This window comes from Diadema setosum, chromosome 22 (genome assembly GCF_964275005.1).
Source record: "Diadema setosum chromosome 22, eeDiaSeto1, whole genome shotgun sequence".
Taxonomy (NCBI): Eukaryota; Metazoa; Echinodermata; class Echinoidea; order Diadematoida; family Diadematidae; genus Diadema; species Diadema setosum.
In genome coordinates, this window is record NC_092706.1 from 1,825,331 (window position 1) to 1,969,509 (window position 144,179).

General features: G+C 37.8%; 1 protein-coding gene across 1 annotated transcript; it reads right to left on the reverse strand.

The window, feature by feature from the left end:
* Positions 1 to 7,144: 7,144 nt before the first annotated feature.
* Positions 7,145 to 77,313, reverse strand: LOC140245314 (proto-oncogene Wnt-3-like). Its single transcript, XM_072324896.1, has 4 exons — positions 76,659 to 77,313; positions 9,694 to 9,932; positions 8,261 to 8,553; positions 7,145 to 7,640 (listed from the first exon to the last, which is right to left on the reverse strand). Exons 1-4 carry the CDS (start codon positions 76,730 to 76,732, stop codon positions 7,161 to 7,163), a joined length of 1,086 nt encoding a protein of 361 aa, XP_072180997.1. The 5' UTR covers positions 76,733 to 77,313; the 3' UTR covers positions 7,145 to 7,160.
* Positions 77,314 to 144,179: the final 66,866 nt, after the last annotated feature.

Below are 144,179 nucleotides of genomic sequence, written 5' to 3' on the forward strand. Positions count from 1 at the left end.
TGTATGCAATCCAACAAGAACTTGCTTGCCTCTTCATAATATGATTCTAATCAAATCTTACTGTGTGGAGTGGCTGAAAGGAAATGTTACGCCTACTTACATCTTATAAAATACTATATCTCTTGTTGACAAAAGCAACAGGTGATTGGACCCTGTTAACAATATCAGTTTACGCAGGTAAATGTCAATGATTTTATAGTTATTACAGTTCAAGATCATTGCAAGCAAACAAACAAACAAACATACAAACAAACAAACAAACCTAACTGTATTACAGCATCACCGTCCGATAATTCTAGAAGGATACCATTGACCTTGACACCCACGTTCAGCAGCCCTCCCCCCCCCCCCTCAACATGTTCTGCGAACCCCGCGTTGTCATGATTGTACACGTTGACAAAATTATCCAACTCTCATGACTGTGGTTCGAGTTTAGAATGGGCGAAATTTCATGGGTCGATGAGTGCATGCATGGCAACTTGTTCGCACGCACACGCTGAGAACTCCGAAGTAGAATAATGTAATAAATTCATATCATGTCTATCCATGATAGTACTGTGTCGCATGCATGATCAAGGAGGTACATTGTACTACGGAGGTGCAGCACGTGTATCACCACAGAGAAACATGGCGGGAACGGTCGATCAGCAGGCACAGGTGGCGTCTTCCTCTCAAAATGATCGAAGTGATGGTGGCATAACGGATCTGTTCTTACGGGAGCTTGCAGAGAAAATGTCCCCTGATGATTACCTGAAGGTAGGCTTACGCCTATCCTTGAGCAACAGTGTTTTAGAAACAATTCAGCACGACAACAACAGAGACCAAGCCGGGGCTGCGTACAAAATGCTGATTCATTGGAAGAAAGAGTGCCCTGCGGATAAACACAGGGTAAATTTATACAAAGCCCTGAAGGATGGGGGTAGACTGGACTTGGCTGAATTCTTGGAGAACAGTACGTATCTCATCAATACGTCTTTTTATTTCGTATATCCTTTAATACCGCTATACCTCGATAGAGATGTATACTGTCGATTGCTACATGCATTGTTGTACATTTTTTTTCTTTAATAGATACAAGTTCTATTGTACTTTATTTTCTGCAAATCAACAAATCAATCAGCAAATCAATATACATAAGGCACATGATCATGAACATGTGGGAAATATACAAAATAGATTCAAAACAGAGTCGTTTGACTTGCGTAAACAAAGATATAAAAGGTAATTAATGATACAATATACAGTATGCATGTCTATGCAGCGGGGATTACAACAATTATAATTATGGAGCGATAATGCAGAGGGCCGCCATTGTAAGCATAACTTGAAAAGATGGCCGGCCAGAGGAAAAGGTAGGGACGTATACTAGTTTCGTAATACTACAATACAATACAAATTTTTTACCCTGTTCTTATTCCTTAGGTACTTCTGCCAGTACTTCTTTGCAAAATACATTACAATTCGCATATTAATCGTTGCAGTCCCCTGGACTAAGAGAGTACTTACAGTGAATAATGAGATGCTATTCAGGGTCTCATACGACTTTCGATTTTTCGGTTTTTCTGCAATAGGGGTGACCGTCTTATGTGTTCACTGGTAGCACGGCGTATATAGGGCAATAACTGTTGGTTAGGTATCTTGATGCTGCTAAATCACATTTAATCATTGATGTTGCCCTTGAAATGATGAATTGTACTCCCCTGTAGTTATATTGACCAGAAACGAAATGTTATGATGTTAAAATATTTGCATACATGGAGTCCTTGACGGATCTTGAGATGCCCTCATCTGCAGTAATTCACAAAATCTACAAGCAATGTTTCTCTTGTGAATTACCCTTTTCCGTAAAGAGTTAAAATATAAAATAATTGTATTTGCTGACTTTTTTATTTATCTGAAAACAAAGTTGATACTAAGCTTATTATTAAAGTTCCTTAAAATGTTATGCACTCATGTAATCGTTATATATATTGCTTTATATTCTTCATATTGAACAAACGTTTCGGACTTTGTTTTCCCTTTCTCACACAGCTTACCCTTTGGGGCCAGATCTCCGGTAGTCTCGTCCAGTGCCATGGATCCAACGAGGCCTATTGATCATTCTCAGGTTCGAGTCACGATTGAGCTGCGAAATGACGAAATAAAAACTTGAACTGTCGTAGAGGGCGTTTCATCAATGTATGTCGTCAGTCCCTGAGGGTCGCAGATTCACCAGTTCATTCAGACAAAACAACCGCCATGGATCCACAACCAGTCAGACTATGACATTTTCTTGTACTCTGATATGAGCATTGTTTAATCCATATCATGTCCTGTATGGAGTAATTTTGCCGTAGAAACTATCATGTTTTTCTCATCATTACCAAGTCTGAATTTTAATACTTATATCTGTATTTAAATGAGATTAGAGAAAATTCCAAATATGCATTTGAATCAAACAAATCGCTCAAGAGAAAAAACAGTGTCTCAGAGAAAAAAAAAATCGATGTCAATGAAAAAATCAGTTAATGAAAATGAGAATTAAGAGGCTCTCAGAATACGGCAAGTGAAATAAACTATCGTAAATGATCCCGAATAGCTAAAACTACAGAACTATACGAGATCTAGATACATTCCCTTCTCTGTTATTATTAACGATTAAAAAGAAAATAAAACATTTTCATTTTATTTAAGCCATTAAGGGAACTTGAACTTATTTTCAGGTAAAATTTTTCAGATGTACCAAGACCAGTTACGTGCTGGCGCGTTATGGACGTGTAGCCCCCTACATTTGCGTTTCTGTAGTATATTCTCACGTGTGGTCACAAAAAGAGAATACTAAAGTAGAATTGAGAGAGATGATTTGTTTTATCCGTCGTGATGTACAAGTTTCAAACCGATACTTTGAAAATGAGAAAGCGTTAACATTGATTTTAAAAACTGAATTTCATAAATTTTATATTTTGGTACAGACGCTAAGCCTTATATAATTGTTATGGCACAGTACTACTTGCTCATCACAATGCAGTACCGTCGTTTTATTATTCCACAAAATTTCTGCGTTATGTACGAGACGGGTATTTTTACACCTGTTTAAAACCCCGACTGTTTTTCGAATAAAAGACTTTTATATGGCAACAGCAACGTGATCGACGAGAAGTTTTTTGATCTGAAAGCAATGAATGCATTGTTGCTTTGTCTGATAAATCCAAATGTGTGGGAGCGTAAAGGGGGCAAAAGATTTCATATCGGTGCACAAGAAGAGTGAGCCATCACTTTACAAGTCTTTATTTTTTTTTCCAAAAATATCATCAAACATTGAATACGGTTCTACACGTGCACCATGGTTATTTCCTACAATATCAACAATTCAATACACATTATTACACCTGTAATCATTTTTAGATAAATTTCCATACAAAATGTTTATTGTGTAGTAGAAGTATTGTATTAGCAAATTTATTATAGTGAAATTCAAGTAATGCATGAATATTTGCATCTTTTCTATTTAACTTTTAAAACTTGTATACTAAGCGCTATATAAACGTTATTTATTCATTATTATTATTACTGCTACTGAAATTATTATTACATGTATCATCATCTTAATCATTATTATCATGAGATATCGGCTGGAGATTTTCATTGTCCGTGCGTGTTCTTACCATCAACTTTATTGAACAGACAACACACACACACACACACGCACGCACACACACAGACCACACACACACACACACACACACACACACACATATATATATAAATATAAACATATATATATATATATATATATATATATATATATATATACACACATGTGTACATGTACATATAATATTATACATATATATATATATATATATATATATATATATATACATACACACACACACACACACACATGTAGGCCCTATTATGTAACACCTAAACAGGTCCTTGTCATTTAATTCGTTGTTTGATATTGATTATTCATTTTTGTCCCATTTTTACTATTACATCATCATTTATGCAAATTTTGCTTCGGTTACTGTGCAATCTTGAATTCATGCGATTTTGTACGGTACGTAAGACGCCTGCTTTTGCTGTGTGCATGCAAGCAAGCAAGCATATTGACGGACAGCATTTCTAAATTCATAAAACAAATGACACAACGGATATATTTTTAGGTGTTACATATAACAAATAATGAATGCTTTTCACTCATGAAGATGAAATTATTGATCCACTGAGCTCGATTGCCCCCCCCCCCCGTTGAATGGATCATTTTCATTTTTCATCTCAGAATATATTTTCCACTGCACTCATATCCATTCATTTTGTGTGTGTGTGTATGTGTGTGTGTGTGTGTGTGTGTGTGTAATATTGGTATATGAATTATATAACATATATTAACAGCAGAGCGACTGATATGTTCAAGACTGTCGAATTATTGCTAATGTTATTACTCATCTCATGAATGGATCCATTTCGACAATAGATGCTAAAAGAATACACCATTTGGTCGAACCCCTTCATACTTACAAAGATAGCAATTTTATTTCAATATAGACTCAAGATGGATCTCGTGTCGACTCAACACGAGCAACTTCTCAAGGATTGAATATACACACAATAATGCAATAATCGAGTTGAGACCGAGTCACATCCAATCTTTTACTTACACAGACACCTTTGATGATAAAGCTAGTATGTTTGCGTAAGTTTAAAAAAAAAAAAAATATAATTGTATGTGTGAATAAACTGGTAGCATCGAAAATGTATTATGCAAAGTTAATGAAGGGTTTGTGAACATTCCATGCACATACAGTAGGCAAACTGTTTCTCGGTACGTTCTGTTTTCTTATACAACGTACATGTATACCCAATTATCTTTACTTCCCATGATTGCAGTCAAAACTTGCAAATGCTTACAATCAGTAACTGTTGTTCTCTTCATTTTTTTTTTTGCTTGAGAAAATCAGGTAATGAAATGCGAATGAAGAAATAGAAATGCATTGATAAAATTAATCGTTTTTACTCAAATTTATGCGATATTCAGAGCTAATTATCTTCTACGCAACGATCGATCACACACTACCAAACCAGAAAATACTGGGCGTTGGAATTTTTCAAAGTTTCGCTCGTCATCCAACTTCTGTCGAGATGTACAATGGTTTTGCTTGTGTGCGTTATCTGGATAGCAATCTAATTTCCATTAATTATTAACTAAATAGACATACGTTATGTATTTTGCTTGCACATGTCTGTGAATGTTCAATCCACAACCCAGTTGCTGTATTGGCTAACGGCGCCTAACTTCCATGTCAACCCGAATGTCAACGTAACTTCGCGGCGTATAGGATGGATTATATTTGATCTATCACCTCATTTGCTTTGCAATCAAATCAATATTTGAGAATCCCTTCCCAAAATCATCCTCGATGTTTACTAATATGATAATAATTTTAACACTGCTCTTTGAGATCGCAGTAACACAACATCATTTAGAGGATAGAATGATTATTTTCAGTACTAAACCGACACCATGTTGAAGCAACGTGCAGGTGATTTCCTTTGTAAATACAGCACATCACTCGCCCAAAAAGAATAATTATGATATCATAGTTATCGTCATTAAAAGTAACTGTGAACATTTAACAAACATGTCACTTTATGCATATTTATGTGGTTTCTATTTCTTAACAAGGAGTCTAATCTGTCTGATACACTAATTCAAGTTTACGTAGAATCCTATATAATGGTCGTACAATTTCACCTTCCCGGGCGTAGACAAGAAACAAGGTTACTTGATTCACACGTAGTCACTGGGCTTGTGTTCTTCGGCAGATTTTGAAGTTTCGCTTACAACTAAATGCTATTCAACTGTACATAGAATTTGTAAATATAAATATTGTTCAAAACAAAGTCTATGATACAATATAAAAAGTATACATTCATTTCGACATTCTAGGGCGTAAAATGTACATATCCAACACCGAACACCTAATTCATGATAACATTATAGAAATAATAACAATAACAAAATGAGCGTACAAACGTTTTGTTTCAGCATCTGCAAAGAAACAGATATACATACGTAAAAAATAAAGGCACAGTGTCTTTGACATAGTCAATGTAATGCTGTTATATTTCAAACTTTAAAACCCACGCCTTCGCCGTCACTTATACTACGCTATGCAATATACAAACAAAATTATGCGACATGTCTGTTGTCACTTTTTTAAACTCTTCTCTTCAATACGTCGGATATTTTATTTAAATGTGTTTGATATTTCCTTCTAACTACTGGCGATGAGATTCGTAGTTGATTTAGTGTTCATGGACGTGTCCGCATGACATTCATTACCAAGTTTCTGTTGCTGATAAGACCCTTTGACAAAAGAGAAAATCCGTCTACTAAATGACTTGACGTTTGTATTAGAAAACAAAATACATAGCATGGACATTACTGTAACTTCCCATCATTGAAATTGAAAAACATGAAACCAGTGATTTGCCTTGTTTCTATAGAATAGTTACAAACAAACGGAAAAACCCTCGAAAAGTGACTATAGATTCCTAACGCGTAAGGCAACTTTGTGCATTTCATAAAAACTGAAATTCAAATCAACGTCAAAGGCTTTTTGACATTTTTAATAATCCAGTGTTCTACGGGTATAATATCTCCCATAGACAGTGGTAAACCAAAGTTTGTAGAAATCGTGCTTGAGCCTCTTTAGTAATCCAGTGTCCAGTCAATAAAGTCTATTACACCTTAGTCCTTGGTTGCATCCTTTTGGAGAAGAAATACCATGAAGATTATGGCAAAATCCTTTGGGGCAAACGTGTGATAGACACAGAATACACATGCGGAGAGTGGTTCAAATTCCGTTGAGATGTAGTCTGGCTTCCAGACCCTCTGCCCACACTATTTCGCTATACAGGATATTGACGCCCTCAACGTCGGAATAGGCGTAGGTTTTCTCCTGCCTTCGGCAAAGGCGGTGACTTCGTCGCCGCAGGTCACCGCAGAGTCCTGTGGGCAAAGGGTCTGGAAACCAGACTACTTGAGATGTTGATGAATATAATCTGATTCTGACTGATAATGGATCTATCTGTCTTTCCCTTCGAGATATTTGTTATGCTTTGATGGCGCTTCCGTAACGACTGGTCCAGCAGAATCTCAGCTGATGCCGTGTCTATTTACATGTGTGTACATCGTATTGCCTGACGCACTCTTTACAGACAACCCTGCAACACCACACGAAGACGCAATCGCAGCGCTCACGCCGCGTCACCGTCATGGTGTTATGACCTCGCCCGCAGCACAGCAACTCGCACCCGTCGATTCCATGCGAAGTAAGATTACACTCACGCCCTCTCGTGCCGAAGGAGCCAACATCCGGGTTATTCTCGCAGAAGTTGGGCGAGTTTTCGTAATAGATCAGGTCCATGTTCGTCGGTTCCTTGTACTCTTCGAAACGCGGCTGGAGAACTTCGACGAACGTGCGACCGTGTTTTTTCTGCTCGACGCGCATTTCGGCCGCGCTGTCGTACTTTATTTTGAGTTTGTCCCCAAGTCTCCTGAAGGGCGCCATCTCCCACCAGCACGTCTTTAGTTCGCAGCTCCCCGACACACCGTGACACTTGCATCGCAGTTCCATTGTATGCAGGACAGACTGTAGCAGAGGACAGAGCAAAGAAAAGAAAGAAAGAAAGAAATGAATACATTGTTCATTTTCCAATCAAGGTTTCTAATCCTCTGATATAAACAAGCGCATGAAGCACGTATCCAATTTACGTTGTTTTATTTGTTTGTTTGTTTGTTTTTTTTTTTTTCATCTACACCTCACCGGCCTTTACTAGCTCTAAAACCCCCCCCCCCCCAAAAAAAAAAAAAAAAAAAAAAACACACACAAAAAAACACCAAAAAAAAAACCAAAAAAAAAAAAAACCACACACAGAAAGAAAGAAAAAAGAGAAACCCCAGTTGAGGGGTACACAGAGAAATACATCAAGCCCATGGCCTGAACAAATATGCACATGAAGATGTCTCCCACTTTATATGGTTCTTTATGATATCATATTTCATATTTTCTTCTACCGTTTGTGTCTGTATCTATCAATGTCTGTCAGTTCCGACTGCTGTGAGTCAAATATTGAATCGAGTGATTTTTGGAAAACTCATTCAACTGTTAAATATGTTGTTTTTCGACTTATGACTTTTCTGTTTTTCTTTGAAGAAACGACCTTTGCATGCTGACATAGATGGAATTCCGTATTCTTATAGACTACCGACCTTTCTGCCTGCCTCTGTGTTGTGCAAGTCCATCTGAGTCCGAGCTTTGGCCGTTTGACCGCCCCGCGTTGTCAGAAAGTCCCGCGTAAGTTTGACGGCGTACCGCACTTCCTCGCTGCAGCCACCCCATCGCCACGTGCTGTTCGGCGTGATGTTAGAATCCCGGCCCGGCGGACCGCGGTGGGACCGGTCACAACCGCATTCTAGGTAGTCACCGCGGGAACACGCCCGCGTGACCGCGTGCGTGACACCGGCGGCTAGAATAGCATTGACAAAGGCACTCTCCCTCGTCCCTGCAACAAAATTAAAGGCATTATTTATCATTTGCAGGTTGAAAAATAAAACAGCTTTCGTCCTTCAAAATAGTTCTAAACTGTGACTTAGGGACAGAGACAATCAATGTAAAATTGTAATCCGTATAGTTAGATTGTTAAATAGACAAGATGTAAACAATAGTTATAATAAAATTGGCAACCGTCCGCAGTTATGGTTCATTAAGAAAAATAGTGATATCTCCTTAATATCTAAGGCTTTATTGCAAATTTTTTATATGGTAGGATGTTTTGTGATACAACTGACCTACACATATGCATCAAATGTGATAACCTGAACATCTTTTTTAATCCCTGCTCCCAATGGTAGACAGTATCTTTAAAGTGAATTTCAATTGTTATTTTAGTCTCCTGTGCTCTTTTAGAAGTGAATAGGCCGCCAAATATGTTTGTCTCTTTGATTGATATCAATAAGGTAAACATGTCGAAAACCATCAATCCATCTATCCATCCATCCATCCATCCATCCATCAATCAATCAATCAATCAATCAATAAATCAATCAATCAATCAATCAATCAATCAATCAATCAATCAATCAATCAATCAATCAATTTAGGTTTTATTGCAAATAAAAAACGAACGAGACAATAAATCCGCAGACTAAAAGTGCCACGCGTACAGAGAAAAGTATGATTACAGAAAACACTCAGTTGAAAAAAAAAAAATCAAGAGCAGCCTAAACATTTTGTCATATACAATCATATGATTAAACATTGGACTCACAGAAAGTTAAAACTGAATAGGCCTGCACATGTGGTGATATACACACAACTTAGACATACACATAACTGCAGATATATTAAAAATTGACAATAAAAGACATAGAATATTTCCTCATCCAGCATAACGAATAAAAAGAAGTAAAACATCAAATTCTCAGATATATGGTACCGTAGATACAGTTAAAATTTGAATATTACACACAACAGAGGATTTGTAAACCAATGAAAACCGTTCAATGAAGTACGCCTGAGATTTAACATTTAAATGTATCGCCTTCATAAGAAAGACAAATTAAACAGACTGAAGTGCTAGGAAAAGACGACATTGATTAAATAACAATGAACCTGTTGAAAACAAACACACAAAAACTAGCACCTTTGTTGAGGACTGGGCCGAACACTGAATCGTCGCCATCTATCGTCGTGCAGTTCCACCGTCTCCCGCGAAACTGGAATTGGCATTCCTGGATCCCCTTATGAGCGCCCTCAGCGACGCTCGACATCTTCTCCTGGTTTCTCTGACAGAATCGGATCTGCTTGTCCGACAGCTCGGGGATTCTACGACAGGGGATTTCCACTGGCTGCACTGCCGTACCGTAGGCGGCGCCCACGAACCTGTGGTCGGGTCAGGAGAAAGGAAGTTTGAGTATAAGTATAGCATCTTCTCTTTCTGCTCAGCTACGTTCACAACTTGACATTAGGCCTATAAACGTTATTACATAACGATGATGTCAGGGAACACAGATTAAAATATCTAATCAAACCAAGGAGAAAAATTGCCATTTGAAATATCTACGACGTAAATTTACATGAATAATTTTACGTGATAAAATCAAACTGGTCGTCCTTTCAAAAATTAGACAATTAAAAGAATTCATTTGAACGTCATCATTAAAGATATATTGACTTCCACTTTATGCGTATGACTTAGCGGCTCCGTTCACTCATCACTTTTCGTCTTCTCAATCGACATTGTTTTTTCTTCCTATTTTCTAACCAAGTTATCAGTTCTTCTTCATCTTTCTGTCTTACTTTTCCTGTTCCAGTTTCTGCGTTTCTGCGTGACAGCGACTTAGTGGATTTGTCTGGGTGTTTGTCTAGGGGTAGTTAGGTTTTTATCTGTAATTTGTGTAATTCTATAGAAGATCAATGATATAAGATGTTATTATATGTTTTGGGGGAATGCACCCTACAAGCTTTGTTTCTTCAGCATTCCTCCCCCATCTCCTGCATTTTCGCAATTTCAGAATGTTTTTTTTTTTGTGTGTTAGTGTGTGTGTGTGCTTATTTCTTTTTCACTTTGGTATTTGTATATCTATAAATTCCACTTATCACACTTTGTAATATTCACATATGTATTCATATATCATGTGGAAGGAAAAACGTACTTACAAGTTCTGTTGGAGATGGAAAAAATAAATGAAATGAAAATGATATGAAATGAAAAAAATATAGTTTTGTGATTGATTGGTCTAAGATATTTAGCATTACTACTGACAGAGTTATCAAACTACTGACAGAGTTATCAGGAACATTTCAATTATAGATAGCCATTCGTTTTAACCCCCCCCCCCCCGCCACACACACACACACACACACACCCGCGAATGCATGGCCCCATTTCATTTTGGAAGAAAAGTTGATATGATAATGGCAACTCTTGCTGGAATGGCAATTGTCATGGTAACGACAACAATGACATCCAGCTTGGCTGTTACTGTTGGAAGGTGCCATTCCAGCAAGAGTTGCTATCTTAATATCTTTTCTGAAATGGCGCCGAGATGTGTCTGTAAAACACTGTAACTGAAATTTGAGGAAAGCCGGACAATCCATTCAGTAGTTATGAATTGTTATAACGATGGCTAAATTTACGTGCTGTCATCGCTGGATAAGAAAAAAAAAAGAAGAATAAAAACATGCAAAAAGAACTGCAAGAAATCTCTCATTAAAAAAAAAAATGAAAATCACACGTCCCTTAGAGTTATTACTCGACATTATTATATTATTATCAAGGTTAACCCATTCCAATCACGCACTGTCTCCTGATGGGAGCAGTCAAGTGCTTCAAACGACGACTGCAGCTGAGGAATTCTCTTCTCTCGACATTACTACATTGTAGGTAATCATTTATTTTGCTCAAGGGTCCTCATAGACAGAAGTATAGTCAATATATTTATGCAGCTCAAGAAATGAAAAAAGAAAAGAATAGTTTGATCAAATTTTAGCATACAGAATCACTGTGGCAGAAACATCAGCGGGGTATTTCGATTTATAACGGGCCTGTTTCTTTGTCGCCTGTCGTTGGCGTGACATTGATTATTATCAATGTAAAGGTTTGCAAGATAAAGAATATATATTTGAGTGTATATATGGCACTCGGTGTGTAGACGACTACCTGTTACATGACAAAGACCTTAGTTTGCAAAACAAGCGCTAAATTAGTTTGCTTCAATTAAGCACTCGAAATCCTACCGATCGTCTGAACCTTGGAACCATCCGACAATAGTATCTCTTCTGGATATCGATTGAACTGAAAATGACACTTAACCGCCTGCCTTTGATGGTCATCGATTTTGACTCGGTGGTCAGTTTGACCGTCCATATGAGCAATCGATGCGTCGAGGTTCAAGCTGGACAGCAAGTGTACCCCACAACATCACGTAAGGGTCAACAACCGGACATTGACAAACCAATTATACGCCAACGTATTGGGTGCCATTTTGTTTTCAAATCTGTTTCTCTGTTAGTCTCATACAATAGATTTAACTGCATGAAACAGTGACTTTTTTTCTATTCATAGATACGTAATGAATATTTATATCGTAATTAATATTAATAGAGCTGTTTTCCATATCAAGCCCCTCATTTTTCGTCCTTGCATATCCATACAAACGCACACATGTACCCGACATTTGATCTGGATTTGGATCTGGAACCTCCTATTAACCTAGTCACGTGGAGCATGACTACCTCCTTGACAACGTTCAGAGAGGGTGCTTTCCCCACTGCTACAGCTTTACAGCCGTCTAGTGGATCTTATCGAATTCTTAATTAAAGTATCTACGTAAGATGTATTTAGATTTCACTCGAGCAGCACACTATTGTAAATAAGAGGTGAAGATCACGGTGACATTCTACCCATGACATAACTATGCGCAGGTCATCACAGCAGGCCCAGTATAATATCTTCTTGTAGCAGCAAGAGGGATTACCTAAACAAGTATAACCAACATTTGACCAAGTATCAGAACAGTATTACTAATGATTTCATATATGATTTTTCCTCCATATCATTTTCATTTGATTCCAAACATGAATTTATTTGAAAATCAATAAATTTATTGTCGTCTGTACTGTATTGATTTTCACAAGCTTTACTACACTGTTTTTTAATTTACAACCTCCTTTGCAAATGAGAAGAGAAAATAATGTTAATGACCAGTACAGAAATGGTCATATCATTTTCCTATGACCAATGACGTAAAATCACACAGAAAACTTGAGTCCACCACTCAAAATTATTTGCTTTGTAACATAATTCATCATTATTAAGATAGTTTTGTATGAAATGCAACTGGACACTTGTAAGGTGATGACATCATTGCCTATAACAAGTTAAGTTTCTAAATATTGCTGTGACGAATATTTTGTTTCATAAAACTAAAGAAATTTACATGGCTCTACTTCTATGTTCGATGTTTACATTACTTCCGGGGCGGATCCAGGAATTCCGTAAAGAGGGGAAGCCTTTACAAAATAAAGGAGGGGGGGGCGCACGCACCCCTCCCCCATTTTTCTTTTCATTTCTTTTGTTTTAACATAAAAAAAAGAAGGGGGCGCGCGCCCGACGCGTTCCCACTGGATCCGCCACTGACTTCCAATCTAATCAAAGACCACAGAGCATTTGGTGAAACTGCACTTTAAAGTTCGTGTGCCCCCTTTGCAACCCTTAAAATCAGATTCCTTTCATAAGATGGTATATTGTAGAGGCAGATAATTCAGACCTTTCCTCAGAATGATAAAACTGGAAACTTCTTTATGATGGAGGGGCAGCAATAGATTTTCAGTGAATTTATTTGGATCCTGACAAAATTCCAACGGTTATTGTCGGTACAAAACGGGAGCATATTCTCAACTGACGTGGGATTAGTTTATCCTTTTCTTCTCTTTTTATTTATTTATTTTGATTTAAATCTGAGGTGCATTACCGGAGAGATATTCGGAGAGATTATTCTTCAACCGTGCACATATTTCATTTGCAAACGGGATACATAACTCTTAAAGGAGTGCGCTCGCTTTCTTGTAAAATTGATAAAACCCTAATCATACTCCTGTCTACCTTTTTTTTCTCTGTTTGTCTGCATGTTAATCTCTCTCACCCCTCCCCTCTCTCGATTTTTTTTAACCTTCAATTTCCTGTGTATCACACAATGTGTTTGTCTCAACATCTCGCAAAGTGCACTAATTTGGCGACTACCAAAACTTCCACTCGCCTTTCACGGAGCAAGATGCGGAGGGTGGGATGTTTTGTTTCGTGGGACCTCAAATTGCGAATTGGCTTCCTGGCATAATTTGACTAATTTTCGTACTCATAATGGAACAGCATAGCCTTTGAGTACTGATGAAAACACGAAAAAGCCTTACAACTTCATGAAGTTGGTATGGGTCAACCTAACTGGCTCCTCCCCACCTCCCCCCCCCCCCCCACTTCAGCACAAAGGGGGGAATAAGTAATAGCGCGAGACTATGGGCCATCGCGGAAACTATGACAAAGCGACTACGCTGGCGGTATATCGGCAATTTAATAAATCAATGACCGGAACTGCACCCTTTGCATTCGGGTTTATTGTCTTTCGCTGGAGCGTAGATCCGAAAAACATAATTCCCTGTTGTATTATGCACGGGGACGGGACGGGGTGGTCAGAACCAGTCATCGCGGACTGCGCGGCTCATCTTGGTCCTGTGAGTCATGACAGTGTCCGGATGAATGAATGCATTTTATTTCTGAATACGTTGGAGCTAGAATTCACAGATAGCAACATGGAACTGCTCGTAGTTCCATGATAGCAAGTAGCATTTGCCATTTCATAGCCTTCCTCTTCTTCAATAAATCTTTAACATAATAGATGTCTAGCGCAATAATCATACCAGCTGATGACTGGCCGTGATCCCTCAATCAAATGATCTTTATAGTCGTTGATATTTTGACCTGTATGAATGGTGGAATTGTAAACTGAACATGCACGCTTTGTGCAAATCATCTACAGTAAATACAGACTACACTTCCGGTTGCATTGAACACTGGATGATACTTTAGTAATGAAATTCTTTGTGCTTGTTTTTTGTTTATTTATTTGACTGTTTCTTTGTTTTTAGAAGGCGCTAGCGACGAAGAAATGCACTTATAGGAGACAATGAAATGGCAATGAAAGCGTTTATGGCAGTTCCTAAATATGTGACAGGAGTGTTGTTCAGAACACGGGTATTTTATTTCACAGAGCGATTTCTTTTCGTTTTGTTATTATTATCTGATGAATGAACCGAATATAATTAGAATAGGAGGTGAAGTTTTCAAATTGAAAGGAAATATATAATCACGTACACACCCAAGACGATCGACGATAACTTGTGCCGAACTGGTACATGCCATTTATTATTTGGTATCGAAATTTACATGTGGCTGATAATATGTGAAAAAATGACGTGTATGATTAATGATTTCACTGGAAATGACAACACTAAAAATGATAATGACAGCGACAATAACAGTAGCAATAATGACATGTAATCTTATGTAACAATGACATAATAACAATAGAGAGATACGCCGAAGGGGAATATAGAAACGCTAAACAAGTATAGTTATTTATTATGTCATCATCATATTCATTTAAACACCTTTTTTATCCTTATATTACTCTGACTTTAATTAAAGATTGCAGGTGGAGAAACTTGAATTCTTGACTTCGTGGGAGACCTAGACGAGCTCCCAGACTTGATTAAGGTTTAGAGTATTAAACCAACATTGATTTCATATCCTGTTGTTAATTAAACGAAGCGTGAGCTAGACATTTCTCTTGGCAAACGAGACGGGTGTTTTCATTTTTCACCTTGCGCTCGCTCCACTTTCGTTTTTCCTTTACCCCTTTAAGAGTTCAGAAATGTCTTGTGTACAGGGTACATGTCTTTCAGTACGAAAGCACAAATATAGGACATATACTTAAGAGGCTCTGCACTCTTTGCTAAAAGGTAATAGAAGGACACAGCAATAGATACTTCAAAGTGTTCGAAATAACGTGTTGTTTGATTTTAACGTGATAGTACCACCATTGCGTGTTTGATTGGTTGCGGGGAAAATAGAAGAAGCAATGCAATACATTATGTGATATCCATCTGTAGAAATACAGTGAGTCACAATTATGATGTTTCTAAGTATAAGACATGCAAGAGGAAGACCAAAGAGACATCTTGACAGCAAGACATCTATTCTGTCAGTTCTAGAGTGTGCTTTATTCATCTCACGAGGTGCTTAAAACAGTGTTGCATCATGGCTGATAACAAAATCGATACTTTCTTTTTTACATACAGACAATCAAAGCAAAATACATGATATATATTTTGAAATATATACATGTAAGTAAAGGCATACACACCCTTATATAAACATATAAACATAGAAATATATAATATTTGTGTGTATGTTGCTGGGGGTGGGGGGTTAAATGCTGCTTGGTTAGACAATGCTATGTTTCTAATGCAGTCTTCTTTCTGATTGTTTCCTTCAGTGACTGCGTTTTGTGTGTTACATTTTCTACTGAACGATAACAATTCCCGACATGATTGCAATTGGCAACGAAATATTTCAAAACAAGGCCACGATTTAAAAAAAAAGTCTTTCTTTATTACATGGCAAATATTGCATATACATTTCAGCACATTGATCAAATGAATCAAAGTACCAATATTTATATCAAGAATATACTAAGATAATCAAGGCATAAGGCTACTTCCTCTTTTTATCATAGTGATAAGATTATGTACTCCTATCTTTCCTAAAAATATCATGGTTGGGTAAAATGGAGGGAATCAATGCAAAGCGTTACTTGTTGATTCCGAAATTTTGAGAAAAACGACCGCATTTTCCCAATGAGCAACTGCATTAAAATGACAGTGGCATAAACAAGTAAAAGTGCTTATGCTAAACATGAGTCAAAATGGCAGGGGACCGCAACTATCGGACCACCAATGCAATGACTATCAGACGACCATGGGGAAAATAAAGACATGGCATGGCTTCATGAACACATTTCAAAATGTTACGATGATGACTTTTTTGTAATAGATAATATAGGCAATGCATGATACTATGTGCTTGAGTGTTCTCTTCAGGAGATATGCTTTGTCATTTAGGAGTATTCATCGTATCAACAACGCCCAACGCTTTTCGTTGTTTCGCGTGAAAATTCCCTCTGACCTTTAATGTGTGCCTTTGCAACACAATCCTTTGGATGCCTTTGTAAAATCGCACCTTACGTCTGGACTAAATTAAGAGGAGGCCCTTTGCAAACAGTGCGACAAATCTTGTTTTCGACACCCGGCTTGTCTGCAAGTGTTGCGTCGCTTTGGAAATAAATCCTCCTGGTCTAGTTTCTTGCAAATAGTTTTTAGTTTCTGCGCGGGGCCAAAGAGTGATGCACTTTCACTGCGGCGTGTATATAATATGAGCGCATGACTTTACAAAGACTGTTTGAACGGACCACGTACTGACGTACCGTTTCGGTTCCCTTCTATTGGTTCTCCTGGAGCTCTGGAAATTGAGTCAGCTTATCGAATGTCTTCTTTTCTTAAGGAGATGGATAGGGAGGGTCATATTTTCATCCTACGCTTGAAGGAAGTCATTCGCTGCATGGTATCTACAACATTCTGATAACCTCAACCTCTACTTGAGACTTACACTTAATTTCCATCTGAAAAATGACCTTCAGTTTTGCCCCTTATTTCTTGTATATAAAATCATTTGAATTGAACTGAATTGAATTGAATTGAATTGAATTGAATTGAATATACGAAAATATCAATGTTTACCATTTTTCCGTAAATTCTGTTGAAACTCAGCTCTTAAGTAAATAGCTGTTGCTTGATATACATTCGATAACGATGATAGTAATATCAAGTGCTTACTTTTTTTATATGTTTGTTGACAATGGTCACTCTCGCCTCAGTATATCGTATATGATTTTACTCCTGTGAAATTGTTTATTTCTTTCTTCAGAGGAAACCTATAATTCATATTTTTGACGCTTAGGAGAGAAAATGAGAAATTTCTAACATAAACTGCAAATCCGCTGGTCAGCTGCGGGGAAGAGGAACAATTACTTTAGTTTATGATTTTGTTGACTCGGTTACAAGGCGCCAAGAAAGTGTCATCAAGTTAGGTTGGGTCGTGTTTGTATGCAGAAACGACTTAAGTAAGCAATAAGTGTTCATCGGCGTGAAATTATATGTCAACCTATATGTCATGGCAAGGACGTGTTTATTTGAGTCGGACTTTATGACATATATGTCAGGATCACAAAAGGAGATAGATGTACAATACCTGGCTCCAAAGATAAACAACCTAGGGGAATGATTATTGCCAAGTTTCGGCGAAAAAAAGAAAAAAAATATCATGCCAGCACCATCATAAACAATCACTACGCAGAAAGAAAGCAAGCAAGAAAGAAAAAACCAAACATCCTTACATCCATACCATACACAATAATATGACCAATTCAGACTGGTCGAATAGTTTTTGTTGTTGTTGTTTGTTTGTTTGTTTGTTTGTGTTTTTTTTTTTTTTTTTTTGGGGGGGGGGGGTCCGAATTGAATTCATCTTACGTCATAATATGTACCAAGAATTGTCGATCGTGATTCCAGTGGTTTGCTCTGTCTTGTGGGATGATGGCTCTCATTCAGTGCTCGCCCTCATTGTTATTATATTTCCATATTTCCTATACATAGCTGAATCTTCAAAAACTTGGAAAAACATGGCTAAAGAAACAGAAACAACTGTAAGCAGTGTCAATCGTTAGGATTTAAGATACGATACTTCATAAGTATTTCTCTGTATAATAATATGTATGCTGTTGTATGTATGTAATTCTATCACTTGTGGATTGTATCAGAGATATTTCAGCTTTGGCAGAGAAAAATGTTCATCGTTATCAATTATCATCATTACCCTATATTCACGAAGTTCAACAAGCCGCGTCTGAGGGAAGTATATACTGGTAAAACGTAAACATATCAGTATGCTGCATTTTCTTTTAGATTTTTTTTTTAATATAAATATAGTTGTCCTGCACTGACGTTACGAGCTGTTTTACGTTTCTCTTTCAGCTCCATTCTTCCAACCAGCTTCCAGCTTCCAGCTTCCAAACTCCATTAAATGCCATAAAAGTGAATTCGGACATGGAATAGAGTGAAATTCAATTGTACTACTTCCCTGGGAATTGACAACAGAATATGTTATCACGAGTGTTACGTTTATGTTATGAATAAGAAAGTTAGGGTATCATAGAGTTAAGCTATATATATATATATATATATAGCTTAACTCTATGATAACTCAACTATATATATATATATATAAACTATATATATATATATATATATATATATATATATGAGATTAAAGTCATTTTAGGTTTTAATCTCATATATATATATATATATATATATATATATATATATATATATATATATATATATAGTTGAGTTTTTAAACGGACGGGTACAAATTTTCTACCTTCGTGCATCTTTGCGTAGGAAACCATGTTGGCAACTCTGTTTTAAAACGCACTGAAGTCAAGTGAGAACTGGTTGGGGTGGGGGAGGGGGAGAGGCTTCTTCTCTTTCAGACCTCCCTGGTTAGAATGTTTGAAGAGAAGCTTGGTGATGCTGACATTTTATGAAAAGACACATGTGGTGCCATCACAGAAGTCATACTTAAAAGAGACATGAGCATATGATTTACAGCCTTTCTCTATAAAGAACATTTAAAGAATTTCAATTTACACTAAAAAATAATGACATATGACAAAGCAGGTGGCCCAGGAGGAGGGTCTTCTGCCTTCCTGAATTCACTTATAACTTTCCCTTTTTCCTCCATTTTTAGAATTCAAGTATAGGGTGAGACAAAAGAGAGATATTATGACCTTACGGATATCATTTCAAAATGACAATCAAAACTGATGAGGCCTCCTCATCCGCCGTGATTGTCTATCTTTCTACGAATTTCATGAAGAAGAATAAATCGAAAATCTGTGAACATGATGAAGCTCTTGCGTATAACGGTGAATCGAATCTCCGCTAAACGGAAATGGACCCGACCTAAGTCATTATAAGTAAGACGGAAGGAGGGGGGGGGGGGGACTTTCACTGTCCTCTAGTCTTTAACTGGGGTCTAACGACATTAAAACAAAGAGCATGTGGGGGTCAAGGAACAAAAGGATACAGGAAGAAAGATCAAACTCAAGATATTACTTGCAACCACAAAATCTTTTTAAGGTCAATGGCGCACCTAACACATAAATTTTGATTTCGACGATTATTTATGTGGCTGTCTGCAGGTTAAATCAACCTCGTTAAGACTCGTTTTCTGGTTGGAAATTATTGAAATTTTAATAGGATTTTTCACCCTTTTTAAAGAAACTGTGAAACAGGGTAACATGGAAGTGAGTGGAAGGACCCCCTCCTTGAAATGAACCATAAAGACATCGTAAAAGTTGGTTCTTGATATCGTGTCCGGGCGTCAACATCAAAGACAAGGTGATAAAGAATCGGGTAACGGTTTGATGAACATTCTTTCTTCTCGTCAAGTGGAGTACGAGGTTCTAGAAGACGTAAAGAGTGAAGGCGTACAATACACCTGACAGTAATTATTGGAGTGACGGAGTGCTTGTGTCGAAGCCAGTATTAAAGGAAGAATAATACTCTAACCTCATGGCGGATTTAAGGAGGAGTCAATCAGTGACAATAGGTAAGCATGCAGAAAGCAAGATGTACAACAAGACCAAAATGAAAGTTATGGAGTTGAGAAGATGTCATGTTTTCACCAGTGACAGTGATGACAATCACATATTTGAATTTATGCGAGACGATGGTATCGTCACCAAAGCAATTCACCTAATCTTTTTGTCTGATGTTTAGGAAGTATTGTTAGAGCGCAAGTAAATATTTTAGATTACTATGCGCTATATAAATGCAAATAATCATTAACATATCAACATTTATTTATTTATTTATTTTTTTATTTATTTATTTATTTATTTATTTATTTATTTATTTATTCATTTATTTATTTATTTATTTATTTATTCAGTTATTTATCTATTTATCATCTATTTACTTATTTATTTATTCAGTCTTATTTCAACAGTGGGTAGCCCCATCAGGCAGGTACTGTTCTTCCTGAGGGCCCTGGTGTAAATGTCAACGTAAGAAGAAAACCACTGAAAAACCGTCAATATTCAAGGATGCTACAACGTGACGAGACAAATTTTTCTAGAGTTTTTCAAAAGTCAACTTGAAAATAGAGGTGATATTAGGCTTTAAAATCAACTTGGTCATGGCATGGCGTGTCACTTTTTGACGACTCGCGAACCTGTCAGATTTCATCAAAAAGTCTGCCACGAAGAGGGCAATTGACCTTCAAGGTACATTTGCCATATTTGGAAATCAAGCACTCTCAAATGAGACCAACTTTCACGCCTTATAGCCTGCGACCCTCTCACCATTGACCAAGTCAAAGGTGGAATTGAGACTCGAGGCGTCAAAATAGTCGTGCAATTGCTAGCGCACACTGCTTCAAGTTCTTCGTTCACAGTCACAATCAACGCTTGCTAAAAAGATGAAAGACAACGGAATATGATAATGATAATATTGTAAACTTCTGTAGCGCAGCAATCCATCAAAGGAATGCTCACGGCGCTTTTAGGCTTTACGGTTAAGAAAAGGAAGAAAGACTATTTGAAAAAGGGAATTACTTAATACAGATGAAGGAACATGAATTTAAAAGTTGGGAACATTATTGAGTCCTTTGGATAACACGGAAACAGGTGTACTCACGCTCTCGTACTCTCAAATATAAATATAGAGAGATAGATAAGTAGGTACCTCTATATATAATCTAAACCGTAGTCAGTTTATATAGTGAAAGATCAGTGAAACTGATAACATGTCGGTAAAGATCAGCCTAGACAGGGGTTGTTCAAGTTCAAAATGACAATGCCTCTCCACCTTGCTAGACAAGCAAAAAACACACATTTTTAGCATAAATCAGGAATGCAGATAAAGTCAAGATGTGGAGACGAAGCGAAGTGAATCCAAGCAAAGAGTCGGAACTGTCACTCTCAACCTCAAGAGGGGTCACAACACGCTCACATCCTGCGATGATTTAAAAGATTGCATCCTGATTTATGATTACATGGGTTACGCCATTTAACATCGCGTTGTCGTCAAGAGGTTTGAGAGGCTGAGCACTTCTCTTCGGCTTGGAAAAATAACCACTATCAGGGTCATATAAAGGTAAAGACGACACAGGGTCGGCGAATCGTCAGATCGGTAAATGGAATAGACTGGACGATGAAAAGTAGAATCACTTTGCTTTCCACCTCCCATTTGTGGTTGCCGAATTACTCTAATAAGTGTGTATACATATATACGTTTATTTTATGTCAGATCAAGACATTCTCTTGTAGTGATTGATGTAGGCTTCAGGTGGACTAGGATGCGAGGAGCGGAAAGGAAAACACGGTTATCAGCCAAGGGAAAGCGGAGGAAGCAGGGTTCTTAAAATCACGCTTGACGCATCAATTCAGCTCTTGATGGGGCTCATCAGAAATTGAATTTATTCCTATTGAGGATATGAGCGATAATGGTTCGCTATAGTATTTCCCGCCAAACCGAACCAGCTTCGCCAAAGCGGTGCGCGCCGTTGCCAGGCAACTGATTATGAGTGGCCATATGAGAAGAGACAGGTGCTTAATGCGCTCTATGGGCAATGATGGGTTCGCGACAACTGCCGAATGGGGTTCTTCCGCCCATGTCGGGTTATGTTACCAGTCTGCGAATGTGAGGTTCAGGAGACGATTGGGTTCTGTTTCATTAAGTGATGACTGCTGAAAAAGAAACTACATGTATCCACATAGCCAAACTGATTCTACAAATGAACAAATTGAAAGGGTATTTCCACCGGGTTTGCTTCCAGACACATCTCTCAGTATCACCCTCTGTGACGTTTCATATTTTCAAAGCTCCAGTGTATTAACAGACCAAGAGCAAGACAATCTCACGTGCCAAAGTTTTATTGATAAATTCCAAGCGAGTAGAATAACAAAAAATGCCTTGTCAGACCATCAGCTGTCTTATTGCTCATGGCAACGTATTATTAATTTCAAGTCAATTCAATTCAAATGATTTAATTTGCATATAAAGTAATATAAAGTTATATACATAACGCTCACATGAGTACATAACATCAAAATGAACTTTCAATCACGTAATTTTCAACAAAACATGAATACAATTATCATAATGATATCAACTCTGGTTTGGATAAATACACACGTATGCAATACAATCTTAATTTATAACTTTACATGGAAAAGAGGAAAACACAAGAAAAGCAGAGCTTGTAAAATTTGTGAATACTCTAGAAGGTGGGGGCATCTCAAGGTCCATCAAGGATTTCATGTATAAAATTTTGATTACGCATGGCAACGGCAATGACCAGTGACTGACCAACACTTTTGTCGGCGTCAGTGAGCGCCGGGTGGCGACCTGGTGGTCGAGTTGAATCAGCAGGCTGGCCGACCGTGAAATCTACGTGACATCGTAACACCACCCTCCCGGCATCTCCCCGTTATCCTCGAGTCATTTGCCCGCTGGCCTCCAAACGCTCTCTAACCACCAGGAGATTTTGGGGCATTGTTGTATCACGGGGGTACTGAGTGAGCACCTTCTTAGGTATACACTTCCCAAACGTCTCCCCGGTTTTGAGACAGAATCTCATCTCAACATTGAAATGTCAAGTGGAAACATTCAGTTTTGATGACAAGCCACCTCCTCATGCATGGTACAAAGGCATATCCCTTGACATGAAACATTCTGCTGGGAATTCTGTGTTAAAGGAGAGTATCAAATGATTGCTGTTATAAATTTCACTTGTATGGTGTTCAAATTCTGATTTGAATGCATGTTTTCCTTTATGTATCGCGATTTGTCCAATGTTCGTAGCAAATGATAGACTCTTCAATTACAAATGGTTAAAGAGGAACTAACCACCGATTCCGATCGTCATCCACGTTTAGTCAAGAATCCGGATTAAGAGATGAACTGCTTCTCGATCTCACCGTTTTCAGGGAAGTAAAACAAAAAACCCAACAAGAACAACAACAGCAACAACACCAGCAACAACAACAAAACCAACAACACCACCACCACACCACCACCAACAACAACAACAACAACGACGACGACGACCGGAATGGCCTGTGATCCATTCTCCCGCGCGCACACATACATCCACACACCCACACATTAAGATTTAATATTTTTGAACATACTCTCTTCACTTTAATGTGTTTAACATAGCTTCACCCTCTCCGCGATGTCCTGTATAATTGGCTGACGCAGAACAGGAACATTTAAAGAAAAAAAGTGGTCTACTCAACAAGGAGTGTGCAATACCTATTGGTAACTACCCACAGTCGGAAATATGGGTGCTGTTCGTTATTCCGAAGGTTCGTTATTCCAAAGGTACGTTATTCCGAAGGTTCGTTAATCCGAAACACACAAATTCCCTATACCTAGAGGTTCGTTAATCCGAAAATGAAAAAGGGTTCGTTAATCCGAACATTTGTGGCGTTATTCCGAAAGTTCATTATTCCGAAGGTTCGTTAATCCGAAAATGAAATCGGGTTCGTCATTCCGAAGGTTCGTTGATCCGAAGTGATGTAGGGTCCGTAACGAACCATCGGAATAACGAGCTTTGTTTCATTTTCGAATTAACTAACCTTCGGAATAACGAACCTTATTTCATTTTCGGATTAATGAACCTTCGGAATAACAAACCTCATAACATTTTCGGTTTAACGAACCTTCGGAATAACGAATCTTCGGAATAACGAACCTTCGGACTAAAAAACCTTCGGAATAACGAACCTTCGGAATAACGAGTTGTAACCGGAAATATAGGGTTGTGACCTGTAGTATAATGGTAAAGCAATATCTGCAGTGGTTTGAAGTCTGTAACAGTTAACAGTTATTCTAGTTGTTCATTATTCAAAATGTAACTATGGTTTGGGATGCACTCGGTGTGTGGTAGTGAAAGAGATTAATATATCAATTCATTTTTTTATTCTTTAAAGTAACAAAGTGATTTCGTTTTTTTTGGTGTTAGCTAGCCTATATATCGGAACTGGCATCCACAATTGGGGGGGGGGGGGGGAGGGGGTGCCAAATATATAGGTCGCTGATTCACCAAGATTTGCCTACTTTTTGTTTTGCGTGTATCACTCATATATACTCAAGAGTAACATCATTCATTGCCATGAGATGATAACTATTAAGTGTACCTCAACTCTTGATATTTAAAAAAAAAAATCTTAAACGTATCTTTCAGTTTGTTAATCTGCAGACCAAAGTTTGAACCTATGTTTTACTCAAGAGGGAACAACTGTGTTGAAAAGATACATGACGTAAAGCAAGGTTTTTAATGGGGAGAGAAGTTGGATTGCAACTCGTGCATCTCAAAAAGAACAAAAAATTCGTGATAGTTCTCTGACAGGTGATGTTAGCAACAAAGGTTAATAGTCATGACCAGTATTATTTTCCTCTACTGCAGTGTCATGAAAACAAATTTGATTGTCACAAAAGAAAGGATAAGTTTGAAGAGGGAAGAAAAAACTATATCTGTTACTCTTGATTACCATCAGAAATCGGACCGTGACACGAGAATGCACTTTTTGCCGAGTCTCCGTGTGTAAACTGCGCCGAACAAGAGCCCGCCCGCCCCGCGCCGAACAATTTCCCGGAGACACAGAGGCGTGTGAAACGGCATCAGAAGCTGCAAGTTCAACTGGCAGCATTGTGCACCCTAAGTGAGGCATTTGTACCCCATTCACGAAGGTTGGAATCATCGTGCGCCCTTTCAAGTTTTCCGACAAACTCCCCTTCGTACGATCATCACCACCGGAACTGTTGTTACCCTTAACTTCCTATTTACGGCATGGCGGTCGCGGTTCGTTAGGTGTGTCGTCATGCGACGCCAATGGCTTTAAGCCAACATACCTCTGGTCCTTTCATGTACGATGGTAATCTTGTTTCAGACTGATCAGCAAACTGCCTTTAGCCAGGGTGAAACGGATCCATTGGTCCATTCCTTCAAACACTGTGCAATAATAGTTGGTGTTTTTTTCTTTCTCGCAGTATTCTCTGTCATTTTCAATGTTTTTCATCGTGTTACATCTCTCCTACTTTTACTTTCAATTGTGTCTGTGACTGAAGAAGATTACGAATTCTCCAAAATATGACCAAAAAAAAAAAAATGATCACGTCAATACTTTTTCTTCAGCGCTTCTAGCTGAGACTAATTCTGAATTGTCGTCTGCGTGTAATAATCGCAGCGAATTCCACTAATTCATCACTTCGAACAATCAAACACGTTTGCCCCCGTATACCAAACCTGCCACAATGTGCGATCGACGTTGGTCGTTCTATAGGCAAAGTTATAAGGGCTCACCCGGGGATTTTATATCTTAAAGGGAGCAAACGATAAAACCCTTTAAACCCAAGAAGTAAGATTTGTAAACATTCCTGTTGGTATCTCTTTGACATGCATTAAAATCCTGCATACGTCCTACACAATAATGCATGTTAAGATGTTGAAATACTAAGTTCTTTATCAAAATTTTTTTAAAACTATCTTCATACAACATTTAGTTACACTTGGACGTCCATTCGTTGACATTCAAATCCAAGTAATCGCTATGTAATGAATCAAACAGGAGTGGATTAAATGGCAAATCTGTCCCATCGGCCAGTCAGTAAAAGATAAGCCACGCATTGACTTTTCAAGCATCGCGAATGGTAAGAAACAAGTGCGAATTGTGCATTTCTTGATTAAGAGCATGACATGTGGTAGGAAACGAAATCAAACTGACATATCAGTGCATATTGAGGCCAACCCTTTCCATAGCGACTCCGATAGCATGATCGAATTCCCTAACTCACGATCGTAAGCCTTCAAGAGCTTGGACATCTGTGTCTATGGTCATCGAACTTTTATCAAAGTGTCTTCGTAACACAAAAGTTTTGCTGTTGTTGGAGTTGTTTTATTATTTTTTTCTCAAACTTTGACTCCATTGACTTGGGTCAAAAGACGCTTTCATAATGCTTGATATGATGAGGTGCTTTATGTCATAGTATATACTGGTGTCTCAAAGGTCTGACAGGTTTCGGTTACGCCGTGGTTTACAACCATACACTAGCTCCCATTAATAGAGTCCTGATTTTCAGCAAAATACAATATATACATATAATGTTCATCAAACCTCTATAAATGCGTCCTATCGAAACGTATCTATTCATTGAAAACTAAATCACGGTTTCGGCAATAATAAGAGTACTAGTCTGTATTAGTAATAGCCATTGGTTATCGTGTAACTAATGAGAAAAAAAAAATGATCAGACGACCATATAATATCATGAATGTAACATACAATACTTATGATGGTAAATCATCTTATTCATTATGAGTATTACACGATGATTCTATACATGATGATATATCGATTCTACCTGAAATGGCATTTTTTTTTTAATCTTATGCTGACATACATTGATGGTGTATAATTATATATATATATATATATATATATATATATATATTCACAGACGAAATCAGTTAAAGTTTGAAAAAAAAAAACTATTCCAGGATGCATAAACAAATACTTTTCTTTTTGATGTGGGTACATCTTATATCGTTAATAAGATCTTGAGCGAATCTCGTCTCATAAGATTTCTTGTCCCTCTTAAAAAAGGTATCAGTCAAATTCATATTTAAAAAACGTATCTCCGCTTTAAACCTTCGTGAAATTATGGGTATGGTTTCTTTCTTTGTTGGCAAGTAAAGTATGAATGAACAAAAGTTGGCAATATTATCTGCCACTCGTAAATTTCACATATTGCAGAAATTACTGGCTACAATATTTTATCGTCGCCAAGGGCGGGAGATTATTTGCACAATGATACACTTCAGAATCACAATTTTGTTAGTCCCGTGTTGGAGTCCCTGCAAAATGACAATTTGTAGGTTTTATTGAATTGCAATGCATTGGGCAATATTATACCGTTTTCGCCCGAATGTAATTTCATTAGTTTATTGAGGCAATAATGGGCGCCGCGGGCGGGCTAAAGCCATATCTCTCCCGAAGAGGTAACTGCACTTCTAGCCCGAGTTTGGCGGGTAGGTATTTGTGCTTCTCCATGAATGCTACGTGTACGAAAGCCCACACTTTGGATGCACTGCGGCTCCCTACAGTGTTGTCAGTCGGCCGACACTCAAAGTTCCTGATAGTTTCGTGATGTATGCTAATCATTTCCATGACTTGCCCAAGTAAATATCAATGTTTCTTTGCACAAGAAAGCTCCTTGGAAAGTTGAATACAACGGTAACCAAGCAATTTAAACTAAAACTAACTGTCTGACTGGAGAGAAGCCCAGACGAGGCTCTTCTGTACACCAACACGCTAATTGATAAATATCACGTAGCTAAAGCACGACAGTTAAATAATGTATTACATGCCATTGACCAAATTATCACGTCTATCATCATACGGTGAGTAACATAGTGACTCACAGCCATTCGTTGTCAATGCAAAGAGATACATCGTCCAGTCATCATTGAAAAGCAACTATATCTTGAAAAAGACAAGTAGCGACTGATGCAAAGTGAAATATTGATGATAATCATAATGATTGTACGGTCTTACTTATCAAGGAAAGCCCCTCTATAGTTTTGCTACTGTTCGACCTAAGGTTCATGTCTATTAATTCTTTATGTACTTTGAGTGCAAATTGACGTAGAATGCCCCATGGCGTTTTACACACTGTAAAAAAGTCCCTGGCACAGAAAAAAAAAAGATTAACGGAAGATTAGATACTATAGTTAGAGCAGAGGAACCAAGTGCTTCTTCTAAGATAATCAACGAGTAAGGGAAACTATTGAGGACCAGACAAATAACAGAAATGCTCCTTGCAAAGACAGTAATAAGGTCCCCAAATCTGTTCAAGACACTTCGAATAATGTTTGTCAGGGGTATGTCATCAATACACATTGACTCAAATTGAACTAGTTAGCACTCTCATAAACTTTCTCTTTAAACAAAGCCACCAATTTATATTGTTTGAAAATCAGATTCTCTCAAACAAAGCTTTCTTTCTTTGTCAACCAAAAACAACCAAAAAATAACAACAACACACGAATGCACTATGACGTCATTTGCCATGACGCAGAGGATTATAATCACTTCGACAGCACATTTGTGGCAATTTCTAGAATTGCACTATGTTCTGTGTCTTTTGTAGTGCAGTGGTGTGGAAAGCTGTAAAAGTAGAGAACTATTAAGATAATAGGGATGCACGTCACGAGTTAGACATCCACGAGTCATGCGGCACATGAGTTCTGCAGCTCACGAGTCATACAAACCACGAGTAGTCATTTAGCCCATCACGAGATCGACATGTAGTAAAATATAGGCCTATGATCTACAGTACTTGGTTTACGAGCTGGACACGAGGCGTATTTGCCATGCGTCTAGCTCGTGGACCTGTTCTACTTTATGTGTAGCTCAGGGACCATAATAGTGACATACTAATAATGTCTTCTTTTTTTTTTTAATCCAGGCTAGCCTCTTCAGTGTTGCCACTGTTCTACCAGAGGACCCTGCCATTGTTATTGCAGTAGCGTTGCCAGATACCCATTTATTCACCTTGGTTGAGAGGGAAGTGGCGGGTAAAAGCATATTTTCCAAGGACGTAAGCACTGGGCGGGAATCGAACTCAGGTTCTCCGATTAGGAGTCCAAGATATCCACTGTGCCACAGCGCCCCCCACGCGCGTAGGCCTATAGTTCACTTCATGTCTAGGTCGTGATGAGCAGTATGACTCGTGAACTGTATAACTTTGGTGTTGTGTGACTTGTGAGATGTGTAACTCGTGGGCTGTATAACTCGTGTATGACTCCCTGGTATTTGACTAATGGATTTTTTTTTTTCGATGTCTACATCGTGAGATGAACCCTTATACTCTCATGTCATGTTATCATTTGAATTGACTTTGAATTGAATTTGAATTGAATTTGAATTGAATTTGAATTGAATATGAATTGAATTGAATTGACTGCGTGTATTGACTTCGGGACAAGTCTTCCACTGAGTCCAATACGTTGTCTCCTTATCGTAGAGAACGTGTTAACTAATTGCATTGAGAATCTTGAATAAAGTCGCTTGGGATTTATAGGATCTCACGTGGAAACGTGGTAACTCTTCGCAAGCTGTTTTTTGAAAAGCAGCTTTACGAAAAGCAACGATCGTTCTACCGCCTGCGAAGTTGACTGCCTTCTCGTCCTTTGTGACGTAGATATGAAAAAGGAGCGTTTCGGTTAAAATGTATAACAGTTAGAAATGTTAGTTGCAAAATATCAGAGGTGAAAACATGCATTTTGAAATCGACCGATTGTTTCTATAAGTTTCTATAAGTCCGTCGAATAGAAAAGCACTATACAAAGTATAAAATGTAGTTATGATAATCAAATACAAAACCAGTGTTTATCGAATACTTTGTGAAATTAAGCTCTTTCCGGTTTACGCAGGTGTACAGGAGTAAAATACTTGTGCATTTGCCAATGTACATGGGTATGGAACTCACTCTGTTATCAAGTAAAGAGAATATCAGTATTATTGGTAGGTACATTTGAATGCAATATTTGGGTTGTTATACCGTGATGTGACATTCAAATCAAATAAAAAATCAATCAAAAAATCTAACCTTTGACATTTAATATCTCAGGCATTTTCACCTCTAATATATGCAGCTTTTACCACAAGCCCAGCAGTGACACTTTTTATCTCTAACATTTAAACTTTGCTATCAATAAACCTCAGTCACTATTCGTATCAGAAAGAAAGAAGAAAAGGAAAAGGACATAAATAGGAAGGAGTATGAAGACGAATGTGTGTAGTTCAATGTCTTGGATTGTAGATTTTAAGGTCACGGAGTTCCGACTTGAGGACGTAATAATCGTACCTCAGCAGGGGCAGATGCGTCTTGACTGTGCACCTTCTTAACGGAGTCCGAAGTGACAATCCATTATGTTGGCCTTATTCAAGCTTTATCGAATCAATAAAAGCTCGGTAAATAAATGAATCAAGGATTGATCAGCGGCTATCACAAGAAATCCAGTCACTGGATGATGTTTAACACTGACGTGCAGTCTACAGGGAAGGTATGAGAAAAGTTGAATATTCTACAGCCATTTCAAGCCAGACAAGCTGAGATGAACGCAAAACTGATCTGCCGTCACACAGGCCTCGTATAGGGTGGACTTCGTACTGAAGAATCGTTTCACCTAATTACCACTCCTCACGCACATTTCACATTGGGATCTATTGGGAGGTGTTGTTAAAGTCGCAACCCCATTCCTTGGCAAACTCAGCGATGAATAACGCAACGTGAAACAACGCAGTCGAAGGGTTTCCGTCACCTTGCATCCAAGAATAGCGTCACTGACGCGTAATACAGAGAAAACAAAACATTTCCATTCACGTTCTTGATGTCCCATGAATGAAGCTTGCACTAGGCGTAAAAGGACCAGTCATTCTTACCTGTCAGGAGTAAACTATCGTTAACTCGAGACTCCATAACTGACATTTTTATTTTATTTATCGACCCTTAAAATCATAACAACTGTATTGCAACTGACTGACAAATTGCCTAACATCGATGTAAATACGCACCGAATAAATATTTTCATTAGTTTGAACAGAACTTTTCCTGCGTTGAGTAGGTTTTTGACTGGCAAAAGTACATAAATTGTGTACTTTTCTGGAAATACCGTTCGTAGGTTTCTGCCAGCAATATTATTGTATTTCACGATAACTTTGAATTTTCAAGATGTCGATGCACAAGGGTCATCATGCCATAAAGTCCTGAGCGTGTACTGGTGTTTAAAAGAAATCACCTTGTCCTCATGAAATTACCAACGCTTAAAACTACTATGTATACTTTATAAGAAAAAAAAAATATTAGATGGAACTATAGATTAGATCCACACAAAATCAAAGAAAAAGTGGCATGTATTTTGCAATTAGAGAGGCAAACAAGAAGGTTAATCTTCTGGAAAGGGTTGCCTGGATTGTGTATTGACCCCAACATAAAACTGACAATAATAATAATGATAATCAGCTCGCGAGTCATACAGAGTCCACGAGTGAAAAAGACTCGCGAAATCAAAGAAAATAGGCCTACGAGCTATACGGTCCACGAGTGTCTAGCTCCTGGGCTGTATGACTCGTTGGTGTATGACTCATGGACATCTTTTTCAATATCGAACTCGTGGGCCGTATGACTCGTGGGTGTCGAACTCTTAGAATGACCCCGATTGCTCAAGGTGGAGGGGGTGGGGTCGTTTTGGAACTCACATTTAAGACGTCTTTGCATGGGATGACCCCGGATCAAGAGGGTTAATGTAAACGTGAACAGCAAAGGTTCAAACCGAGTTCAGAATTTTATTGTTGTTGTTTTTTCCCCTCAGGTATCACAGAAATAATATACTACCGTAGATGTCGTGCGGACACCTCTCACTTTGACACAGATCAGCGAGACACGCCTCTTTCTTAGTAAACCAATTTATCAATTAGATAAAAGGAAGAATGATTCACAACTCATCAACACATCGTCCAGAAATAGGTAACCCCTTAAGGGACTGGCTGAGTCGGACAGATGCATACTTACTTGCAACCATATCCAGCAATACGATACAGGACATGTCATACAATGTCATGCAATGAAAACAGAGGGAAAACGAAAAGCAAGCATACTTTTTTTTTTCACATACCGACTTGATAGAAGACGTAAAGAAGACAAAAATGTCCATCAAATGATGGAATTTCAGTATGTTCACGTAACTCAAACAGTATCTAACGGCACTTAATCGTCCTTCATAAGGCTCATTCAAATTGAAATCGATTGAGGATTATGCAGAATAGGGCAAACGTTTATTGTTTCTCATAAATTATTTTCTTTATCCCTATGCCCCGAAAATTTTACCATTTCATGGACCCTTAGTGGAGGAATTGTTTCTTTAACATCTAGAATACCAAACGTATCAGTTATGAATATTGGATTATGACTTAATGAAAGTCAGGCTACATTAAATTTATTTTTAATGATTTCTTTCAATAATTATTGCTATTATAATTATCACTATCATTGTGCAAGTGTTCCAGATTAGAGAAACAATATTGCACCTGGATGGTAAAGTTTCTCAAACTTGAATGCTTTCTTGGAGAAGTTTCATACAGCATTCTCAAGTAGATCCCTGGGCAAACAATGAAACAAACGATGCAATTTTGTTTCTTCATTTTATTCATCGTTAACTTTAGACATCTTAAGGGAAGAGGTTTGATTGTAGTATTGGGTAGATTTGAGACATACATTGTTCTTTACTCATCCTTCAACTGAAAAAGAAAAAAAAATAATATGAGTCATACGTTTGATATTGTAAACATGTTTACAGATCCTTATGAACTGTGTGTTGTCGTCAGCCTCTCTCTCTCTCTCTCTCTCTCTCTCTCAAAAAAGCATCACATTGCGACAATATTTGACGTTGATAACTCAAAGTGTGCAAGTTCGTTTGTAAACTGTTATTCAATGAAAGTCATGAAATGTTGTGCATTATCTTTTTCTGTACTAGTTTATCTTCGTTCTCATGAGAACACAAAACTCGCTCCAAACATAAAATCATGCTACTCCCATCACATGTTCATGAGAGATCCCATGATCCCACGATGGCAACAACTGAATGGCACGGTGCACATTTTCATAAACGCTCCATATAAGGAAAAACTTTGAAGTTATGATATCATAATGCGTATATGCGTATGGACACACAAATAAAAATAAAAAGCAAAATGAAACCATTGAGTGACCCTTTTTTGATAGAATTTCGCTGTTAGAAAAATCCCTTTAAGGTCCGTGCTACTCAGACAAATGTAATCAGGCGGAAATTATCCTCTGGAATCATTGTTGTCTCTATTCTCGCTCATCTCTCACGGATGAGGCGTTCTATTGAATCCTTCTTCACGGGTTTCTGCCCAGACTGTGAGGTTAATAAACTTAATTTGGAGAGCCAATGGAACACCAGCAAATAATATGTTATTGTTGGAAAACACCGAGGGGTTTGCTTGTAGGGGTCTCTGCCAACGTGAACCATCACACCGCACCAAAAAATTATTCGCTGTGGGAGCAGAATTACCATGCCACTGGCTGGTCTGGTATCCTTGGTAAGTATAAGCTATTAATATGGAGATTGTGCCCCTCAATGCAGTAAGTCATCTTGCGTCTTTCTGCTTCCAAGACGTTCTGTCATTACTTTTTCTTTTTAGTTATCCCACAATCATCAATGCTTCACTGAGCGAGCCAAGCAACTTAACAACGAACTCGAAATGATTACAATCACAGAAAGTCTAGTTACCTTGTACCATCACTCCAAATTTTCGATCACGTCCTTTCGGAATAACGTCGCTCACTACTTCAGCTATTTTCACACCGAGTAATCTTCTATCCTATGTCATTTTCACACTGGATCCTATATTCTATCTCAAATAATTCATACCATTGTCCATCTTATCACCTGAGTTGTTTAGTCTAGATTTGTTGTTGTCGGGTTTCTTTTTTTTCATGTAAGACTTGATCAACATTCATTAAAAGAAGATGTAATCGCGTGAATGGAAGAGGTCAATACATGTATGAAAACAAAGTGTCCTAAGTTTCAAAATAGAAACCTTTCGACATTACAGTTAATGAACGCCTCTCTCACCGGTTGTACTGCCGCAAGCACGTCATAAAGAAGTTATGCGTACAAAATTCGATCGCGTAGGCATGGTATTCAAATTGAAAAAAGACTTGCAGCGCTTCGATGCGTTTGTCGGAGTGTTTCTGCTCATAGCGGGAGATCATTAAAGCCCTACGAAGGAGGTGGCTCGAGTTTGGTGACAATCTGAACCAGCTATTGTAACAAATATCGAAGTTATAGACTTTGTCCGCGGGGTTGCTACACCTGTTCGCTTCAAAAGTTTCCGGCCCGTTGTTCAGGCCTTCCACATCGCGACACTGGCACCCAGCAAAAGACCTTGTAGTCGACAGGGGTGTGTTTGCACCCATTGGTGTAGTCAATTTGAAAGAATGGTCGATTGTGGAACCATTGCTACCCACTCCCCCACCCCAACCCATACCGTTGCAATGCCTGTTCACGCGTTGTGATGCTCTCACCATCACCTTCAAACACAGATCTCTCCTTGTCCACTTACAGACGTTCGTGACGACGATGACGTACCTGTCGATGTCCGTGATGATGGCGCTGAGGGATAACTTGGATAATGCTGATCATACCGATGAGAAAGTAGAAAACGGCGATATTGATAGGAATTATTGTGATGATGATGGTATGGTGGTGATGCTGGTAGAGTTGGTTGAGATGATAGATAAAAGTGATGCTTAATCATCTATTGTTTAGAACAAGAACAAGAACAAGAAGAAGAAGAAGAAGAACAACAACAACAACAACAACAATGTGATCACACCAGTAATGACACAGCAGTTACTATGATACACCTGAAGTAAGAGAAAGAATTTATGGTATCTAAGGTATGAACAGTGGCAGATAATGGCGGTTTGAATCACTGTGTTGCGGCGCCATCAAAGAGGTTGCGGTTTGTTTCGGTGTCTGGAGACCGAAGTGGTAAGAGCAGTACGTGGATACTGGAATTGAGGTGAAACCGTAGAGCTACTACCTTCATGGTGAGACCAACAAGAGCGATAAACATACCACAGGCAGGTACATGACTACCAACCACAAGATAATATTGCTGACACCACAGACAAGATAGATCAGTGTAAACACGTTTCTTTACCACGAGAAGAACACAATAGCTACCAAGACTTCTGGCGGGGCAGTGGTGGGGTTACTCGTAATGAACAGCCCCCGCTATCCCGCTGATCAGGAATGTGCGCCAGCAAAATGCACAATTGCTGTAACTTGCACATTATAGTTATGGAGCCGAGATAGTTGTAACTCGGCGCTGTTAAATCGTGAAATGAATTCAGCATCGTTTACTGACTGACAGAATGATCCATGCAGAGGCTTCATCTACTAAAAATATAAGAATAAAAATCCAAATGGCTAATCTCAAAGAACAACATTGAACGTCAGTGCGACTACGGCGGGATATAATTCTAAACCAGTAACTTTAGGTAATGATAACATGTAGTGGATTCTGACATAATAAGCTCCGGCCATAGCGTAACAGTCTTAGCTTGACAGTATCTACGTTTTGTTACGTTACATTACACAGGGACGTATGATTGCGCGGTCGCGGCTAGCTGCACGACTAGGATACAGTCAAGCTTGGCATTTTGGTCACTGCGGTAAACCTCTTAATCTTGCCCTGGAGTATGATATAGTATATTACAAAATGTAACATTGCACAAGACTCAAGCTCAGTGAGTTTACGTGTGATATTTGGCATGATATGTATATCATTTCTTAGCGGTGGCATGCACGCTTTTAATCGTCTTATACTTATAGGACATTACAGTGTCTTCTTGCAAATGAAATGAACAGTATGGACTAATTTGACGCGTTCACCAAGAAAGCACTCTATGAGCACGTTACAATGAGACTGACGGCTTTAATCCCATATCAAATGATACAGAGGGCACAACGCTACTGCAAGGGGATTCGAACCAGGGACCTCACGTATGAGAGGCCGGGGCATCATCCATAAACTGCGATGGCTTCACTGTTCAAAGGAACAGATCACCAACAACATTCGTCACCAAAGACGGCTAGGAAAGGCATTATATGATAGAGTAGAGAAGTGGCGATAACATAATTATAGTATTAAAATTATAGCAATAAAATCACCTCTTGCCATGTGTGATCACGGACCCACAGGTAGGTCCTTTGTAATATCGATGACAACAGAAAACTTTCACAATCCCATGTACACAGTGAAGTGCTTTTATGTGCGTATCTACGTATGATTTAATTTCCGTCAGTCAAAACAAAACAACATGAGGCAATGCCTCCATTAAAGAGTGATTCACAAAAAAAAAATGTATATTGATACATAGTTTAGAACTTTTTCATTATTACATAATTACGATCTTTCATAAAGACCAGTTTCACTTATTTTACTTACGACATCAATTATAACGTAAAGGAGTAATCCATGTTACAGCAAAACTTGTCATGCTGTAGATCACTCAGAAGGGAAGAAAAAAAAATGTAATACTGTCCAAAATACATTCATTTATTGATTGCATCAATGGCAAAAAGAAAATGAAATGGTCTTCAATGCGTTTTATTGCACTGGCACTGCTAATTACGCCTTAATGGCCAGTGACCATAGGAAGTAAAAATCAACCGATGTATCTGCGGGTGCTGTTCGTTATTCCGAAGGTTCGAACCTTCGGAATAACGAATCTTCGGACTGGAGAGCCTTCGGAATAACGAACGTTCGGAACAACGAGATGTAACCGTATCTGCGTTAGATTGGATATTAGCAGGACTCCCTGGTATTAGCATGCATTTAGCATGTTTAGTGATGGCAACGATTTAAGAAAAAAATGCCAACTTCTCTTTTGCAAATTCCTCCACACTTCAGTGAATGTTCCCACCAGCTCACCTTCTCTCATCTTCAACGTTCTTCGCATCATCAGTCAGGTCTGATCTCTCAATAGGACTTATCTCGATTGTTCAGTAGCACGCCGCAACGCTTTTCCAGAAGGTAAACATTGACACGTAGTTGTTTAGTTTGTCTATGGATAGCGCTTGCCCAAAACGAGTCTAATTCTGTGCGCAATCAAACCTACCAAGCAAGGTACTAAAATGTCCTGAGACAGAGAAATGTACGAGTGTACCTCCTGAGTTTGTGTTTGACCAGAATGCCGTTTACTTTTGGAGGTTCGTGGACTCTAAACGGAGAGAAATAAAATTAGGAAGTAGCTTCGGCTAATCTTTCACACGACTGAAGCACACTTCACAATGCAGATAATCTGATTAACACACGATCATGGGGAAAGTGGATCGTCGTTCAATGAGACTATGTTAATAGGCCTTAAGATTAACATTCATCGATCGTTTACGGCAGAGGGGAACGCTGCACGACATCATAACGGTTAACAGTACACATCTTCTACTTGAGCAACGGAAACAGTTCCATGGAAGCTAACAGCATAGTGACGATAAAACAAACACTTGAAATACACCTTGCGCTTGCATCAATAGGGTCGTCCTCTATAATGCATACGATTAAGATAAGCAGTCTAACTATTTCTCTTCCGTCGAAGTGCTGTAATTTCGTAGGGAAACTATTTACGATGGTAGAACATTATACGCTGGGGAGTTTGTTTTTGTTCATCTTTTCCTGCGAAATATTTGGCGTTTTATTGCAACAGTTCCGATGGAGTAATCGGCCAATTTTTGGTTGACTGGCGGCTAACATCAAGGGATGTTCAATTTACTGAGGTGTCGGTTCACACCTCACTCGGGTTATTCATTGTCTTATGATGCACACCTTTAAGTTTACTAAAGATAAGGTTATTCCTGCCATCCAGTACTCTTTCAAAGAAATCTTTATCCCTGGAATCTTCTGTTAAACACCTTTAGGAGATCTTTAGAAGACGATGGGAAGAAAGGTGAGCTAAAAACCCTGCATGCAAGAGTTGTGTCTCATGCAAATAGAATGGAACTGATTCATCTGAAAGCTGAATAACACTCATATTCAAGCCGACTTTCATAAACAGGAAAGAGAGTAAGATCAAAGAAAGAAATGACGGCAACAACAACATCTGAACAAATTCATGTGTTTCTACGAAAGGATACTCACAACCATACACAATTTTATCAATAACATGATATAATGATGTCATCGTCTAAAAAATCTAGATCCGTGTTAGCCGGTGCACTATCCTTTACTTATTGACTGTTTTTGTAAGAGGAATGAAATAAGCAGATAAGATTAACTTAGATTAACTAAGATTAATTTTGCATCAACTCATGGCAATGTTGTGATACTGGTAATCGCAATGACTTGTAGAACGAGGGAATGATGAGTGTTGCTAAAATACCGGCCAAAATATGATTTTTTTTTTTATCAATATGAGAGCAGTGAGGTGATCACAGGATTGCCGCATCTTCTTTCCGTTAGCATTACATGAATATTGTCATAACTTGCTTGTTCGACATTAGGGAGCTTTAGATTTTAGACGCGTGGACGTTCAAAGGGGAAAAAACATGGTCTGAGCGTGCGCAGTAGCGCACGTCAAGTTACTGCGCACGCTCAGACCATGTTTTTTTCCCTTTGAACGTCCGCGCGTCTAAAATCTAAAGCTCCCTATTATCTTTCGATAACGCTCCATTCATACGCTACTAGTATAGGCAAATTTGAGCATGGGGTGCCATTACAGAATTATATGACGACACAAATTCTCTTTCCGCTCCATTTGTGTTACTATTATCATAATTCTCCCTCTTCTCAATTTTCTGGCCAGATTATCAATTCGTTTCACTGTTCCTTTCATCTATTCAGCTGTCAATCTATCGATTTATCGATATCGATGAAGCTTTGTGAAAAGATTGCGTTGGACACACTCCCGACGTTATTTTGCTAGTCGCAGACTTCGCATGCAGGAGTCAATGCGATTTAGACAGACGACAATAGAATTGTGGAGATCGCTGAAACATCCGCGTGTGATATCGATTACCAGGCGAAGAAACTGGTCCGGATTTTAAACGCCCGACGAGCTTCCAATACAGACGACCAATCGAACTATCGATTTTCTCAAGGCACCTTTCGCGGCTGGGAGAAGAGTGACGTGTTCTAAATAGTTCGTTTCCATTGTCTCCTTTCCGGATTCCTGAGCGAGTTAGGTTTTATGGCAATGCTAACAAGAAATCATCCACATTGTTGAGACAGAGGAAGAAGACGTAGGAATCAATAAAAATACAAGTCAGAGCAAATTACACGCCAGAGCTTCCATTTACTTGTTGGTATACCCCACTTGACTGCGTGATCCCCTTCACAATACTGCCATAAAGGGACCCTTGTCTGCATGTAACACCAGACCAGACATGGGGTCTTCAAAATCTTGTACATGGTATTATGGTTACGGTTATGTAATAGGGGTTCATTAACAACACAAACAAGAACTATAATATTACCATTGCGATAGCTAGCATCAAAGTCTCAAGATCAGCGTAAAAATAAAATTGTCAACAATTTAGTCTGAAACGCAGTTTGCTTATCCGATTTTTGCTTTCAGCCTTGAACGAAGAGCAAACATTTTGCCTTATATGATAGAAAATCGAAAACATGTGTGAAATTTACGGTAAAATTTATTTAGTCCAGTTTCTAATTTTAAAATATAGAAGGCATTTGTCATTTAAAGATCATTTTGGTGAAGGTGTGTTCCGTTTTAAACGAATGACATAGCAAAAGGAGTCCATAAAAGTTATTGTAATGAAGACAAATTAATGTTTTAAAGGGCATCGTTACAACCTGGGGCGATTGCACTTGCACAGTTTGTTCTTAAGCCGAGTCTAAAGTCCTTCGCAATTTTGAGAGCACGTAAATTGCTTATGATCTAAACTTGTGAATTTACTACCGAAAACTGGTAGTTACTGCTGTAGCCATGGTGGCGCATCCGTGTGAGCGAGTTTACATCATGCGGACGTGAGATGTTGCAATTTCTTTTTTACACTCCATAATTGTCAGACAACAATACATTCTTCCATGTCCTTGATACGTCATCTGCAAAACGCGTTTGTGTTGAAATATACGAAGGGAATAGGACAAAACAAATAATCATTGTTGACCAATTTTATTGCAAAGATGAAATACAGCATTGCATCCGACAATCAATCATGTTTTGTTTATACTGTCGTTATCTCATGACATGACAAAAACCTCAAGGAATTTCAAGAGTCGACTTTGCTCATTCAGAAGCGGTTTAATTCGTCACCTTCAAAAGGCAATATCCCTCCTCAAACACACACACACGCCCTCACGCACACACACAAATAACATATACAGCAATTCTTCATTAAACTTGAAAGTGCTAGGAAGCCACGGATCTTCAACAATTGAGCTAAAAAAAATCCTGGATCAAGACGATGAGCATCATCACAATCGAAAAGAGAACAAAATTCATTTTAATCAATCTTCAGGAAGATTTTGTTATAACTAGGATTTTAAAGTGTCAAAATCGATTCTCCACATTTGAAAATGAAGAGCTAATTTGTTTGTCTTCTTGGTTAGATTATACTGTAAATCTTTGATACATTTCAACTGAGTTTTATAACTAACAATAGTAAGTGGCGGAGAATAGATAATTGTTCTGCACTTCTTTTTAAAGCTAACATCTTCCATATTATACATTGTTGCCTTATGTAATCATGCATATACATTATGATTGTTGGAAACGTTGTTTCATTTCCTTCAAAAAAAAAAGACTGATTTGTCTACAGATCGTCTTATACAGATGATGACTAAACATAATATCAGAATCGTGTCGACTTGATTTGAACGTGGAGGAAGGACAATAAGAAATCAAAAGGTTAGCAAGTTTGCAAGACGAGGGAGCTTCGCAATGATACAGGAAACGACAGAGAGTAAAACGACTCCATGGGCGCAAAGAAGAAATAATAATAATGATAATAATAATAATAATAATAATAATAATAATAATAATAATAATAATGATAATAATAATAATAATAATAATAATAATAATAATAATAATAATAATAATAATAATAATAATAATAATAATAATAAAAATAATAATAATAACATTACTAATAAGAAGAAGAAAAAGAAAAAGAATAAGGAGAAAACGAAGAAGAGGAAGAAGATGCTTCCTACGAACTGAGAGCCAAGATGTAAAGAAGATATCGAAGAAGTTTTGTCCTGAGAGATTTATGTCTGCATTATACATGTATCATTATCTTTTCCTCTTTTTTTTTTGTTGTTGGTTGCAATAGATTGGAAACGACAGCCTGTGAGAAATAAAAACGTCAAATCAGCGTAAAAGAAAAATAAAGTACCATCTCCGTGCAACATGGGAAACGGACCATGACAAATTTCTCGCAAGTCAGATGTGATCGTAGAAAATCTGTGTCCACTTGTTGCACGACGTGTGACCAATTTAAGGTAATGAGCTCAGTGTTTTGATTTTCCTTGGCCTGATCCCGGCATGTCATGAAAAAACAAAAATTATTTCCCTGCTCGCGGACTCCAAGATCACTGCCAATCCTTTCTTTACAGAGAAGTTTACGTGTTGTTAAATCGCTATCTTACAGGTTTTTTCTTTTCCTGGTCCTTGAAGCATTTCATAAAATCTTGGGTTTTTTATTTTCTTCCCTCCCCCAAACCCCGGTAAGTGGACTAATCGATTTGGACTCCGTTCTGTTTGACATGACTGGTTTGCTTCGAACTCTAACCAACATTACCTGTGACATTCACTTACAAACCATATCATAATTATGCATAGATATCTCGTAGTATCTGAGATATATGTTTAACCCGGCCTTCATGTAGGCCTACCCTGAGTGTTAATTAGCACAGAAAGCCCAATAGGGTTGTACACACTATCCAAAGTCACTGGCACGAAGGAACAGAAGAAAAAAAAAACTTGATAAGTGATGAAATTTGTGTTTCAATGCGGGACGGATAAAAGTCACATCGTAATCGACGGGGTTTAGTCATTGGCAAGGACAGCCTTAAAAATCAGTGATGCATACGACAGATATGATACAGAAGCAAGAAAGCAGGCCCAAAGAGGCCGAGACAAAGTAATTGAAATTTTCAATGAGAAAGCAAAGTTATTATGTCGTCGCGAACACCAGGACTGTAGGATACAGAAGGCTTAGATTTTTAAGTGCGCCCAAGATGTTGTAAAGCAAAAGAAGACGAAGAAAGGGGAAGCACCTCAAGATGTAAGGAGCGAGAGGATTGCTTAGGATGAATGTCACACTGTAAGAACTGTCGACATGTTAATCGATTTGGCAACAATAGTTCGCCAAATCTACAGACTCTGTGAGCGTTGAAGGTTTACGCAATTATGCCCACTGCACGCTATTCAAATCTTCCATTTTTTGACTCCTTCATGTTCGCGTTTCGAGATCTCCAGTACAACTGGCTCTCCAGTTTGCTAAAAGCCGACACCGACTTATCAAGGTCCTACTTATGACTCGAGTTAACAAGTAATTTAAGACGGTTAGCGAAAGCCCGGCTCCTTTGGTTGACAATGGTTAGGCGTCGGTACATTGTATGAGATACAATGTGCAGAATACATCACATACGGATTGGCATGAATGGGACTATGGAGGAGTGCGTCCGGAATTGCGTGTATGAGTTTAATTCAATAAAGACCACCCGTGGTTTTTCATCGATTGACGTGAACAGTCCATCAGGATTAGATCCCTCCCTCTCATAACATACACAATGCTACACACTCCTCTCAACTATCCGTCTTGCCTTACGTTTCAAGAAAAGAAAGAAAGAAAAAGAGAGAGAAGTTTTACGAACCCTTAGAGTCGCATGCGATTATTTCTTACTTCCAACTAGGCGTGTTTGATTTGTGACAGGTCTTTCTTCACAGCTATTCCAACCATATCTTTTTCTTCTTTTAATCTATGGGGATATGTTAAGATCCCACTCATATAGGTCTACCTAATTTCTGCAAGCTGAGTTAACACTTCATCTGGGGCTTTTCCTTGTCTTGGGACTCACACTGTTGATGGATCCCGGAATTCGTTACATGAAGTTTCAGAATGTCATGTTTAACAACTTAACAATCATCTTACACAGCTGTTACTGGTTCGGAAAACATACTCAGATGGAGAAAGGGGGAGACATGGAGTGGGGGAAGATCTCCTCATGGAAGTCACTGTAATTACAGTAAAGAAAGAAAGAAAGTCGAAATTTCATTCTTGATCTGCTGAATTGGTCTTCGTCCAAGTGAGAGTGACAGCGTTCCATTATACTAGCATAACCTTTTCACATCATTCTTTGCCATCGTTCTTTGCAAATCAAAAGGGGAGAAATTGTGGCCCTTGGACCAGAGCGAATACATCTTGTAAATGAGGCAATCATCCCTTTATCATTACTTTGCTTTTGTTTGACGATGCCCCGCAAAATAATTGATGACAGCGGTCTGAGAAAGCATACAAGGATATAGGCCTGATAACAATAAAAATGACGATTACAGTTATAACAATAATCATGGTATGAATAATAGCATTAATGATAAGAAGTACATGACAACCAAAACATCAAATGCAAACCATGGCAAGAGTGACGAGAATGGCCTGCTTATACCGCCTTTCCAGGTAGACTACATCATTCTGAAGTCTCACACATTCCAAGACAGGCACTTCTTTCACTAGTAACTTATTCTCGTGAATGAATGTGCGTAGAGACATTTCACCATAATGTCATTCATTCATTTCATTTTATTTCATTTTCGACAAAAACAAAGAGTACAATATGATTATTTTTGACTCCGACCATCAATCTATACCTCAAGTTAGGAGCGACAAGCGGGGCTTAGTGGGTAAGTCTGTTACTTGTAAACCCTTCTAGGGGAACTCGACTCTAAGTCACAGTTGACTTATAAGAAGAGCGAAATAAAGTAAACAGCAGTGAGAGTGCCATTTCTATCTTCCAATCTTTTAAGGACTTTTATATTCCTTAATTATATTCACAACAAAGTAATCAGAGTAACGCAAGCCAAAAGAGTCCCTGATAATGTTGACTAAAAGTTTCCCTCTGATACAGTAGGTTTGTACCTTAAAATATACATCATTCTATCGATTTAAGCAAGCATACCTCCCTGTAGGAGCAATGATATTCACGATTGAGCATTACTAACTTCTGCTTTATCATATTTTCTTTTGAATGATTGCTTGCTCTGTCACATACTCCGGTCATCGAACATCGATGCATGGTACAGAAATTTTTATGTTGGTTTCTTGCATCCACAAAGAGATACCGGTGTCGGTACTTACAACACATCGAGAATTTTATCACACTTTCTCAAGGGAGAGTTTTCTCGATCAGCTCAATTCTGAATGTGTTTGTGAATGTGGGTGATGAGTCCTAACCAACGACTTATTTTTCATCGAAGTTAATTCGGATTACCGAAACGTGTACACAGATTTTATGTGTAAACCACAGGGAGACCTTGAGGTCGGAGAACTCTAAAACGTGTGCCGACACTATTTGTTACCTGTTGTGGCTAGTAGATGACCGATGATACATCCACCTTTCCTAGGAATGCTCATTTGGGAATCTTTTCATCAGTTTGCAGAAATCGATTTAACCCCCGAACAATCTATCCGCCTCCGAATCAATTTCCCCTCCCCTCCATCTCGTTGGGCAGACGTCTTTGATGATTGACGTGCTTTGGAACAATGGGCCAACGGCCGCAACGAATGCCGCCGATAATGATGATGAATGCCGTGTCAAATTAATCCTAAAACGGGAGATTTTTACGTCTTCCTCTTACCTGTCTACCTAGAAAGTCACATCACAAGCGTAAAACGCCGAGAAACAACCCCCCCAAAAAGAGAGAAAAATCAACCAACCAACAACCCCCCCCCCCCAAAAAAAAAGAGCATAAAGAACAAACAATCTAAAGTTCTCAGTCTTACCGGTAGTTCGAGGCCTCCGGTTCTCCGATCACATCATTTTTGTCTCGACTGTCCGTTGATATCCCGATGATGGATAATCAATTATCACCACTTGAAAACAAGATGTCAGTAATTGTTTCCTCTCTCAACTTTATGTTGAACACTGGTCTGCCAAAATTCGTTTCGTGATTGCCATTGGAATTGAGCCATCGCTTCCTTAGCTCCCCTGGGATGCTTCCTTCCTCATCTTCTACGCAGCCTATCCAGCAGTCAGAAGATGTCTGGTTAAGGTTAGGTTTAGTTATCTGACTAGACAGACAACACACAGGACATGATAATAACGTCTTCTTTTGAATGCCCAGAGTACCTCCTTCAGCGCAAGATCTCGTCTCCAAGAGAAGCCCAATGTATATACCATGTATACCATTCCCTGTATTGCTAGATATTCAAGTAGGCTACAGACCTGCTTCGGGAGGAATACAGACGTTTACACCATCCCACCCAAGGATGTATAGGCCTACGTATGCTCTGGACAGAATTTGCACCTTGGAATCCCTGAGACGAAGAGCCATTATTCACCATACCACTGTACATTCCACGTCAAAATCAAGACCGTGGGTGCTTAAATGGATCGTAAAGTTTTGGTTGAGACCTAATTTCAGGTTTCTAACATTGTTGAAATAATGAGAAACCTCTTATGAAATATGAAAGAACATGTAATTCTATGAGGAATTCAACGTTCATTTGATGAAAATTGGTTTTGAAATGGCTGTGATCAATGCGTCTTGAAAACGTAACAAGAACATGGATCGCGCGCTTACAGAAATCTATGCATCATGACCAACCCATCTCAACAAGGACTTCAGATTTGGGTCATGCTAACTAATCCGAATGTGATTGTGAATACACTAGAAGCATCATAGTCACTCAGTCAAGTGCCATTGAATTTGGCAGACAAAAGAATATTATCCTTGCCATTATATAACAACATCAAGGGAATACAAAAATAAATATGGGATTACACTCTTCCTGGCAGCGAAATACCAGATTATGCACATGTAACGTTGATGTGATGTAATTTCGACAATGTGCTAAATTGAATGACAAGTTTCTATGCAACCAATTTCCGTATTACAGGCTGGGGAGATTAGGAGGAGACGGCAGCTAGAAATGCAAACCACAGTCTCGAGTTATACATTTGGAGACGCACCTTGATCTGACGCATTAATTTTGATGATGATCATTAAAGGAAATACAACATCAAAATATTAAAATGGCTCCATTTAAACAATCATGTAACTACTAAGATATCTATGAAACAAGATGCTACCATAATGTATTGTTTCTGAAATTGTTTATTCCAAATTTAGTATGACAAATTTTGCCACTTAAATTGTTTTATTCTCTTTTGATAAAGCATTTGATGATCTTTTCTCAATAAATTTTCAGTATAGCTTCATTTTTTTCATACGATATTATAGACCCTGAGGACATGTACGATCATGCAGCAAAAATTGTACCAACAGGAATTATTGTTAAACTATTTTTTAAGCTTAGAAATCAGGTGCTTTGCTCAGTCTTCCTACTTTGTTGATGTCGCCTGCAAATGTACACTCACCCTGCGAAAAAAAAAAAGTTCAGTGAACTATCACATGAAATTTCGTAAAACGGCAACACCGGGACGATCGTCATTATGTTCGAAACGTGACTTTTAGGTAATTTCTGCTTCCCATAACAGAGCGATAGTTAGCAATATTTCTCCCACTTTTTCCCCCGCTTTGCCCGAATCAATCTTCTTTTCATTAGTCTTGCCGGCGCGACACTTACAACTTATTCCAGTATACTCTCTGTCGAGATACTTTAATGAGTAAATTTGATCAGGGCGCGAGAGTGAAGTTCAATTTTCCAGAGGGCAGCTTTCTTGACGTGTCATGACTGCAGCACTCGCATCACAAGCAAGGCAACACGACCCGCAAAGACAAGCCAAAGAGAAGAAGTTGAGTCACAATATAATCTTTGCTGATATCGGCGCATCTTCCTTTTTTTTTATTTGTCTATGTCTTTACCCTTACTAGCTTCGTTTAAATTTTCTTTTTGAAACATAAACATCTATTTCCATTATTCGCATTTCTCTATAGACATTTTCGTCATTTCCCATAAGTGCCAAGCTATAGATCTTTGTCATTCCGTCCTTCCATGACCATCATGATTTCGCTTCTGTCATAATGCAACTTATTTTTAGCTAAAGTTTTTCATCACATCCTTAGCCTATAGTCCCCTCAGGTGTGATTTGTTTCCATTGGGGCATTCTTATTTTTGTATCTACGTCTCCTGTGTACAACAATTATCAATTGTCATATCTATGTATCAATCCATTTGAGATGCAATTGATTCTCAGTCTGCTCGTGCGCAGATATCGCGTAACGTCATTTAGAATGTGAAACAGAAGAGAAGGGTGTTCACTTATCTAGCAATGTCTTGGAAAACTGAAGTTTCATTTTAAATAACCAATCACACGTCACTCTCAGACATCCGAATTTACCACCTCTTCAATGACCAATGACAAGGGGCGTGGAGAAGACATGAAGTCTTTCGCGGAGTAATATGCGAGTTTTTACAATGAAGAGATAAACGTCTTCTCCGCTATATAGAGTCAGTCAACGTGTTGATCAACGCGGTTATCTTAAGACGCGTTTCGCCACACGCCATTCATTATGAGTCACCGTGTACTCGGTAAATGTTTGAAGGAATTTGAATGGTCTACCTGGATTTTTTTTCTCTCTTCTTGACATTGACTTTGACTCTTGATCCCGCCTCTTTGAATAAGAATTACAATTGGGAAACATTCCAATCAATATTTGACCACAGTTGCTACATCGTGTTTGAAGATTAAAAAAGGCGGCAAATAACAGACATCAAGTACGCAAATGACGGATATAGAACTTATTGCGTTTTTTTTTTTTTTGTTTTTTTTTTGGGGGGGGGGGTCTTTTTTGTTCGTTCTGTATAAAAAAGACGTCTAGTCGGTGGCAAGCGTACTTTTGATAGGATCAAACATTTCTCACTCAAGTGGTTGATTATTCTGTGTGCTTAGAAAACACTCGTCAAACACGTTGAAGTTTTCATGATTAATTCATAAAAGCAGGATATCGGTTCCAATATTGTCCGGAGGTTTGGATTATCGGTTTACACTAAATCAAGGCAACACATTTTGTAACTCTACTTTACAACGAATTGTTTGAAATATTTAAAGCTGATTCAACCTCAGGACTGCTTGTGTGACTTGCCAACAGAATGTCATATCGACTACAATATATCCACTATGTATTCTCTGTGAAAGATTGAAGTTATGTGACAAAATGCTCAAAGTTCTCAGTCTTCTGCGATTGTTATTACCGGTCGTCCGAAGCCTCTAATCATCCGATCACTTCATTTTCAAAGTTCAAAATGTTGCAGCAAGCGATAGATAAACTCTTTTCTGTTGATGCGTGCAGTTGTATCGACTAATGTATAAGATGGACCTAATAGTAAAGAATAAAGATTAGAAAAAGGACATGATAAAACTGTCTCTATTTTGTTATCCCTCTCCCAAACACCCAAAGACACAAACACACTCTAAACATCCTGATGTCACAACTATTTCTCCTTCTTCAGGACGCAAAAATTATTAATACCCCTCTCCTCCTCCCCCTCCCCCTCCCCCCCCCCCAAAAAAAAAAAAATCTGGGTGGTCAGTTGTTGAATTTCTCACACCCCTTCATTCATCGATGATTTCCCTCCGTTTTCACACTAACAGAAACAAAATTATAACTTGCTATCGTCGACTAGGTATCAAATAAACGCCGTCGGCTGTTGCTACTTTACGGATTTCAGTTGAAACTAACAGGAAAATATCGTCTGCTTCCTTAGTCCCGTGTACAGGAAAAAAAAATGTGAGAGTGACCATTATGGGATTAAGGTATACGTCAATGGGACTGTTGAAGAATTAGTTGAGTCGTATACGCCGATGGGCAGCTATAGCTAGCAGGGTATATTCAGGTGTGTGTTTCTTTCGAATGATAACTCGGATGAAAGGGGAGGTTGACCGGCATACCATACGGCTTTGGTATGATGATGAAGTGGGTGGAGGGGAGTATAGTGTCGAAAGCAATGGATTTTCATCCCGCTCATAGGAATAAAGTGCATTCTAAAATTTTGATACGTAATCCATACAGGCTTGGTAACAGTGAAGTGATGATGCACATCTGAGATTGATATGTCAAATTTGTGAGATCTCAAAATGACGTCATTTGCTTTATATTCACGCTGAAATGGCAGAGCTGATTTAAACAATAGAAATCTCATATAGTTAACATATATGAATATACACGTGTAGGTATATATAACTATATGAATAACAAATAGCTTGAATCCAATTCCCAAGGTCTCGGCATTTTGATATCGTGATCGAAAAAACGTCCTGAATATATTTTAATCCCGATCTTTTTTTTCTCTGTTCAAGTTGCTTTCATTAAGGAGGCATGATAACTTTCATTGAATACTGAAAAATGTTGAAAGTTCGGACTACTGAAATTGAACATGCTTAACATGGTGGACATAATCTTGCATACTTTTTTTGGCACAGAAAATAAACATTGTGGAGTTGATATGAGCGAAACGAGAGCGTTACACTTCCATAGATTCAAATTCCAACGAAGAGAACATTGGAGAGTTAGTCGTCCTAAGGCACAAACATTCTACAATGAACTCGCTCCCACTTCCGGCCGCCTTCACATTTATTCATGTTTTGTATACCTGCAAATATTTTCCTGCTTGAGGGTATCATACGAGTTTGATAAAAAAAAGTCTCCCACGCAAGTGAATTGTAATATTGCGTGTTCTTGCTCGCTGAAATCTGATAGCGTCCGCTTAACGTCAGTTTCACTAATGATCTCTTTCTAGTACATTCATCGCTGTTATCGATAAGAGAAGCAATTTTTTTTTGTCAGTTCAAAGCCACAGCTCGTGCAGGAATAACAAGATTTTCTTTAAGAAAATGTCTCAAATCATCAGTTTCTTTGTCATCTTTCCTTGTATACGTAGATCCTTTATGAATCAGTCGAATGGTGAATTGAAAAAGAGTAGAAGAATCGTGATATCGATCAATACACTATACTCAGTATCACTAATATTTTGAGGTTAGCTTTAGTAGGGAGTTCTAAAAATGTATCCCATGAGTCCACTAATTATTTTTCTTTTTGAGCTCTTGCTTCTTCTTCTCTCCTCCTTCTCCCCTTCTCTCGGTATTTCTTCTTCTCGTTCTCCTTGTCCTCCTCTACCTCCTTCTTGTTGTCCTCCTACTATTCTTCCTTTTCTCTTTACTCTCCTCATATAGATTTTTGTTGGTTTTTTCCTCCTCCTCATCTTTCTTGTCTTCCTCCTGCTCCTTTTCCATCTCTTCTTCCTTTTGTATATTTCTATCCTCATTTATATTGCCTTCTTTCCTTCTCTTTTTCTCGCCTTATTTGTGATTCTTACAGGTCAGGTGAGGACGAACCTCATGTATTGTTGAAGAAAAATCAGACCATGACAGTTTTGCCGTCTTGCGTGACTTGTAAAAAGTCGTAAACGGCAACTGTTCTGTGCATCATGTCGTAACAAACTGAATCATCCGCTATTGGTCTCCATTTCTGGCGTGATGGATTTTCCGTACAATGGCCTGACACCATTTTGCCAGCATTCCGGATTTTCGCGGCGCAATAACCTAGCCTCGTTAAAACATCGAAAAAATAAGGAACTATTATGAACGGTTCCCATCTGTAACGTGTTCCAGTTTTGTCGACAGTTATTATACAGGAATACTCACCATTTCAAGTAATGCGGAAACGGCGAATGCCGGAATACTTATGATAGAAGAGCAATGATAAACGACCCTCCTTTTTATCTCCTGAAATAACATATGATTCACGAGTTTGAATCATATTGGGATATTGAATTCTATATGAACAGATATAGGAGGTGATGAGGGTGGGGAGCGCCAAAGTACCGCACACTAAAAAGAAAGAATGAATTGAAATGAAGGAAAAGTACACGTTGGGGTCACCACAGATATTTTCATTTTAATATATTTGTTCTTGCTTTTCCTCTCGCTTTACATCACTTCAACAACAACAAAATTCCAGTTCCTGATTTTCTTTTATCAGTGTCAAGTGCGTATAAGGCCAATTCGTGATTTAGGTTTTTCGAATCAAATCTTTATCGTTGGGTTTTTATGTTTATCTCTCGGAGGTGCATTTTGCTTCTTCTCTGTATATGTGCAAGGTATAGGCCTATACCGATAAGCGCTGGATGATCGTGATGATTGAAGAAACTTTCTTTATGCCGATGACAGAAAGAGTAGGTATATGGACTTCGAAAAGCCACACATATCTATCTAATTTTCCAAAAGGAGAAAGACGCATTTGGCATACAAAGGAAAGAAGAGCCATGCCATATATATATATATATACAAATCATATGAAGCGTAACATGCAATAACGTGAAGAAGTTAATCTCCAAATGAAGAGTTTGTTTGCAAAAACCGATAAGTCCATTTTTGAAGATTTTGAAGTACGGTCTCTGTCATAAAGTACAAAATAATACGTTTTAAATGATATATTGGTCATTACATATAAAGGTACATTTTTGAAGTTATGGTCAACAGAAGCAAAATTTTTTTATTATTTTCTTTATTTTTCTTGACCTTTTATCGCAAATATCTCCATTTGACAAATATGGACTTATCGGTTTTTGCAAACAACTTTAACTCTTCAAATGGACATCTTGTGCAGGGTATAGATATGTACATGTGCACCCCTTTGATACTGCTGCTCCTGATAACATTGTTATATATTCATATGTTTTGATGGAATTTCTCCGACCCCTATATACCCTACCTCTCTTAATCATGGGCATTGCCACCTGCAAACTGGCACCATTAGGCAAACTTCCCCATTTGCTCCAAGAAATATGTTGTCAAACATCAAACAAATACAGTAAATTACGTGGATCCACCGGGCAATAAATTACAACCATTATACATTCATGACTGAAGCCATGCCAAGAAAAATAACCACGAACGTCGTTAAAGCCGATGGTTGGACTATTTCATCGCTAGTCATGGAGGGTCCTATGAAGAAAGAAAAAAAAATGATTAATTGACGAGACGTTCACAACGCGGGAGGGGTCACAAAAGCTTGATTTATGCCCCATTTCATAACTCATCTTTTGTTGAATACCGGGACGTGTTTTATTAACAAGTCTATTCTATCATTCGCTTCGATTAAAATGCTCTTATTTGTTAGGCTAATCATCAACAATTTTATACTCATGTTTACTTCGGATAAAATTGGTCTTTTATCCCGGTTTACTGTGGATAATTTATCGTCGTTTTCCGGTCATTGAACTAATGAAAGCTTAGGCTGTCTCACGCGAAATTATAACCGCAAAAATCAGATAAACAGTTGTGAGTAGGGTTCATGTATTCAAAACAGGTTTGCTGATACCATCAGACACAGGTGGGAAAACGGCCGGAAAGTTCAAAGGATGAAAAAACTATGAAGTTTATCAGCCCGTGATCGAGATGAAATTAATTTCTCCTGTACCTTCGTTCGTCACACAAAGGCATGAAGTCCCATCCGTCGCGAGAAAGTGGCTGAACTTTTACCCCGAGCGCTAAAGTTTGACTCTGATGGTACAATGTATTTTTATTTTTATTTATTTATTTATTTTATTTTATTTTTTTTTTTTTTGCACGCGGTACACTGTGGCTATGGCAGTGGGTTGTACGCTTATCTCCATCACAACAGTTTGGGCTACAGGAGTTTCATCAAGTTTCATGCAATTTAATCAATTAAGAACCACCAACGGAAACTGCCAATGAGGTCATTACAAACAAGACAGCGATGCAGATGAAACAGTTTGGTGTTTTCATTTTTCCAATGCTGGCGAAAAAGAGACTTAGTATCTCCTCTTTCTCATGTGTGCTGTAAGTGGATGTTATTTTTCTCTCTGCTTGTATTCCGTCTGATTCTTGTAACCCTAAACATACACTGCCTTATTGCTGCGATTATAATGTCTTTTTACAATAATCTTGTTGTTGTTCTTTATCCTTTTTGTTTATTTTTATGACAGACTCGATACTGCTATTCCCTATTCCCTTATAGAACGTTAACCCTCTGAATGTTTGAGTGCCGATTGACACATACACACACAAAACCCCCCCAAAAAAAAAAACCCATAGCGTTGAACACACTGTCCAAAGTCCCTGGAACAGGAAGGGTTAAGCGAGATGTGTGTCACACCCCAACCCTCTTCGGGCCATCACCTTAGAACATCATTAACATCACTCATGCAATCGGTTTATAATCAGTAGCGACAAGATGATGAGTGCAAACTATCGTAAACCAGAGTAGCCCACTGTGGGCGTGGCCGCATCCGCCAGCAGTGCATGGTTTCTACGGAGACACTTCGCGAGCCCTACCCAACATTGCCCAACGCGAAATTGAATTTCAGCAAACCACATCCGCCTGTTCTCCTTACGAGCTAGCGGTTATTTTCATAATCATTGGAATGCGGTGTCATTTCCCTGGTAGATAATCAATCTTAATCCATCACAGTGGTACAATGTGATCCTGGTGACATGGTTCAAATTATGTCTTTCATGCATTATTTTATTCATAATTATTTTTTGTCCAACATGAGTTTGCAAATAATCGTGTCCCCAAAGGATACGATGGCATGACCTCGCGGCACCTTGTGGACATTCACGTCCGGTTTTTGGTCTTATTGTTGTCTCTTCGCTGCGATGTGCAGGTGTTGTCTTATCTTCTTATATTATCCTTTTATTGTTGAAAGGTGATCTGCGGTCTTGTGAAATAGTTGAACCCCCCTTTTCCTTCCTCATCCTGTCTTTCAGTCTGTCTGTTGGTCAAGTACCACCGACTTCTTTTTCTACCTAATTCCTCTAATACTCAGTCGGTATGTCTATATCTGTCCGTCTGTCTGTCTGTCTGTCTGTCCGTCCGTCTGTCTGTCTGTCTATCTATCTGTCTTTCTGTCCGTCGTCCGTTTGTCTGTCTGTCCGTCGTCTGTCTGTCTGTCTGTGTTGTATCTCTCCGTCTGTCTGTCTCTCAGTCTGTCTTACTGTTTGTTTGTCTGTCTGTCCGTCCGTCCGTTCGTCTGTCTGTCTTCCCCTCCCGGTCTATCTATCCCTAATTCATCTCAATGTCTGTTACTCTGTCTGTGTTCTTCTCGTACTGTAATCAATCTCCATCTCACACCGCCTCTTCTCAGTTTAGTGTTCTTTATTGATGCCAGAAAAGTGAAAATATGTTTTATTTTATTTATGTTCTTTATATCGTTCTATACATCCATGACAACAGAGACTACGGAAGTCTTCTCATCCAACGATGGCTGCCCTGAAACTTTAAGAATTCATAACTTTGGAGTGGATCCTACAATTTTCCTCAAACTTTCACTGACGTGTTTCAGTAACTTGTGCTGCATTCCCTCAAATTCACATGTATATGAAGCTGAATTTGTCCTTTAAATTCACTCTGGGGTATGTCTCTGTGTCTGCCCTCTGTTCCCCGTCTCACCGGAAGGTGTGAATTCCTACAAGAGGTGATTGGCCTGAAGCACTTCGGGCTCCCGACCCCCCGAGGCCCTAGTTCATTGTCTTCTCATTAGATTGCTCATCGTCCACCGTCCTTCGACGTCGCAGTTGATTCACTAAACACCCCTCCCCCCCCCCCCCACCACCACCATTACCCTTTCCAATCCGTCAACAGCATGCGTTCAACAGGTGGGAACCAAGTCCTCACGTATCTATTAATGAGGATGATAATGATGATGATCCCCAGCATTAAATAGCGCTATATATTTGTTATAAAAGGCGCATATCAATGACGTCACACAGATTCTTAGAACCCATCATATTGATTAATGTCTTTATTCTCGACTGTCTGGGTACAGACAATAGCACTTCACTTTATGTTTCAATCGTGTGTCACCAAAGTATCATTGAGGCTTATATGTCATGAACTTTTAGCTAAAGAATGTTACAAGGTGAAATTGTCCGGGTCAGCCATGAAATGGCGTCTGTCGTGTCTGTGGCTTGTAGATTATACAATTTTAAACAATAAAGCAGGAATTCCATTATGGAAATGAATTAACTACAAAGATACTTACAAGCATGGGATGATAATATGTTTCACTCGTTATTTAGAAAATAATCACTGATATTTCAGAAGGGTGAAAATCATTTGGGTAATATTTTCTGACCATGGACTAAGTGTATAAACAGCGCATTGTCAGTATCTGCATTCAAGTTGGCCTCGGTTATCCTTCCGCTTAAATTACGACGTGCATGTCAACACGTTCTTTTGAAGCTTGCATTCCTCTTTTGAATTGTCAAAACTTCCAAATCCCCACCCCAAAAGGAATTAGTGAAATAAGCAAGTCATAACGAAAGCGATAAAAACGTTTTCTGCACATAATGAAGGGAGATCTGTATAGTGATGGTGGCTTGTTGATAGTACAGTAACAATTTGGAACAATAGCCCGGCTCCATTAGGGCTATTTGCTGGATCTGTTGTGATGTTTAGTAGTTTATCGTGTCACATTATTGTGTCGTTTGCAGCCAGAAGAGCAAATAAACATTCACCATACAAAGAGTGGTGGCCTTCGAACCATCTTGCAACCTACGTGACTGGCGACAGATGCAACGAATCACAATGTTAAACAAAACAATATCAAACAATATCACACACACTTGTTAAGATGTTAGGTCTTTATTTCTAGATATAAAAAAAAAGAATCATTCGATGAGCTGCAGTTCCCGCTCAATTGTGTAATCAAATGTACGCTTGAATTATTCAACATATTAAATGAAAAAGGGAAACATCAGACGCATTATGATGGTCACTTCTGTTTTGCTTTATAATATTCTTGTTCTCTCCAATCTTTCTGTTGTGATAGGAAAGGATTTCGAATGACAACGAAACTGACACGTATAAAAAAGAGAAACAAACAAACAAACAAACAAATAAATAAACAAACAAGTAAGTAAAATCAAAAACAAGAATGACAATAACAACAACATCAACAACCCATACACCTATACACCCAATTGCTCTTCCTCTATTGTTTGACTACTAAACATTGCGATTGTATATTCTCTGATAGTCTGTATCACAAAGCGGACAGGTATCACAAATATGTTATGTATACATACTGCATATCTCATGACAGCATCGACATGAGCGCCTTTTCCTCTAGCGCGCCTCCAAAGAGCGATGATCTCAACCGCATTATCAGCTTGTTCGCGACCTGTCGCTTTAACCTTTTAGCCCTGCTTCGCTGCGAATCTCGCTGAGCTTCTCCGCCGCTCCCCCCGTCCCCGCCTCGGGTTCCAAAATTCGGAAATATCAAATCTACGAGGGGGGAAATTGTTCCTCACCCGACGACAGACGGACATGTGGATGGGCACCTCGTCATTTCTCCTCGGTGAGATGGATATTATAAAGCAATTTGTCAACGTGAATCGCAAGCCGGCTGGCTGGAGGAGCACTGTGGTTTTGAGTTAGTGGTATGGGAGGAGGATGGGGGCAGTGATGGGCGTTGAATGACGGCGTTCCGGTACAGGGTAAAACCATGTCATGAAAACTGACAGTCACATCTTTGTCATTTTTCCAGACGCGAAGAGGAGATGTTTCATGTCTCATCATCTCACTTTCCTTCGCCCCCTTTCTCTCTCTCCCTCTCGGTCTGTTAATCCTGTTTAATACGAATTCGATAGTGACAACAAAAACCGAGGACTCAATGCTAACTTGCAACTCATAACATACGATTCTATGTTAATTGCAATGCTGTCCACATTTTCTTGCCTGCATGAAGTCCATTATAAATCCTTCTCAGCATTGAATAAGTTGTTACAGCTGTAGGCCTACTGCTTTTTTTTTTTTTCAGTAGACGAAACTTTCTACTTTTTGAATGATGGCCTGACAAGAGGCATGCGACAGTGTATTCTGCGATACCAGTAGGCAATATGATTAAATGCATTTTGATTTCCTTCATTGTCGGTCTTGTATTTGATCTTATACCGCTCTTCTTTTTTTTAATGGTGTTTCATGTTAAAGACATAAGAAAAATCAAATTCTCGACAGCACACGAAAGGTTCAAAATCTTTCTTGTTAGGTATGTTCAAACTTGTTTCATTTTACTTCTGAAAGTGGCAAGGACATTAAATTTTCTTTTTACCAGCTCAAACTCCTCTCTAAGGTTCTTAATGGAGGAGTACGATTTCACCTGCGATGATTGCACGTGTTTTCTGAAAATGGAACTCCCCCCTTAACCGCAGGGAAAACGTGTCCAACTGCTTGATGTTCATTTTCTAAAATGATTCATTTTAGTCAATTACAACTGATTAGTCCTTAACAAGCTGTTATGGCTTATTTCAGGATCCTTTACAGGACAAAGTCATGAAGCTAGGACTATTCATTTTGTTTACAGTGTTACTGTGAGCCTGCGTGCTAAAGTTTATCACGTTCGGCGGAGCTGATTCGTCAGTCGCTTCTCTTCGCAGATGCGCGGTGCCCGACAGGGAGGTGCAGAATGAAAGGTAGTCCGGAGGGACAGCGAAATCGAGGGCAGGAGGTTTGCCCCAGGTAAGCTGCAATCGTTTATGGATTTATATTGCATTCATACCGGAAAACCCTCACCTTTGAAAAGGCCAGAATTTAAAGGGAGTAACGGAGCAGATTGCCGTAGCCTTAAATGCTAATCCCGAGCAGCTTACGCCAGTTTGAAAATTGCTTTCTTTCAACACATAAGAACTACCATTTCTTATCAGCCAAGAGCCAATTCAATTCTAATCAATATAATATGAGTTTTCTCTTGCTATAACGGAGCGATTCTACTAAAAGACACCAAACTATCGTCTGATGAGGCATTAAGATGATAATTATCTTCATCTTGATGATTTTATCTCAATCATGATAGCTGCTCAATCATGAACTCTGATGGTTATGTTAACATAACAAAATAAATTATTAACAGTTTAAGTTGCTTTACAGGATCAGTACTGCTTGACAGTCCACAGTGCTTCACCAACGAGTTGTTCTACAGTTTTGAAAAAAAAGTACTCTCAATATAATAACATCAGCAAAACAACGCAAAACCGGAAATACATTGAGATTATGAGACAAACATGGGGCACAACGTGAGTGTATGTCTCCTTGGGACAATCATCAGGTTCAGTTTCTCATAGTGTTAGTGCTGAAGTTTTCTCAAACATGCCAAATGCTGCAAATTGGCAACACATTCTCTGTGTAATTGTCAGGTGGTGACATGATGCGAGTTTTCTTTTTACATGTAATCTTTGAAATTACTTCAAGGACTGCATTACAAGATTTTTTGGTGTGTTTTGTTTTAACAATATGAGGTCACAAGCATGTAAAGTACATAAAGAGATACAGACATTCAAGGTATATCCTCAAATAATCGTCTCTTTATCCTCTGGGGTCGTTCCCAATGGAGTAAGCCGTATGCTGTGTTCATGCAAAACTCCCTAACGACATCATTATTGTCACATTGTTTGATGTCATACAGGCCTGACATTGTTCAGACTTGCATTTGCATTACGCATGTCTCTGACTTCATATACTTTAAACTGAAATGTTTTAACTGTCCGACACAATTCCGATATACACATATCATTCGCAGTTCGTTGAATGTGGAAACGATTCATGAAGCAGAAGTAAATAATGTGCCCCCTCCTTGACACTGCACAAACACACGACACAGTCCTAAGACTTTGGTGTCTTAGGAAGTCTAACGAAAGTTATGTTACAATGTGAAGGGAGTTTGTAATTTTTGCAAAGGTTCGTCTTTCCCTTTAAGGCGTCGCCTATCTCGTAGAGAACAGGTTACGCGAATCACGCCTGAATGCAGCTGAACACACTATACATTTAAATCTAACTTTTGTGTGAGAAAATCGTCATGCTGACATGGCGTTTCATAACATTGTATTACTGCTTTATGAAAGAGAGTAGTTTGTGATAAGGGGGGAAAAGAAACTGAATGATTTCCACTTTACGATTTTAGAATCCGCCGCAAACAATGCTTTAATCCCCTGGTAAGTACACTGGTTTCCGCTCATCTAGAAAATTGGCTCAAAATTAAAAATAAAGTCTAAAAAAGAAATAATAAACGACTGTGGTAAGTTAAGAGCCATACTGCGAAAAGAGTTCGCTGGACCGTGTGATTTATTTCGCTTTGTTAATTTTGACCCTTAGGAAAAACTGATAAATGTATGCGTCCGAAGAAAATTATATTCCTCTTTCAATCTCTCGCTCTCCCGCATACTCTTCCCGAACGATTCAACAGCAAATGCATCACAAAGGTGTTATTGAGAATAACACACTGTCTCGACCACATCGTAGTAATATAAGGCGAAGTCAACAAGTTCAGGTACGACTGCGGCAGAGAAAAGAGAGAGAGAGAGAGGGGGGAAGGGGGTTAAGAAATTGACGGAAGGAGAATACCTGATTCAATTAAGAGAGACAGAGAGAGAAGAAAACTGCTCTTGCGGCCAATTCCCAATACCTTGTCAATTTTTCTTCTTTTCTTACAATATTCCATCACGACGAAACTATACCCCAATGTCTGCCACACGTCATGGTGTCAGATTCGTGTACTTTTGCCCAAATACAACACCAATGTGATTAACTGTACAACACTTCAACAAAATTGACCATAGAAATAACGTCTGAACAATTGTCTTTATACTTTCATGTTTAGTGTCATACTGTATAAAATCTAAAAATGAAATGGTAAATCATCATTTCAAGTGCTGTCTTTCCTCAAACCTTTTTGGATTTACCATTTCTGAAATGGTAGTTCAACATTTTGAGTGCTAAATTGGACATCTTTAGTGTTAAATTTAACATTTTACAAAAGGGTTGGAGGAGTGAAAACATAAAAATGTTGATTTACCGTTTCATTGTTTTAGAGTGTATATTTGATGTTTAACATCCTTCTTTTTCTTTGCTCGGCACCAACGTTTTGCACCGAGAGTTCTGGAAAGTGAACCGCAGACGTGCGTTGATACCTTCACAGCAATGATGACTACATTACAGTGTGGACTCTTTAACGACCCTCTTTATAGAGAGATACATGTACGACTCCTTCCCCAAACCACTACCCGTCTCCTCGCCCGTGTTCGCCACCTTCAGTTGACCTTATACCTTTCACCTACTCCGCCACGCAACAAGGTCATACTCCAGATTACTAGAAAAGCTATACACGTGTAATATATCGATGATTTGGGCTCCGCACCTCCGTCCACTAAACATCCAGAGCCACAGAAGTTTTGTTTGTTTGCTTGTTTGTTTGTTTGTTTGTTTGTGGGTTGTTTTCTTTTTTTAGGTAGTGGTTCGGGGGGGGGGTAATCTGGGGGACACCACTCTTGGATTTACTGGGATTGTAAGATCTTTGTTGTAACCATTTGACTTATAGCCACAAGTGTATGTGTGTGTGTGTGGGGGGGGGGGGGGGGAGCTGGACCTACAGCCCCTCCCCTCCCTCTTCCACGAGCCATATAAACAGAAGCAAACTTGTCTTACCCTATCATCGCAAGATCATTTTCATAACATGAAATGTTCCTTTCTTGTCGAGATCCACAACAACCAGTTACAAACCATGCGAACTGAATTTATCCCCCTATCCGTTGTGACAACTTCAAAGCACTGAAATTTCATCACTTCAAAAAAGCACGCAGAATCATACGTTCAAAGTGAGATCGATGTAACGGCCAAACTAAAAAAGAAATACATCATGAAAAAGTGGAAAAATGAAAAGAAAAGATCAAGGAAGTGTAAATCAAACGGGGTGACCCCAAAGAGTCTACTTGGCGACGTTTATAGCGGCCACCCCTCATCATCGACTCGGGATCTTCTGCTCGGCTTGAATAACATAAGCCCGCCCAGAGATAGCAGCACGAAGAAAACAACGATGTTCATAAAATCTCGAAGTTCTCCTGCCCCCCTCACCCATATCTTCTCTTTACCTCTCCCTCTCTCTTCTCTATATTCCATGCTTATTTTATGGATGTGAGGAAATGCATCGTCAAGTCTGTTGCGGACGTACGTGGCATTTCCCACGTAATCAAACCGTATAGACGTTTAGCCAGTTAACGACCGAATACCTGGCTACTTTGTAAACGCTAAAAGTCGATCCTTATCCTCCCCGCCCCCCCCCCCAAAAAAACACTCACACAACTAACACAAAGTATAAGTCTGATGAAAAAGAAAACATAATATTTATAGTCTTGGGGTAAGGTCTCTTTGCAAAAACAAATAATACACAGTTGACATCGTCAAACCAAGAGAAAAAATAATATGAATATTATGATTCCACATAATTATGATACAATAATATATTTTTCAAATATGTTGTTAATTTTAAGCAGTTTTGGTCTTGTGATCTTACATAATAAGTCATAGTTATGTCAACACATAACCTTCCGTGGGTTTGCCCTGATTTTGGAAACTGGTTTGCATTGTTCTTCTATAGACAGTGGCCACTCCTTCTCAGTGCGACTCTAATGTCATACAGGATTGATGCAAAAACGCTTCAAGAGAAATGATAAGTGGCCTTTTGTGATGAAACTAGGTGTTTGTGTGTTTGTGAGTTTCTTTGAAAAGGAGGAGGGGGGGGGGGGGGGGCTAAGGGGAAAAGCGAAATTATTTTGACTGAGGGTTCAGTGTTCCCGAGAAACAGCAGCGAAATGCGGCGCCGTGAAGTCAACTTGAACTGGAGTCTGCCCGGGAATAGCAGATCAGACTTCGTCGGTGTCGCTGTCCAATTATTTTGAGAGAATTCAGAACATCGACCTTTATTAGCGGTTTGGACGAGCGACGTCAAAGTAACAATCCGTTCGTTAAACTGAATCAATATTTACTCTCAATCAGCTAACAGTGCACAGACACGTACTACTTTTGACTCTAGCTAAAAAGCCACATACATAAAAAAAAAAGTATCCCTTGCTACGATTGATTGGAACAAACATTCTCCCATTCTTCTTTGTGGAAACGCTGTCCACTCAGTTTCAATGTCATTTTCGTTCAACCTTGTTCTCTTCTTTCTATACCTCCCGACATCTCTCTCTACTATTGGTTCCTCCCCCCCCCCTTCTCTCTCTCTCTGTCTCTCTCTCCACTTCTGTCCCCATCTCTCTTCGCTAAACATGGCGTCAGAATTTGGTCTTGTTTCAGCGCAGATATGCAAATTTGAATAGCCGACTTTTCGTGTTTGGGAATCAGTTGCACGAACTCCGTAATGCCGAGAGCGAAAGAAAATGACAACTTTCAAGCAAGCTCTTCGAAATAATGCCGTGAGGTTAAGCGGGGCCAACAACGCCATCGAACTATAGGTTAGCCAGGCGAGGGATAATTTCCTTGTGCCGATGGCAGCAGTTTATCCGTTGTGCGCCTTTCACTCCAGAACGTACCAAGGGTGTGGGTTTTTTCTCTCTCTCATTTTTGAGGAAATTTAGCTGTAGCGAAAATTACAGTCACCGATCCGACACAGCATACCGAAACCAGCACTTGCATAAAATGCAGAGATTATAAACCCTAGCGATGAAATCGCCTCGGTGAAGGTTAGTCGTCTGCGATTTGAAAAGTTAAAGGATGTCATTAGTTGTAAGAGTTAATGGGTTACGAAAGCAGATCAAAAGTATCAACAAGTACAAAAGAAGCTCGCTGGTATTCAAATGCGCCCTATAGAAAAAGAAAATCACGTGATGGTCTAACTTTATGTCAAGCGGAATGAGCGAAGAACTGCTGCATCTTTATAGAAATGACATATGTCGCAATGGACAATGGTCGTTTCCAGTGTAAAGACTGGAGTGTTTCTTTTCTATGTTCCTTGCAGTCATCATGCAAGGTATGAGCACAAGTAGAAAGTGTTTTTTATGGCTAAAATGTGACTCTCCGAGCACACTGAATAGTTAAGCATGATATGATTGTGTGTGTTGTTTTTTTTTGTTTTGTTTTGGTTTGTTTTGATGCTTGAATACACTTCTGCATGTCAAAACAACAGGTGGTTATCTATTGCCTAGGAAACGAAACTCTTTTACCGTTATCACGACGTTACCGACATTTTGCCCTGGATACGTTTTTGCGTGAAGGCATATAGTACCACATCTTGTATACATGTACGGGGTCATAAGTATGCGTCAGTGTGTTCATTTTGTGTATGTGCATGTGTGTGGTATATTTGTTTGTTTGTTATGATGTATGTGTGGGTGTTAGTGATATTTTGTTACGTCCTCCTGTGGGCCAGGGGAAACTCTCATTTTAACACTTTCTCACCTATTTAGCAGCAAAAGATATACGACCTCTTCGGTAAGCAGCCGTTAAGAAGAGCACAAAGGTTAAACAATACAACATTTATTTCTGCTCAAGTTGCACATAATGTGCTTGGAACAACACACAAAGCTTCAAATGTCGGTATAATCGTACACATAAACGTCATCGAATGATGTAGCCCAGTCCATAAGATGACAATCACAGTATCATAGATAGCAATGTCATTGAGAACTAAATTTCATATTGATGTCGCTGTTATTTTTCAATCTCGTTTTACCGCAGAAAAGGGGTCGAAATGATGAATCCAAATAATTTCTCATAATTCACTAACACAGGGGAAATATAGGGAGTAAAGGACATATACTTTGATTGACATCAGAAGCTGATTACATTTGCTGATCGCTGAAGAATGAAATTACCGATTTATCTATCGGGATCGTCTGGCTGCAGCCTATGATGTGGCGCCCTACCGTTGACTCAGGGAAACCTCAATGTCATCCATTGGGTGGTCTGGTGGTTTATTTCCGAATGCTTTATTCTGCTACGTAATTGGAATTCTGAGAAACAATGGGCACTGAAATCTGGACTTGGAATCTTGCACGCTATATTCCTGTGTACTGTTCACGCACTTCGAAGAATTTCTGAAACTATAGCTAATATTTTTATTCTCGATTTTACTGTTGATATCAGTATCATTGTTATTTTTTCTTTTAGCAGCAGTAGGGTCAATAGCTAGTATTCCCACCATCACCAGTGGAAGCTGTAGGAGCAGATACTGATTATTACCGTTTCCATTTAATTAGTGACATCTTCATCCTGAGTATCATTTTCTTTTTCTTTCTTTTTTCATCAACATTACTACTATTTCCAGCAGTAGCAGTAGGGCATATCACCTTCGGAAGAAATGCCAAATTTGTCACTTTAGCTTGTGGCTTTTTTTTGTGTGTGTGCTTAGAATGATCTTCGTTACCCTACAGGTACAGCTTTCCTTTCCCTAAACAACGCGAGCCCTTTATAATAGAGAGATTACCTTTGTATTTCGTTTCACTCTGTATTTCGTATGCGCAGCGACACAAAATAGACCAGCGCAAATTTCAACGAAATTGGACAAAGCGTACCTCCCTATACCACCACTTCAATGTCGTGAAGTCATCTATCTGGGAAACTCCTAGACTGTCCACATTGTCACATGACTCGGACTGCGCATGGGCAATTATTTTTTTTTTTCGTAAAATGTCGGGAAAGTCATTCATAATTTTATTGGCACATTGCCTTTGTAACTGATTGAATTGTGTAAGGATTGAGTACGCCAGCACAGATGCCTCCTTTCAGGCATTGCGAAAGTTCGCTTATATTTTGTCTTTTTCCCCTTGCAAATGAAACCCCCCCCCCAAAAAAAAAAAAAAAAAAAAAAAACAACAACAACGAACAAACAAACAAACAAACAAACAAACAACATACCAATGCGAGTGACGTTACAGTCATGTGACCAGCACAGTTGAGTTTGCGGTTCTCCCAGGACACAATATTTGACGACCCGGGCAGACATTTGCTCTTTTGTAATTTCTTGACTCCTGACCGAAAGCACTCAAGAATTCGGTCTCAAGAAAAATTTGCTCATAATGGCTTAGGCGTTTTAGTAATCTCTTGCTAAAACGCCTAAGCCATTATGAACAATTTTTTCTTGAGACAACAACTTTTCGAGAACATTCCATTGTAACTGATCCTTATTTAAACATCTTCAGCATCATTCATGATGTTCGTCAGATCACAATCACTATCAGTTAGAAATCGTAGAGTGTCTTTCATAACATGTCTTCTCATTTGCTTACGTCCTGCTGTAAAACATGAATGGTCGCAGGTCCGAAAAAAAAAAGAAAAAAAAAGAGGGGAAAGAGGTCAGACTAAGAGAACTATAAAGGGAAAACTTCGAACTGTCTGAAGAAGCTTTGTGCAATCTTAGAGACATGACGTGCTTCACTTTAGGGTTAATTCGAAAGAGCGTCATGCCCCCCCCCCCTCCAAAAAAAAAAAAAAAATCGTTGTCAACATTCTTTTCGCTAATCTTCGTTGTCATATGCATCGTTCTATTTGAATGACAATAATTCGAAAGTACCGTGAATCCCAACATGTTTCCTAAGGCCAATGATTGCCAGTATTGTGTCTCTATCGTTTGTTGATGCAAACAGTGAATGAATGCAGCAAACAACTCCTACTACATTGTTCAACGACGACTTTGTACAGAGCGATGGGACTTCGTTCCATGAAGCACCTGTCAATCTAATTTACTTCGAGAATTGCGTCCTCATTTCGATTGGTGGTCCATTCAAAAAGTACATGATATAGTTGCTATGAGAGGACAGTGGTTACAAAAATTAGTAATTCATTTTTAATGTAATGAAAAAGAGGGGATAGGATTTATGCCAAGCTGTGACAAGTTGTGATGCATTCGCACGTAAAAGGTCAATTTTCTTTGTCATTGTCTGGCATAAATGAATATCGTGCATCATATTCCACGTTCATACTTTTCATTCTTGTTGTGATGGTTTTCCAATAACCATTAAAAAAATGGTTTTAATAGGCATAATTTATCTTTTAAATACAGCAGTTCCTGGTCCAGTGAAAGTTCCTGGCCCGGTGACAGTTCCAAATGAAGCTTTGTTCTCTCGTGACCTTAAATGCCTCTTATTGTCCCCACCCTCCTCTCTTACCGACGGAAACGACCAGGCCAAACACGATCAAACAAATCACGGTTCACTGGTTACATGTTGTCTCGCAGGGGTTTTAGACTTACAAAAGAACTTCTTCGTAATCACATATGTGACACGCGTTTCCAATTGTATTTCACTTACGCGATTACTCACTGACCTTTAACTGAAATCGTCAACCATGTCACAAACTATGGCATGCTAAGCGCACATACAACTTTCGATGAGCAAGAGTACCTGTATGACACCATGAACGAAAAGCGGTCAACATGGCGGAAGAAGATGCGCTCACGATAAACTCATCTTCCTTAAAGGGATGATATATATAGTTTTGGTTGAGATGGGGGTTTCAGGTTTCCATTTTTTTGGTGAGATAATGAGAAACCTCTCATGAAATATGAAAGAGCATACAATTCTAAAAGAAATTTAAAGTTTATTTGATGAAAATTGGTTTTGAAATGGCTGAGATATGCAAAAGAAAAAAAAAAGAAAAAAAAAAAGAGAGGTCTTAATGAACGTTGGGACCCACCTTTTATCAGGACTACTATGTTTTACTTTGTTTTTGGATATCTCAGCCATTTCAAAACCGATTTTAATCAAATAAACTTTGGAATCCTCTTAGAATCGTACGCTCTGAAATATTTCATTGGTGGTTTCTAATAATCTCGCCAAAACTTAAAATCTAAATCCCCCATCTCAATCAAACACAATGCATCCCTTTAATAGTGTGTGAGCGGTCAGAGCGTTCAGACTGTAAACGTGCACGAAGAATCGGACAAAACTCCTCTGGGGAACACTTTCAGTCCAGGAGTGGCAGAACGAATTTTAGGGTCGCGCTTGGGAGGAACATGATCCATGTTTACTCTCAGACCAGGGGCGGATCCAGGAATTCTGTAAAGGAGGGGGGCGTGACTAATATTTCTGGTGCCACTTCCGGGTTTCATTTCATTTTTTTTCTTTCTATTTCTTTTGTTTTTAACGAAACATTTTTTTTTTTTTTTTGGGGGGGGGGGGCGTGTGCCGGTTGCGCCCCCCTCTGGATCCGCCACTGCAGACGTACAAAAGTTAAAACTAATCTCGGTTTTCATACACCCGTTTTACAAACGAGTTGTTTTCAAAGTCTGAAACCCTTCTCTATTGTTCCAAGAGACCTGCGTGGCGAGGAAGAAGCCGTACAAATATTCAGCACGTTGCTATCGTTTAGACCAATTATCCAGGAACCTCCCTCTATTTATTAACTCACCGTTTCGTCGTTTTACTCAGTGGTGAAATGTATTCAGAGAGTTTAAAGCGGATCAAAATGAGGTTAAACGTATAGGCGATCGTATCGTTCCGCAGAGAAATATGGTTTGTTCTGTTCTGCTTCAACAATAAAGTTTTCTGACGGGGACAAGAGTTCTACCAACAAGTTGATAGAAGATTGAGTTTGATTTCATTGGTAAGAAAGCACCCTTGCCTTTATCCCTTCCTTTTTAAGTCTTTCCTTTTTTAAAGATTTTGCGGTTTCTTCTCTTTTTCTCTCTTTTCTTTCTTCGCTGTTAACCGAGTCCCTCTCACAAGAATTCAGCATCCTTAGCAACAGCTGACAACAAGCTTGTGTTATAATCACCAAGTGTCTCATAATCACTGGTTATACAGCTCTATGTTGGATTTAGAAAATTTTGTGATAAAACAAATAAACAAACAAAAAGAAAAAAAAATTGGTTAATCTGCCATCTGCCCATTTGATATTGGTCACAACTTAGTGCCTTCTTCGAACTCACTTTGAATGAAACCATGAGAAAATTTCCAAAAGAGTATACACACACTTCAGCACAGTGGATTCCCGTTATAACGAAGTCCTCGCGGGACCCGCAGTTTTCTTTCGTTACATCGAAATTTTGTCATAACCGAGCAATTAAACCCTGGATAAAAGACGTAGAGTGGATAATGTTGCGGCCTCAATGTTTATTTCGATGTAAACGGATTTCCGTTCAGTCCACTGTATAATGATCCTACTTTTTTCCCTTAGAATATACTGATCCTCAGAGCCAATACCGACCGTCCGAAAGCCCTGCCATCATTACAGTGCACTCCCGTTATAAAGAACACGGTTATAACGAAATTCCGGTTACAAAGAAGTAAAAATTCAGACCGCAACATTATCCACTCTATGCATTTTTATTGTTTGTTTGTTCGGTTATAACGAAATTTCGACATAACGAAAAAAAACAACAAACACAAAACAATCCAAACAACTGCTGGTCCCGAGGACTTCATCATACCGGGAGTCTACAGTAGTGTTTAGTCCATCGGCATCTCCTGGTACGTTTTTATACCTTGACCCGGAAGACCATTTTGGCAGCTTGGGACAAAAAAACATCATCTACCAAGGATGTTGGACTCCGGTAATATCTGAACTAAGGGTCTCGAGTTTTAGACTCCAATACATGTATTGTATTATAGTACTCCCATTGTATGTGAGATGAATTACAAATGGGCAGACGAATGAATTCGAACTCTGTTTAAACAGTCCTCCTTTACCGACATTATTTTGATCCGGGCGCAAGAGGAATCAATAATATATTGGTATAAAAGAGATTCGACGTAGCGATTACCTGGCGCTTTGAACGCTAATTTTGTCTATAATTAGCGCGGAACAACAACAGTTGTTTGAGGACGCTGGTCATACGAACAAAGTTTTCAGGTGACAAGTTTGAGTTGCAATTGCAATGTAGAATATCTGACAATATTGGTGCCTTCCTCCCCCCCCCCCCTCCGCCCTGGACACCCTATCCTCCCCCTCCCCCATCTCCAAGTGGCCAAAAGTAACGAATTTTCCGTTACTCACTTTTGTTTAACTCTCGCATGCGTATAATACTTGAATTACCTGGCAAGTGATACTTCGGAGGGCATTCAACGACTGTTTTACGGTGGAACTAGCTTGCAGAACCCTTTCGAAAAATAGCTAATATGAAGAGACGAGGCTAATAATGTGGTCCCACCTACTGCAAACGGTTGCCTCCATACCTATGTCCATAATACCCATAGACCACGTGTAATCAAATAATATTGTGTCTGGATAGGATTCTGTTGTGAAAAGGGCAAAATGGAAAGCAAATAGATGTGACGAACCAGTCTTGCTGGGTCGGAACTGGAAAGTGGACCTGGGAAAGAGGATGTAATTAATATGGAAAAGAAATCTGTCAGTATTTCCGCCTCTCCGGCGTTATACCGTGACTAACCGTACGCCCGCTGTCTGCCGCAACGAATCTACCTGTTGGTATACTTTCAATCAGCCTCAATCATTACTTTTAAACACATGGGTTCCAGTTTCACGTATCATTGCAATATCAGCTCAAAAATGGTTCCAGTCTGTCGCGTATTTTGAGCATTACCAGCTCTTTCCAAATAATGTCAATAATTTTCTGCAAACTCGTCATCACACTAAAACGATCGGACGTTTACGCATTCTCTGGTCTTTATACGACTTTGCATTTGGCACGTCGTAGGTCAAGAGATCTGGAAATGACTGATTTAGGAATGGTGGGGGAAGTGGTGATAAAATGTCTACGACTGTTTTAAACCGTGTCCCCTTAAGAGGGCCGCTACCATTTGCTATGACAGCTTGAAAGGGGGCAACAAAAAAGTTTCGATGTTTAGTAGCGGATGTTGATAACGAATGAGGACAAGGGAAGAGCGATTTTTTTTTTTTTTTTTTTGCTCTTTATGAAGCAGTTTAGAGAGATTCGAAGCAGGGTTGCTGATGAGAACAAATAAACACTCTCGTGGGGGAAAAGTATGTGATTCAAAATTGTAAAACTAGATTCATCAAAAACAGGAAGCGCGATGATTTGGTGGTAAAGTATGACGCTGATGATCCTACGAGCGTGTACCAGCTATCATTCACGTTATCATCATCATGAATGCGTAAAGCTAGTCATTATCCTCATCATCGATTTAATATATCTTTGCCGTCGTACTTTGCTATGGCTAAAAGAAAAAAATATCTCTTACACAGAGAAGCAGAAATCACTGGTGGCAAAAGTAGCAGAAAAATGTAGCAGATGGTGTATTGATAAAGAACAGCATTTCACAAGGTGAAGTTAATTGACAACACAGCTCAATTAGACTGCATAGTAAGTATATCTTAAGTGTAGAAAAGTACACCAACATGCATATGCACGCACACAGAGCCACACACACAGAAACACATAACACCTATATGATTCTCCGTAAATACACACACGCCCATCCTCAGTGTTTCCATGGTTACAATGTACATTACATTTTCATTAACACAACAACCTTGGAAGATACCGATAGTACATTAAATCAAGGAGGCGCCATCTTTACAGTATTTCCAATATACGCACTTAACGATATACACTGTATATCATCGAGCGCAATGAGAATGATTACTATGTGACACTTTAGTATAGAAGCATAGCCAGCATGACATGCGTTTATATTAAAGGACAAGTTCACCTTCATTAACATAAGGATTGAGAGAATGTAACAATATTAGTAGAACACATCATTGAAAGTTTGAGGAAAATCGAATAATCCGTTCAAAAGTTATGAATTTTTGAAGTTTTTGTGCAGTCACCGCTGGATGAGAAGACTACTGCAGTGTATGATGTCACATGCGTACAACGATATAAGGAAAATATAAAGAGAATTTCACAAAATTTCATCTTTTGAAAAAAGTATACATTCCCTTGACTCGTTACTGACATAATTATGTTATGGGTAATATTATTCCCATTGCCTTTAGAAAGAGGCAAGTCAAGTGGTCTTTTATTATGCGAAAAAAGTGAAAATATGTTGAATTTTCTTTACATTTTCTTTATACTGTTGTACTCATATGACATCACGAGCCTTAGTAGTCTCCTCATCCAGCAGTTCCAACACAAAAGTTTTAAAAATTCATAACTTTTGCATCGATTGTCCAATTTTCCTCAAACTTTCACTGATGTGTTCTACTAATATTGCTGCATTCTCTTGATCCTTATGTTAATGAAGGTGAACTTGTCCTTTAAGCATTGTATTTCCTTATGTATATACCCATGATCTGTTCTTGACAAAGAGGTTATAATGAGTATAGTGAGAAAAATCTCTTTGATTCTTGATCAGTCGCGCGCAACTCTTATTCTTACAATTCGCTGCAATCTGTACCGTCACCACTCTTTGTTGGCAGTGAACAATGTATTATACCCATGGCTCTATGTACGTTTGCGATATACTGTGTGGAAGCATAATATTGTACTTTTATCGCTGTGTTTTTCTTGTCACTTAACTGGGCCAAAAACCCGTCGATGTCACAAGTCGCTTCAGTCAAAATCACATCGCGGGGCTGTCGATCAGGTGATACTCCACAGTTGGAGGCTGCAAGGACGCAAAGCGAAAGAATCACAAACGTTCGCGGAAGGTTCCGTTGCGAACGACGCATTTACGATTCATAATAACGTACTATACGCATTTATTATTGTATACGATGTTAAAAGTACCTAGATAGCAGGATTGCATAGGAAAGGAAGTGTGAAAACTGTCTCGATCGAACAATGGACAGTCCCTCTTTTGAAAACGACGATTTTCCCACCCAAAACCAAACGTCTATATCATTCATTTGCGCCGCTGAAGCGCGCTGCATGGGACGTAGAATATGGAATGGTTAAGAGCCACGACATAAAAGTCTCCAAAAATCGATTTCGAAACTTTAGATTTTCGGATTTCAGACACAATAGTATCCCTTTAATCGGCACTGAACAAAAAAAAAAAAACTTTACTTACATTCTCCTTTTTGGACGTGAAATACAACTAATAGAGATGTAATTACCATGAATTTTGCTTAAAAAAAGAGTATCATAGGAAATGTGAGTGGACAGTTTCATCGACTCTGTTATTTTGCACTGTCTTATATTATGTTGCAATATTTAATGCTACTTTTCACATAAAAAACAAATTAGACCCTCAAAGATTCACTTCTTTGTCATAAATTTCCGATTTTGATGACTCTTCTACCAGTCCATGTGGTTGCATGATTATACTCATTATGTTAAGTCATGACATTATGTTAAGTCAAATTGACACATGAACACTAGTATATAGGCCTATTAGCTGATTGGCAAAACCCCCCAAAACAAAACAATAGCAACAGTCCCTTATCCTGCATACAAATAAGATTAGTGAGAAGTTCTTGAATGCTTAATTTTGTCTTGAAACTTGGATGTCTACGGCAACAACAACAAAGAAACAAACAATATAGGACGAAATTGATTATACACGTTCTCTCTAGGAATTCTCAGTGAAAAGGCAGACATTTTTTTTTTGTCTGCCAGTCGTATGTTTCTAGTTTTTGATGCGCAGCATTAGTGAGTAGCAATCATGTAAATTCCTTTCAATTCAATTCACACTTTATTTTCACTTCTTTCAACAGAATGTAGAAAAAATACGTAAATTTGACATGCATTTTAGAATATAGATTGTAAAATAATTCATCAAATAAAAAAAAAGTTTACGAAACAAATAAATATGAAAATAAGTTATTAAATAGGTAAAACTTAAAGAAAAAGAGAAACATGAACGCGTCTCGTATACTGCATAGTAATTATGCAGATTATGTTTTTGTTGACACTTTTCTTGCTTGTCTGTTTGTTGGTTAGCAATATTATGAAGCTCTTTGCATCTTATGAGACGGAAATCATACGATTTTAAACACCGTTTCGGAATTTCACAACAGATTGTGAAAGGAGGAGGAGTGAGAGAAGGGAGAGAGGAGGAGGAGGAGGAAGAGGAGGAGGAGGGAAGGAATTGTGGCTGAGACGGGGATTAGCATCTCGTCGGAGGGGTAAGATTCCACGGAGTTTTGGTGCCAATTTGACCGAGTTGGATTCACTTTGGAGCTCACTGGACCAATATCTGTCGTTACTCAGCCAAATTGGTGAGCATGGCGAGTGCTTCCGTCACTTTGCATTCTCACTCTGCGCTTCCCCGCCCCCCTCCTACCATTTACTCCGACTTGTGTGCAGTCATCCGTGACATTTATGCGATTTAGCTTTCTTTCTGTCACCGTCATCTTCGTTATACTCGCTCCTCTTCTAACTTTTACTCCACCATTACGTTTCTTCTTCTCCTCATCTCCCTTCTTCTCCTCCTCATTCCTGAGTTCTATCCTTTGGAGTTCCTTCTCCTCCTCCTCCTCCTCCTCCTCCTCCTTCTTCTTCTTCTTCTTCCTTCTCCTCTCTTACTCATCCTTTTTGCTACTCTCTACATCATCGTGTTTCTCTCAAGTCATTGATCCATTTCTTTCTTTCATCCCCACATTCTCATTTCTTTGTTGTAACAGCATTCACCCGTTTAGCTAGTCTCTCTTGTTCAACTTACCAGAGTCGCCCATCGCTTGAAACGGTTGGATGGCGCTAAGCGAGGGGTTGTCACCCCCAATTTGAACCGGCCTCGTCGATTTTTTTTTTTTGATTCATAAGGTGTGAGCACAACCTTGTTTATTTGATACATTGTAAGGGCCGCCCATATGTAGTAGGTGCGGTAAGACAGTTATGAAGGTGGAGGTGGTGGTATGGGTAATGTTTCATGCGACTTTGACAGTGATGGCTATCGCGTCGTTGGAGAAATGACGGGAAGACGGGGATTGATGGCGACGAAGAAAAGAAAAATGGGAAATAAAGATACGAAACAAAACCACATAAGGAGTGAAATATGATCAGGAAAAACATAAACATCTGAGATTACATCCGTTTGTAGCTCTATGTCTGTGTGTGTATGTATGTGTGTGTGTGTGGGTGTGCGTGTGTGTGTGTGTGTGTGTGTGTGTGATTTAATCTCTCTTTTTCTATGGAAAAGAAAAATGATGGCAGGTCGCCATGATGACAGTTATTGTCACAACAGCACTGAAAATACAAACAAGCCATCCTCACTATCCGTGTGGTAGAATAACATTGGGCAGACATGTCTTTTTCATTCTTCACCAATTCAAGAAGTTCTTAAGCCATAATACTACAGTTATTTCTTCAAAGAGCTGGGAGAAACAAATTCATCATTTATTCTGTTGGTATAGAATCCCCATTCCTATCAAAATTGTAAGTAGAAACACTTGTGTGGGTAAGAATAGTGTGACTATTCATCAAAACAACAATAAAAAAAAAAAAACCCGCAATCGATGCACGACCATAACGTTGTCTGCTAGAGATAGCAAAACTGTAAAAACAATCATGGAGCTTCTCCTTGAAGCAATCAATTTGTCTTATATGTCCGGTAAAGTTTGTAGACTAGAATGTGTATAATTTTATATAGAAAGGTTAACGCATTTCTAGAGAAAAATAAAATTTCTTTTGTATGGTATGGTATGGTATGGTATGGTATGGTATGGTATGGTATGGTATGGTATGGTAAGCACGACTGTTTGAGCTTGAATTGAGACCGTAATACGTCTTCCAAAGACGAAGGTCATCGTCAGACGGAATATAGTAGATTTTATTTCCATGAAGTCGGGGGGGGGGGGGGGGGACTTCCATCTGAAGACCTGGTCAAGACGAACTGGTCAGTGATCAGTGATCATCATCGGGTCCTTTCAATATAGATATATCGCTTTTTGGCTACGGGACAAAAAAAAAAATGAATAATTGATGGTAGGGAGATATGTCGATCTGTTTGGGCTTTTTGTGTACGGGGGTGTGTGTTGTTGTGTATTTTGCTTTTAACGGGTGCGGAATGCAATCACATTATGCATAGGTAATATGCTTAATTAATGCTATACTATATCACCTGAAATTCTATCTATCTATCTATCTATCTATCTATCTATCTATCTGTCTATCTATCTATCTATCTATCTATCTACATTGTACCTATCTCTTTCTCTCTGTCTCTCTGTATCTCATCTGTTTGTCTGTTTGTTTGTCTGTGTCCATAATTCTGGAGCAGGACGGTGTAAGTTGGTGTGATCTTTTGTTATGCTGAATCCTGCTGATTGAGTAAAATCTAAGTATCAGATCCCCGGAATCAGTATAATGCGGCAGGGTATTTCTTCCAGAGTGGGAAAAAATCGAGGTGTTGTACACTCTCATTTCTTATATCTAAAAAGCTTGAGTGATTGACTCAATCTCAACCGTATGTGACCTTCGGCGTAACCACGTCGACAATGCATATATGCCTACTGCACAGTAATAATTACATATAACACATTACTTATATCTTCTTCTTTTTTTTATATTATTTTTTATCTTATTATTTGTTTTCCAGGAGCAACTTAAAAGTACACCGGAAGAGGCAAATAACAGTGAGAAAACTTTGGCTGAAACTTTGTGTTTAGACCTCATCTGAATTTTTATCTTTTATCTTTTTTTATCGATCTTTGTGGTATATTTTGCCATCATGAAATGACGCAAGCAGGCGGTATGCTTGTACCACTCGAACAACTAGCTCGGCTCGGGTCGCCTCCCCGTGAGCAAATCTTTGCCACTCCGCTCGGGTGTGACCAGAAACAGGTGATAGGCTGAAAAAAGTGCAGCGCCCCTGTTTGCCAGCAAGGTAAAGTGCCTTGGAAATACATAACAGTGAACTTGTCCGTTATGGGGATGAAAAGATGTGTCCGTTTTGAGAGATCAGGGATGTTAAAGAATTGAAGTCAATCTTAGATAAATGTATGATCAACTTAAAATTATGGTATACTCTTAGTGTCTTCAGTGGTATTTTAACGTCCAAATGCACACTGACATTTTAGAGTTTTTCACGTAAATATCAATATGCAAAATAGAATAAGTTGTAAAGGATTTTGTCCTTAAATTCTGATAACAATTTGAAGTGAATTTTGAAAACATTAAATAAAACTAAACAAGGAGACCCGTGGCATACCATGATTCTGAATTGATCTTAACTTTTATGATCAACTTGAATTCTTTGTGAAATCCCCCAGATTATCATAGACCATCTATGCCGGTGAGTGTGAGTGTGCAATTATCAGGTGTAGGAAGTTATCAAATCATAAAGTTTTCCGAATATATCTTTGAACATTGTCCACGATCATTCTGAGGACACAATGTCCAGCAGATATCTTTTTTTTTAAAAAGGATAAACACAATTGCTTTGCTATGAATAAAATGAAGCAATGCACTGCAAGTGGTTACGTTGTGTTTTAGAACAAGTGAATTTCACAGTCAAGACAACATGCTGCCAAGCAAGCGAATGAATAGGGTGAAGAATAAGTCATGAATAAGAAGCTTACCACCACATCGCCTGAGCAGTGCAGAGAACGGATGCTGTTATAGCGATCATCAGTGATATTCCAATTAGATTCATGATTAGTTCCTTTTCGATGACAACAACAGAGATCTTGATCCAAACTCAAAGGGAAATATATATTTTGCTAGTCTCGACTCAAGTTCAGTACTTTCTCTGGATATCAAGGAGTTCTTTCGTTCACGAAAAGAAGAAGTTTCTTTCACTTTGGCAGGATAATCCAAATTGTTTCCTCATAATATTCTTCTTGTTATGTAAGCTTAATGTTCTTTCTCATTTCTTTTCTTCTAGTTTACTCCTTTGTGTTTACGAACTCTCGTCGCTGAGTGCCAAAATGTTATGGCAATGCATGCGAGTATCGGTGATACTTGTTTCACGAAGTCGTTCCCTTTGTTTTGGGTATAGATCGGGTTGACTTCAGTAGAAAGCGTTGAAAAGGGAAGAGTTACAATTTGAGAGGAGAAGAGAACCAGAATCACGGCTGCTTCACTTCGTCAACGAGACTTCGGCAATTGAAGAGGACAACTCCAGCGGTGGACTGCCCGCGTCGAAAGTTATAGATCTCCTCTCGCACGGCAAACTGTGGGAGATGGAACTGAGCTGTCGCGTCCGTCACCGACTGTGCGCTTGCGTGTGGTTCGGGAGCGTTTGTCTCTTGGAGGTGACATCGACCAGTCGCGGCAGAGTCGCTTCGCCGTCTAACTCGAGCGCACTGGCGACACAACGGAAAATACTGCTACATGTGTTGTTACATGGGAATTGCGTGTCGCTGCCGTGCCCATTTCCTTCCTACGGCTCGCTGCGCTCCACTAGTCCCTCGTTCCTCCCGACTATGGTGTCCCTTCACCCGTGGCAAAGCACGCGTTATTCTGCGTGATCGCTCAAGCGTAACGCATATGTCACCTGGTGTACATGTAATCTACATCTTTCTGCATCCTTCTTCATCGGGCGCCCTTCCCAAACTTCAGCTTCTTAAGAGTATGTATACCTGGGGAAGTATTCCAGATAGTCTTCAAGTTTGAAACATGATTTTGTTATTAATAATATTTCTGCACTCTTCTTGAAGTGCAATACCCTAACCCCCAAAAGGCCATTCTACAAAGTTGTTTCAATTGCATTTTCGTGTAACAGATTACAAAGAGATCTAACTGCACATCGCCAAATAAACAATTCTATATTATAGAATGGGTACCTACGAAAGTATCTGTCTACATCAAATTTCTTGGCTAGGATGATGACCTTAATGAGACGACAGGAATGGAAACTTACCTGTTTTATCTCTTCATTTAAGATAATACGCGTTTCACGAAAAAAAAAATATCAAGATGCAAGTTTTCTGCTGTTTTACATACCACCAAAGTAAAAAAACAAACAAACAAAACACACACACAGAAAAAAAAACCCGGGATTTGGTTACAACACACGTGTTTTTATGTAAATGTTACGTAAATGAATCAGTGAAATTATGAATGGTACCCGAGCAGGGAACGAATAACTTACAAGTTTGAAATCTTAGCGATCACTAGAGGGCGACAAACCAACATTGTATTTCGTAAAGAAAACTCAGATTTTCTATGTCATATCTTGAACACAGAGCAAGCTATCTCAGAAGCAATTGGACAAACAGGATTTGATCAACAACAATAACAACAACAACAATATACATAGAAAGTTTTCCTCAGTTTGTCAAAATACATGTAGTATATGTTGGTCATTGCCCACTTCCTCTTTCCCTGTGAATCTGTGTTCATTTTTACAGTGAATATATATATATATATATATATATATATATATATATATATATATATATATATATATGTATATTAGCGGTGGCCCGGTGCAGCTTTTGATTGGTGTCCGATTTGAAACTTGGTTGCCCGATCGGGCCACCAAAAGATAAAGAGTTCGTGGCCTGATTGGGCAACTAAGTTTCAAAAAACTTTTTCCTGACAAAAAGTTAGATCCGACCCGTGATGATAATTTGTATAATATATGTATGTATGTTTATATATATATATATATATATATATATATATATATATATATATATATATATATCATATATATGTTTATATATATAAATATATATATATATTATGTATACATATATATATTCATATATATATGTATATATATATCATAATTATATTCATTTTTTTCTAGAAGTACATGTGAAAAATCTATGACATCAGGGTTTCTGTTTACATTAATGTCTCTATAATGTATGTTTATTTAAATCAATGCAGTATTTTGTTTCGTTTTTAATTTTTTTTTTTGTGCATGTCACACTCATTGGAAGCTCTGACGCGATACGGACTACCGTCATGCAATATAACCCTTTAGAGACGGATCCTTTTCTGTTAAGATGAATTCAGTCCGAAGAGAAATCACGTTGGTCGTTGTTGATGGAGTTCAATAAGAAATGAATGCAACAAATCACAAGTTGGCGTACGTCGTCTGGGTCTAATATTGCTAAAGACTTTTAATGCCAGGAACACTCCAATGAACTTTGGACAAAGAGAGACCATAAATATAATAATTTGCACTTTTTCCACATTTTTTTTCCTTCCAGCTTTAAAGGCATTATTTACCATTTGCAGACGAAACAAAATCCCAGCTTTAGTGCTTCAAAATAGTTCTAAAATGTGACTTTGGGATAGAAACAACCAATATAAAATATTAATCAGTATAATCAAAGTTAAGTATTATTAAATACACAAAATGGACACAATAGTTGTAATAAAATAATTGTTTCTAGACTAAACCGTCTACAGTTATGGCTTATTGAGAAAAATGAAGATATCTGCCTATATTTTAGGCTTTATTTTTATATGGTAGGATGTTTTGTGATACAAGTGACCTACATTATATGCATCAAATGTCACAACGAACAATTTATAAATCACTGCTCCCAATGGTAAATGATACCTTTAAAAAAAAAAAACCTGTTATACATACATTAACATATCATTAAAAATTCGTGATTATAGCTCGTCACAGATTTCTCAAGAGAGGAGGATATCAAATGAGTGACGTATATAAATCTAAAAGGTGTGATGAAGAATATGATCCATTCGATGACACAACCAAAGCTACTTTTATTTCGTTTTTGTTGCTCGTTTCCCCCTTTTCACATGAGGCTATGTTGCGTGGCTTTAAGTTTAAGTGCTCTGTCCGATTTTACAGTACTGAGATAAACAATGAAAAAGTCGCATGGTTTGTCCCAGTTCTTTCCTTCAACATATTCTTTGTTGTTTTTGATTGTTTCTGAGTTACGTTCTTCCATTATGACACGCTGCAAAAGACGTCATAAACAATATTACATGAGGTCAGAATCCCCATTCACTTTCCCATTTGTTGGTGTTTTTCTCCATAACAGCAACGGATAATAATTATCTTCGAAGTGACATACAAACGTTATGCCAATGGGCGCACGTGTACGTACCCGTATTTGTGTGCGCGCTCATGTGTCTTAGATCTTTTAAAAAAAAATTCTACAGATCCTTGTTTGATAGATCACTTACATTTCTTGAAAATCGGTGAAAAGCAGAAAGTTTCATGGGACTCTGAAATTAATTTCATTTTCCTGTACCCTCTTTTTCCACAAACAGTGATATCGATCCAGATCATGACAGAGCAATGACGTCATAGCATCTGTACCCTCCCACTGGTTTGTCCACTAATCTTCATATCGGCAAATTAAAACATGCCGTTGATTTTGGCCCTTCCCCAGGAAATGCCTCCATCAACCTCTCTTCCTTGCCCCAGTCAGCCCTCCCCGCCCAATCCTCCTATCATTATTTTATAAACATCTTGCTGTCCCTTCCCTGCACTTCCAGGACTCTCAACCTACCTCAGTTAATCATGTTCCTGCGACAAAATTCTAAATTTGAATAGTAGATACAACAACTGTACCAATGTACGCCAATCTTGAAAACATACCATATCATTGGATTACTACTAAAACGAAAGACTATTGACTATACACTTGCAGGACTAATTAAAGTTATCAGTGCTGTGTTGCGAATCCCCTAAGGAATCCGAAACGAAATGTGGAGGGAATAATTGTAGTGTCCGATTTTGAACTTCATGACGTTATTGACAAACGGTACTTGGTGATGGATCGCCGCACGATGGCGCTACAAGAAAATTGTGGCAGGGCACATTACCTGTTGGAAATCTTTTTAGAGGCTGGGTTGGCCTGGTTTGGTTTTATATCCGTACATGTATTTCGTTCTCTCTCTCTCAAATGAATACAGGGTATGCAATGACATAACGATACAATTTAGGAATTGCCGATTCTGTAAGCTGTCTCTACGGCGTACGGTAAACAACACTGTCATATCCACAGTTACTCAGGGGAATGTAAGGAGTGTAGCGATATTGCATACCACACGCGAAGGTAGAAAAAAAACCACTTAACTAATACAGAAGAGTTTGACTTGGGTGGTGCCCTATCACTTTCACACTATGTAACCTTTATGTACACATTCATACTACTTCATCTAAACAGTAATATACGAAGAAATATTCATAAGGGAAAGAGGACAAATTGTACAATGATAATCAATTTTCTTGGTTATGTGTGTGTCTACTGGTAAGTGATAGGAATGTGCTTTAAATCCGCTATTTTTCATGTCGAGTGAAAAAAAAATATCTGTGCAAGTGCATGTGACAGTGAACGGTAGTGTAAAATCGTGAATATATATGTCTTCAGTGTAAAATGTGCGCCTATGTGGATGTGATATAATACAATAAGCCAGTTGTCATTTTATAATAATCAAAAAGGTGTACGAGACCGTATGAACGTCTCAAGTCAAATAATGATGCCTACATTATAGTTATATTATATAGCTGATGACTCAACAAATCCGAAATGCTATACATTCAGACAATCAATCCACCTGTACATGATGTAGTGATACTTAGTAATATTCAGTATTTTGATGGGGATAGATAAGGAAATCATGATTAACGCTCAGAGGAATGAGACCATCATTGAACCAAATTGCATACCTTCCAAAATAAACTGGAAAGCAGGAGAAACTGTCAACATTCAATAAAACAAGACTAATAAACGAAGGCAGACCTTGCCAATGAGGCATACTGAGCAACATTTGACATCAACTGATGTACACTACTATAGTGAAGTAAAATTAGTATAATCGCTAACATTTAAATCAAGATTCTTCTGAACAGTCACGTCATAAATATGTACTATTGCAATAATATCTAAATTCTATCGTTGCTATAATCATAGGCGTTACACTATATCAGCCTATATGCTACAAAAGTAAACTACAAAAGTAATATGGATATAATCATGATGATGATGATGATTATGATGAACAGAAATAGATTACGCCAGTTATCTCTTTTAAAGAGCATTCAAAGGTGCCCGGTTTCCAAAATTATGTCAAAATAATTCACAAAGATGGTGGAAAAGATAGGTGTGTAGTTCAGATTTGAAGGTGTCAAGGTTGTTACAATTCTGAAGCTTGATTGATTAAATTCCACGACTACTGTAGATAAAGCTTAGTCCCCATTTGTTTTTAGACGTTAATTATTATTGTTATTATTGTTGTTATTATAATTATTATTATTGTTATTATTATTGTTGTTGTTATTATAATTATTATTATTGTTATTATTATTGTTGTTGTTATTATAATTATTATTATAGTTATCATACTTATATTGATAGTAATAATAATTATTATAATTATTTTCATTACTATTATTATTATTATTATTATTATTATTATTATTATCACTATTATTATCATTAATAATATCATGATTATCATTATTGATACTATTACCATTACTACTATTATTGGTATTATTGGTACACACACACACTAAGGGTCACAAAGTTGGCAGAAAAACACAGCTGGTGCCCGTACATATGTCTTAACATGTTTTACACTGCGTTGTCAGAGATGACTGTAGTATTACTGTTCATTAGTTCATTAGTTCATAGTAAGTTCATTAACACTATATTTCATATTACTACTACCATCTAGACTGTAATTACTGTCGTTGTTATCATCATCACATAGATTGTTAACATAATTACATCCTTTGTCATTATTTTATATATTTCTTATCTATCAATTAATATATGAAATTATTATCCGGCGTTATTCAGTTGTTGGGTATCAAGGCTACCACCCTAGGATTACCCGTAACATTCTCCAGGGAATGATAGGTGATATTGCCAAAACCTGCTCGAGGAGCCCAGCGAGCGACCCTTCTCAGAGTTGGCTCTACCCAAACCAGCCAGCCGGACTCAAAAAACATGCTGTAAGGTGTGACATCGAGAGCAATTGGTACGTCGAACTCCTGACTCGTTCCATCGATGTTTATCATCTTTAACATTCCCGCGCCGACTGAGAAGAAGAGAGCGCCACCTGTACAGATGAAACAAGAAAAAACAAAACAATTACTATCATGCTGACGTCACCACATAATTGCAACCCAGCTAGTTTCAAAATTGGTAAGGAATAGTTCAAAGGGGAAGGGGGTGCGGGCTAAGGGGTAGGGATGCAAGGGTCAATGGCCGAATGTACAATGTGGTGATGACGCCATAATGGCTTTAGTGCACTATACCATTAAAGGCATAATTTACCATTTGCAGATGAAACAAAAACCCAGCATTAGTGCTTTAAAATAGTTCTAAAATGTGAGTTAGGGATAAAAACAACCACTGTAAAAATTTGAATCTGTGTTATCAATGTCAAGTATTGTTAAATACACAAAATGTGAACAATAGTTATAATAAGAATACTTCCAGACTAAACCGTCTGCAGTTATGGTTTATTGAGAAAATTAATACTGATATCTCCTTATATTTTAGGCTTTATTGCGAAAATTGTATATAATTATGGTAGGACGTTTTGTAATACAACAAATCTACACATATGCATCAAAGGCGATATCTTGAAAAATTTCAAAATCACTTCTCCCAAAGGTAAACTGGACCTTATGGCACATTTTTCTCTATCGGAATTTTTGTCATTGACATAACAATGTTATATTTGATGACATGACGCCTTATTGACCAATCAACGAGCAAGATTTCATTAATGAAGGATAATGCGGATAGTATTCAAAAGCAACTAACTAAGGTGAGCTGGCTCACGCGCATATCTCCAGAAAGCTAGCTGATAATATTCGATCAGCAATGAAGATCTGGACACCTATGCGTGGCTGTGTTAATCTTGGTTCAGTTGAACAGCAAGATCTAACTTGTCTTTCAAAATCTGCTTTGTTGTAAGTCTTGTTTGTTTTGCGTTTATTTCATTTTCTTCAACTCACTCTGTAATACCATACATAAATCAAATTTTGATTCATCATTTCATTGATATAGCAGAAAACATTTATAATATGCAATGTAGGCGCCCTACATTATTCGAAGACAGTAAATGTATGCATAAAACACATTGTCAAAAATTTACCAAATTAGCAAATAGTTCACTGAAAAACTAAACAGTTTGAGCATCCTGTCATGTCCGTCTTAAGATCTTGAGTTGGGCTAAATTAGTGGGCTAAATCAATAAAATAAGAAAGATTGTCCCTGACTGTAGCACCACAGCAATGTCGCCATTGGTGGCCACGGAGAAAAGGGATTATCGAAACCTTAGCAATGAAGAAGAGAAATGCATCAGCAAACGTGCACCTCTCTCTCAGTATTTAAAGCAATATTGCAGAACGAAGCCAAGCAAACTTTCATAGATTGGACATTCTTTTTTTTTTTTTTTGGACTGATATTGGCATAGCTGAATTATATCAGACCAAATTCTTCTCCGTGGTGTTTTGACACTGAGGTGACGGTTATGCCGATGTTAAGTGACAGGGGCGGATCCAGGAATTCCATAAAGAGGGGGTAGGGGGCAAGAATATTTCTGGTGCCACTTCTGGGTTTCATCGGCTGACAAGCAATGCAAAACAAAACAAACCAAAAAGGTTCCAGCGCAGCTTTCTGATGACACTACAATCGGCTTACAAGAATGGTTTCTTTACAGTTGAAAAGCGGAGGCGCCAGCGTCCACTTTTATATTTCCATTTCTTTTGTTTTAACATTCCCCAAAACAGACGAACAACCCCCCCAAAAAACCTAAAAGGTAACACACACACACACACACACACACACACACACAAACACACACACAAAACAAACGGGGGGGGGGGGGGAGGCGCCCGGGCCCTTGATCCGCCACTGAGTAATTACATCAGATTTGACATACCCACTTCGTCGAGGGCAAGTCCTCGGACAGAGGATCGACTGTCTGGGTCTGCGAAGGCATGCAAGACTCTCTCGGATTTACGGGGAAGATCCCCGGTTATGATACCGGTCTGTTGCAGGATGTAATATGTCCTGAAATAAACAAAAAACAAAAACAAACATTACATAATATCCATCATTTATTAATAATTGAATTATTCTTATCATAGATGCATGTTCATGCATAATGCACCCTCATTATTCGATTTTTTATTTATTTATTTTTTTTTTGGGGGGGGGGTAGTAAATTAAGCGTAGTTATTTCTTGCAAACTGATGATCACGAACAATACTCAAGGCGCAACTGTATCAGATTTTTTGGAGTTCCGCAGGCTGACCAGGGCAACATCGAGAACACTGACGAGACCATTCTTCGCATCGCCAAAGAAGTGATGGGTGTGGACCTCCCCCTATCTGCAATCGACAGGAGCCATCGCATCAGACGCCAGAAGCCCCCAACTGACAGCGCTCCCCAGAAGCCGAGATCGATTGCTGTGAAGCTGTTCTCGTACAGGTACCGCCAGATGCTCTTCAGGAGTAGGAAGAAGCTCAAGGACGCCAAAGGGAAGCACAAGGGCACCAGTATGTTTGAAGATTTGACGGAATTAAGGAGAGCTCTACTGTGGGAGGCGTTTTCCAAGATGAAGGCCCCGACAGCAAAATCAAGCATGCTTGGACGATGGATGGTCGGATCTATATACATTTCAATGACCACAGAAGCTAGGGGGATGATGAAAAAGGTGATCCACCCGAAACGAGACCTTGATGTACTGTAAAGTCACACACATAGCAATGCTTCAACATTTCATCACTTAAAGGGGAAGGCTAGTAACTGATCAGTGGGAATCAGTGGAAATGCTGGGAGATGATTGTTCCAATCCTTATGGGATTCATTCAAGAGTTCATTGTATATCTATTGTTGTGTGAAAATGATTTGCTTCAGAACGGTCTCATATTCAAGTAATGTGCAGATTAATGCTCCGTCACTGACCAGGGACGCTAACCTGGAAGCATGAAACTGCACATTACTTGAATGTGAGACCATTCTGAAGCAAATCATTTTCACACAACAATTGAACTCTTGAATGAATCCCATAAGGATTGGAACAATCATCTCCCAGCATTTTCACTTATTCCCACTGATCAGTTACTAGCCTTCCCCTTTAAAAGGTATCTTTTTATTATTGAGATTATTTTTTTAAACTTGTGCTATTTATTAATATAAAATGTACATAAACGGTCAATACATAAGCCTAAAAAAATTTATCTCCTTGGTCCAATATGTCATTTTGATTATTTTTTAACACATTTTTAAATGTTTTGATTACATGTATCTATAATTTTCTATATCTCTTATTTGTTTGTAGGCCTATATGGTGTGTGTGAGTGTGCGTGTGTTCATTGAAATGTTTGATGACTGACAAAGAAAGATATCAGCAATCACTAAATTCATGTAATATTGAAAAAAAAAATCTTTATCTCCGATTCAGAGCGATGACCATGTAATTGAGCCTTCTCATTCGTTTTAGACCCCAAATGAATTAAATAATCAAAATATTATGCCATTAAACATGTTTTCTATTTTTCATTGCAATTGCCGAAGCTTAAACAAAAACTTTGACAGTATGTTAACCTTACTTAATAATGGTAAATGTGGAATTTTCAGTAATATGTATTTCTGAAACGTGGCTGAAAAGTATTGATTCATTTTTCGATATTGATAATTATATTTTCATTACAAAAGGAAGAGAAACAAAAAGAGGAGGAGGAGTCGGGTTATACATAAAGAGTCTTCTGAATTTTAAACATAGACCAGATGTAAATACTTTGTACATTGATTGATTGATTGATTGATTGATTTTGTTGTTCCACATCTCTAAACATAAATAACATGATACGATCGCTTGAACATAAGATCGAACATAGCGTCGTAATTACAAAGAATACAAGAGAAGACAATTTAACAAACATTAAATGTGGGGACCTACTAAAAAGCAAAGCTTGTAATGTATAGGTCCCTGTATAGATGAAAGTGTTGGTCTTCTTAAACAACCTAGTAACAAAAACTATGAAAGGAAGGAAAGGGACGAAAAAAGAAATGGGAGCAAAAAGAGCAAGAGAAAGGAATAAGATATACGAAAGCATAGCGAAATACAAAGTAGCCACCTGTATTGCTCTTACAAGACTCCTTGTCACCCGAGCAACACAGTTACGTAACTGTAAGAATGCGCAAAAATGCATATGATACATAATGATTCATTAATTTAGGAATAGCCTTGACATAAATGACTCAGTAAAAAGAACGAAAAGCAAACCTGGAATACATATAATAAACAACGAATCTGATAAAGAAGAGGGAGTTCAAATAAAAGTGCATGTTGTATTATTAGATATAAACCTGCACAAGGGATTTTTTTTTTTTTAGTTTACAACAATTTAAAACAATTCAGTGACAACAATTCAGTAATGTCAGAGTCAAGGCTATTCCAGAACGTCGGACCTGTGATGTACTATTGTTTTAAGAGCAAATGCAGTTCTCACGGGAGAAAAGTGAAATGAATTTTCCTGTCTTGTAGGGTAGGAATGTATAACTTTATTTTTTACAAACATGGGAGTGAAAGCATAAGGTACAGTTGTAATTCGTCTTTAGTTAACTGGTACATAAATATCCCAAGGGAGTAAGAATATATATAAAAAAATCTTTAAGAGGTTATTACTTTTGAACAGTGGGCTTGTCGGTGCTAAATAATTGGTACAATTGATAATCGACAATTGACAATGATATTGAATCTGTATTTGCAGAGATACAAAATACTGATAAAAGTTACGTTGTATACCGTCCACCTGATGAATCTGTGCAATTATTTAATGATGTTTTAGAAGGAATTTTGAGAGTTGTAAATAAAGAAAACAAATTATTTTATCTTCTAGGGGATTATAACTTGAATTTATTTAATGTTTCATTATCTCGGAATGTAAATGATTTTCTTGATATTTATATGACAAATTGTATTCCTTTGATCCATAGTCCGACACGCATCACCAGTAATTCAGCTACTTTGATTGATAACATCTTAACAAATGACCTTGAATATATTTATTCAGGTGTCATTGTAGCTCACATTAGTGATCATTTCCCGATTTTTGCAATATCCAATGTATCTTTACGCTAAAATGAGAAGCCCGATATTAAGATGAAACCTGTCATGAATGAAGAAAATATATTTCGTTTTATTACTTAGACACAGAATTCTCGTTGGAATGCCCATGTTAATGATGTGAATGTAGCTCATGATTTTTTTTTTTTGGAAAAGTTTATGTACAAAATATTTCTGATTTGTGTTTTTCAACTACGAAAGTTTTGAAAAAGAAGTTTAAAAATAAGCCATGGTTTAATAAATCATTAAGACAATCATGTAATAAGAAATATTATTTGTATAAAAGATGGAGGATAAAATATAGTAAAGATATATATGATGAATACAACATATTGAGAAATAGAGTGACATAGAAAATTAAAGAAGCTGAAAGATTGTATTATACAAAGAAATTTGAAGGTGCTGCAGGAAATATGAAGATTACATGGAATATTATACATGAAATATTAGGCTCTGGGTCGAAGAAAACTTACCAACCTCAATCAAGTGCAACAACGGTATTATTACCGAAAAAAAAAAAACACCATGCAATAAGTAAGTAATATTTCTAATGATTTTTTTTGTTAATGTTGGTCCAAGTTTAGCCGCCAAATATCTAGGCACTGGAAACTACTAGCGGCATGTAAACAAAAATCTATCCACTCTTTTCTTTTTGCCATGTACCCCGAAAGAAGTTATTGACATTGTTTCTAAATTCAAGAACAGTAAGAGTCCTGGTTTTGATAATGTTAATGTTTTGATATTAAAAAAAGTTATTCATATTTCATCTTATCACCTGAGTACATGTATCAATTTATCTTTTACATCAGGCATTGTTCCGGCTTAAATGAAAATTGCTAAGGTCATTCCAGTTCACACGGGAGGGTCAAAAAAAGAAGTTAGTAATTGTCGCCCTAAAGCCTTTGATTCATGAAACCATTTTATTTTATTGCAAAAGCTTAATTTGTATGGCGGAAGAGGCATAGCTATCTAAGTAAAAGAAAGTAAAATATTGTGTATAATAATATTGTATTCAAATTCATGATTTTCTTCCGTCGAGATGTTTTCATTGCAACTGATTGACAAATTGCCCTACATCGACGTAAATTGTCAATCAGTTGCAATGAAAACATCTCGACGGAAGAAAATCATGAATTTGAATAACAAAGCAGTACCCGCTGCATGCTATAAGGATTAGAACCAACACTTGCTTTCGGGCGAAAGCTCGGTGGTCTAGTGGAGATGACGCCTGTTCGGTGATCAGGAGGTCGTAGGTTCGAATCCTGCTCGAGTATGTGCGCCCATGATTTTTTATCATGGCTACTACTAAAACACTGATCAATTCAGTGCTTATTTACGTCGATGTAGGCAATTTGTCAATCAGTTGCAATAATATTGTATCTGATATGATGAAAATTAGATGTGATGTGCCACAATGATCTATCCTTGGTCCTTTGTTTTTTTTTCCATATATAAATTATATGTGTAATGTTTCAATTTTTTGCAGTTAATAATGTTTGCGGACGACACCAGTATGTTCGTGAAGGGTAGAGATCCAGTTGTATTTCAAAATGATTTTAATAAAGAATTTCTGAAATTGTTTGGTTGGTTAGACTGTAACGAACTTGTTCTTAATGCAAAGAAAATGAATTATATGGTATTCATGAATAGACATAAAGATATCAACAAAATCAAGATTAAAGTTAAAGATTTACATTTTGATCACGTTTGTTTGACTAAATTCCTGGGTATGATAATTGATAAACTTAATTGGAACGAACATACTGGTGTCGTCTGCAATAGGTTGGCAAAAAATGTAGGGTTATTTTATGAATTGCGATTTCTGTCGAGAAAGGTGTTGCTTCTTCTTTATAACACCCTTGTATTACCTTATTTAAACTTATGTGCAATAGCATGGCCAAATGCAGGTATGAACAATGCCAGGAGATTGTTTTTATTGCAGAAAAGGCTGGTCCGTATTATTCATCACTGTCATTTTCTTGCCCATACATCGCCTATTTTTTTTTTTTTAATCTGAAGATTTTAAAATCTAATGATATTACATTTTTTTTGAAGTTGCAATTTTTATGTACTTATAAATAGGAAGATGCTTCCAAAATGTTTGATTAACTATTCTAAAATGAGTGATAACAGAAGATATGATATGAGAATAAATATTTTAAAATAATTAGATTTACGCTGTCTTATGCCAGAACCATGCCATCATAATAATTCTATGTTTTTTAATGGACCCAAAATTTGGAATGCTATTCCGTTCAACGCTGGAATGCGTTCAAAAGAAAATTAAGATTGCATGTTTTAAATCAGTATGCCGAAATTGTGTGATAAATTGTTCTCTTATGAAATATGTCAGTGTGTGTGTGTGTGTGTGTGTGTGAGTGTGTGCGTATGTATGTGTGTATTAATTCATAAAGAAATGTATTCATTCAATATTTTGATATTTTATGAATGAAATATTATGGGGACAGGACTTTCATACAAAGCATAGCCTTTATGTCTCACTCCGAACACTTTCAAATGTATTGTATATTCGTAATGTTATACTGATGCTTATTGTGATCATCTTTTCTTTGTTATAGTATGGTGTTGCCAATTTTCTGTTATTTTTCCTCTGATTGTAGTGAAAGTGTTGAATAAATCAAATTTGAATCTGAATCTGAATTTGAATCTTTCCTGATGAGTAGAACCGAGAATAATTGTCTAAAGTAGTGATGATAAAACATGAGGCGATATTCTTAATTTTACGAATGAACAAGCCCTGCAAGATATTATTCAGTTGACCGATAAGTCTTTAGAATTCATCATCAATATTATGTGCTACCTCATGGACTGACGAATAACCAGGCTCCTTGGATATGCGCTCAAGGAATATTTATGCAATTCCTTCTTGTACCCAGTCAGTCTCCGGTAGAATTGCCCAGAGTTGGTTGTCCAATAGACATATCCATACGCCTCATCCACCGCCAAAGAATTGTACTCTGGGGAAAACAAGAGAAGTAAATGAACAAAATACTTATGCAATATGCATCAACATGGTGTTGTGTTCGTTTCTTTGTGTTTACTTACTCTTTGAATTAATTCGGCATCTCCCAGAACCCATTCTGAACACTGTCATGGAAACAACAGACAAAATTACGCGCAAAAGAGCCTCTTAAGTACGGGGTCTTTTAAGCGTTTCATCTTTAGTAAAAGCGGTGCTACCTGTGCGGTGAATGGAACAAAAACAAGATGTAAACCACAGTAGCAACAGCAATGACGGGATCATCAAATTATGCTGAAATCAAGCATGCTCTATTAACATATTCTGTCCATGATTAATGTCAGTGACGGACAAAAAGTTTCACAATCAGCTATTTACCAATGAAATTGCCTACCAGGAAAAAAATGTAATCAAAGTTACCAATTTATTCTTAACATACTCGAGATTAGCAATTCAAAGGATATTTTTCATAAGGAAAAGATACTCACCATACTAAGCCATAGTCATCCATGCATTTCGGAGCTAATCAACCGACTGAAAGTATAACAATTCCTACTTTTTTATCCCCTCCCCCCCCAAAAAAAAACCCCCAAAAAACAAAACAAAACGAAATGTAAAAACAAACAAACTGAGAAGCAAATCAAGTTTGCTAAATCAAATTAGCTTTAATACTGTAGTACACTTGTGAAAGCATTTTACATTTACACACACGCACACACATAACACACACACAGACACAGACACAGACACAGACACAGACACAGACACACACACACACACACAGAGGGACACACTTCTTACCGTTGCAGCTCGAGATATATGAAAAGACACTCCACTGATCACTTCCAAGTTTGCGTCGAAGAATTCTGCACCGGTTGGCATATTCCCCTATATATGTCAAAGCGTAGAGCCAACCTCGCACCGAGTCATAGTAGATGGAATACACATTTCCCCGACTAGAGCCAAATGGCTCAAAGGAATTCTTAGACACTTCGGAAATGAAGAATGAAGGGTTGGTGCTAGTTCTCTCAACAACCAGAAGTCGTCCTTTACAAAAAAAAAAAGAACTTAAAGAGCCCACATATTTCATTTTGAATGTGAACCCCACTCTCTATTGAAATCAAGTTTGAATAACGAGTAACGTGATTCGGAGAGAATCGTCGACACTAAATCAGATCGGACCAGAATGGGATAGTTATGAATTTTTGGTTTTTTTTTTCCCAATGAGTAAGCTTAAAAATGGTCACAACCAACAATAACAAGTGAGTCAACAGGAAGCCGGGACATTTCCTCTAGTCAAGGGTTCTTCAGAATTACAATTTTCATCTTTGTATTTTGTTTCTTTGATTTGAATGAATGGGAAATATTTCTTTTCTTTGGGCAGCGAATGTTCTTTACCTTCTTTGTCTGTTTGTTTCTCTGTCTGCCATTTTTTTTTTTTTTGGGGGGGGGGGTATCCCTTTCAACAGCGCCATCTTATTTGCATAAAAGCAGTGACTGTGATCGTTACTTCTATTTTGGTTAAAACGCATGCAAATTCAAAGTTCAACGATGTTATGATTGAAGACTCAAGTTCAAGTTTTAAGATTATTTTCAATCCAACGTAAAAACAACAAACAATCCATACAGTGAAAATAACTAACATGGTGATGCAAAGACATAAAGAGAAATACACACACATACGCTAATAAATGAAAAAAAAAACCACTGGTTGCGTATTTGGCATACAGAACTGGAAATAGACGATACGGGATAAAAAGGGAAATGTTTCAAAACGATAACGAATTTCTTAAAAATTAGTAGTAAATGTGAGCTGAGAAGAGGTGAAATATTTGAACCTTTGAGATCGCACACCACCCCAGCGTCTTGGCCGTGATCACAGGTGTTCACCCCGATTGGACTCTTGCGGCATCTGTAGAGGGACTCCTCGGTGCCCGAGCACACGGTGTTGTCAAGCCAGATCCGACCAGTGCCCTCCTCGTACGCCGATGCACCCGACCAAGCTACACCCTTGGTGTAGCCAAGCTCCTTGCAAACAACTTGAGCAGCCTCTCATTTCGAAGAGAACAGAGTTGAGAGAATAAACATGCTTTAACGAATCGCTAACTATATGATTGCAATAAGTATTGATTCACAAAAGAAAAAGTAAAGGGATGTAAACTTATTGTACGAGAAAGATGTGGCAAAACTACTACTGCTAATGTTTGCAAAGTCGAGTCACAATAGGCTTGAACTGTATGAACCGAGTATAATTGAACAGAACCGAAACGACTTTGCTGTTTTTCACACGAGCTTTAATATCAAGGAGAATGAACCCCATATATAATCTTTAGAATGGTAGATTGATATCAGTGAATGTATATAACAATAATGAAAAGTGTTAGTAGAACGTTTCAGGAAATTAAGTTTCATGTCAGTAATTTGTCAAGTTTTGTTATGGCTACCACTAAAACAAGCAGACGAGCACAATCCGTGATATCACAGTTAAGGACAAGGATAAAATGAAATTACACAGAGGTTTCAACATATTTACAATTTTCTAACATGTAATGAAATAGCACTTGACTTTGATTTAGGCAGGCAGGGGGAACGACATCCCTGCTGGAAAGAACACAGTGTGAAACTTTCAATGGGAGACACAGTATGAACACATAGTGAACACACTGTAAAATCTTTTCACAATCTTAAATTCGTGTTAATAGTGTAAATAGTAAATAGTGTTAACACATTGGGAATCATCAATTCAAAGTGTGTATTATCAATTCACAGAGTGCACAGAACATTATTATGTGAATACCTGTAAAAAACACACCACAGTATGAAATAATCTTCACACTGTTAAATTTGAGAGTTTTTACATAGTTTACTGTGTGAACACATTGTGAACACACTGTGAGACACTGTGTTCTTTCCAGCATGGATTGCCCTCAGCCCACATTGTCAGTAACAAGTGGAAAGAATAATACGGACCTACTTCCAAGAAATAAGAAATATTAGGGAATTCTCCTTTAAATCTTTTTTTTTTTACGCCGTTGTCCTACTGTAACAGCACGAATTATAACACCTAAATTTTTTTCTTCCTTGCTTCTACCCATGAAAATTGTACACAAAACAAGCAAACAATAACATATGATAAATGGCTTACGTTGCTATCCCATGAGGTGTTACACACGGTTCCCCATTCCTTGAAGTAGTAGATTTCAACTCTTCCTTCCCCGTTTGATGATAGTCTAACAGCTACCGACAGGAAAGATAAGAACATGATAACTCTCTTTTTAATCACATTTTGTTTTTCTGCAGATTGGACAAATCGGTGTAACTCTCCAAAAAGTTCATATTTACAAGTCACAAATGCATGTTATGGTAAACCAGCAAACTTGCATATAATTAAAAATATGCCAATTGATGAATTGAAAATATGTAGCTGAAACTACATTAATAACACTAGAATATAATGTGCTATTTTATTAGTATCATTGCATATTATGTTATGCAATTAGGATGAACCATAACGACAGCTTAATAACAACTTAAATAATAATTATCTTATATACCCACTGCCTGTATTGCTTCCCCCTCCCTCCCTCCTCTAACGTACCATGCACTTCATGCAATGTCATATAGATAGGTAGATGAAACCAGAAAAAGGAAGGTGGTGACTATGCGTTTCTTTGTAAATTCCTTGTAGAGAAACTCAGAATCCCTAGTAGACTACACGAAAGATAGCTAAATACAGACCCGCGGAGTCAGTATATTAAACATAACCACACATTGCCGTGATTCTAAGCGACCCATACAGACCATTACCATTTATGTATTTTTTATTTTATTGATGAGAACAAAAACATCCTCTTCTTCACAAGTCGCATGACATTTTTTTCGACATTACAAAAAACAAACATTCTTGACAACTTACAGGCAATGATAATAGAAATTATAAAAACAAGACTTTTGATCCATTTTTTTTGGACTATACAATGCATCATGTGTTAACATCGATACAATTTAGAATCCTATGGAAAAAAGGAAACAAAATCATGCCCCGATCCTAATGAAGGCCATGAAAGGCAGAAGGCTTGATGATTAAATGGAACTTTTGAGAGCAACGTCCGTCTCAAACCTGATTTCTTCCTGAGCATCATGTATATATAAGTGTATATATATATATATATATATATATATATATATATATACATATATACATATATGTATTCAGTGCGTATCAAAATGAAATAAGTAATCCAACTTTACAGGGCTACTATTTTGATAATTGTCGATTATGGAAAGCGCAATTTCGGTTGTGAGAAAAAGAGAATGATATTCTTCTTCTTTCCATTGGTACCTAATTGTGTTGAAAAAAATAATGTCATACACGACTGAGCACATTAACTTTAAGAACAACTATGATAAGTTGCCTTTTTTCCAAGTTTGAGTCAAATAATTGGTCAAAGTGGTCACGAATCATCGCGAATGCGCCCTTGCAGCTCCTTGGGATGACGAGGAGGAGCACAGACATTTTATTCTCTAAGTAACCCCAGAGAAAATCATCACAAGGTGTGTAAGTTCCGGTGATCTCGGTTGCCATTCTAATGTGAGCTGGGGCATCATCCTGAATGTTCCGTGGGCCTGTCGCTCAAAGTTCCTCCAGTTGCGGTACCACGTCTTCATTGAGCATGATAAAGGTACATGTTTCCATTCATGTTTTCCTGTAAAAGAAGAAGAAGAAGAAGAAGAAGAAGAAAGGTCCCGGGACCTGCCCCCTCCCACCTGGCCCCTCCCATAAAGGCCATCCCACACAGTCCATTTTCTCTGTTCATATTCAAGACATGGTCTGTCGCTGCTCAGGGTCGCTGCGAGCTACGTTGTTAGTGTTGAAAGTGCAGGTGGCCATATTGAAGGTTATGGAACATAAAAGATAAGAGGAAACCTCAAACACAAACCTGCAGTCGTTCAGGCTGGCCTGTTTATTTGACTAGTTCCAATAGACTGATCTCTTCCATTTCAGTGAGACATACAATGTTCCTTCATGATAACACTCAAACTTGGAAAACGTACAACTTGTCATTGTTTTCTCTAAAGTTTGAAGTGCTGAGGCATGCATGACATTTGTCAACACAATTAGGTACCAATGGAAAGAAAAAAAAAGTTCTCCTTTCATCACAATCAAAATTGCACTTTCCATAGTTGACAATGTGGATTACTTAAAAAAAAATACAGACTGTATAAAGATATTATATATATATATATATATATATATATATATATATATGTGTGTGTGTGTGTGTGTGTGTGTGTGTGTGTGTTTTATGTACGCATAACATAGAGATATATAAAACGAAGAAAACTTGAGGTTCTGTATAGGTATCGAAACACAAAGAAAAAAACAACCAATACCAAAAAGATACTAGTTGTGGACCAAAATACACATATTCATTCCTTTGAAAAGCATATCAGAAGTGTCTCCCCCTACAGCTGCCCTACAAAAATTAAAAACAAAGAATAACATTAGAATAACATAAGACTAACATAGCTGAAATGGAGCTCCTGCTAATAGAATGGCAATTTAAAAAAAAAATAATGTTTAGTATTATCGTTCATTTCCGCTTTCATCGATTAATTGTTATTTTTTAATGATCAGTTGAAAGAAGTGGATCATTTAAGCGCGAAGGACTATGAAAGAGGCATTAGTGAAATGGAATATTTGATCGTTATCACTTATCGGGATTATTGCAAGATCGTCTATTCCCGTACCTCCAACTTACTCGTAATGATCGTGAATTCATTCATTTTAACCGACACCGTACCACATCCCGACAAAGGTAATGTGATTTGAAAATGCTCCTCGACAACGCATGGATGAAACAATAATTATGACATACAATAGCTATAAAAACATATGTTGAGAAAACATTAACAGCAGACATATTGACAGAGTCATATAGCTATGTTCAGTTTCTTTTTCTCTCTTTTGCAGTACACATACGCACCCCCCCCCACACACACACACATACACACATACTACGTGTGAAAAAAAGCAATTCCCACTTTTAATCCTTAATAGTTCGAAAACTAGCGACTATCATTAAATATGAGTAATGGCTGAATAGTGTATAATTTACCGGAAGATGATTTGAAAATGAAAACATAAATCGGTTGCATGAAATCCATGAGTTATTGAAATAGGTTCCGGATTTCCGTCAAATTTTAACCCTCTGTACAAAACTTAAATTTTACACAGGGTCCTATGATGTGTATGTGAGTGTGTGCTTACGATGACCCTGAACAATGGACAGGAATACCACCTTTTCAGAGCTCTGCTGCCTAGGCTTCTGGTGTCTTGTTCCAAGGAACATGAATGCTTTATCTATAATTCATGATGGATTGCCCTGGGTACTGCTAGTTTGAATTCATTGTAAAAGGTAAAATGCATGCACATGATAAACATTAGCACATGTTCTGTGTGCTTGCATAAACTACATTTCAGGATGAATAAAGGCTAGCTGTGACAGTGGAATTCCTCCTAAATAAATAATATAGCATTCAAACCCTGGCCATTGTCTGGATGTTAACCATACACTCCCATCAACATACCAATTGAACCCTGTGCAAAGTTAAAGTTTTGTACAGATGGTTGAAAATAAAGCAATATCCTAACTCTAACTTAAGATTTAACCTTGAATCTAAAGAAACTAACCTATGTTTTAATTTTTGAATTACCTCCAACAAGCCATTCCTCATAACAATGTCAGTGTTATCTGATATAGTTTTTGAAATGATAAGAGTCAAAAGTGGGAAATGTTTTTACAACACCTATAGTATAACTTTACATGTTCGTTTACATGTTCGTGCATGTGTGTATGTCTGTATTTGTGTGTTTGCACGAGTGTTTTACAAATGCTGAGCCTTTTCAAGACACAACCTGAAATGAAATCATAATCAACGCTGGAAACGAAGTATAGCAGATAATGCGTTAGTAGAGAGGATCAATTTTGCAGCAACTCTTTCGTTTTAGGCGTTTAAAAGTCTTTTTGGGTTTCGGAATTTCCCATTTTATGCACAGATTTTTACCAAGAAACTAGTTATTCGTTTATAACCATCTCACATGTCACAGAAAGTGCATTTTCGCACTCACACACACAATTACATAGTCATCTTTACAATGTATACACATATTATTCTAGAGTTGGTAGCATTGTTTCTACATATTACTCGATCACCAAATTCTTATATTTTCCTCCTCACATTGTTTGATTGTTTGTTTCATTCTCCATCTGAGAAGATGGATGGATAAACATAACTATATTCTTCTTAAGAGTAAAATCAAACCAACCATTTGTGATTCCTTCCTCCCAATTTGTCAATACTTTTTAGTTGTTGTCATCTAATCATGGGGCTGTCATCTTTTTCAGCATCATGACTTATGTTTAATGTGAAGGCCACTGCAACGTGGAACGTGTCATGGAAGAGAAAATGCAACAATTTATTGCATATTGTATCTGAATGATTTATTGAATATGTTTGCAAAACTTCATTTTGATTAGAAAATCTTATCTTATAAAAATCGAATGAAAAGTATTAAAGGGAGGTATGACATTTTGAAGTTTCTTTAATTTTCAAGAAATAGTTCTTTAACAGCCAATATGAATATACAGATAGTGAAGTGATGATGTCATCTCCTCACAATTTGCCATATAGTTTGTACATAGAATTGTGAAATTTACATTTTTACCATTCAAACGCAATTATTACAATATTATAGTCTCAGAGCCTGATATATCTAACTGACATTGAATTTTCGTGTTGTTGTTTTTTTAAGTTTACACGATCAGTGGGAAATTGTGAGATCATGACATCATCAACTCACTCACTCGCATGTTCGTATCAACTATATGAGAACTTTTCTGCAGAAAATCTGATTAGCGAATTAAACTTCTCAATTTCACAATTTCCCTTATTTTTATCCGATTGCGATCAAATTCTCAGTGTGGTACTCGTAACATTTTACTCTTTCTTATTAGATTGACTTATGGTTGAATTGATTTATTTCCACGTCTGTGGGTGAAAACTCCTGATTAGCAGAGCTGGTCTCCATAGGGGCCCACAGACATACATAATTAACAGTAAATACAAAGAATACATTCATCTAAAACGCAAACAAATATCATGTACACAACAATACAGATTCAATACACATGAAACAAACATACAGTAGATTCAAAATGAGATCATATAAATCAAGCCTATGGCAATTACATATGGCAATAAACGAGAAAACGTTTCAGTTCCAATCATTTAAAACTTAAAAGTAAACTCTTTATCATATAGATCTAAAAATAACGCAAATATATTGTAATGCAACAGAAAAACCTTTTCATATGACAAATTACTACATAAAACAGAGTAATCAAAGGAACATTTCTCTGTAAGAGAGATATGCCAGCCAAAATATCCTGGTATTATGAATAATAATAACAATTGCATTTATATGGCGCTTCATACTGGTGTTTCTAAGCGCACTGGTGCTATTCACACAAAAAGACTAGAAAACACAATAATATTAGCAAAAACCAGCATAATAGTAGCAAAAGAAGAAGAGAAGAGAAGAAAAAATACATGTGATACAGTAATACAATAATTAATAACCGACTGTGTGCGCCTCCGGGAAAAAAAAATGACAACCGACCAAAAAGGTGAGTTTTAAGAAGAATTCAAAATGATTTAACAGATGAGGCATTCTGAATATAAAGAGGGAGTTTATTCCAAAGGGGGGGGGGGGGGGCAATAGAAGAGAAGGTTCGGTCACCATAACGGGTTTTTGTACGTGGGCAATGAAGTGATTAGAGAGAGGAATTGGTATTACATTACTTTACCTTCACGAGGTCTCACACACTGCCAATGGGTCATACTGTCGGGAATCCCGAACTCTTCAAGGGATTTGATTGGCGGTCGCTCTATTTGCTGCAATTCCAGCTGGATTTCGTCTCCAGCAACTTCGTCCCGCACGGTCGGACACACAAAGGCAGGACAATTGGAGCCAGCGCAGACACCTTCGGATCCCGCCGAAAGAGGCAAAGTAGATGCTGATTAGAAGTAGAGATGGATATATAAAAATGAATAAACCAAAACTGGTGAGCTGTTTGCGTACATTCATGAAGTCATTGTTATGGTAAATTGTTTGTCTTGGAAGTTATTGATTGATTAGACGTCAAGAGAGTGGGATTGGAACTCCTGGTGAAAACTAGACACATAGATTGTTTCGCGTGAGTACGCAGCATACAGAATCTGGTGTGATGGAAATGTTAGATAAAATCATGGATAAAATCATGTTTCATTCAATCGTGATAACAGATACATTTCATTTAATCGTGATAACAGATACATTTTGTATTATTTTTAATGGTTCGTCGATAGTGAGTAATGGATTCAAAACACGTTTATATCATGTACATACTGCACAAAATGTTGATTGGAATACACAAATTGTTAGTTCAATATGGTTGTGATTGCCGTTTGTTTGTTTTGATTATAGACCCTTGGAGCAGAGATAAGTGCTGATGTTAACTTACATTATATTGCAATACATTGAAAAATAGATCAAGAATCCTAACGCCATACTGACGGAATTTGATCCTTCTACAGTGAAACCCCGTTGTAACAAGTTCCGTGTAACCGCCGATATTACCTCGTTATAACCGATTCCTCGTTATAACCGTACGCACTGAAAATAAAGAAAATCATAAGATTGATTGATTGATTGAATTGATTGAAAAGGTGTTTTATTCATTAATATCTATCGCAGCCCGGAGGCTGAATTACAGACATTGTTAACAAATGGCCATGAATACATTAAAAATACTCACAGAGTACAGTGTATTAACAAACACAAAATACATAAAACAACAAAGGGTCAATCTTATTCGTCTTAACCATTGCACAATGATATCAACCTATAATACAAAACAAAAACAAATATTACAAACGTGATATATCATTATTCTCAATAATTATCAAAAAGTAAATTGAGTTTAGGTTAATCATATATGCCAGTCATTTATACTTATTAATACAGATGTTGTTATACAGCTCAAATCAACAATTCAATTCAATTCATTTATTTTTCATTCTTCTTTTTCCAACAAAACATAACGCATAATAAATTTGGAATTACATCACAAACATAAACATTCGACTTTGCAATAGATAAATGATACAGATAAACAAAAGAATGCATACTGGCAAAAAAGTACAAAGTTATGCTTCAGTTGAGAAGAAAAAATGAGAGGTCCACTAAAAAGCAAGCTTGTATGTTGTGAACCACTCAAAGAAATAGACAAACTTATGAATTACTTATTTACAAATACTTCATCACAGATATAATTTACGACAGAACGGAACACGACAGGAAAAATACAAAAGACATGACACGACTTGACAAAATAGACGGAAAGAATGGAGGGAGAGAAGGGGAAAAAAGAGAATGCCTACACGCTGAACTAGGGAAATGGAATAGGGGTGATTGAGAATGTGCTTCAGAGGGCTGGTACTGCACGCAGCTGTGCAAGGATTTGATGGCTATTACGTAATAATCCACGTACTAGTAATCCATTACGTAAAGTGATCGAAAGATTGGTGGATGGATGATGGACCCTGAGGTTGATGAGATCTAACTAATAAAGAAATATATCAGAGAGGATTTAACAGAAATGGTTTCAACTTGCGCTTAAAAGAATGCAAAGAAGGGGAATTTTTTATTTCACAGCTTTATGAATTATTCCAACATCTAGGACCGGTGTATATAAATGTACTCTGAGCTAATAAAGTTCCCAGGAGGGGCAAATGAAACTTATTAGATTGCCTAGTGGGACAATTATGAAAAAACTGGTTCCGTGGAAACATTGAATTGAAAATACTGGGAAGTGCATTTGCAGTGTAATTAAACATAAACTGACCAAGTTGAAAAAGATACAAATCTTTAATTTTCAAAATCTTATTTTTAGTAAACAATGGCTCTGAATGGGAATGTGGCGGGACGCCGCAAATAATACGAAGTACCTTTTTTTTCAGTAACAGTAATTTATCTAGTAAAGTTTGATGGGCACTACCCCATGCTAGGAGTTCGTAATTAGGATACGGTAAAAGTAACAGTAATTTATCTAGTAAAGTTTGATGGGCACTACCCCATGCTAGGAGTTCGTAATTAGGATACGGTAAAATTAGAGAAAAATAAAAGGTCAACAAAGAGGACATTGGAATATGAGACTTGAGTCTATTCATGATACCAATATTACGTGAAATTATTGTACTAATGTTAATAATGTGCGGTCTCCATGAAAGTTTATCGTCCACTGTGATACCAAGGAATTTTATATGAGATATACACGTTCTAGCAGAGTGTCATTAAAAAATGATATTTCTGCGCAAAGCTTCTATGGAATTGCTAAAAAGCATAAACTTAGTTTTCTGGAGATTAAGAGATAATTTATTAGCTCTTATCCACTGAGTAACTTTTTTCAATTCGTAATTAACAATGCGTACGAGAGTATCTGGATTTTGGTGAGAAAAGAAAACATTGGAATCATCAGCAAAGAAAGTATAAATGAGAGTATATCAGATGATCTACAAAAGTCATTAATATAAATAATATAAAGTAAAGGTCCTAATAAGCTACCCTGAGGGACGCCACATTTTAATAACAAATTCTAGATTTGAGTCATTCTCGTTCAGAGATACATATACACATCGATTTTGTAGGTAACTCCTGAACCACTCCAGGGCCTTCCCCCGTATTCCATAATGAGACAATTTATACAATAAAATTTCATGATTTATCGTATCGAAGGCCTTGGAGAAGTCCAGGAAAATACCAATAAGATGAGAATGATTATCAATAGTATGCGCGGCGTGGTTAATAAACTTCAAAAGGGCATGAATGGTACTGTGTTTCTGACGAAACCCAAATTGAGAATTTGTAAAAATATTATGAAAATTAAGAACATTAATTATTCTTACAAATACCAATTTTTCCAAAATTTTAGGTAAGGATGAAAGCAAAGAAATGGGTCTATAATTACTTATATCAGATTCATCTCCTTTTTTAAATAAAGGGAAAACCTTAACTATAGTTTCATAAATTCAAGAAAAACACAACTTATTATAGATTTATTGAAAAAATGTGAAAGTGGGTCAGCAATTGATGATATAATTCCCATCTTCGGCCAGTAGAATAGCTCGCTCAGGAGATCCAGCGAGCGTTCAGGTCCCACATGACCCATCCTGTCACGGAGTTCCTGCATCGTCATTGGTCGCAGCGCTGTAGGCAGCACCAGCTGAGTGACCTCTCTCCCTTCTTTCACTATCGTCCCGACAAGGAGGCCATCGCGCAGGGATAGACGTCCCCACTGCCATGGAAGTTTCTTGACCCTGACTGGGTAGTTGGGCTCGTTGACGCCTAGGTGGCTTGGTAGACACCTTAATGTACCCAATCACAGCCGCCATGTCTTCATCCTGCCGACTACGCCAGTTTCGTGTAACGCCCATGTTTCGTTGCACACGCGACAGCTAACAGCGAACTTGGTCTCCTATATGTATAGTCGTAACCTGCTTGTGGGTAAGGGGATGCAGGGGGCGTTCACTCAAGAAAAAGAAGACGGAGAAGAAGAAGGAGGGGGGGGGGACGATGCAAGAACGGGTCCCTAACCTTGCGAGATATGAGACCTGTATAGAGAGCAGGGGGAGAACACATCTGGCTTGATCAACAGTTCTGCAAAGTCTTTATTCACATTCAAAATGATATAATACTTCCAATTTACAACAACGCAACAACCACAATTTTCACAGACAATAACATATTACATACAACATAGTTTCAAGACTACCTGTATACATTATACAGCAGTATGGGGCACGTTCCCACATACATGTACTTTGATTTTAACACTCTACATACATTGAATACTGCGAAGGGCATATCTAATAAAATATCCACCGGCACATTGACAAATTAATTTGTCGATAATATGACACCGTCATCACAATCGCTAACGCCTGACTTAGCAATATATAATTACCGCCACTGCATCTTACAGCTGAGCCAGTTACCAAATGCAAATTAATTAAAGGTAACTACAAATCAATCCTTAACTCCTGAATATATCAAGTCTGTATAAAAAGCTGAGAATAATGTATATATCTCGTTGGTTGTTTTCAACAACTGGAATAAACTACTATTACAGGGCAGCGACCAGAAGTTAACTGCAATGAGTAAAATCATCACTTCATATATTATAACTTGATAAAACGAATTCTCCACCATATCTATAATTTTGTAATCCTGTGATTATCAAAACACAACATACATATTAATAACATACTAATATGTGAAACATAAAGACAGCAAGAGAGTATATGAAGTAGAGTAATTCTTACCTGTATAGAGAGCAGGGGGAGAACACATCTGGCTTGATCAACACAGTTCTGCAAAGTGAAGAACTTGTGCTGACCCACGCCAGATGATGTTCAGTTAGCTGTCAGGTAAGAAAGGGATTTGTTTACCAAACAAACGCCGGGTGCTAAGGTGGTCGCCTGGTGGCCTTTTCATCAGGAAACAAAAGAGATTACCAAGGAGGGAACTTGAACTCAGACTAGAGCAACTGTATGTTCTCCAACATACCCGTGTTACATTTATATCATGTTTATATTTTTCAAACTAAATCATATAATATTTCCTCTTTTCCAACCGTATAATTTTCGTTAAAATATTTCTATACGAAGTGTATTTATTTTTTTACTTCTCATTTTTTTTTGAATTTATAGTATAACCTATTTTTCCTATTTATTGAACGAAGAACAGATTTTGAAATCCATGGAAGTTTAGGAGACGTTTTATAATTAACTAACTTATCTTTTAATGTAGGAATATATTCATCTAAATATTCATTCATAATCCCTGGAAAATTTTTAAATGATACATTTACATCATCGTTATCATAAACACTAGACCAATCAGCCCTGTCTAAGCTAGCACCAAGGCTAGCCAAATTTCAGGTGAAGCTCTACGTCTAAATGAAGAAAACTGGAACTTATTAACCAAATGTTTGAGATCAAAACATGCCATAATAGGGAAATGATCAGTTATATCAGATAAAATTACAGCAGAATTTAAAATCTACACAGAATTAGAAAAAAAAATATTATGAAGGAGGGTTGTGGAATAATTTGTAACACGTGTTGGTTTCGAAATTAATGGCAAGAAAGAGGCTGACAAAAACATTTCAAGAAATTCTTGAGATGTACTATCATCATTCTTGATCAAATCAATATTAAAATCATCCATTATGAAAATGCCTTTATTGATAAATAAAGGGCTTTTCAATAAATTTGTCATACAATTCAAAAAATCTTTGGAACTAGAACTTGGGGGTCTATAAACAATACCAATTATAATATTCTTACTTTGCGGAATAAAAATTTAAGCAAACAAAGTCTCTACAGTTTCATTCATTACATTTAATTCATCACAAACATTGAATTCAATTTTTTTTTTTAGATAAATAAAAAGCGACCCCACCACCCGTCCTGTTCACTCTATTATTAACGATAAAATCATAGCCATTCAATGCATACGGCAATTTAACGTCAAATGATAACCATGTTTCAGTTAAACCTATTACTGAAATTTGTTGTTTTAATATTTTGATTATCTAATAATATCTGTAACTCATCAAAATGCTTGTTAATAATCCTTTTATTTAAATGTAACATAGAAAATATACTTTGTGAAAAACTTTTTGTATAATCTTTAAATTGATCAACAGTTGCATATTTAGGAGGAATTTGAGTGGAGTCATATTCAAAATCAAAATCGTTATAAATATCTTTTGAAGATGAGTTTACATTATTGGCAACAAGATCGTCAAAAAAAAGCAGACGATTGTGACTTATTCCGACTTAATTCCGAAGGGGAGCGTCTAAACAGATCAAAGAGTCCATCATCATCAAGGGAATCAAATGCTCTATTATGTCGATTAGCCATAAAAAGAGGCATAACGTATATGAAAGCATGTCAACTGACGGGTTAATAGAGGAATGAAAATTTTTGGCACAAAAGATGCACGAAGGAGTCCGGGTTCACGGATAGTACAGCGAGTAGGCAAATTCACGAAAACAGACTTTAAGCAACATAATCAAAGAATATAGAATACATAAACAACACAGGAAAACAGCATACACACAAATAGTCAAAGTATGTAAAAGAACTTTGACAGAACCAGTGCAAAGCATATAAACGGACATGGAGATAGAGATAGCTCCCGAATTTGGAGAAATTATTCGTTGATTATAGGAAATAATTATAAGTATTATCTAACTAAGTATTGATTTATAGGATGAAAATAAAATGAATGTATAATGAATGCGTGTAAAAATAAAACCCCGTTCATTTCTTGGATCATTATGTAGTATCATAATATTATCAACACATTTTACACAGCAAAGAGAATCAGTTTGATTTTAAAAAAATATTTTCTCACAATCTTCTCTTCCTAAACATAAACTCCAATATCAGAATACATTTAATCTATACACAGCGCATTACATCAAATCAATCAATCAATAAATAAATACTATATTCGAATGATTATGATACATGTATATACGAAAATAGCATCTGATATTTGCACATCTCTCTCTCTCTCTCTCTCTCTCGTTCTCCTTCTCTCTCTTTCTGCCCCCTCTCTCTCTTCTAACTCTCATTCCACTAATACACACACTCTCTCGTATATCTAACCAGCAAATATACACTATTATATCTAACCAACACTCTGTATTATATTATTGCACATTTTTGTATATACCAGAATTTAATCTCACGTAATAAGCAACACCAAAACGCTGAAACGTAACATTGTAATATATTTTGAAGCGTTTCCGAGAATAATGATATAAAGAAAATACAATTATACTTTTTCAACTTATCATTGAAACATTGACCCTGTGGTCCACATCCTATTTTATATTGATGATAAACTCTCTGGCAACGCATACCATGCACATCATAGTTAAAGGACAAGTCCACATTCATATACATAAGGATTGATAGAATGCAGCAATATTAATAGAACACATCAGTGAAAGTTTGAGGAAAATTGGACAATTCGTTCAAAAGTTACGAATATGAAGTATCTGCGCAGTCACTGCTGGAAGAGAAGACTACTACAGTGTATGATGTCACATGCGTACAACTATATAAGGAAAATAAAAAGAGAATTTCGCAAAACTTTACTTTTTTAATAAAGCACACATTTCTTCAACCTGCTACTGACCGTATCCGGGCACTTACCCCCTGGGCAACTACCCTCCGGATAACTACCACCCGGATAATTACCCCCCAGGTCTATTCCCCCTTAGGGCAACTACCCCCCGGACAATTACCCTCCTAAGGTAATCACCCTCCAGGGCCATAACCCCCTAGGACAACTACCACCCGGTCATCTACCCTCCTAGGGCAACTACCCCCAAGGGAAATTACCCCTAGGACATCTACCCCCTGGATATCTACCCCCTGGGTAACTACCCCCTGGATGACTACCCCCTGATAACTACCCCCCCCCCCCAGATAACTACCACCCGGATAACTACCCCCTGGATAACTACCCCCCGGAGAATACCCCTGGATAACTACCCCCCGGAGAACTACCCCCTGGGTAACTACCCCCCGGATAACTACCCCCCGGATAACTACCCCCGGATAGCTACCCCCCCCCCCCCGGATAACTACCCCCCGGATAATTACCCCCAGGATAACTACCACCCGGATAATTACTCCCCGGATAACTACCCCCAGGATAACTACCACCCGGATTACTACCCCCCCCCCATAACCATACCCCGAACCCCCCCCCCCCGCCCCCTCCTGATACTTACCTACTGCACAACCCTCCCTCCCCGCCCCCCGAAAGTTACCACCCGTTGTAATTTTTCCATAAGTTCATAACACCATATCAGGAGATGCACCTTTCTCTTACACTGTCATCATTTGTGACCGTGCACCTCAAAACAAACAAAAAGTCGCCAGATATGAATTTTTGTAGTTAAGACCATATTCTGAAAGAGCAGACTTTAAGCTTTAAAATGACGTATAACTCAAATCAAATGGTCTCTCCTAATCTATCTAAATATTGGAAAGAAAACACAAACTCAGGAAAAGTGGGAACGGAGAAAAGAGGCTCTGAAGTACAGTGTCTATTCAAGCGCTTAATCTTTACCAAACCGTGTTGGCTGTGCCATGAATGGGACAAAAAACAGGAAGTAAACCACCAGATTTACAACAATGAAGGGATTATCAGATTGAACTGAAATTAAGCATGCCTCATTAACACATTCTGTCCATAATTAATGCCAATTTTCAAAGCAGTATAGCACTATCCTTTCAAAAGATTCTAAAGACACGCCTAATCACACTATTCTACCAAAAATGTTCGAGATACACTGCTAAGAAAACACACTTTCCTGCCCGTTTTATGATACCAAATTTTAGCATAATGTAAAAGAAGACCCGCTCTTTCAGAAAATATGAAAAAGTCAAGTTCGGCTAGGTTGACCCATTTCACTTATTTTCAGTCCTCACGCAAAATCAGTGTGTGCGACTTTATGTTCGTTTTGAGGTGCACGGTCACATTTACTCTTTTGGCTTGTCATTTTCTACCGTTATAACACATTAGACGATAAACATAAGAAAAGGAGAGTTGATTTCACTGCAATTCATATTCCGTTAACATTAGCGGGGAACCCTTCGATATAAAGCCATAATTTCTGATAGGATCCGGGCACGGTTTTATGAAAGTTATCAGTCCTGACAAGCTGTCAGTTCCACACAATTACGAATCGTTTGAGGTCGATCAAAGCAGGTCCATGGTAGCAAGTCAGTGACTCGAGCTCAGAAGCGGATCTAGAGGGGGTGGGGGGGGGGGGTGGGGGTGGGGGGTTGCAACCCCCCCCCCCCCCAAAAAAAAAAAAAAAAAAAAAAAAAAAAAAAATCCGGGGCCATTTTTTTTATCTTATCTTTTTTTTTAACTTGTAATTTTATTTTTTTTCTATTTATGGCAATGACCTCTATACCAAAAATAGTGATGTTTTAGATGCAAGAACACGCCATTTTCACACACAGATTTTCAAAAATTCTCCCTACTGTCGGAGGGGGGACAGCCCCTCCCACACCCTCCCCCCCCCCCCCCCCTCGCTCGCTCCACTCGCTCGGGCTCGGTCGCTACGCTCCCTCGCATACCGCCGCCAACCCCCTCCTTTATAAAAAGCTAGATCCGCCCCTGGAGCTTATCAATCAAGCAGAACCCATGGTTTTATTGAAATTATTAGAGACTAACAAGATGTCATAACTGGCAACTTTTATCAAACGGTGCCCTAATCTGTCATAAGAGTAAAATTACAGCTTGTTTTACATACAAGTAGAATTGTATTAGTTTTCAAATTAAATGTTCTCGACACTTTAAGAGGAAATCCAGTTCAAATATAAATAGAAAGGGTAAAATATTACGAGTTTAACGGTATTTTTTTGGTTTTTTTTTGTGCAAAACACCCCTAGTTGTTTACGAAGTCTTTTGTCCTGCACCCTCTTTTTGAATAGATCTATAGAAAGTTGTAGTTGACAGAATCCTTTTTACATTATAGGGCTGCTCTGTTTTATCCCGGCCATTTCAAGAGTATTTTTTTTTTTCACAAAAACTTGAATCCTTCTTGGAATAACATGCTCCTTAATATTTCGTAAGGGGTTTCTAATTATCTCACCCAAAAGATGTTTAGAACCTGAAGTTAGGTCTCCACCAAAACCAGATGATATGAATTGTTTTTTTCAATTCAAATAGCAAACGTTGTTCGAAAATAAGAATGAGAGACGTACTTTTCTGGAGGAGAGTTATTGTAAGAGGGGTGATTGTTTGGAGCCTAATTTTAATAAGGAGTAATTGTCAAGGGAGGTAATGCTCTGCGGTGATCCTACCAAGGAGGTGACAATCTCTTCCCACATCCTTGATGTACTAGTTGTTAATGCCCAATAATGCAGTAGGGCAATTCTGAAATGAGCGTTAACGGTATAACAGTAAAATAGTTACAAAATTGATGAAACAATACAAAGAAAGCACATTAAGACAGAGACGAAGTACACAAATAAAGATACAGTGCACTCCCGTTACAACGAACACGGTTATAACGAAATTTCGTTATAACGAAGCAAAACTTCTGGTCCCAAAATTATCGCCATTAATTAAAGTCTAAGGTATATACAAAATTCGCTTATAACGAAGACGGTTTAATAACAAAATGTTCGTTATCACGAAGTCTTTTCTGAGCGCCACTGACAAGGAAAAACAAAAGAAATGTGCTCCGTTATAACGAAATGCGGATCGCATTCGAAAATGCATAGCGGAGCAAGCATTTTTAAAGCGTCTCTGCATGAGCGAACGCATCATTGAATGTTCACTCCCGTGTATCACGCACAGTTTCCGAGGGGAACTTGCGTTATTGTAATACAATAATCTGAATTCAGATAAGGTTTGTTTCATTGTTCCGAAGTCCTTTAATACAAAACACACAGATTCTGATACAACTAAATGTCCGTTAGTTCGGAAATGAAAGAGGGTTTGTTATTAAGCACATTTTGGCGTTATTCCAAAGGTTCGTTAATTCGATAATAAAATATGGTCCTTATTCTTATTCTTATACGGTTTGTTAGTCCGAAAATGACAGGAATTCAAAATGTTCGTTAATCAGAACATTACAAAAAGTATCGTTAATCCATGGCGGAAAAAGGAGAGTACACTAACAAAGCTTAAGAATTGCAATTCTTATAATCGTCTTAAGATAAATAAATCTTCGAAATAACAAACCTTTCTCATTTTTTTTTTCATTAACAAAATTTCTTCGGAATAAGGAACCTTATTTCATTTTCGGATGAAAAAGCCTTCGGAACAACGGACTTTCTGAATAGTGAACCTTTCTCTTTTTTGATTTATAAACCTTCAAAATGACGAACCTCATTTCGTTTTCAGATCAACGAATCTTCGGAAAATGAACAATGTATTATTTTTATCTAAATTATGAACTCTCGGAATAATGATTCTGCGGAAATGCGAACCTTCACATAAACCATTGTAAACAAACCATCGGAATCCCGGGGATGGCGAAACTTCGGAATAAGGAGCCTTCGGAGTAATGTACTTTAGTAAGAAAAGAACCTTTGGAATAGCGAACTGTAACCAAATCGTACACCGTCATTTTCTACACATGTATGACAACACAAACAACTTTAAGCTCTTTTTAAAATGTAATATTTAAACGAAATTAAAAAGGTAATCTCCCATTTCACATAGCTTTCCAGCGTATGATGAGGATTCAACAAACAGAATTTTTTATGCGTGGTTTCCTTCTTTTCGTTATACATTGCATATTATATTTGTTCGGTTATAACGAAATTTCGTTAAAACGAAAAAAAAAACCAAAAAAAAAAACCAAAAAAAAAAAAACTGCCGGTCCTGAGCATTTCGTTTTAACGGGAGTGCACTGCACATGAACACACACGAGATAAATCCCTTGTAATGAGAGAAGGAGGAAAGGTGAGTTATGAATGACAGGAATAGACTACCTTCACGGTGGACAGAGAAAAGCGAGAGGGAAGAGGAAGATGATGGGTCAAAACCAGGGCACGTGAGGCATGAGATATAAGCGCCTCAAAGTAAAGAAGTGTTACATGGAGTTGTGGTAAACGATAGACGATTGTGGTCAAAAAAATATTGCAAAAAGTTTAACTCATTCTGAAGTGTAACAATTCTTCAAAATGTCTTTAGTTCAATGGTAAAGGCATCCAAACTTAAAACTTTTTTTTATACTATACTATCAAGAGAAATCCAAGATTTCGGAAGAGTAAAAGAAAATACAGATTTAGCGAAAATAGTTTTGGTTAAAGGCATTGACATTTACTGGATTACCGGGTAGGATATGAAGGGACAGCTTCGTTTTTTATGAACATAGAGTCAAAATACAGAGGGAGAAATTAAGCTTGTACATAAATCGTCCTAAATGCAAACGATACAAATCGTAAATCCTTAAGATGTTGTTTTCATGAGATGATGTATCAGTATGGCATCTCCGTGATTCCTGGCAAATAATACAACGATCTTCGTTTCCTGTAGTAATGATATTCTTTTTATTAAAAGTAAGATTGGGGTGGGGGGGGGGGGTGGGGGCAATGACCCGGGAGGGTTGTTGGCGTGGTGGACTGTCCTGGGGGTAATTTTCCTCTTGATAGTTATAGGGGAGGAGGAGTTGTAGGCCTACTTATCCGGGGTAATCATCCATGGGAAGTTATCGGAGGGGGTAATTAACTTGGGGATAATTATCCTGGTGGTAATTATCTGGCGGGGGGGGGGGGGGTAGCTATCCGGGGGGTGATTATCCGGGGGGTAATTATCCGGGGGGTAATTATCCGAGGGGTAATTATCGGGGGGAGGGGGGTAGTTATCCGGGGGTAGTTATCCTGGGGGTAGTTACCCAGGGGTAGTTCTCCGGGGGGTAGTTACCCAGGGGGTAGTTCTCCGGGGGGTAGTTATCCAGGGGGTAGTTCTCCGGGGGGTAGTTACCCAGGGGTAGTTTTCCGGGGGGTAGTTATCCAGGGGGTAGTTATCCGAGGGGGTAGTTATCCAGGGGTAGTTATCCGAGGGGTAGTTATCCAGGGGGTAGTTTTCCTAAGGGGGAATTGCCCTAGGGGGTGATTGCCCTAGGAGGGTAGTTGTCGGGGGGGGGGTAGTTGTCCTATGGGGTAATTACCCTGGAGGGTAATTGCCATTGCAGGGTACTTGTCCGGGGGTAGTTGCCCTAGGGGGGAATTGTCCTGGAGGGTAATTATCCGGGTGGTAGTTATCCGGAGGGTGGATTTCCAGGGGGTAGTGTTCCTAGAACCGCTACTGACGTATGTTAAGGGTAATATTATTCCCCTTGCCTTCTGAAAGAGAGAAGTTGAGTGTTCTTTTGTTATGTGAGAAAAATGGAAATATGTTGAATTTTCTTTATTTTTTCTTTTATTGTTGTGCTCATGTGACATCACAAGCTATAGTAGTTTTTTGATCTAGACGTGACTGAGCAGAAACTTCAAAAATTCATAACTTTTGAACGGATTGTCCGATTTTGCTCAAACTCTCACTGATGTGTTCTGCTGATATTGCTGCATTCACTCAACCAACATGTCTATGAAGGTAGACTTGTCCTTTAACAAAAAGAAAAAAAATACTTTCAGAAATTACATCTTCACATAATGAGGGAAATAGTAAATACTCTGTGACACCTTATGGAGGAGACATAAAACAAAACAAACGAACAAATAAAACAACACTGTGCTATTCATTTAATAAGTGTATGAGGTAGGGAATAGCACTACTTTGAAACCGTTTTGTTTTGCAGTTAAATTGTTGATATCTATGTCTTTAAAGGCCGTGTCACACCAGCCTTGCGTGCGACTTGCAAAGAATAATTTTGACTACCCGGAGGTCCCCGTAGATGATCCGCACATGACAGTACCTAGCATGTATCTCAAAAGTAGTCGCCCGCAGGTGCGCACGCATATTTTTTTTACCCGCAACCGTGTTTAGGCCCTGTCACACCTTTCCGGGCAAGCTACTCGGGCTTGTTACGTGTAGGGATTTTCTAGCATACCGGACATTCCTGAGGGCGGAAAATGATTTGTGCGAGTCAGCGCATGTGTCTTACTTGCTGGACGCGTTATACTTGCGAGCATACTGTGTGACCTCTTTTGTTTGATAGATACTTTATTTTCTGCAAATCAATATACATAAGTTACATAATCATGAAGATGCAGGAAATATACAAAGTAAATTCAACGCAGAGTCGTTTGACTTGCATAAACCACGATACATATAAGTACATAATCATGAACATGTAGGAAATATATAAAGTAAATTTAACACAGTCTTTAGACTTGCATAAACAACGATAGAAAGAAATATAATATACAATATGCATGTCTATGCAGCAGTGATAAGAATAACATTTATAGTTAAGAAACGATTATGCAGAGGGCCGCCATTATAAGCATTGCTTGAAAAGATGGCCGGCCCGAGGAAAAGATAAGGACGTACTAGATTCGTAACAATATAAATTCTGCTGCGAAGGTAGCAGGGGAAAATAAACTCTAGTGTGTGATGGTGATGGTGGTGAATGTGTGTGCAGGTGCTTGAAGGTGCACAATGGCAGATAGGCTGGAATTTAGAATAATAAAATTGGTTTACTGAAAGAGGGGACGATATGCGTTGTTGCTATCGGGAGACCAACATTAGTTGCATAATTTGTTTGTTTTTAGTTCGTATTTGAAGTATACTGTAATAAAATGTACTTCTTTAAGTTTGCTTTAAATGAAAACAAGGAGGCACACTGTTTCAACTCCTCAGGAAGAGTGTTCCATGTATCCGGACCTTGATGTCTAATCGACTTTTGAGCAAGTAAAAGCTTCGGATTACTTAAATGAAAATCATGGGAACGACGGGTAGGGTATAAATGAATATGGTCATTGGTTACTAGGGTATTATGAAAAAATGGTAATAAATTTCGAGTGTGTTTATACATAAATATGGCAGGTAGGTATAGATGTATATCATGGGCCTTCAAAGTTTTTAGGAGATAAAATATGGGATTCAGTGTGAGCCAAAACATTTGAATGTGTGCATATACGAAGAGCCTTTTCCTGGAGAAGAAAAATTGTGTTCAATTTTGTTTTGCTACTGTTGCCCCATACAATATTACAGTACATTACATATGGTAAAAATAAAGTGTTATATAACATAATTAAAGTTTGATCATTAATTAAATATTTTATTCTTCTTAAAACACCAGTTGCTTTAGATATTGCTGTTGTAATATTCTGAACATGAGTATTCCAAGTTAAATTGCTATCTAGGGTCACTCCTAGGAACTTGGTTGAATGTTTCTCAGCAATGTTTATATCATCAATAAAAATACTTTGAGGAAGGGTGGGTTGGGATTGCAACGTATGAAAGTGTATAAAACATGTCTTATCAATATTCAATGAAAGCTTGTTACTTCTAAACCATTTCGAGATGTTGCTTAATTCCGTATTTAATGTATCAACCAGTGTTACAATGTCCTTGTGGCCGGGAATAGAAAACATTGGTGTCGTCTGCAAATAAGATGAAATTTAAATGAGGAGAGGAGTTAATAATATCATTAATATAAATCAAAAAAGAGTAGGGGCCCGAGGATAGATCCCTGAGGGACACCGCATGACACGTTAGAATATGTTGAGTGAGTGGATTTAAATGCAACATATTGTTTTCGATGACTTAAATATCTTCTGAACCACGACAGAGTAATCCCTCTCACACCATAATTATGTAATTTTTCAAGTAAAATGTCATGATCAATAGTGTGAAACGCTATACTAAGATCCATAAAAACTCCAATTATTTGCTCCTTTTTAGTAAGTGCATCAATAATACTATCAACAGATTTAATTATAGCATAATCGGTTTCCTAAAACCAAACTGATTCGCATTTAATATTTCATTTTCAATCATGAACGAGTGGAGACGCTTGTAAACTACTTTTTCTAAAATTTTCGATCTTGCAGGTAACAATGAAATGGGTCTATAATTTTTCACCATTAAGGGATCTTCTCTTTTATAAATGGGGATAACTTTGGCCGTTTTGAAGGAGTTTGGATACTTTCCGTTGAGTAGGGATAGATTGAATATATGGGTGAGAGGGGCTGCTAGGGGGTAAATTATTTTTTTCAACAAATTCACACATAAGTTATCAGGCCCACAGGATTTACTACATTTCAAAAATCGAACAGTATCAATAATTTCCGATTCATTAATTGGAGTAAAAAACAAAGAATTTTGATTACTTTCAGATAAATAATCTTTATAATTCTTTATATCATTTATGGGAATAGATGCTGCCAAAGAAGGACCAACATTGACAAAAAAAATATTGTTAAAAATATTTGCAATTTGGTCAGAATCGGTAATAACATTATCGTTATGAGTAATGATGTCAGGACATTCCGTAGGTTTCTTTTTCAGTATTTCATTAATGGTCCGCCAAAGAGCACTTTTCTCATCCTTATTAGATTCGAGTTTATTCGAAATATATGATTTACGTGAAACTCGAATCAAAGTAGTTAGTTTATTTCTATATATTTTGTACCTTTTCACGTTTTCAGGAGTAGGTTTTCTCAGAGATATTTTATAAAGGCGGTTTCGAGTGAGAATAGAACATATAAGACCTTGAGTAATCCAGGGTTGCCGAGCTTTTTTCCTTCCATTTCTTTTGGGAGTTAAAGGAATGTGTTTATCACAATAATCTAATAATTTTTGTAAGAAAATTTCATAAGAAAAATTAACATCTTGTTAACACTTTTGTTAACATCTTGTTAACACCTTTATACCAGTCGCGTGGGGGCTGACAACTCAGTGAAGGAATTCCTTTAATGGAATGGCTGAAATCTCACAGAATTTCATTATCTTGGCTGCATACGGGACTGCGAAGTACCTGCGTGGGAATTGCCTGGGAAGTACTGTCGCTAAGGGTCTCCTACTGGCGTTCTGCGTGGACCTCTACGGGCATTCCCGCGACTCACCCGGAAAAAGATTTGGTCATGCTCAAAACTTGGCTGCGGTTAAATCGGACTTGCGTGAGCACTTCCGGGCAACTACGCGTTAGATACTGTCAGGTGCGGACCAACTGCGGAGAGCTCCGGGGAGTAAATTTGTTTCCCCGCAAGTCAAGCCGCAGAAGTTCCCCCGTACGGTATGACAAGGCATGAATGAAAATTGCAAACATTCTTGTTCGCCCGCTGAAAATCTTCTACGTGCTGGAAACTACCTCCTCGCCACAAGCCCGCGTAGCTTGCCCGGAATGGTGTGACACAGCCTTTACGTAAGCTGTAGTTGACATTCTGGGTAGTAGGAATCCAATCACTACACATTGGGTTTCTGGCTATTTTAGTGGCAAAATCCAGGCAAAGCTTTTTCGCCTGTTTCTGAGCGTATCCAAAGAACAGATTTCAAGTGCTTCATTATACATGCATTCATGGAGTCACATACAATTGTACCAAGCAATCAAACCTATGAACAGTCTTTGCGTTGTTTCTTTATTTTCCTTCCAAAAACCTCTTCGCGTGTGTTGTATACTATATATGCGTTCTTGAAAAGTGAACGGCAGAGTTGAATTCATAATCCTTTTTACAACTATCTCTTCCTCGTGTATTGAATCATTCTGAAAGAATGAGAATATCGTTTGTGAAATACAGTATGAATGTATTGATGAATTAATGAATAAAAAAAAATTATAGTGATCAAAATCAGATTGTATCAAATGCCTTTGTTACTTTTTTTTTTTTTGCTGAACATGGGCGCAAATGCAGAGTAACATGTATTATTCAACTTTATTTACGCTGTGTGCGCCCAGCGGGAGCGCGATGAGTGTTTTCATTATTTCGGTTTTTTAATCTTTTACGTAGTATTATACGGGGATTTTACGCTGTGAAGTTGGTGCCAAGCGGGATTGCGATGACTTCATGAATCATTTCGGCTGTATTCCATGATGTTTGCACCCAGAAGGAGTTGAAAATGCGTTCTGTATTTTTTTACCCAAAATCTCTTCGCATTTTGTATTTGGCGTTCTTGAAAGGTACACGACATGGTTGAATTCGTGATCACTTTTACACCTAAAATATACATTGTATCTGTTCCTCGTAATATCGGACCATTCTGAAAGAATAAAGTTATTCATTTGTAAAATACAATGTAAAATGATAACAAACTAAATCAGATCGTATCAAACACTGCATTAATAGCGTTTGTGACTTTTCTGAACATCGGCACAAACAGAGTACCATGCGTTATTCAACTATTTTACGCTTTTGGCGCCCTGCGGCATCATGATTTCATTAAGTATTTCGGCTGTTATCTTTTACGTTGTCACGCCAATGTCTCCAAACCAGTGAACTGGAAGTCGGAAAAAATGGAAAGGATTTCATAAGCTGCATATGCTTTTCAAAAACACATTCTTCCATGTTCTCCCACCAGTTTGTCTCACTGGATGAAATTTTTTTGAATGAGTATTTCTTTTTTTATTTCACCTTGAGCTGATATCAAGTACACGTATCTCGGAAAAAAGAAAACAAAAAGAGAATGATTAGATTATTCAAAGACTGAAGAACATCGGACGTTATCCGTGTGCCTTATCGTGTGGTTTATAAGAAAACATGCAAAGAATGGTACTCGGTATTTGTCACTGATAATGGAGGATACAGAGGGATAACTTAGCCTAGCACGCTTGTTTCCTCTTCCCGCTCCAGATTATTCATGTAAAGACTTGGAAGAGACGGCATGGGAATCGCTACAATGCACACGAATTTATGCTCACACAGTACAAACGCGCGCTATTTGTTCAGCACGGACTCTGCAGAACGAGACAGTCAGTCCGCAGCACGTATGCTAATGAGCCGATCCGGCAAGATTTATTCAGCACTCTCGTTGACGATCTTTGCGTTCGAAAGGTGTCTCGTCGTGCGAGATTTTGCGAGAGTTTGACAGGGCTATGGTTTTCACAGTGTAGCGACTTGTACATACATTCATCATGGCTACAGGTCACGGTAAATTGTTGTCCAGACTTTGATCTTTACTTTGATACTAAATTTGCGTATAGTATCGGTTCTTATCATGACGATATAATCAGTTGAATTTGCGTAAATTTTACCTGCTTTTCACGGAAGATTTTGTCGTCTAAAGTTCCTTTTTGGTTCCTGACCGGATTAAGAAACTGTTGTTTTTGATTTTGGCTTTTTCGTATAGAGGAAACTTAGATGCTCATCATATATTGGAGTCAGGGAGACGCAAGCATGATTTATACTAGTTTTTCCGTTTTGAAATGTCTGTAAAATTCACTCCTAAGCCGGAAGTATGCTCCATACAAAGTGTACAGTGGCGCGAAAGATCTCTCTCATTGGACAGTGTTTGCATTCACCGCGCGCTGTACCACTGCTTCTAGCTTCTAGCTTCTGTCCGAAGCACAGAAATCTACACGCGTGCCTATGCAAGCATGCGCTATGCATGCACGTGGCATGAAACCGTAGCAGCGTAATGACGTAATGCAAGCGCTGAATGCAAGCGCTGTCCACCCAATGAGAGAGCTTACTCTTGAGATTGCACGGTTTCAAGCTGACCAGCCCTGACATCGATGTATATTTACTGGTTCCTGACCGGATTAAGAAACAAATTGTCAAGATATTTACATGGATACAAAGATTAAGAGATGGACTACCAAATAATGTATTTTCATTGAGACGCAAGGTGAATTTGGTATTCTTTTGACGTCTTGAACATGTACTGCACCCATTACTTTTTTCATCATTTTTCAAGCTCAAATTACGCTATGATATTTTTCATTTACAATAATTTGAGTAATATGAGACGATAACTTACATATTTTCCTTGAATTTGATACCAAATTTGTGAATACAAGGTGTATTTTTGTTGCCGAAAGCCCAAGGACAAAATCCCCTTACGCAGCTCATTACGTATGCAAGCCTCGATCGGGCTTGCATACGAGTTGAATAAATACGAGCGAATTATCGGGTGCTGCGGTCTGACTGGAGAAATGTCATAATGTAGAGGGATAGCGTGAATTCGGTTTTCAAAGTTTCGTTTGTCGCGTGTTTGAAAGCGGCAGGTTAAGAAATGGAACCTCCTTGTATACGATCAAATTGCTTATGTTTTTCTTTATCGTGATGCACCGAAGATGTCCTCGTTATAACCGGAATCTCGTTATAACCGAACTCGTTGTAACCGATCCATTTTACCATACATAGGTTTACACGCAATTCAACATTGTTCATCCATGGACCTACCTCTCATGGACATACATCGCTCGTTTATTAATTCAAACACCTGTTTCTGTGAAAAGCGACTGAATTCGAATTAATAAACAAGCGATGAATGCCCATGTGTGGTAGAGCTATTGGCCTGGACCTGGTACATACTCTCTAAAAAAATGGAGTGAAAATATTCACTTTTAAAGGAGTGAATACAAAAAAGAGTGAATTTAGAGTGAAATTGGAATGAATTTTGAGTGAAAATGTTCATTTTCACTCGTTTTAGAGTGACGTCAGGGATCACTCCAAAATCTTCGAGAGATCCTTGACGTTACTCCAAAATGAGTGAAAATGAACATTTTCACTCAAAATTCACTCCAATTTCACTCTAAATTCACTCTTTTTTTGTATTCACTCTTTAAGAGTGAATATTTTCACTCCATTTTTTTTTTAGAGAGAACATCGCTCGTTTATTAATTCAAATTCAGACGTTTTTCACAGAAACAGGTGTTTGAATTAATAAACGAGCGATGTACGATTTACATCAGCCCGATGTTTCGAAATAGCGCGCTTTTTTCTGACTTGGGAAATTAACCCGATCACGAAAGGGCTTGTCGTCTGAACATCACAGGAACACAAATTAGCGTGTGTACTTACAATGACCCTGAACAATAGACATGGATACCACCTGTTCAAGGCACATGAATGTTTTAATAATCATTCATGATGGATTGCCTGGGCACTGCTGGTCTGAATAGGCGTCTTCATAATGAGCCCGATAAAAATCCAAGCTCGAGGTAGTTTTCGCGATCGCAGATTAGCGCGCTATTTCATTTCCTATTCACATCAGCTCGAACATTATCAAATAGCGCGCTAGTTCGCATTACTTATCCTGCTATTTCGGAAATTTCCCGAGTTGGACTCAAGAAATTTTCTCGACCAATTAGCGCGCTAATTTGTATTCACATTATCAAATAGCGCGCTATTTCGTGATCGGTTTAATTTCCCAAGTCAGAAAATAGCGCGCTATTTCGAAACATCGGGCTGATGTGAAAACGCCTACTTCCTAGCAAAGAGTGAAATGCATGCACATGAAAAAAGTAAGGACATGTTTCCACGTGCTTGCATACACCACATTTTCAAAATGAATAAAAGGCGTTTTCATATCAGCCCGATAATAATCCAAGCTCGAGATATTTTTCACGATCGAAAATTAGCGCCCTATTTCATTTCCTATTCGCATCAGCCCGAAGAGAAGTAGCCCGAAATTTTTTCGAGCTAATTGGACAGCTGAGCATGCGCAAACAGCGTCTGGTATACGAATAGAGCGCGCGCTTTCAGAAAAATTACCCGCGTGATCGCCATTTTTGTGTGCGGGTTGCCTCAACCGATTGATCGATTACACTACACGCACGTTTGTTTTGTTTTTATTAGTTGTGCCGATCTCGCTGATTTCCTGCTCTAGATTTCTTCAGTTTTGTGTTTTATTGTATTCAATCATCGGTCATGGAAGTTGACGAAACCCTGCTTAATATTATGATGCGAAAGAGAAGACGCCGCGAGAAGAGGAATCGTGAACGATTCTTCGAATTTGTGAAGAGAAGGGACCGTTCATTTCTTCTGCTCACTGCCATGGTGCACTACCGGTTCGGTCACACACGCAAGGCATGATGAGATCAAGGAGATTCGAGAAATGAAGTCACAACAGTCTTACTCGCTTTGATCCCATGCTCGAAGCCGCCACTCAAAAATATTTGAAGTATGTGTCAAACTGGATCTGCCGCTCAGATGCGAAGAAAATTGACTTGTGTCTCATTGCATTAATCACCAGCCACTTTCCAAGGAAGATATGTCTTTGTGATGGTAATTTCTTTTCGCTATCCCTACTTACAAACGATGGGTGGTAGACAATGGCAATGACACGGGGGTGCCCGAATAGAAATTTCTCAAATATTGCTGAAATAGATATCAAAATTACTCGACTGTACGTGTCTGTACGCTAATCTGACATATTAATTTATAAAGAACTATACTTGAAGATGATACCATATTAGTTTCATTTGGAGGAAATAAGGATAAAACCGGCTTTCCATGAGGGTAAAATTTCAAACACTTTCACAAAATACAGCTCAGATTTACACTTTTGCACATATTTTCGAACGGAATTGACTTTTGTTTTATATGCTGTGTCATTAGGTGAAATTTCGCTGCATTTGATATATAAACGAGCAGCATACACCCGATATTATGATAGCGTTGAAAATGAATCTTCAGATTGCTCAGTAAGATGGCGGCTTCAACCATCGAACATCAAAGGCACAAATGCACCTGTGGAATTCTTTTGTCCATCCATAGAAAACTGAGAGCTGATTGAATAATTAAAGTCAGTGGCTCCATCTCTCGAACCTCCTTGATGAGATGCATCGAGCTAATTTCTTGAGGCGATTTCACATTACCAAATAGCGCACTAGTTCGCAAATTATCCCGCTATTTCGCAAATTTCCCGAGTTGGACTCGAGAAATTTTCTAGATCAGAGCGATAGAATTAGAGCGCTAATTTGTGTTCACATTATCAAATAGCGCGCTATTTCGTGATCGGGTTACTTTCCCAAGTCGGAAAATAGCGCGCTATTTCGAAACATCGGGCTGATGTGAAAACGTATAAAGACTAGCTGAAACAGTGGAATTTCTCATGAATAAATAATGGAGCATTCAAATCTTTGTCATTGTCCAGGACCATTGTCTAGGTGTCAACTACACACTCCCATACACACCAATTGACTTTTGTACAAAGTTAAAGTTTTGTACAGAGGGTTGAAAATAGAGCAAGATCTGAAACCTAAATGAAAAATTAATGTTTCATTTAAATAAACTGAATTATGCTGCCATTTTGAAATTGCTTTCAACAAAATTGTACACTATTCAGCTATCGCTCATATCAATGTCAGTGTTATCTGATGTATAGTTTTTGTAATATCAAGGATCAAAAGTGGGAAATGTTTTTGTAACTCCTAGTACATCTCTGTTTTTTCTGTATGCAACATATTTCACACATGAACGAACCTGATGAGCTTCCAAGATTAGGTAGCTCATTGAGTGATCACTTACTCCACTGTGTATAACACCATGCGATTTGTTCATCTCAGTGCTATTTGTTAACATAATGGTCTATTAAAGAAGCTGAATTATTTGTGATTCTCGTACACTCACTGTAATCGATGAAATGCAAAGAACAAATCATATTAATCTGTTTATACCGCGTAACATTATGGTAACATAGTCATCTACATCCTTAATGTCGAGATTTAAATCTCCCATAACAATCAGATGACAATCAATGCTTTCAGTCAATTCTAAAAAAGAAATATATATATATTGATCTAAAAGATCGCATTTAGAGTTCGGAGGTCGATACCAATTAGTGAGTATCATAGGTTTGGATTTTTTATGGTGCGTAAAAGAATAGGAATGGATTCCAAATCAGAGCTAGGAGAGTCATCCAAAATATCGAATTCTAAATTGTTTTGTACATACTATGATATACCGCAACCAAGCCTGTAGCGATCATTACGAACAACGTTATGAGAAGGAATCTAAAAATTGAATTATCAAGTCTTGTCTTATTAAGAGAGAGAGCATGTATGTCGTTCTACATAAAATTGTTCGTATCTCATCGATGTGCTTTAATAGTCAGGCTAACAATATTCAATTGAACAAATTTCAAACCTTTGCCCGAGAGCACGTTGTACACCATAGTTTCAACTTAGTTGGGTATAGGGATTGAGCATCAGTTTGTCCTTCTGAATTAACATTAATTACATCATTTTGTACACTATGACTATCAAAAGCTGATTAATTAGAATGATAACAGTTTCCTGATACACTTCGGGCATTCCCATCCTGTGAACTGATGAGACGCATCATTGTATAAATTTAGTGGTACAGTAGCACACGAGACATATGTACCCATTGAATACAAGATATGCACAAGATACTTTTTTGACTTGTTTTCACAGCATGCTTGCATAAAACACAAGGAAAGTTGATAACCATGAGAAAAAGCGAGGGGAACACACACACACACACACACACACACACACACACACAAATGAGCATAAAAAGGGAGAGAGCCCCTCCCCCCCCCCAAAAAAACCCCTAATACACTTTGATTACGTTCACAATTAAATTTAATTGAAATAATGATAAGTAGGTAATCGCAATATATAAAACTGTTATAACGTAATCAGAAGTGACATCGGTTTTATAGTGAAACGTAAAGATTATTTTGCAACTCAACAAACAGACAAATATAAACTATTTAAAACATGATGCCCGACTATTTCAAACATTATATTGTACATAGGCTAACACATATTTTGCTGGAACAGAATTGGGAGAGTAGGCTGTATTACTAGCCTGCATGACACATTCTACGAAACCATGCATAATCTAATGACGATATATATATATATATATATATATATATATATATATATATATATATATATATATCTAATTGATACAAAGGTTGTTGGCCTCTTGCTATGTGTGGGTGTGTGTATGTGTGGGTGTATGGCTACAATGTGTAAATTTATGCAGTCTAGCATTCACCTGGATTGCACATGAATGGCATTTCCTAATATCAATGTTATTCTACAACTCAGAAACATTTCCTCCAAAAGGTGCTAAATCCATGATTTCTTCCAAAAGGCGCTAAAAATAAATGGTGGGTGCTGGACTTTTTTTAATGTGCATTTTTATTACCTACTGTGAAAGCTCTTCGACCCACTAGCAGCATAAACATAATGAATAAAAAAGACGAAATGTGAGCAATTAAAAAACATTGATTTGCTCGAAAGTTGTATACCAGGAATGGATTTAGCGCCTTTTGGATGAAAGCTCTTATAATGCATATCATTAACAGTATCAGTTCTCGAAGTGTTACATAGATTGCTCCGAAAAGAATTTGAATACTGTAAAAACGGTATATCGCAATTACTTTCTTGTCTCTCGTGAAATTGAATGACCGCTTCGCGAAGTTGGAGTACTTTTTGCGAATTGAATGACAAACTTTTAGATTTGATTGACATGAATGCAGATTCGACTGATCGAAAACGAATTTGAACAACAAAACTACAGTGTATGGCCAAAACCGTCGAAATTGAATGATCGAAATGTCTATTTGACTGGCGAACTTAATATGAAAGAGATCTCGAAAACCTACATTATTATTATTTAGGTTTGAGTTTCTTCAGTTTGTCTCCCTCTACAAATGAACATTTGTTAAGATCGCAACTGCTGATCTGTAAATTAACAAACATGTCGGAAAAAGGAACCAGTGGGACTCGAACCTGTCATCTACTGCTTTCCGGGCAGCGACACTACCACCAGGCTGTCCCTGGTTGCCGGCAGTGACACGATGAACATGGAACAAATACCCAAGCTCCGAGATTCCGACATTGTTATGTTAAGTAGTCCAAGGCGGACAAGACATAGGATAAATGAAAGAAAGATATTATTCAGAGGGGTGAAGACTCAGGTTTGAGTTTCTTCAGTTTTTCTCCCTCTACAAATGAAAATTTGTTAATTTCATTTGAAGAGGGAGAAAAACTCAAGAAACTCAAACCTGAGCCTTCACCCCTCTGAATGATATCTTTCTTTCATTTATCATTATTACTATTTTTTTTTTTTTTGCTGAAAGGGGAATATCCCCTCATAAAACGACGGCAGTTATATTGTAATCCCCGGTAAAAAGAAAGAAAGAAAAAAGAAAAAGCACAATGATTCCGTCAACAGGTCTCATTCAGTTTTTCTTTTTACCTCCATTTCCAAATTTTTGAGCGATTGGCCTACAGCGAACACTCAAATTTCCTGTCACGTGTAACATCTCCACGATAGTTTCATAATGAATGATCTATCGAACAGAAAACACTGTTAGCATTGATGGTCAGGATTCCATATAGAAATTAATACTGCATGTTGTGTCCCACGGGGTTCCCTCTCGAATGTATACTTGTTTAATGTCAATACTACTTAATCAAAACAAGATGATAGCACGAAGTTTCCTGAACTGTTCATGAAAAGTTTCATCTTGAAATCCCTCGTTAATCACTTTTAAGCAAATTTCTCTCTAGCAACACTGGGAGCCTGAATAGACTTAAATATACTTCCTCGGAAGATCTTTTGTACGTAATGGAAACTTTAAAAGGATGGTATAGTTTCGTGATGATGAAGTTTTCTGATGATGATTTTTCGAGGTAATGAGAAATGTGAAAGAGAAATACTTCTAAGTGGAAGTCAAATTTTATTAATGATGAAAATTGGTTTTCAAATGGCTGAGATATCCAAAACAAGACGGCTCTAATACCCACCTTTTATTAGGATAGCTTTTTACTTTGTTTTTAGATATCTTAGCCGTTTCAAACGAAAATAAACTTTGGATTCCTTTTAGAATTGTATGCTCTTTAACATTTCATAAAGTGGTTTCTAAGTAACTCCCAAAAAGTTAAAACTTGAATCCTCAAATCAACCAATACGATACCATCCATTTAACTTAAATTATCCCGGGCATGGTTAAGTTGGAGTTCTTGTCTGGGATAATTCAAATAGCCTTATACAGACTGTTTTTGATGTCCTTATCTATGTCCAAAACGGGCCGTCAGGAGCGAAAGTCAAGTCGATTACTTACAACTGATTTACAACAGCAATTCGACGGTTGAATACATTAATTTGAAATCGATTATTTTCTCATTGTATCGAGCACCACCTATTCCAAACCAATAGAATACAGGAAATACAAATCGATGCAAATGTTAGTGTATATAATGTATCAGCCATCTGCTGAAGATTCTTCCCAAGGTGTTTTTGTTTTTCTTCTTTAAAATATAATGTTCAGAAGAAACGGGTTAATCCATAACTTCATATCACCTTCCACGTACTCGCATTATTCTTCCGCCCCCCAAAACAGACAACCCCCCGCCCCCAAACCAAAATTTTTTCAAAAACTGCAGGGGGGGGGGGGCAAGATGTTGAAATGACCTCCCCATGCACAGAAATCACTGCTTGCTTTTCTTTGTAATACATTTAATATCAAATGAAAAAAAAAACAACAACTGAATAATGATATGTAGTTGAACCTAAATAACTTCAGTTGATACCTCGAACAGATTGGTATTCATAATTATGTATCTTTCGATCTCATAGACGTACTAGCAGGTACAGTCGTATTATATTCAGTACTGTGTTTTTGGATGTCACACTGAAATTCACGTTCATGACGTTGGGCTCATTAAAATGACATTATATGTATCCAAGACAAAGACAACCGATCACGAGTGCTTTCTTTTTTCTCTTTAATTCTTTCGCATTACCTCATGTTACCTTATTCTTTTTACCACTATAGGGAAATTGTATATAAAAGAAACAATTAATTATACAGCTGAGGCATTGTCTTACATTTTCAATAATCTCTTTCATTGGGTAAAATGTCATAACTCTCTTAAAATTGGAAAGATTTATATATATGTATATATATATATTTTTTTTTTTTTTTGGGGGGGGGGGTAGGGGAGGGGGAGGAATTACAATGCTCATTTACAATGGTTCTATTCCTTGCACAAAATCCAGACAACAATATCCAGAAATACCGGGATTCTCAGGAAACGTAAACACTTATATCTCATACAGTGCTATTTTCTTCTTTTTTTTTTAAATACATAAATATTACCTTGTATTATACTGTAAAATGGCTTGGGGAAACTGTTGTCCTATCAAAATCAATACTCGTTTACTTCTACAGAAATGTGCTATAAGACTTATCAGGGGTTCACACCACTTAGCACACAATGAATCCCAGTTTCACGACTTAGACTCTCAAAACCATAAATACAACTAAGCACATGACAAACAGTAATTATTGATGTATAAATACACCTGCAATCAGCTCCCTGCAATGTTCAAAGATCAATTTATCTCAAACTCCATCATCAATCTATACCTCACCCTTCACGCAGATGTAATCACTTGCAAAATCCAAGATTTATCTTTGCACAAAATTTTATAAGACATATGGACCAGATTTGTGGTATACTTATTGTCTGAGGATCCTAGACGCAATGTTTCTCTTCGCAGTTTTGATTTGAATTGAATTGAAAAGGTCTTTATCAAAATTACTGGCGACCAAAGGTCAAATTGCAAGATTGTATATGATTACACAAAAGTATACATGGATATAAGAGAAATCATTTCAGAGCATAACAAATTTAATCCAGATTCCATAAACTGACCATCCTATGGATACATCACATGGAACTCCCCAGGCTCAGGATTGAATCCTTTGAATGGCCCTCTACAAGTCTTCAACTTTAATATTGGGCGTCATCATAGGTAATTCAGGTGAAATTGCATTCAAATAAAACAAATATCTTATATAAAATAAGAACTTCTGATGTCAATGTATCATTCTAACTTTTGTCTCAATCTCTGATTTATTTTATATCTTAAATATCTCAACTGTTGTTGCTTACTTTATTATTCACGTACGTCGTGCACAAAGGCTGAAAAATTAAATTCACAAGTAACATTACTTTTGCATATGATTGGAATGTAGCTCTAAACCCGTCAACACTGTTAATATCCTTTTTTTCCTCTCTTCTTTCTGTTTTCTGAACCGAAAATCATCACAAACTTGTGAATATGAAAAGATAATACGTACATACAAGAGAGAAAACATTATCATATGTAATGAATAATACATTTCTTGGAATAGTTCATGAAAACAACTCACCACGCAGTGCACATAGTATGTAGAACCATTTCCAGACCGTCATGGTCCCCATCCTTTTGTCCCGACAAAGTTGGCACAGAAGAAAACCACTTCACCAGTGGAATGGAACATGTAGAACTTACTACCGATATGTCGATGCCAACAATACAGCGCTAAAGGCGTGCAGGAGCAAGATTGAGTTGTGGAGCGAGCGCGCTCTTTCAAACTAATGATTTACTGTATGGGTGAGGCTGGGGTAGGGAAACTTTTCAGCTCGTGGCTGCACATCATTACAGTGATTACGGAAAATAGTTTACTGACGGTAGACGGTAATGGCCATACCGAACTTTACAGGAAGGTTTATCATGAAGATAAATCACAATTGCCTTTCATACACGTCAGACATGAAAAAAAAACAAACAAACAAACCCACGCATTTGTGTCTGTAAACTATATATGAGTCATTAAAATTTCATATCGCAATATCAATTTAGTCAATGCCACATGCTATTCGCTTATCGCCTGGTTTGTCACATCCCAGCAGCAAATAGACATCTCTCCAATGTCAACGGGTGATGTTCGATAATCCGAAGGTTCGTTATTACAAAAAATGAAATATGGTAGGCTATTCCGTAGTCGCGTTAGTACGAGACTACGAAATTCCGTATGTCTAGATGTTTGTTAATCCGAAAATAAAGTTTGTGGCAAAATTGTGGAGGTGCGTTATTCTGAAGGTGCTTTAGTCCAGACATGAAATAATTCGTTCGCAAAAAAAAGAGAGAGTTGTTTAGTCTCAAAATGAAAGTTGGTTCGTTATTCCGAAGGTTCATTAGTCCGAAAATGGGGCCTATGCAGGATTCTTTCAAAGGGGGTAATCAATATACGGATGTAGGATTTTCTTTTTTAATGTGCCTTTGAGTGGCCTGTTATGATGATTATTTCTACGTCTCTCATGACTCATTGTGCTGATGCTGAAGAGAAGGAGAGATGTGAAATTCCAATCAGTGAGGGTATCGTGTGTGTGTGTGTGTGTGTGTGTGTGTGTGTGTGTTTGTGTGTGCGTGTAAAGAGTATTCACGCTTCCCCCTTGTTAAAAGTAAACTTATCTTCATTTTCGGAATGATAAACCGTATTGGTTATACCTTATTGTAACCTTGTTAAATTTGGGACAGATATCTGGTATACTGAATTGTGTGCTTCGGAATAACAAGCCCTATCTGATTTTCCGATCAATAAACAAGTTTGATTGTTCGGACTTATAACCCTATGCAATCTACTAACAAACCCTCTGAATAATGAACCTTATTCCATTATCGAGTGAGCCTTCATCGTCTTACTTAATTCGTACCTTCTGTTCTACCTCTTGATCATCCGAATACTATCGCCGTCCAACACCAAAAAAAAAGAAAAAAAAAGATGATAATAATAATTACAATCAGGCTATGAGTGATAATCAGAAGAAAAAAAAATCTTGGTCTGCACGGCCAGGGGATAACTTAAGCAGATAATGATAACCTCGTACTATAGCCAATTAGGTACTGTAGCTATCTGCCTACGCACCCTGTCAAACTGGTTGCAGTTCGTTAGTGAAAAGGTTCGGTATTCCGAAGATTTGTAATACACCTCTGTACTGAAAACTAAATAAATCATGCTGCAGGTTTGCTGCAAGTCTGTTCGGCGTTGCCTTTGTGAAAGGTTCTCGCTCCGCTGTTTGATGGATTGACCAGTCGCAAGCAGTGCCATAGGGCCTATAACTGGTCGGAAGGGGAGACGAATCCGAACTGTATACAACTATTCCTCACGAGTATTACTTATGAACAGGTAGAAATTCTAACTGGCGCACCGATCCTACGGAATGAGTCTGTAGTACTATAGATAGATTAATCTCTTCAACAAAACGAACTGCTACGCTCCCCTATTTGTCCCAAATCCCATGTACTAGACCTGGAGAAGTTGTCAAGTACATGGGTTTTGCTTTCTTTGTTTTAATCAGGGCCGGCGCACTGTTTTCAAAAGTGTGGGGGCCCACTTCCGGGTTTCATGAGCTAACAAGCAAAAAAAAAAAGGTCCTCAGCTCATCTCTCCCCGTCCACTTCCGGGTTTCTTAAGCTAACAAGCAAAAAAAAAAAAAAAAAAAAAAAAAAGCTCCTCAGCTCATTCTCTCCCCTCCCATTCTAGTGCCTCTACGTACTTCCGGGTTAAGAAAAGTGTGGGGGCCCGAGCCCCCACGGCCCCCACGGCCCCCACGGCCCCCACGGCTGCGCCGCCCCTGTTAATGATTGTTGTTGTTGTTGTTGTTGATTCAGGTTTTCGATGGGTATTGAAGTACACATTTAGCTTGGTTTCCACCACGGAAACCTCAGACAACTTTTTTTTTAGCTTGAAAACATTTAGCTTGGAAACCAAGCTAAATGTTGCTGGTAGTGTCGTGTAGCAGTAGATGACAGGTTCGAATGAGATTGGTTCCTTTTCTTTTCCCGATATGTTTTTTTAATTAACAGTATCAGCAGTAGCGATCTTGACAAATTTGATTTATAGAGGGAGATAAATAGAAGAAACTTACACCTGAGCATTATTTTTGTTATTACTTTGTGTTCAGCGTGGTTAGATTGGTTGCCACCTTGAGAATAGAATATCTTATGGTATAATAAGGACAATTAGCATGATGGTCTAATTTGCATACTAATGATGATGATATAATGATGACATTAACAATAGTAATAATAATAACGATAACAATAAAACATGCTTATATTACGCATATTACATATTTCTATATCCCTATGCATTCAAGAAAAGAAAAGACTGTAACAGAATCATCATTTCATCGTTATTCAGATACCGAGTTTTGATGGTACACATGATATATGCACATAATTTTATACAGTTTATCTGGATTTCATTGTCATAAATCATCCGTCCAATCCGCTATTAGCATTTTATTGACAAATTGAGATGTGGATATAAACAGTCCTTGATTGGCTGCGTACAAAGACCAATGAAAGGTCTGCTTCTCCCGAAATAATACTACAGAGATTAATGTGGTAAAATGTGTGTGTAAAGAATTCTCATCAAATTCTGTTACTAGGCAATTTTTGCAATATTCCCCATCAAGAAAATAAGCCCTCTTATTTCTGACAGAACAGAATAGAAAATGGCCGTTGAGCAATAAATTGGTACTCAAAACTGTAACACACACACACACACACATATATATATATATTCTGAAAGAGCAGACTTTAAGCTTTAAAATGATGTATAACCAAAATCAAATGGATTCTCCTAACCTATCTAAATATTGGAAAGACAGCAAAAACTCAGGAAAAGCATGAACTGAGAAAAGGGGCTCTGAAGTACAGTGTCTATTCAAGCGCTTAATCTTTACCAAACCCTGCTGGCTGTGCGATGAATGGGACAAAAAACAGGAAGTAAACCACCAGAGTAACAACAATGAAGGGATTATTAGATTAAAGTGAAATCAAGCATGCCTCATTAGCACATTCTGTCCATAATTAATGCAAACTTTCAAAGCAGTAGCACTATCCTTTCAAAAGTTATTAGAGTTGAAAGTGAAGAGTGTGGACAAGGTTTTTCAGAAATGAAAAAGGGATTCTAAAGACACACCTAATCACACTATTCTACCAAAAATGTTCGAGATAAACTGCTAATAAAAAAAACTTTCCTGCCCGTTTTATGATACCAAATTTTAGCATAATGTAAAAGAAGACCCGCTCTTTCAGAAAATATAGAAAAGTCAAGTTCGGCTAGGTTGACCCATTTCACTTATTTTCAGTCCTCACGCAAAATCAGTGTGTGCGACTTTATGTTCGTTTTGAGGTGCACGGTCACATATATATATATATAATATATGTTGATAAGGTAGTCCACGTGTTGGCAAGATAAAAAGATAAGTAACAAAACTGCAACAATCTCTCGGCGTGCGCCAGCTACGTCGGCTCATGGGAAGTCCTTCTCACAACGCTCGATCTGGAGAAGCCTGCAGAGCCAGCAGGCGAAAGTCTTATCAAGTAAAGGTAATTTCCATTGATTGTGATAAAACGAACGCTTATCCAATCATTACCGCTGTCACAAGTAAGCTGGAAATTGTCATTTATCCCCCCCCCCCAGCTTTGTTTGATTTTTCTCCAGCAAAAGATGCTTTTAAATCTGTTTATCTTGTTTTCGCGAGCGACAACCGGCACAGGTGTACCGCATGTTTAAGCGGCGCTCACCTGGAACCTACCTCCTTCTAATCTATTCTGCCATGGTGCGTGTTACCATGGCGATATTATGTAAATTAAATGTCGGTATAGGTGTATCGCTGATACAGCCCTTTCGGTACCGTAATTTTGTATTAAGATTGCTATGTGTATGCTTAGGATCCCAAAGGGTTATTTTGTAGCGTCAGCGGTAGTTTTCCGTGCCACGCTCCAAGCGTTATGTTGGGCAAAGTATATCGGCAGTCCACGGTATATGTCAATTTATTACGTTCTTTGCTTTCAGCCCGTTAAGTTGATTCGTGTTAAATTCGAGGGTCTCCACGTAAGCAGCCGTCGTATAATTTCGCCGTACGTTAAACCGTTCAACATTTATATTACAACATTTGTTACAACTCCTTGTCCATGTTGCTGTCTACTGGTTTTAGCCAACACCGAGTTTGTTTGTACTGGCCGAGCCTCCGCCTCACATTTTAGTGTGGAAAACTCATCTGTGTATTGGCAGAGCCTCCATCCCATATGTTAGTGGGAAAACTCACCTATGGTGGTAAGCCCAATTTATTTTGTATTAATGATTAGGAAAATTGTGAATTATGTTATAAAACCAAGTAATTATGATAGAATGATGTTTGTATTTGAATAATAAGATATTATGTTAAATGATGGAAGGTTGATGATATGATGTACACTGTAGATGTGATATGGAATTGTAATAATAGTTAGTTACACGGACAGAATGACTGTTATGCATGTGTGTGGGTTGTGTGCATTTGAGTCTAATTACAAAATGAATATTAAACGGGATAAATTATTTGAAAGATATTGGATAACTGACCTTCTATATAGAGTTTTACTTCGGGACTGATGTCACGCTTCGTCAGAGCCATGTCCTCCCGGCAACCCAGCAGCGTAACCACTCCTCGTCACCAACCTTATTGTGTCTCCAAGGCCGTCAGCGACACCGTGGACTCGTCGCAAGGCCGCCGGCGTTATTACTGACCGCAAGTCCGCTATTATTACATCACAGCACCGACGCAGCAATCATCGTTGTGCAATAGGATCCTCCAGCTCGCGTTTGTTATCTATACAACGGGGCCCCAACCGTGAACTCTCAGGTTTTCAAGTGTACTTTGGTGTGACTCCGTATGTTTGCGTGTGTGATTCCCCTTTTCCGTGAAAATTTAGATATTAATGTTTGTACTTGTCCCCCTGTATAAGATAGCCCAGAGGGCATGAATACACTTCGTTATAAATCTTTTATATATCATTGATTCTGTAATCCAGAATTTGGCGTGAATACAGTTTGTTATACCGCTTTATATATTATTTACCCTGTAACGCAGAATTTATTAAGCTTCGATTAAAGTGCTTTAATTTGAAGTCATTTGTCTTAGTCCGTTTATTGTGTTGATCGTCCACAGATAAGTTCTAACCCCTCTTGATTCACTGTCGGCCCTCAACCCGACCGTGACAACCGCTGTTATTGCTTATTAATACTATACTGTGCTAGTTGTAGTGTTGTAGTGAATGTCATGTTGCTGTCTAGATTCCGTTTGATTTTCGTTTGATTTCCTTTTGGCTTTTTATTTTGCCTTGTTTTTGCCTTCTTCTTCTCAAATAAACAAATTGGTTGCTTTTCTGCAATCTTGACTTTGATAAAACGGGGCACTGGAAGTTTAAATGCTGGCACAACATTTCTTGCATCTATACATATCTATTATGTATACATAATACACATATGAAGAGTTTGTTTGCAAAAACCGATAACTCCATATTTGCCAAATGGAGATATTTGCGATTAAAGGTCAAGAAAAATAAGGAGAATAATAAGAACATTTGCTTCTTTTAACCATAACTTCAAAAATGCACCTTATGTAGTGACCAATATATCACTTATGGTACGTTAACTCCGAACGACCGACGTTTGTGCATGCAAAAATTTGCGCAATGCCAGACTCGGTGCTATATCCATAAACGTGTAGCAATGCTGCCACGGAGACACGCTTGTGTGTGTGCGTGTGTGTGTACGCATCATACACAAACATTGTCACCGCGAGCTGTGGTGATTGGAGGAAAGAGAGGCCAGAAGACGTGTGGCTCTTTTGGCCTCTCTTCATGCGTATGCGCACTGAGAGTGTGCGTCCATTCGGAAGCTCTCGTGGCTCGCTCGGACAGCCATTTTGGGTTAGGAGATTTGTAGCATAGAGCCCTTGTAGGTTAGCGTGTTGTTCGCTGACCCATTGAGCCAGCGCTATTCTCATTCGGGGTCACTACATTTGAGACAGAATGGGGGAGGCAGCGTGTTGCGTTCGTCTCCGTGCCGCACAAACCACTCGCCACGATTGAGTGCCTTTAAAAGGTGTTATTTAGTACTTTATGACAGACACCGTACTTTAAAATCTTCAACAATGGACTTATCAGTTTTTGCGAACAAACACTTCATAATTATATATATATATATATATATATATATATATATATATATCATAATGCATAAGTTAACCTCAGTGACTTATGATCATTCGACAAATTAGTCGTAGATTGAAATGAAATGCTTATTTTGAAGTATTCCTCATAACAATTAGAGAATCCACGATGTTTGACAAATGGCACTGCACTCTTTTGTACCGTATGATGGCGCTGTAGGAAATCGTGGAAAAAACAATGACAAACTATTGCAAAACTTGTGGGCTGTTTTTTGTTTGTCATGGTCATTAATACATATGTATCATTTGCTACCCTGCACCACAAAACCAACAAAAAGGCTCCATACATCGTTTTTTAGTAAAGAGCAGATACTGAAAGGGCAGACTCTAAGCCTTAAAGGCAAAATTTAACATTTGCAGATGAAACAAAAACCCAGCATTAGTGCTTTAAAATAGTTATAAAATATGAGTTAGGGATAGAAACAACCACTGTAAAAAATTGAATCCGTATAATCAATGTTAAGTATTGTTAAATACACGAAATGTGAACAATAGTTATAATAAGAATGCTTACAGATTAAACCATATTCAGTTATACGGTTTATTGAGAAAAATACTGATATCTCCTTATATTTTATACTTTATGGCGAAAAAAATTATATGGTAGGATGTTTAGTGATACAACAGACCTTTGTACACATATGCATCAAATGTGATATCTTGAAGATTTTTTTTTTTTTAAATCACTGCTCCCAAAGGTAAACTACCTTTAATGATATATATAACTCAATTCAAATGGACTCTCCTACATCTGAATCTAAATCTTGAAAAGAAATCACACACTCTGGAAAAGTGTGAAGTGAGAAAATAACCTCTGAAGTACAGGGTCTATGTACAGTTCTGGTCGAGGTGAGGATTAAACTTCTAACGTTTTGCGAGATATTCAGAAACCACTCTATGATGTCAAAGAGCATGCAATTCTAAGGAGTATCAAAAGTTTATTTGGTGAAAATCGGTTTTGAATGGCTGAGATATCCAAAAAACAAGGTAAAACAAAGAGATCCTTATAAAAGGCGTGGCCTGTCGCCTTTTATTATTATCACCTTTTTGGATATCTCAGCCATTTGAAAACCAATTTTCATCAAATAAATTTTGAATCCTTCCTAAAATTACATGCTCTTTCATATTTCATAAGAGATTTCTCATTTTCTCACTTAGGAATGTTCAAAACATGAATCCCCACCTCAACCAGTACTGTACAGTCCCTTTTATCTTGACCAAGCCGTGCTGGCTGTGCAATGAATGGGACAAAAAACCCAACAACAACAACAACAACAACAACAACAACAACAACAACAACAACAACAACAACAACACAACAACAACAACAACAACACAGGATGTTGATCACCATAGCAACAACAATGAAGGAATTATCAGCTTAAGCTCAAATGAGAATGGTACCTTAACACATTCTGTTCTTGATTAATGCCAATTTTCAAAGCAGTAGCATTATCTTTTCAGAAATTTCTAGAGCTGAAAGTGAAGAGTGTACATAGGATTCTCAAGAAATGAAAAGGTGCTTCTTAGACATACCCGATCACACAACTCTACCAAAAACAAGGGGGTTGTAAAAAACTGTTGAAAAAACAAACCAAACGTTCCCATTCACTTTATGATCCCAAATTTATGAATAATGTAGAAGAAGAATAGCTCTTTCGGAAAATACATTACGGAAAACTAAAAATTGACTTGGCTGACCTGTTTAACCTTTTTTGAGTTCTCACATAAAATCAAGGAGTGCGACTTTTTGATGGTTTTGTGATGCATGGTCACATCTTTCTTTTTTTCATCCTTGCACAGTTACATAAGGACAGTTAGAGATACAAATCAATACAGGAATTATAAATTCTGCAGCAACACTGTAAAAAAAGAAATAAGAACATTATGGAAAATGGAACATTGAACACAGGCGACCGTCACCATGATATATAGATAGAAGTTAAAAGGATGGTTTAGTATTGGTTGAGATGAGGATTCCGCTTTATTTTTTGAAGATATACTTCAAACAACAAAAAAAAAAAAATGCTAGAGAGCATATTACAAGAATTCAAACTTTATTTGATGAACAAAACGAAGTAAAACGATGCGATCCTAATAAAAGTTGGGTTCCACCTTTCATTAGGATCACTTCGTTTTGGATATCTCAGCCAATTTTCAAAAACCAATTTTGATTTTAAAAATATACTTCGAATTCCTGCTATACGATCTTATGCTCTTTCATATCTTGTAAGAGGTTTCTTATTATCTCATAAAGTGATCATCAAAAAATGTTTGAAACTTGGGTCCCGTGTCATAAAACTTGTTATCAGTAACTGCCAAATTTCTATAACAAATTTGTTCTCAACCAATCAGATACAAGGATTTCAATAGCTTATTACAACTATCGTAACTTGTCATTGATGACACGTTTTATGAAAAGGGGCCCTGAAGTCCAATCCCATTTGAAACTGTGCCATCTCTTTAAATTAGATCAGGTCCAATTAATTTTACGACGTTGAGCGATATTATTTACCCTATTTCATATACATGATTACATGTACATGTATATACATCGAGTGATTATATACAATGATAATATTCCTAAGGTAAAAGCGACAAATTGTAAGATGTTAATTTCTTGGCTGTGTGTGTGTGTGTGTGTGTGTGTGTGTGCGTGCGTGTGTGTGGGTGTGTGTGTGTGTGTGTGTGCAGGTTACTGATGGGCGTGTGGCTTGGATGAAGTTGCTGCTATCATTCAATTTGTACGAAAATGAATGTGCTGCAAGAGAATATTATGTAGAGGGGTTAAAGTTGAACTTTCTTTGTCTGCCTCTAACATATGAAATTATCAAACCTCAGTGAATGTGTTGCAAGTGCGATAGGAAACGACAGTGTCAATTCTGAATGTATACATGTTTGCGGAGTAGAATGTGTGTCTCTGTGGATGTGATAAAATACAATAATTAATATCTTATTCTCATTATGAAGGATCACGAGAATAAAGCACAATAATGCTTCTAGTCAGATTACATTGCTCTTGATTATAATAGCTGAGGACTCACCAAAATTTGGAAAGCTAATAATAGACTTAAACATCAGATAATAGTCCGTCCTATGTACAATGTCATAGCAATACTTTCGTTATTTGTTTTTGCTCATCAAGATCGACATAGATATTGGACTAAGAAGCATCTATCTTCAATTGGCAAACAGCAAGAAACTGTCTTCTACATTCACTACATTATGAATAACAAACGCATGCAGAACTTGACGATAGGGTATGCATATTGAGCAATATTTGAAATACAATTTAACCTGCTAACCTCAAGTCACAGGCCCGTAACTTTTATGGGGGGAGGGGTAGTTAGAATTAGAACAAGTGGACAACTTCCGAGTTAAAAAAAAAAAAAAAAAAAAAAAAAAACCCTCAAAAAACTCCCTGTGCGATCGTTTTGTTTTTCGTGCTATATACCTCTGGGTTTTATCTGCTGGCAAGAAAAAAAAAATAACCCCTCTTTCATTTTTTTTTTTCAAACGGGAGGTTCAGCGACTCATTTTCTTTCTGTTTATTTCCTTAATTTTTCTTTTTGCCTGCAGGCAAACGGGGGGGGGGGGATGGATGTGTTCCGCGGAAACCCCTGAACCTCTCCCCCCCCCCCCCCCCCAGTTACGGGCCTTAGTTTTAGTATAGCAATTCACTTTGAAGTCTCGGTTCTTCTGAACAGTCACGTCATATACATATAGTAGAGAGTGAGAATTCAATTGTATTTTACATTGGTTCAGTCAAGCAATATCATATGATTATAATTATTATGTATTTTTATATAAGTAGAGAGAGAGAGAGGGGGATAGATTAAAAAAAAATACATTGTTATCAGAATCATTTTGATTAGTGTTGCCTGTATTTCACAGGCTGGCATATATCACGAAGAAATGGGAGGATATCTACATGTTTTCTTAGATATAAAAAAGTGTTTGAATGTGTTACGTAATTATTAAGTACAGAATTAGATTTCAATTCTATTTAAATTGGTTCAATCAAGCAATATCATTCAATTATCATTATATGTAAAGAGAAAGAGAGATAGATAAAAAAGAAGTGTGTGTAAGTCAGAATCATTTTGATTAGACCTGTATTTCACAGGATGGCATATATTACGAAAATGAGGGAACAGATAGATCTACAAGAACAGAATGTATTGCGTAACTATGTACACTATTTACATGGCATACAAAACTGTGAATCTGTACCTTGAAGAGAGAAAATAAACTGCTAGCTGATCAGTAATCAATGCCATATACCTATGTACAGACATAATTAACAGGCAAACTTCTATTTTCCTTCTCCCTTTTTTCTTCTATCGTATACAGTATGTATCCAAGTCACTCCTCCGTTCTTCTCTTTTCCTTTATGTATCACTAATTGCAGGCTGCAAGCGAATTTAGCTACGCTGAAGCTGTAGTCCTTTTAAGTTATTTACTGTTTTACCTTTGCATTTAGATTTTTTATACACTTTGTGGATCCAAATAGAGACAAAATTACATTCTATTAATTTGTAAGTAACTTAAACAATGTATGCTACAAGCAATGTGTGTGTGGTTTTTTTTTTTTTTTATGTAGTGATATTGCAGGAACCAGGGAGGTTGGTCTCTTTCCATCTCTGTGTAGGAACCAATAAATTACATCTTTCTATAAAATCCAAGCATATCAGAAAGCTTGTCTAACATCAAGTGCCAAAGATGACCGACCACCTCATTTTACTATTTGGGTTAAAAAACATGGAAAATAAACACGACTGGTGTTCCATGATGTTTAATTTCCAACGTGCAGGAGATGGACAATAGTACGTTACTGTAATTTCAGTGAGCTAATTCACAATGATTATGATAATCATTGTATCTGAATTTATTTTGTTCCCACTGTTATTATTGTTATTAATTAGTGACATTTTCATCATTAGTTTTATTTCATTTTTCCCACGCCTTATCGTTTGCAATTGATACTATCTGTTAGTATTTAGATGTCGGGAATCAAGGTTACCACTTTGAGTTCAGCCGAGACGTTCTCCACGGAATGATAGGTGATATTGCCAAAACCTGCTCGAGGAGCCCAGCGAGCGACTCTTCTCAGAGTTGGCTCTACCCAAACCAGCCAGCCGGACTCAAAGAACATGCTGAAGGGTGTGACATCGAGAGCAATTGGTACGTCGACCTCTTGACTCGTTCCTTCTGTGTTGATCATCTTCAAAGTTGGCCCGCCGACGGAGAAGAAGAGGGCGCCACCTGTAGAGATGATAAAAACATGAACAATAACGATCATTATGACGTCACTTAATAACTGCACCCCGGCCAGTTTCAAAATTGATCCTGCGACAGTTCAAAGTCGTAACTGGAGAATTCGTTGCAATGCAGGGACCTCAGAACGTTTTCCAGGGTGACGCCAATAAAATAGGAGGTCAAGGGTCGATGCACAATGTATATGACATTATATTCATGGTTTAGTACGCTATACCACGAGTAATATGGCACATTTTTTTCTCAATCGGCATTTCGTCCTTAATATAACAATGTTATATTTGATGACATGACACCTTATTGACCAATCAACGAACAGGATTTCATTTACGAAGGATATGATGCAGATATTCTTCAAACGCAACTCAATGAAGTGAATTGACTAACATGTATCCCGAGAGCTTACAATAGCCTAGCTGATAATGTTTTGTCAAGATTGAAGACTGGAAATCTTGGCGAAGCTGTGTTAATCCTGGCTCGATAGGTAGAGAAGCAGAATCTCACTTATCTTCCCAGATTAGCTTTATTGTAAGTTTTGTTTGATTTGTTCTATTCTATTTTCTATAATTCAACATAACTTTATACATAAATCAAATTTCTTGCAGGAATATAACAGGACACATCAATATACAATCTATATGATTCGAAGAAAGTAAATAGATGTATACATAAAGGCATCTTATTTTACCAAATAAGCAAAATTAATAGTAAAGTAAGAAACGAAGAAGTCTGTACATCCTGCGCCGCGCCCCTTTTAAGTTCCTGACTTGGGCTAAATCAGTGGTCTGACTCAATAAAATGAGGAAAACTGTCCCTACCGAATTTGCCACCCGAAATTTTGCCATTTGCGAAAACGGGGAAAAGAGAGTATTATCAAAATCTTAATCAGAAGAGAAAAGACAGCCAGTGTACATTTCTCTCTCAGTACTTAAAGCGATATTACAGAATGAAACCAAACAAAAGTTGAGTACATAAATTGGAAATTTTTGGATTGATTTAGGCATAACTGAATCAATGTCAGACCAAACTCTTCTCCGCGGTTTTTGGACACAAAGTACCGGCTATGCCGATGCTAAGTGATTAAAGTTTGACCATGGAGAGCCCCATGGTTCGACTTACCCACTTCGTCGAGTGCAAGTCCTCGGACATTGGGTCGACTGTCTGGGTCTGCGAAGGCATGCAAGACTCTCTCGGACTGACGGGGAAGATCTCCGGTAATGATACCGGTCTGTCGCAGGATGTAATATGTCCTAAAAAAAAAACAAAAAAACAAAAACAAAAACAAAAACAAAAACAAAAACAAAAACAAACAAAAACAAACAAACAAACAAACAAACAAACCCCCCAAAACCCACCAAAACCAAACATTACGTAATATCCATCACTTACTAATAATTGAATTATTCTCCATTTTTAAATGCATGTTCATGCATAATGCACTCTCCTCATTCGATGTGTGTGTGTGTGTGTTTTTTTTTTTGGGGGGGGGGGTGGGGGAGGGTAAATTTAACGTAGTTACAGTGTATTTCTTGCAATGTCGTGAAGCTCGAACATATTCTATCGTAATGTTTACTTAAGTTTTATCATACCATAACAACATTATGTAGGCTTTTCATACCTTTTCTTGAAACCGTTATACTACTAAGATTGTTCCTTTCTTACCCTCTGAATTGCAGACAGACAGACAGACACAATTCATATTTTATGAGGGGTATGAGCGAGATGAGTCAAGTGCTCGTTCATGTTAACTGTACACAACAGTGAAAATAGTTCATGTAACATTTCTTTTCACTATTACACATATCGTTCCATAACTTCACCAAGAGGGCTGTTCTTATTGTCATTGTTCTCTTTCTAAAAAAAAAAAAAAAAAAAAAAAAAAAAAAAAAAAAAAAAAAAAGATCGAAATTCGGCTCGCGATCACGGTCGCATGTTTTTGATTCAGCGTCCTCGCTGTCAGAAATTTCGAAACTTTTTTGGGTCGTGATTATTTTGCGAAGAGCTGACGTGCGCAAATTATGAATGCTTACTAGTCTATATATGTCACAAGGCCAGTTCAATGTACCATGGCGCGCCACAGCTGGTAAAAGAAGCCAGGAGCAACACGAGCAATGTATTGCAGGATATAATATTTCAAAGCTTCTTACGGTCATTGTTCTTACTGCACAACTTCGCGTCTTTTTGCAAGAAAAGAAAAATCGTACAAAGTATTGCGAGTTGGATCGCGACCGAAATCTCGCAAAATAACGCGCTACTTCTGTTCTCACTGTAAACAAGACGAAATAATGCTTCATTTTGAATGCAATGAGAATGGTACTAAAGACGGTAGACGGGTTGAAACAAGCCCTCAAACTTTCCCTTGATAAACTTTCCATTTCCCAATCAAAGTTTAATGTCAATTTTTGGGTTTATTCACTGTCACATTCCATTAAAATCATGTTCATTCTGACAGAAGCCAATTCCTAAATGTGCTTTGCTTCCTCCTTGGACTCGGATTTGAATTCTTTACACATCATTGTCTCTTCTAAAATCCTCTTCTAAAATTAGTATACTCAGGACAGGGCATAATTAGTTCCAGAATTCAGTATCATGCTAACATACTTATTAGTATAATTACGATTTATTCATCATCAAATATGTCCTACCTCGTAGACTGACGAATAACCAGGCTCCTTGGATATATGCTAGAAGAGTAATTATATAAAAGTCTCTTCAGACCCTGCGCATCAGGGTCTCGCCGGTAGAATTCCCCAGACGCGGCTGTCCAATAGACATATCCCTCTGCCTCATCTACCGTCAGAGAATTGTACTCTTGAGAAATCAAGAGAAATGAATTAACGAAATATTATACATCCGCAGGATGTTTTGTCCGTTTTGGGTTTGTGTGTTTACTTTGCCTTTTTTTTTTTTTTTTTTTTTTGCTTGTTAGCTCATGAAACCCGCCGGCCCTGGTATTATCATGATGCATACTAATTTCTACGTAAGGCAGGCCTTTGCGTATTACGCAGTAAGCGGCACCATTGGCTGATTGTGAAAGCCTTTGACATTTACATAAAAACACGCACACAACAGACATACAAGCACACACACATACCTGCACGCACAGGACGTGGCCATTTATGACGAGATACAAAAGACTTCTTACCGTCGCAGCTCGGAAAATGAGCGTGTTTAGACCACTGATCACTTCCAAGTTCGCGTCGAAAAATTTTGCACCGACTGCGAACAGATCCTCCTGTATATACCAAAGCGTAGAGCCAACCTCGCACCGAGTCATAGCAGACAGAATACACACTTCCTTCCTTCGATCCAAACGGATCGAAGGAGCTCTTTGACGCTTCGGAAATGAAGAAGGACGAGTCAGTGCCAGTTCTCTCAGCAACAAGAAGTCGTCCTTTATAAAAAAAAACAAAAAACAAAAAACAAA

What these genes read in the sequence shown, in the direction of transcription:
- LOC140245314 (XM_072324896.1), bottom strand. Translation starts at nt 76,732, where the DNA reads ATGAATCTAATTGGAATATCACTGATGATCGCTATAACAGCATCCGTT. An exon ending in ACTGCTCAGGCGATGTGGTG is followed by an intron (nt 9,933 to 76,658) that starts GTAAGCTTCTTA and finishes ACCCGACCACAG; the next exon opens with GTTCGTGGGCGCCGCCTACG. An exon ending in CGGCCCAGTCCTCAACAAAG is followed by an intron (nt 8,554 to 9,693) that starts GTGCTAGTTTTT and finishes ATTTTGTTGCAG; the next exon opens with GGACGAGGGAGAGTGCCTTT.